Source organism: Clarias gariepinus, chromosome 22 (assembly GCF_024256425.1).
Source record: "Clarias gariepinus isolate MV-2021 ecotype Netherlands chromosome 22, CGAR_prim_01v2, whole genome shotgun sequence".
NCBI lineage: Eukaryota > Metazoa > Chordata > Actinopteri > Siluriformes > Clariidae > Clarias > Clarias gariepinus.
Genome location: NC_071121.1, coordinates 21,082,252 through 21,226,430, shown reverse-complemented (window position 1 = coordinate 21,226,430; position 144,179 = coordinate 21,082,252). Strand labels below are relative to the sequence as shown.

At 38.8% G+C, this 144,179-nt stretch overlaps 4 protein-coding genes across 11 annotated transcripts; 1 reads left to right on the top strand and 3 right to left on the bottom strand.

Annotated features, from left to right (window-relative positions):
- Positions 1–4,851: 4,851 nt before the first annotated feature.
- On the bottom strand, positions 4,852–45,943 carry erbb3b (erb-b2 receptor tyrosine kinase 3b). Its single transcript, XM_053482629.1, has 28 exons — positions 45,473–45,943; positions 32,488–32,639; positions 32,080–32,260; positions 28,748–28,873; positions 28,595–28,657; positions 26,881–26,999; positions 26,511–26,652; positions 25,764–25,877; positions 25,537–25,660; positions 25,091–25,164; positions 24,101–24,191; positions 22,807–23,021; positions 22,568–22,700; positions 22,370–22,463; positions 19,506–19,663; positions 19,107–19,160; positions 18,837–18,978; positions 11,913–12,032; positions 11,656–11,754; positions 10,887–11,072; positions 10,642–10,788; positions 10,193–10,268; positions 9,938–10,084; positions 9,415–9,512; positions 9,147–9,317; positions 8,938–9,009; positions 7,106–7,364; positions 4,852–7,007 (listed from the first exon to the last, which is right to left on the bottom strand). The coding sequence occupies exons 1-28, from the start codon at positions 45,537–45,539 to the stop codon at positions 6,199–6,201; spliced, it is 4,233 nt and encodes a 1,410-aa protein (XP_053338604.1). The 5' UTR covers positions 45,540–45,943; the 3' UTR covers positions 4,852–6,198.
- A 5,999-nt stretch (positions 45,944–51,942) lies between these two features.
- Positions 51,943–108,342, bottom strand: si:dkey-151g10.3 (serine/threonine-protein kinase WNK3). Of its 6 annotated transcripts, none has more exons than XM_053482879.1 (24): positions 107,948–108,342; positions 94,862–95,711; positions 80,229–80,401; positions 79,618–79,838; positions 78,789–78,946; positions 78,578–78,666; positions 78,273–78,492; positions 77,589–77,901; positions 77,236–77,363; positions 72,862–76,737; positions 72,445–72,485; positions 72,203–72,335; positions 71,965–72,081; positions 68,294–68,395; positions 67,966–68,014; positions 67,695–67,835; positions 65,251–67,034; positions 64,449–64,701; positions 59,943–60,022; positions 56,772–57,103; positions 56,210–56,418; positions 55,908–56,006; positions 55,243–55,409; positions 51,943–54,294 (listed from the first exon to the last, which is right to left on the bottom strand). In XM_053482879.1, exons 2-24 carry the CDS (start codon positions 95,465–95,467, stop codon positions 53,992–53,994), a joined length of 9,594 nt encoding a protein of 3,197 aa, XP_053338854.1. In that variant the 5' UTR covers positions 95,468–95,711; positions 107,948–108,342; the 3' UTR covers positions 51,943–53,991. The 6 variants fall into 6 exon arrangements, with proteins under 6 accessions (XP_053338854.1, XP_053338856.1, XP_053338857.1 ...); XM_053482881.1 differs by having other exon boundaries at positions 59,943–60,025; positions 64,590–64,701; XM_053482882.1 differs by having other exon boundaries at positions 64,590–64,701.
- A 1,980-nt stretch (positions 108,343–110,322) lies between these two features.
- fam3a (FAM3 metabolism regulating signaling molecule A) lies at positions 110,323–128,427 on the bottom strand. Of its 3 annotated transcripts, XM_053483260.1 has the most exons (11): positions 128,133–128,427; positions 127,926–128,053; positions 127,419–127,474; positions 122,536–122,643; positions 121,864–121,887; positions 121,633–121,756; positions 119,788–119,846; positions 115,693–115,743; positions 115,519–115,603; positions 115,184–115,310; positions 110,323–112,268 (listed from the first exon to the last, which is right to left on the bottom strand). In XM_053483260.1, the coding sequence occupies exons 3-11, from the start codon at positions 127,429–127,431 to the stop codon at positions 112,170–112,172; spliced, it is 690 nt and encodes a 229-aa protein (XP_053339235.1). In that variant the 5' UTR covers positions 127,432–127,474; positions 127,926–128,053; positions 128,133–128,427; the 3' UTR covers positions 110,323–112,169. The 3 variants fall into 3 exon arrangements, with proteins under 3 accessions (XP_053339235.1, XP_053339236.1, XP_053339234.1); XM_053483261.1 differs by lacking the exon at positions 127,926–128,053 and having other exon boundaries at positions 128,122–128,427; XM_053483259.1 differs by lacking the exon at positions 127,926–128,053.
- Positions 128,428–134,162: 5,735 nt separating this feature from the next.
- Positions 134,163–143,977, top strand: idh3g (isocitrate dehydrogenase (NAD(+)) 3 non-catalytic subunit gamma). The gene is made up of 14 exons (XM_053481791.1): positions 134,163–134,239; positions 135,456–135,503; positions 135,742–135,753; positions 135,849–135,946; positions 136,145–136,260; positions 137,278–137,338; positions 137,447–137,579; positions 137,789–137,922; positions 138,470–138,572; positions 138,808–138,954; positions 139,724–139,818; positions 140,301–140,361; positions 142,468–142,598; positions 142,808–143,977. Exons 1-13 carry the CDS (start codon positions 134,168–134,170, stop codon positions 142,567–142,569), a joined length of 1,182 nt encoding a protein of 393 aa, XP_053337766.1. The 5' UTR covers positions 134,163–134,167; the 3' UTR covers positions 142,570–142,598; positions 142,808–143,977.
- The last annotated feature ends 202 nt before the right edge of the window (positions 143,978–144,179 follow it).

Here is a 144,179-nt window from a genome sequence, read left to right as displayed (position 1 = left end):
TTCACACACACACAAACACACTCATACATCACATACATACTTCACACATACACACATACTGTACATACACACACATCACTAATGTTAACGTTCTCAAACACGCATGCACACATGTACTGTACAAACACACTCATATATCACACACATCACAAAGGTTATCACAAATCTCTCTCTCACATGCATGCACGCAGAAACAAAGACATACATCACACATACACCAACACACACAGTGTCACATGTCTCACACACACATCACACTCATACTAACGCACACATCACAAATGTTAACACACAGACTCACACACACAAACATGCACTAACACATACTTGTCACACACAGACATACACTAATGGACTCAACAAATATTTTGGGCTCAAACTGATATCAGCCCTATATAGTGTGTGACGTTTGCATACGTTTCCATGTCATGGCCCTTACAGCCCTCACTAACTGCTATCTGTAAATTGAAATGTCGATGTATTTGATTAGATTGTTGACTGCGGCCACTGGATGCAGTGCAGTTCCCAAGCTCGGATAAAATGGGACGTTTGTGTCAGGAAGGGCATCCAGCGTAAAACCTGTGACAAGATATTATGCAGATTGGATGGTCCGCTGTGGCGACCCCTCGACAGGAGCTGTCTAAAGACTAAGAAAAGTTGATAGTTTCAGGACTATTATGGCTGTTCCAGTTTTTATCCTGGATTGTTTTTGCGTGTGATTGATGCCTTCACGCAGCTGTAAAAGTGTATTAGGGTCAACCGAACAATGATAGGACATTAAAATAAAATATGTTTTTCAGCTTCTTTAGCAATGATTTTGCTTGCCTACAAACAATTGTTTTAAATATAAAGGTGTGATTCCATGTATTTGAGTGTGTGCATGTAAAGGTGAGTGTTTGCTCGATGTGCAAGAGTTGCTATGGATACTGTATGTTTGCTCTAACGACCCGTGTCTTATAATGGAGCTTCACATTATTACTTGATATTGTTTTAAACTTCCCGCAGGAAGAATAAAAATACATTAATCTGTCCATACATCTTTGAAGGTTTAGTTTTCATTGTCTACTTTATTTTTTTTTAAAAAGCCATGCTGTGTCGTGGTTTTGGATTTTGTCTTCCACACACTCTGTCTACACACGATAAACTATTACATTGAATGACTTTGTTGATTAATGTGTAGAGCCACAACAAAAAAAGCACTAGATCACTGTTATATTAAATATTCTCATTTATCAGAGAAGCATCAGTGTCCAGATAGTGGACTGTTACTCGATCTGCATCCAGATCGAAGTCTCCCATTTAATGATGCCTGATCTATTTTATTCACAGAAGATAACATATTTATATTTCAATAAAATATAAATGACATCATTCATATTTAGTGATACTCAGCAAAGAGCTAATGAAGGCTAGATTAAATGTTATCGGCTAACTGCTACTTGCAAATGGCTAACCTACCCCTTTTTACGGGTTAAAAAAGGATACTTTAGCCATTAGAAGTTATCCACTAACTGTTAACCTCTAACTTCGCCATAGTTAACAGCTAAAGAAGTCTACTAGCCATTAGCAGTTAGCCTAGCCGCTACCTGCTATCCCAGTTTAATGCACTGTAACTTATCATAGAATTTGTTGAGGACAATAAATACATAGATAAAGTATTTAACTTAATAACTTAACTTACTTAATATTATATTAAGTATTTAGCGTCATTTAACCACTTATTGTACTCACTGAAAATTGCAGAGAAGCTTGTAGTCATACACCCAGTCAAGGAAAAGTGTAAAAAAAAAAAAATGGAAATACTGTATATTTATAAAGACTAATTAAGAATTATTGTACTGAAGTGTGTGAAAATGTTGTTTATAATAAAATTTCAAACATAGTGTTGATGACTGAGGAAAAGTCCTGACCTACAGCAGCTTGTTTGGTAAAAAAAAAAGAATAAAAAAGTTTGCCATTGTGTCTAGACTTTACTTTTATTGCTACTTTTAGCATACAATGAAACTTTGGATTGTGAGTGTTCCGCAAGACAAGCAAAGATTTTTAATAAATTTTGTCTTAGAAAACAAGCAAGTCTTGGTTTACGAGTACCGACATCACGTCACGTCATCACAACGGAGCCAATGGGTTTTCTCTCTCTTGCGCTGCAGAATTGTGGGAGATCGTCTCCCCTGCTGGGTCTTAGTGCTCGTCTCTTAGTGGTATAATCAACATCTGTGTACGCGTGTACTGTTTACTATAAAACTGTGACCATGTCTGTGTGCGCAAAACATATTTTATTTTGTGTCTGTATGCATGTGTGTACAGCGCGCATGTACTGTTCATTATAACACACACACACACACACACACACAGACCCCTCCTACTTTCGCCTTCGGGTTGGAAAAATACCCGACCTGCGCATCACTAGCACGTACACAGCGTCTGCATGCATAAACAGAACGCTTGTCTGTCGGGATTTATTTTTACTTTTTTTTTAGGTAAGGTAAAGTACAGGTTAATTTATTTTATTTTTACTTAATATTTCGTGTTAATTATTTTTATGTATTTATTTTATTTGGGCTGTGGAACGAATAATAAAATTTTCTATTATTTCTTATTGGAAAATTCAATTTGGTTTACGAGTATTTTGGAATACGAGCCCTCTTACGGATTAATGATGCCCGTAATTCAAGGTACCACTGTACTCCTAAATAGTTTTAATATTTCAGTGTCTTGTTTCCTTTAATGTCAGTTTGTTTATTGAGGCATTAAAGCAAATACAGTTTTCTTATTTAATTTGTTTCAGTGTGAAAATCACACAATGAAGATTTTTCTCTTGTAGTTAATAATGTCTTCAAAAACAACTGTAAACTTTGTAATGTTAAAAGTTGGAGCTGTTTAGGTTCACAAGCAACAATTTGCAGGCAGACAGTGGCATAAATTTTGGACTAGGAATAGAAATTTAATATGGTATGTTTTTAGAATCTTTCTGACACTTGAATGTAAGTTGCTTTAAAGTTAGAGTTGCTTTGGTTTAAACATTTTTAATTTATGGCCTTTTTTTCCACTTGGCTTGAATGTATTTTGTCTCAGACATTTCCTTAAACGTGAATGTACGCTGCTTGTAAGTTATAGGCAAGTAAAAAAAAACTAATCATACTTACCATTCCTGACCTTTGACCCAACCTAGAAATCAGATTTAGATTTATCTTTAAATATTAAGTTATCCGGCCTCTAACACATTCATCACCAGAAGTTTTCTAACCCATTTCTTCAACCATAAACCTTTAGTGTCTCTGGCTCTGAAAAGTATTGTAATTCTTGATGGGATCGGTACTGAAACAAAAATACTAAGTAAAACTGAACCAGTGCTTTTCTTCCTATTTAAAAACTAACAGCTATTTTAAACAAAAAAATATTTTAAACTAAATGAAATACGTTTCTGACTTGCAGGTTTTCACATGATGAGACAGCAGGAGTCTGACTACAGCCGAGTGTCTGCACAGCAGGCCGTGTGTGTGAGTGGTGATGAGAAGATCGCGAGCAGGGCTGGAGAGGAGAGCCGCGTGGACGTGGTATTTCCAGGGAACATGAAACACTATGCCTGTTACAGATTCATCTGTGAACTTCTCAAGTTTGTCCTGTACCAGAGACAACAGTTACCTATGATCTATGACCAGATGGTCTCCTTCCAAATGCAGCAGCTTGCAACCACACAGGTGAGAAAAAAACACAAACACTTTAAAGACTCAATTATGATGTACAAATATTAGGCACATGACTACTGAGGACATGACTATAATTCTCTGCCCACAGCTGGAGGAAGGAAATCCATCCAGTCATCAGTAGACCTGGACGAGGTGCTTGATCACCTGGAGGAACTCTTCTCCCTCAGTTACATCTTCCGTAGTTACATCTTCCGTGTGCTCTTCATGCTTGGAAGCTCTGCGACTCTTCCCACAGAGGTATACGAGATCAACATGCAGGCTTTGGTGCGGGAAGACGGTGACAGGAGTTTGTAACGGGCCATAAGTAAGGTTCATCATGATTTACCGCGAGTTTTGTTACTGTGATTAGGTTACCATCTTTCCGCACGTCGGTCCTCGCATAGTCAAACCGCATAGGTGAGATAGGGGTATAACAGCAGGGGGGGCGGGTTATGGGGGCGGGGCTTGTAGAATGACTTTCACACACACACTAATGGATTGGGAATCACTCCAATGGTGGACCTAACGCGTTACATCAAAAAAGTAATCTGAATACTCTAACGCCTTACACACAACACTGCCTGCCCCCCTCTGTCCATCTAACTATTCAGTTCCGCCAAAAAGTATTTTCCTCCTTCCTGATTTTTTTCCTCAGTTAAATGACAAACAAATTTCTTAAATGAACAAATTTCTATGTTATAAACCTGGTACACATTTAGAGCTCATTGAGCCGAACAACTTTCGCACTGCATGTCATGGGCTCAACTCAACAGGAAGTCAGTTATTTTGAGTCAATTGCAAAATGCACACATTGGATTTTGATATATTCCGCTTAGGAAATTTATGCGATCGCCACCAAACCGGACTTATGTGATCTAAAGACATTGAGGATGTTAAATTGTAGAGGGATTTTTAATTTCCCCAACAGGTCAGCTGTGAAGATGCTTTAAACCTGTGAAAAGTGGTTAATAACTAAAAAGTTGTTAAAAAGTGGTAACTGGCTGCTGTGTTTAAGGGCTCAAACTAAATAATTAACATTAACAACTTATGATTGATTAATTATTGCTAGCTAAAGCTTTCAACTACCATTTAAGAAAAAAAAGCCAAGTAGCCTATATGATCTCTTCTGAATGACAAAACTAAAAAAGAACAACACATAATGTCAAATTAGTAATGTATTTATTTAGGTATACAGGCCACAAGCATGAATGTTAAGATCTCCTTTTAATTCTCTGACAGAAAACAGAAAAATATATAGAAATTTACATTTTACTTTATGAACATTCAAAAAAATTCTATTCATACACTATATCGACAGTGAGTGTGAGGAAAACAAGGACAAAAATATAAATTTATCAAAACTTGGCATTACATTACATATAAAACATATAAACATGGTAGTTTATGAAACTTCAAAACGCTACACTTCATGCATTTGATGTAACTGCACACACACACACACACACACACACACACACACACACACCCAGTCGGCCTCCCCTATACTGTACTGGCAGTATTATATAGCTTGATAAAACCTGTAGAAACCTTGGGTCTTGTGTATAAAACTTTGTCCTGATTTCATTCTCATACATTTTGTATGTACAAATGCCGCAGATGGATCTGTACATGTGTGCCTGGGTTCAGAAGATACAAAGATGTGTGTGATGTTGTATGAACAGTTCTAATGTCTATCTCACAGTGCTCACACAGGCAGAATGTAAAGAAGTAACAACTTAGTGTATATCACGATAATGTTTGAACCATACACTTAAATTCAGATGTTTATACCAGAGTCCAGCTTAATAGTCTTTATAGCCTGAGTCATGTTACAGAAGAAAACAATACAATTTCACACTTTACAACCATTCCCCAACATGGCGAATGCTAATGAAAGAAATGCTTCACATCAAACATTGTCTATTCTGCATCACCAATACACCACTTTTAAGCACAAAATAGACAGATAACTTGTATTGTAATGTCACTACTAACAAGAGATTACATATGGGTGGAACTGAGCATGGGCAAGATGTTTTGTAAATGGTAGTATAAATCGCTGATTTAACAGAACATACGACTGACAGGCAGATCACTCGCATGTTAGTGATCCATTTTTCCGGAGACTGACATCGTTTTTATTTTTTCTTCACTATGTAGATATTTTATTGACAGCTGCCAAAATGTAAGGACTTTTTACTCCATGTATTACAAAGAGATCTGATTAAAAAAAAAAATCACTAACCCCAGCTTAAACTCTGATTAGAGACTTAAACATCTTCATTAACATTATTATAACTTTCATCACGAATATACTGAATCCTAAGAGAAGGTCAGTTTAACTGCAAATCAAAGCAATGAACAAGAGTATGGGTGAGACAGTACTTTTTTTTTTGCCAGTTTATAAATCCTGATGGTTAAGAAACAGCGTACAGCCATACTTTTTCAGATTAGGTCCCTGGTGAGCAAACCAGCTGCCTCAGTTTAGGACTTCTGCACTAAAGTGTTATTATGTGCATACAGCATCCGGTTTGTGGAAGAGTCTGCTGTGCCAATAGTCTGGGTTGTCGAAAGACATGTTGCTGTTCTCTTCATCTACATCAGCACACACACCCTGGAAGGCTCTCATTGTGACTCTGTGCGGCTCTTCTCCTGACACCATTCTCCCCTTAGTTGGAAAGTTCTGGTACTCGAGCCGAACGTCTGATGCACGAGCTTTCCCGCATGAATTCATGTCCTCGTATTCGTCCGGCTCATCGGTGATGGCTTTGTCCTCATCCGCCTTGCAGCTCCTTCTGTTGTCTCCCTTTGAAACAGGTAGCTCATAAGTATTCTGGTAGATCCCTTCTTCTCTAGGTTTGTGTGAGCGGGTGTGGCCTTTTTCTAACGTCGGTTCATTTCTTATGTCCATGCATTCGTACTTAACCACAGCCTGCCGTGGCTGGCCCTGCCCTGGACCTGTGCCCCCATCAGTACTATCTTCACACAGCCCTTTCTCAGATGCTTTCTCATTGTCTGTTGAACCTAGCAAAGACATGTGCTCATTTTCATTGCTACTGTCATTTTGTGTTTGGACAGCCTCTTGTGGTAAAAGACTGCTACTGCAGGTCACAGGATCAGCACTGGGAGATTTTTGAAAGACAGGAAGATTGGCCAAGATGTTTCCACTGTTGTGTCCTGGTGAGTGAGGAGGTACAGCAGGCTGTTTGATCATCAACTCATACTCCTGTGATGGATCTGGGACAGCCTGAGGTTGACCCCTGCTGGTTTTCGATGCCCTGTTGTGTAGAAGGCTGCCCCCAGAACTGGATCGAGGCACTACATTACCAATAAAAAAAAGCAAAATATGTTAGGATATGTGCACAAATCAAAGTTTGCCAAATCAGAAGGCAAAGAAATCTGCAAGAACAAGTAACCTGGTCCTGAGTGATTGCTTCTTGGTAGAATATACCCATCTGGGTCCTCCTCAGCCCCTTCTATTCCTGATGAAAATGGATCAGATGTGACAGACACAGAGTTGGACAGGTAAGCGCTGTCTCCTCGGCTGTATCCCCTGCGTAGGCTTCCTGTCTGAGAGGTGATTTCGCAGATTTCCATATCCAACATGGTGCCCCTGCCTTCGGAGCTTTCGGATGTTGTCCTCGCCGAGCCTACACGCTTCCTCTGGGACCACATCTGCGGTGCAAACACAGTGCTGATTAATAATCCCATATTGCTTATTACGTAATGTGCATTACACATTTAGTTAGTTCCGACCGAGCAGTCTGTTCGAAAGAAAAGCTTACAACTATATGTAACAACTATATGTATCTCTCCATATTGGTCATATAAGTACTTTCAGCAAGAAAACACATTTTACAGATAACATTGTCATCGCAATACAGTGGAACGTAGGATTACGAGTAACTTAGTCTTGAAATTTGTTTATTTTTCTTAACCGTTTAAACGAGTGAGTAACTGATATACGAGTACTGTAGTACGTATACACTTTGCCTTTGTGATCACAACTGAGCCAATGATTCTTCTCACTCGCGCCATGGGATTGTGGGTAATCGTCCCATGCTCAGTCTCAGTGCACGTGCGTCACTCCATCCGTGTATAATATTTACTATACCATTGTGACCACAAAGCATTTTAAAATAATTTGGTGTCCAATTGTAGTGACTGTTCTTTAGTAACTGTACTGCAACAACGACAAAAAAAGATTAAAAGGCTGGAGCAGTGCGGGAGATGAATCTATTTAGGATTAATTCCATTTGTGTGTGTGTGTGTGTGTGTGTGTGTGTGAATGTCATCCTACATAGTAGCCCCCCTAATCCTGCTTTTTCCCCTTGTCTAACAGCCTTTTTTTCGAAGGGAAAGTGCAGATTAATTTGTTTTATTTTTACTTCATATTTTGTATGAATCATTTTTATATGAATATTTTGGGCCTGTGGAACAAGGCTGTGGTCATCAGAGATTCCATTATTTCTAAATTATATAATTAATTCACTTTAATATACAAGCACGCTTTGGAAGAAATTATGCTCACAATTCAAGGTTTAACTGCAACTGCTTCTAAGTCATTCCGAATTGCATCTGAACTATTAGGGTTCTTTTGTCAATGGCGACAAAGCTGACTAGCTCCTAAATTTTAAATCTGTCTTCAACCCCTGATCAAGGGCACTTCTTGGTGTGTGTGACAATGGAATGTACATCCTAGCACACTAGCTTTCCATTTAACATTAATTGGGTTTCAACACCAGTACCGGGAAGTTAACAAAGTTGATATTTTAAAGTGGAATAAGTCAAAATGTAAAGAGAAACTAATGAGATTAACAGGACTTTTAACCAGCATAATAGGGTAACTGGCCAAATAAGGAACCAAATCATAAACTGTTGATAATACTGTAAAGTATTCAGTGTCAGTTGTGGAACTGATTTATGAAAGCAATATCACACTCGAGGTCATGCTGTGTTGCTGGATACAGCATAGCTGTGATGCTATGAAGTGAACAGAACATGATACAGAACAAGACAGCGTAAGTCTTGAAACTGCTCAGGTACAGGGACTGCCCTGAAGATGAAAGCCAAAAACTTGAAATGAAGGAATTTTGGAATGAAATAACATCAACAATCATGTTTTATTCCCTGCATTATATGCTTTAGGTGAACAGGAGTGAACAGAACATGATACAGAACAAGACAGCATGGTGCATGCCAACATCATCTTATAGTGTTCAAAGTGTGTAACATAGTAGTGTCTGACCTGTTTGAGATCATCCCCGGTACTTGCAGACATGGGCAGATATCCCATGGGTATATTTTGGCCTGAGGCACTCTGCAACATAAAAAAAAATAGCGAAGTTGTTTAATTTTTCAAAGCGCAAACTTACCATCTACTACAACTACTGATGTATGAAAGCAATATCACAGTCGAGGTACAAACAAACAAATCAGAGATCATTTAAACCTCACCCTATAGGAGCCCATACGCATTCGAGAGTGACTCCTCGTTGGAGACATCTGGAGTGGAGGAGAGGGGAAGCCATCATCTAACACCTCATCATCCTCACTATCAAGGTCAGCCTCCACCAGCTTAGGCTCACGCACATGACTCTCTTCTGCCGCAGCACTGTTTTGATCCTTCTGCATTGGGTTAAAGAGGCACGATGTAGTACATGATGTAGGATACATTTAGGAGGGTTAGATAAAGGATAATTGAAGTTGTTCACAAGGATCTAACCTTGACAACAAGGTATCGGGGTGGATCCCTTGCCATTCGGGTAAACTCATTAGCCAGCTCTTTAAAGGTCGGCCTGATGGTCTCATCAATCATCCAGCCTTAAGAACGAAAGAAAGAAGTAAATAAATTAATTAAATAAATAAAAACAAAGCACTGATTTCACATGTTGTCCTGTATGTGCCACTGTGTAATGTTTGAAGTCACTAAATTTTAGCTATATCATTTTATGACAGTAGTTGTAATTACAAGGGCAAATTACAGCTTTATATGAAAGTGCTTTCATCTGTCATCATCTGTCATCATCTGCACCTGTTTATCACTGGTTCATGCCATAAGTTAGATGTTGTTATGCTAGAATAAATCATAGGTTACTGTGTGAATTTAAACATAACTGTGCCACTTTGGATCTTTGCATATTCGTTAGTTATACTTTCTTTATTCTTGTAAAATGTAGAGGGTAAATTGTAAATATAAAATATAAGAGTTATTCTTTGTATGCATGAGATAAAAGCATGTGACCTACACTTGACCATGACCATGTAGACATCGATGGTGCAGATCTGTGGTTGAGCCAAACGCTCGCCCTTCTCCAGAAGACCCGGGACATCGTTAGGATGCATAGACGTGTACGGCTCCGCCCCATGTGTCATCATCTCCCATACTGTCACACCTGCCACAGCAGAACACAGGAAAATCTGAGGTCTCTTATCCAGGATGGATCACACAAATGTAGAGATTTTTTAGCATGTAGTATGATCCGCAAATCATCACGACTTACCATAACTCCAGACGTCACTCTGGTGTGTGTATCTCCTGAACAGGATACTCTCTAATGCCATCCATTTTATTGGAGTCTAAATAGAATAAGCAGACAGTTAGCTGCAACATAAGTGCGTTCTCTGTCTGTTTTCATAGGCAGTGATTGTGCCTTTGTTTCTGTTGTGGTTAAAATGATGATGTTACTTAACAAACTGTATGTTACTATACTATGTTTTACACTTCATCTATTTATTTTTGATTGTTTTCTTTTTTTAACCACCCAAGTAGCCACAGTTGACCAATAAAAAAGTATACAAAATGAAATCTAAAACTAAAAAGAACCGCCCAATCATTAGGACAGTATTGGAGGTTAATTGGAGCCATTTGTTTCACTAAAGAGTAATTTTTATTATTTTTTTAAACAGGAAGTCAGTGTATATTTTATAGACTCAAACTCAAACTAAATACCTTGTAGAGAGATTTCTTGTCATCAGGATAGAGTAAGTCTGCAACGCCAAAATCAGAAACCTGCACAATGTAGTCACTTTTCAGCAGCACGTTACGAGCAGCAAGGTTCCGATGGACCATCCGATGCTCCTCTAGGTAGTACATGCCCTAAATCACAGGCACAGGTTTAACATACTTTATGTACTCAATCCACATACCTGATTTTACACATTTATTTCAGTTTTATATGACACCATAAGTCTCACCTTGGCTATCTGCACACACCAGTTGAGGAGGCGTTGCGGGTCTAGATTGTTTGCATTTTGCCGCAGATGTTGCAGCAGGGAGCCTTGAGGGCTGAGCTGGGTAACCAACTGCAGGCTTTGTCCAGGACAGATTCCGAGCAAGCGCACGATATACTGGTGATCCAGACTGCCGATAGACAGCATGTGCTGTGTATACATGGACACATGGAGTGAATAAAGTTGGCAGAACAGTGGGCTAAATACTGAGCCAGTATTGAACTCAGAATGGAGTATGATCAGAAGGTGCAAGATTTAAACCCCAGCTCTAACACGTTGCCACTGTAGGGCCCTTATGCATGGCCCTTAATCCTTAGATGTAAAGAGATTAAAATTTAACTCTGGATAATATACCATAATGTCATGTAATTTAAACAGGTTAAGGTGTAAATGGCAATGCACTTTCATTATTCATTCATAATTCCTAAATAAAAATGTATATTTACAGTTAATTTTTATTTCATCAACAAATAATTAAAAAAAAAAATCTGTTTGTGTGGGGTTTCTGCAATACCAGCCATTGTGTAAGTTCATGTGTAACTATGGATAAATACAGTATTAAAAGAAGTGCATTAATATTAACTGCTGATTCAATCACAGGTTTAAGAATTTAATACTGCTTCAGGATGAATTGCAATGTGCCAATAGTTTGCACCCATTAAAAACAGTAGAGCTTTATCACCTCCTACAGCTCAATACTACTCAGTGTCTACAGGAGAGATAAGAGTCTCACATCAGTAATCTCGGTGAAACTATGGTGCCCGGTGCGATCTTGAATGGTCTTTATAGCAACAGGGATCTTCACCGAGTCACCTTCAGGTGTCCAGAAACCCTGAGGACACAGTAAAGGAGACAACTTTATTTCCACAAAATATATACATTTTTACACAAAACAGAGCCTAATACAAAAGCAAGTCTTGCAACGCATGTTCAACAACACAACTAATCAAATCATATCAGAACACGCAAATATGGTAGAAGTGTTCAGACCTTGTGGACAGTACCAAAGACTCCTGAACCCAAAAGTTTGCTCTTGCGTAGCTCTGAACTTTTTAAGATGCGAGCGTGAACTTTTGTTCCTTTCTCACTGGGATCCAGTGGCTCGATGCTCTATAAGAGAAGAGGAGGACAGTTAGGGGGGGATAAAAAGTATCAGGCTACATGCTGTTTATTTCATTATTGTGTAGCTGCACACTCAAATATTTTTATATTTTCAGATGTGTGAATATGATTCCTCATGTTATCAGAACGAATGGTTATGACTATAACCTCTGTTCCCTGAAGGAGAGGAACGAGGTACAACACATATAGTATGGGATATCACGCCCTCTCGTGTCCTGGCTGAAGCCACCTTTATTCACGCCGTAAAGGCAGGCAAACCTGTGGTGACGTAGGTGTAGCCCCGCCTACACCTATAAACCATCGTCGCCACGGTTGACCCTCAGTTCGATAGCCGCTCTTCGCCGAGCGTAACTATGAGGCGGGGCAGCAATGTGTTGTACCTCGTTCCTCTCCTTCAGGGAACAGAGGTTATAGTCATAACCATTCGTTCCCTTTCAGTCGATTCACTCGGTACAACACATATAGTATGGGACATATATTCACGCCCCGCCGAGTATCTATCAAAGTTAGTCACAAGAACCCTGATAGCTACTCTACTGCATCATGGACCCCGCAGAGAGGACCCAATGAGCCACCGAGGGGGCCGTTATATCAAGTCGGTAGAACCGGACAAAAGTGTGTGGTGAGGACCAACTGGCTGCCGCGCAAATCTCGCCCACAGACACTCCTTTGAACAGAGCCCATGATGTTGCCATAGCTCTCGTTGAATGTGCTTTCACACCCAGAGGCAATGGGACACTCTTGCTACTATAAGCTAGTGTAATAGCCTCCACAATCCAATGGGAAAGCCGCTGTTTAGACAGCGCTTTACCCTTAACTGGACTGGCAAAGCAGATAAACAGTTGATCACATAAGCGCATATCTACTGTACGGTCCATGTACACCCGTAGTGCACGTACGGGGCACAAATTATGCAATTTTCTCTGCTCATCAGAAGCAAAAAGGAGGAGGAAAAAGCTATAAAGGTCAAAGACCATAGAGCTATAATCAGTGGAAACGACCTTCGGTACATAGGCCGCGTTCGGCCGTAGAGTAACCTTTAACCCATTAGCAGCAAACTGCGTACAGGATGGATGCACGGACAAAGCGTGGAGATCGCCCACTCGTTTAGCAGACGCTAAAGCAAGAAGAAGTGCCGTCTTATATGAAAGAATTTTCATATCTATAGACTCAACTGGCTCAAAAGGAGGACCACAGAGGGCCTCGAGCACTAACAATAAATCCCAAGACGGAACACTGGACCTCGTAGTGGGTCGCAGACGTCGCACTCCCTTTAAAAATCGTACTGCCAGCGGATGAGCCCTTGGTGACACTCCTTTAAAACCAACATGACAGGCTGATATAGCCGCCAAGTACACTTTAATAGTAGAGAAGGCAAGGCCTTTCTCTAATAGTTCTTGTAGAAAAGACAAAATCTCCACCATGGAGCACTGAAATGGAAGAACATTATGTTCTTGACACCATTGCTCAAATGCTCGCCACTTGTAAGCATATAAACCTCTAGTAGACGAGGCCCGAGCACTTTTGGATTGTCTCAATCACATTCGGAGGAAGCCCTTTTGCTAACAAATTGGACCTTTCAACAGGTAAGCGTGCAAGTTTCACAGCTCGGGACGCGGGTGCACTACCTCTCCCCCTGCCTGAGACAGAAGGTCCCTGAGGAGAGGAAGTTTCCATGGTTCTGCTGCTAGCAGGCTGACTATCTCCGCGTACCACAACTTCGCCGGCCAATGAGGTGCCACCAGGATTAGTGACAGGCCCTGTTGACGTACCCTCTCTGTGACAGGCAGAATCAGTTCTACCGGAGGGAAAGCATACAATAGAGCTGGGGCCATGAGTGTGCCAGCGCATCGATCCCCAGTGGGGCATTGCGATCTGTTAAGGAGAAGAATAGTGGGCAGTGAGCATTTTCTTTGGATGCAAAAAGATCCGCTGCTGCCCTGCCGAAGCGCTCCCAAATCTGAGCTACCACCCATGGGTGTAATCTCCATTCCCTCACAAGCGGGCCCCCTCTGGATAGAAGGTCCGCCCCCAAATTCAGGTGCCCTGGAATGTGAGTGGCCCTGAGTGACAGAAGATGAACACTGGACCATAGCAATAGAGAATGAGATAATTTCAGCAGGGGAAGTGAACGAGTCCCCCCTTGTCTGTTTATATACGACACTACTGTTGTATTGTCTGTCCTGATCAGAACATGATGGCCTGTTAGAACCAGACAAAAATGTCTCAGGGCTAAGAACACTGCTAACAGCTCCAAATAGTTGATGTGAAGCCTGCGTTGTTCCTGTGACCACGCCCCCCTGATCGCGGAGCCGTCGCACAGAGCGCCCCAGCCGCTGAGGGAGGCATCTGTTGACACCACTTTGCGAAACGATACCCTGCCTATCGAAGAGCCCTGACGTAATAGCCTGGGTTCCCTCCAGGGCAGAAGGGCTGACATGCATGACGGTGTCACCGTCAGCCTCCTGTTGAGGCGGCGCGCCGCACATAGGCGGTGAGAGCGCACCCAGCGCTGAAACGCACGCATGTTCAACAGCCCGAGAGGCACCACAGTGATCATAGACGCCATCATTCCCATTAGTTGTAAAAACACCCGGAAACGAAGTTTGTGTTGCAACTGAAACAGAGCAAGGCAGCGCTGAAACGCGGCTATTCTGCGCTCTGAGAGACGTGCTCGGCTGATAACGGAGCATATCTCCAGACCCAGGAATGAACACTGTTGACTCGGAGTCAGTGAGCTTTTCTGCATATTTACTGAGAACCCTAAAGTCTGAATGTGAGACAGAACTAGTGCTGTCTGTTTCTCTGCCTGCTCGCTATTAGTGCCCAGTCGTCTAAATAGGCTAATATGCGAATGCCTTTCTCCCGAAGAGGAGACAGCGCCGCCTCGGCGCACTTCGTGAACGTTCGGGGAGCTAGTGACAGGCCGAACGGCAGCACTAGGTACTCGTAGGCCACGCCCTCGAATGCAAACCTCAGAAACTTTCTGTGGCGCGGAAAGATCGCTATATGAAAATAAGCATCTGTGAGATCGATCGTAGTCAACCAATCTCCCGGGCCTATTGCATTTAGCAGTTGCCTCAGGGTAAACATTTTGAACTTGTACGTTCTTAGAAACGTGTTCAATATTCTCAGATCCAAAATAGGACGCAGTCCACCCACCCTCTTCGGAACGACAAAATACCGGCTGTACCAACCTGAGTTCGCTTCCGAAGGAGGCACCACTTGAATCGCCCTTTTGCTCATAAGAGAATTTATCTCTTCCCGAAGCACCGCTGCGGCGTCGTCCGACACCTCGGTGTTGATTATGGAAGAGAAGCGCGGTGGCTTTATGCGAAACTGTAGTCGGTATCCCATAGCGACTGTGTTTTGCACCCATGTCGAGACTGCGCATGCGCGCCACTCGAGAACGTGGGACGCCAACCGGCCCGCATTGATTTCTGAAAGGGGTCTGCTGCCCCCTGGCGTTCCGCCAGAGTGCAGCCTCATCGATGGCACCGGGCTTTTTTGTTTTGCAACATTGTAAACAGGAAAAATCTTTATTGGTTTTAATAATGTAACATTCACATGGTTTACAAAATGCACCATTTTTTGGGGCAATCACACTGTAAACATCGCGGGTACTTGCTGTAAGTCCCTGAGAACTTTTTAATACACCCCAACTGGGGTTCATAACTCGAACATAAACACTTGTGTGTGAGGGGGGGATTGTGCTTGGGAGACTGTGTTAGGGAAGTGCAGCGCCGTTTGGGACTGATTTCCTGAACATAACGTAGCGGCCTCTTTGGGCGGCATTGAGAGAGGAGAAACAGTGTCTCCCTGCTGCCAGAGCTCCTCTCTCTTTAAAATCTGAGCTAGGAGGAGTGAGGATTCCTCCTCCTAGTCGCTGAATCCTTTCGGACGCCCGGTGGGGGGCCCATACCCCAGGCCGACTGCCGTGGGTTTTGCCTGGGAGGCTGTTGCTTCACCGGTCGAGAGCTCGAGCTAGCTGCCGGCGGTGGTCTCTTATGAGGTGGTCGCGGAGTGGTCATACTTCGAGCCTGTTTGGGCTTCACCTCTCGTCGCGGAATGATGTCTCGCAACGCTTCGGCCTGTTTCCTTCTGAAGTCAAACTTTGCCTGAATGGCATCGAGTGACTGGCCGAACAAACCCTCAGCAGACAGCGGTTCGTCCAAGTAGACAGCCCTGTCTCTATCTGGAATGTCAGAGAGCGTGAGCCATGAATGCCTCTGTGCTACCACTGCGCTCGCCATCCCTCTCCCGAGGGAAAGAGCCGCACAACGAGACATGCGCAAAATGTAGTCTGTCGCTGTCCTGACCTCGTTAAGCAGCGCGCAGAACGGGCTCTCCTGAGGCACCAGTGAGCCGAGCTCTGCCAAACACATTGCTTGATATGTTTGAAGCAGCGTAGCGGAGTTGAGCGCACAAGCAGTGCCCGCTTGAGCGCGGTAAATCTTCTCCAGCTGGGCAGAGGAGAATCTACAATGTTTAGACGGTTTTTGAGCCGGCTGCGGGGAGGGCCACTCCACCTCCAGCTTCTCGGCCGCTCGGCGGCAGAGAGCAAAAAATGAAGTGTCGTCCCGAGCGGCTAACGCAGTAGCAGCGGAGCTCTGAGCAGGCGGCAAAATTTCATGCTCGTCCTCCGACAAGCCCTGTAACTCTAGGCCGATGTCGAGCACGTCATCGCCCTCGAAAGCATGCTGCTCGATGCCTGGCTGCTGGCCAGCGCTGTAGGAGAGCCCACGGTCCTCCGACCCCTCGAGATACTCCATCTGGTCCGCCCAGCTAAGTGCGGGGACCTCTGACGGAAATTCCTCGTCAGCAGACACAGGCGAAGCTGGGACTGCTGATTCGGAAAGGAGGGGGTCCTGCTGAGCGACTGTATTTCTCCCCAGGGTCCTTTCCACGAACGTGACCCGTCTTTCCAGCGTTGAACGCCGGAGCTGGCGACAAAGCGCACATGACTCTGGCTCAGCTAGAGCTCTCCTAGCATGGAGAATCCCCAGACAGACGGGGCACGCTTCGTGCTGGTCCTTCTCGTGCAAGAAGAAGCCGCACTCTTGAGGACAGGGGCGAACAGCGGACCTCTTCTTAGCTACAGTAGCATCCATGCTCATACTAGCTAGCGCTGTTAGCACAGCTAAACAGAAGCCAACTAACTGAGATGTCGCTAATGTTCTGACTGACAGAGAACTTAAAAGTCAGCGCCCCGCGGGTAGACGACTCACCAAAATAAGGCTGTTGTCGCTAACGCCAACAAGAGCAGTTAAGCTGATTTTAAGCCCAGTCGTGTAACGTAAAACGTAGAGTTTACTAGCAGCACCTAGAAAACTCTACGGAAAAGGTGTTCACAGCGAGGTGAAGAGCGTAAGAACTGAGGGTCAACCGTGGCGACGATGGTTTATAGGTGTAGGCGGGGCTACACCTACGTCACCACAGGTTTGCCTGCCTTTACGGCGTGAATAAAGGTGGCTTCAGCCAGGACACGAGAGGGCGTGATATCCCATACTATATGTGTTGTACCGAGTGAATCGACTGAAAGGGAACCGCTTTTTCACAATTTGAGTGCTAGAGTATTGCTGTACCATCAGGGAAGAAAAGCTCCATTAAAGGATAACCAGGAGATTGTGGTTCAGATCATCAGCTGACTTAATTTTAATGGCACATAACGTTAAAGCGAAATGAAGCAATTTCAGATCATAACACTGCTCCAGAGGCTTGTACAGTGGGTAACAAACATGATGGGTGCATCGCTTCATGCGCTTTCCTTCCTACACTGATGCACCTGTCACTCTGAAGTAGGGTTAAACTGGACTCATCAGATCACATGACTTTTTCCATTGCTTCAATTTCAACTTATTATGCTCCCACCCAAACTGAACCCTTTTTTTTTTTCAGATTTTCCTTACTAACAAGTGGTTTCCTTATGGCCACACAGTTGTTTCGTCTCAATCCTGTGAGCTACACTGCATGTGTAGAAATGCTCCTACCTTAATTTATTAAATATAGCTGTGATTTCTACTGTTAATTAATTTTATAATGCAACTTCCCCAAGCTTTGAAGTAATCTCTGCTCATGGTCATTTATAAAAAAAAATTCTGACCACAAGTCTTAACTTTCAGTTACGGCACAGGGTTAGCACTGTCGGCTTCCACCTCCAGGGTCTGGTTTCGATTCCTAGCCAGGTTCGATTCCTGCCTCTGTGTGCATGGAGTTTTCTTGTTCTCTCCATGCTTGGTGGGTTTTCATAGTGTACTCCGGTTCCCCCCACAACCCAAAGACAGATTGGGCTAATTGGCGCTCCCATTTTGTATAAATGTGTGCCCTGCGGTGGACTGGCACCCTGTGTATCCTGCCTTGTGCCTTAAGTCTCTTGGGATAGACTCCAGACAACCAGCGACTTAGGGCACAAGGCGGGGTACACCCTGTTCAGGTATAAGAATTGTGAGTAATTGTCTTTGCTTGAAACAGGCCAATAATTTAATCCTCCTGAACCTTTTTTTCTGGTCAGGGAGTTTATATTGTTCTATGTACTTACAATTCTGCGTGTCAATATACTTGCACATTTCTCATACAATGTATGTAAGTTTGTGTAAAGTGCCCCATCCTGCTTGATACTACACTTAGTGCTACTAAAAGTGCAATCGATAAGCCTCATGGACTTGTATATGGAGAGGGCCATTTGATCCCTTTTTAATGTGGAAACATTATGAAAAATTTAAAAATGATTTGCATAATAAAAAGATAAATGTTGTTCGTCAGAGATCTATTCAAGTACTCGTGTGTCATCACCTCGCCACTCTCCAGGTATCTCCTTAGTATTCTCTTGCGGCGGATGGCCATGCTACGACGGTACAGCAGCGCCATCACTACGACTGCCAAACACAAGATGAGACCAGCCAACACTCCGCTCACTATAGCTGCAATATGAGGACTGAGAACAGACAGGCACATTATAAAGAATAAAGGATTTTAGACGCAAACTAAAAGTCAAAAGAATTAATATTTAACAATGTTATGCGTGCACATTTTGGTTTGGTACCAGTAGAGGGAGCTACTAACCTGTCCGCTGCTAGACGTGCGTTCATACAGTCTCGTAAAGACGGCCCAGTGCATCTTTAAAAAAATGGATAAGTCTTCTTCTTATTTCATATTCACATAAAACCATTTTCAAGAATATTTGCTTTAAAACATTTATGTAGCAAACGTAGCAAAAACCCTTAATTTAAATCTAAATAAATAAATGCTAACAAAGTTATATTTTCATCCACTCTCAAGTACAGTATACTGCAGGCAATGTATACCGTCTCCACAGAAAAGCATCTGATATGCAGTAACATGAAAAGGTTTAACATTAACGGTACAGGGACTCCTAATGTGGCATCATGATGTCTCATAAGTATTAGGATCAGTCACCTAATGAAAACCCGTGGCCTGGATATGGATATGCAGCGAGCTTACCCGCTTGTGCAGTTCTGGTGGCAGGGCTGGCAGTGTCCTGTATTATCGGCATACTTAAAGATGGTCTGTCCCCTTTCTCCGGTCACCCCGTAAGGGCAGGAGGACACGCAATGGGGACCATCCATTAGGTGAGCGCATACTTCGCACTTATCCGCTCCCTTACAATCAAAAACACACACAAAGGAGGGGTGTATGATTATTTCATGGACCATTTATGGCAGCTCAGTCTGTCAGCACCTGTACCAGTGTAAACAAGTAAAACTGAAATTTGTAATCCTGTTGGCGTGTTAGCGATGCGTTATTACACAACGAGCAGGTTGAAGCCAAAAGGTAGCAAATCCAGTTTGGCAGGTCTTTAGAGCCTGCTGAGGACATTACATTGAGTGTGGGTGGATTATTAAAATTATATTGTTAGAATTTCATTATTACATTTCCATTTGGTTTTACATTTTACCCTTTGGCAGCCTTTTTCCAAATCAACCTTAAATAGAGGTTGAATACAATGCAATACAATATAATATAATACAATATAATACTCTACACTACAATACCATACAAAGGAGTGCATGGTGATATGAGTACCACAAAGTCTAAGCATCCACCATCTTACCAGAACCATCACAGGAAGTCATAAACCCATCAAAGAAATCATAAATAACAGATTCTTTTAAAATACTGTTCTTTCTCAATAAAGAACATGTTGTGAACGCAACCATGAGCAACAAGCGAAACATGGAACAACACAAAACAACTGACACACACAAGCACCGAGAGAGAGTGTTCAGGGTGTTTCTGTATTGACATTAAAGTGCTCATCTAAACAGTGGAAAATACACAGGCTTTGGTGTGTATGGAATCTGAACTATGGTCACCACATCAAAGGGAAAAATAACGCAGGTCATATTTCATCATGTACAAAAGGGACAAAAAGTAAATACACTTCCATATGTATTTAACACTGAGCTGTTTGCTATCACCAATGTCCCCTTCTGACTCAGTTAGGAAAATCTATGATGTTGTTAATGGGACATAGTAATGAGTTTGGCAAATGATCATAAAGGGAAAATAGACCCGAGGTGAATAAACAATGCCGCAGGTCAAAATGCATTAAGAGAGAGAGAGAGAGAGAGGGAAAGAGAGAGAATGTAGTAAGTATAAATAGTTATTTAAGTTTATAAGTCATATACAGTAAGTATACTATAAGATATAAGTAGTTTTTATTCTCTTCAGATGTGTTATCCTCAGCATTTACCAGAACAAAGATAAAAATGAACTTTAAGCTAACTCTGGTACCATACATCAAATTGCAACATTTATTTTTAATATTGACGGCAAGTTTATGTTTGATATTGGCGGAAAAATGAATGTTTAATATTGATATAAATAATAAATCTTTAATAGTGTGTGTGTGTGTGTGTGTGTGTAAAATCACTCACTCATTCATACACAATTTTACAGTTCACAATTTTTTTATGTGGAGTATTTTTTTTACTGTTACTATTTAAAACTTAGACAAGTTTTATATGCATTGTATTGTTCTAGTACCTCACATCCTTTCTGTAGTAACTAAATTACACAGTGCCTTTGTAGCACAGACGCTCTGCATAAATCAATTTAAAACTGTGCAACTGTTAATTTGAAGCATTTTGGAAAGAAGTCTCTAGTGTTCTAGGCAAAGCTGTTACTTTAAGTTTTCTTGCAAAAGTAGTAGTGTCATTGTCGGGCATTGTTTAAAATTAACTTTACAATGGAGGACATTGTTTTGTGAACATTCCATCACATTAAACTGGCAAAATGCTGGTGTTTAAGTACGGAAAAAGATTAGAGCCACGATAAAAAGGTGTCTTTGAGTGCTGACTTTTTTTCTCAGAATTCTGACTTTTTTTCTTAGAATTCTGACTTTTTTTATTAGGTGAAGCTTTCTGAGAAAAAAAGTCAGAATTCTGAGGAAAAAAGTCAGCACTCAAAGACACTTTTTTTTTATCGTGGCCCTAATCTTCTTCCGTACTTAAACAACAGCATTTTGCCAATACTGAGAAAAACGTCATTCTTTTACAGTATGATGGCCCTAATTCTTTCCCGTACATAAGAACTATTGCTGTTATAGTAAAGTAATCAACTTTGGGTCTGTAATGGTCCCAAACAGAATTTCATTCTATTTTATTATTTACACAATAGACTATAAGTCTAAGTTTAGAATACAGTACAAATAATTCAGTTAACTGTCCTGGTAGCACCAAAGGGTGCGGAACTACACTATCCATCATCCCCAGGACATCACAAGACCAAGTCACATGCCTCACTGAACACTCATACCTGTGTCTTATCCCTTAAGGTCTGGTTTTCACTGGCTCAGGCAGGCTTTTGTTGTAGTTGTCATCTGTCATATGTACACAGTTTTACTCCTTCATGACTTTTGCCACGTACCGCATGTATTGTTAATGTTCGTGGTTGCTGTTTTGCTTTGTTTTTTTTGTTTGCACATTATATAATACATCATCTACACTTGCATCTGCCTGCATCTTCATTCCATAACAAGAACATCAATCATCAATACTTACACACAGTAGCTGGGGTTTTCCTGTCAATCTATATTTTAGAGAAAGTGGTTGTAAGTTGTATTTTTGTGTTTGTTTTGTACTCTATCAGTTTGTGCTTATGAAATACGTCTTCTTTCTTGTATAATTCAAACAGCGATGGTGTCCTCTGGGCAAAGATGTTTATATTATACCTTTGTTTAAACAGAAATCTGGGTTTGGCTGTGGCATTGTAGTGTATATATAATTATAACACATCCTTGGTGTGTCTTAAATCCTGTTTGCCTCCACATGAAACCTGAATGGACCCCTATCATTCCTGTGTACCTTTCCTTTGCAGGTCTCCCGCCCCTCCTGTGGTAGACACTCAGGATGACAGGCACGGCACTCTCCAGCCGGACCGATGAACTCCCGTGGCTCCCTGCAAACACATAAACATGAGATTTTTTTATACTATAGACACAAATGTGTTATTACAGAAAAGTTCCGATGATCAATGTAATCAATCTAAGCACACACACTGACCCAGACAAGATGTTACATTGGGCCACACAGGTCTGCTGGCGACTGTGATTCCTGCAGGAAAGACACTGCTCCGGTCCGGGGCCCCAACAGCCTGAGTCTGAACACAGCGGATCACACACGTGACCCTCCGCCTCTATAAACGCACAAAGCAAACATGCACACAGGCTGAGTACACCGCATGACTCGTGAACGCAACGTAGATGAGGAAGTCATTGTTTGCAAAAACGTCATCATTTTACCACACTGGCTTGCTGGCTTGTTGAACTTGATATCGTTTGGGAATCGTTGACCCTTGGTTTTTCTGCGGGTGAAAATCTGCTGCCACTTTATGGTGTGCTGGTAACATAGGTTAGTGTTATTGCTGATGTACACGCTGCCGTCGCTGATCTCCCGTAGAGAATGCAACCCCAGAGACGTCAGAGAATCCACCTTCATCACCAACAGGGAGAAGGGTCTGATAAAGAAAGATGAGCCAAGATGGAGAACACGAAACAAAAACATTGAGCAAAGGAAAAAAAAAAACTGCTCGTGACAAGTGGAGCAAAATCATGAGAAAGTGGGACTTAAGTGTAAGGCTCAAACATTCTAAAAATGTTTATATGCACTACTAGATTGAAATAATCTGAGGGGAAAAAAGTCAAAATTTTGAGAAAAGAATGAGTTTAAAGTCAGAACTCAAATATTTTTCATTGTGGCACTAATCCTCTTATGTACACCTTCCTGCCTTGTGTTTGGTGAGGATTTAAAGACATTTTAAGATATCAGAATGTCTGTTTTCAACATTTATAGAACATGATCTACAGTACACATTGTATGCTTGTCTCATTGCTATAATAGCATCTGCACTAAATGCCAGTCTATGTGCACATAAACATGGTTCTGATTACATTTAACTGGGATTTTTAACAGGTTATGGTTTCTACTGTGCATATAAACAGCTTGTTCAAAAGTACACATGCAAACGAATTTAAACAGAGCGATGAATTAATCATTGTACACCGTGCATCCACAGATGTACTTTCCTAAAAGCCTTTTGAAAGCTACACTTTTTTTTTCAACCTTACAAGTCTAAACTTCTCCCCGAAATGCAGCATTATGTTATCCGCTACATTTTATTTTAATGCCATCAAAGGCATTCGGCTCCATTTTCATATTGCTGTCATAATGTGACACCCAAAGAAGAAAATGACACCATTGTGTGTACCAGAGATATATCGAAGTGATAAAGAAAGAGGGAGGATTTCCTAGGAAGCCATGCAGTTTGGCGGGTTTAGAGCAGGCGTTACATACCTCTTTGAGCTGCGGTTACACAGTTAGGGGAAGTGGGTGAGGTGGGATGAGGTGGAGGGATGCACAGGAAAAAAACACATATAAAAATAAACACAGATAAGATGCATGCATTGTCTGTGACACACTGCTACAGTAGCATAAAACAGTTGTAATTTAATTTTATTAGCACACAGCAAGACACATAAAATGGCAGTTAGACTCAGACAACTGCTGATGTTACAAACAGACAACACACACACTTACAACTGAAGTGTTCTGCCACGTATAGTAGTGAGATTGGAGAACACTGACAAATCCGTCAGCTCTGCAGGCCAAGACTGAATATTTAAAATTCCTACAGTACACACAATCACAATAAAAAAATCAGTAAAGGCTATGGACCATTATGAATTTTACTTTAACTAATCATTAAATAAATAAAAGTACAGCATCACATCACAACATCACAGTCTTTAATAAGGTCCAACCAGGAAAGTTAAAAATACAAGAAAATCAACTGATTTTAGTTATTCATAGTAAATCAGTGCATTGACATTGCTATGTCAATCCTTTTGTCAGATACTATACAATATAATGTTTTAGTAAAGAACAATTACGAACCTTTCACAAAATGAGGGACATTCAAGTCAAACCGAGACTTTGGATTGTGCAGAAAAACAGAACGCGGTGATAAGTGTAGAAACTCTAAACTCCCTTTATTTCTCTATATAATCACCTGCTACAGTAATGCACTTATCTCAGTATTTCATTAGTGCTTGGATACCATCGAGGTGGAAAGTTTTCTCAGTATGCCAGAGCCATGATCAACCGCCTGCTTCATATCTAAAACACTGGCCTCACAGGAACACCCTTGATGGTCCAAACATGTGCAAATGTCCTGTAGTGAAGTAATACATGGCAACAACTCCCAGGTGAGTTCCTGTAATCATGAATGATTATGTGTACAGTTCCCACGGACATATGCGTCTCTTCCCAAAGTTGGCAACAAGTTATCTGTCAATTTTCAAGGTTCAGACCTTCCACTCGCCCACAAGGTTCAGAGTAAAGACTGCAGTGGGCTCCGAACCACTGAGCCACAATGATGGGATCGCCATTTCGGGAGGTACGGACTTCTTTTAAAAAAATGTCTTTCGGGTTTTGCGCTTTCATTCATGAGAAAATTTATCATAAGTCCTGGTTTGATTTAAATGCCCCTCGTACTACAGTATATAACTAGTGACATAAAATTATTACCTGTGATTTCCCTTACAGTGCTGAAGACTTTGAGTTTCTGAGGGTCCAGAGGAGGTATGTTATTAAAGACATCCCTAAAAAAAGATATACAACTATTAATTGTAATAAGTATTATGAATAATTTACAGTTCTCATCAAGGATTTTCTAACAGGTTTTAACTCATCAGGAAAAAGCACAAAAAAAAGTAGTAATATACCGTTTAATATTACTCGCTCCAATTTAAAATAGACTACCATTTACAGATATGTTAAATAGAAAGGCCCCATTCTTTATCTGCCCACTCACTTCCTCTCATAAATCAACTGCGTACTAGAGCTTAACTGCTTTAATATTTAACCACTTGGCAATAAAGCTCAAATTTCATCTTATTCAAGTTTCTTAAAAGAATGCTGTAGTGCCACTGTATCGACGAATTTCCTCTAAAAGGGTAGTCGGAGAGGCTTACCCATGAATCCCCATGACAAGAAAATGAAGGCTGCCCTGGATCTTAGTGCAGTTGATGAAACTGTCAATGTTACTGGAGTCCACTGTCTGTCTGTCGCTCTTACTGGAATCTGTACCCTCACACACTGGAGGGCGGGGCGGATGAAGACAGGAAGTTTAATTATTATTATTATTATTATTGTGTGCTGTCAATTATATGTATTTAACTGTGTGTAAAGTGTGTTTCACCTTTTGGGCAGAGTCCATTGCATGGCTCACAATGCTTCGTACCATTCTTCTCGACTTCCATTTTATCAGGAGGGCAGGCACTTACACATGCACTGTCATCCACCACAAAGTGATCTGTACGTGTTTATGAGAAAGACCGAGTCAGAGAGTGAGAGATGTAGAGGCCCCAATCTCTAATATCAAATTACAAATGGTGATCAAAATAATCAAAATGACCTATATATATAAAAAAAAAAAATACATTTACAATTTCTACAAAAAAATAAATAAATCTACAAATCTGCTTTATAAAGTCTGTTACTAATATAAAGATCTTTATCGAAGGCCTGGAAAGCTATCTGTGATATCCTTATTCTACTTAAGCTTTATTTTGTGGCTTCCATTTTCTTTTATTATTTTTTTATTCTCACCAGCACCTTATTAAAGTGTCGCTCATGCTGCGTCATTAGTTATTGTCATATTCATTCATTGTTAAAATACTTAATTTACAAATTTTCAAACAGCAGTGTAAAAATTGTGCACATACTGTTTATCAGCATCCCTTTTGTAACATGAGACAAATGAATCCCCCCACTGTCTGTTAGAACTAACCTAACATAAGCCACTGTAAAGGTTCTGAGTAATGTCCTCTTTCAATGAGAGACTCATCTTACAGCAAAAGCAGTCACGTGGATTTCAAAATCTCAAAACAACAACAACAACAACAACAAAAAATGCTAGTTTGGGGACTTTAGTCTTAGAACTCACTGGGGCATTTCTGCAAACACCTTGAACCGTACTGGTACATGGCGTCTGGATTGGGTTCCATCCGGAAGGCGTGCTTGTTGTAGATGAGTGACCGTGGGCATTGAAGCACACATGCATCTAAATGTTTCACATGCTGGCATGCCTGCAGCAAAAAACATGTTAACAGATTGACTATAGTTGAACCGTGCCATTTTTATGTCATTTCACTCCGATGCTCATGGTCAGAGTGTGATTTCTGTGGTCTTGCGAATAGGGTTGATTCTTGGGTGTACAACAGGTTAACACAGTGTGTGGAATATACTGTACGTTTTACACTTTAACCCTTTTGAGAAAAACTTTTGAAGAAAGAATCCGAAATGGTGGCACTTACGAAGCACTCGGTGTTCTTAGTTCCACTACAGCCTCCTGCACATTCAGTGTAGCAACATTGCTGGGGACTTGGACCGAAACAGCGTCCGTGACACTGTGGCGCACACACCGTCTTAGTCACTGACACACACAGAGCAGGAAAACTTAGAGGTTAATGTGTCTCAATGATTCAAATACTTTACAAATTCATCATTACATACATGTGATTATATTTAATATATTAACTTGATACTTGTGCTGTAAAGACTAATGTTCAGTTTGTATTAATTACAGGTGAAGCATGAAGTGCATAATGTCATTTTGCCAACATATCCGTACTTCTTAGTCTTGACCTAGACAGCTAATTATTGTACGTCATTCACTGTGTTTGCACATAAAGCAAATATATCGTAAAAGTGCATACTTGACTAAATGCTAGAGTGCATAGTGTTTCCTGCTTAAATGTTGAAACAAGATCATTTATGCATAAGTATCCACTCTTAAAATGCTTTTATAATGTTACCTTGCTGTCAAAGCGCCATACATCTCAAAATAAGTTAATGTACTATTAATACCAGCTCGACAGTGAAAGACCTGGGCGTTAGACAGTAACTTTCCCATTAAAATTTATATTTCCATTATTACAAAAACAGCCCTTTCCACCTTAGAAATATTACCAAGCTTAGGAACATTCTATTCATATCTGATGCAGAAAAGCTGGTTCATGCATTCATGACCTCCAGACTTGACTATTGTAATGCATTATTAGGTACTAGGTAGTCCTGCATCCTTAATAAACAAGCTACAGAAAATGCAACCGCCAGGGTTCTCACTAGACCAAGAAAATATTCTCATATAAGCCCAATATTATTATTCCTGCACTGGCTACCTGTTCATTTTAGAATTACAAACTAGCATTACTTACATACAGTACAAAGCATTAAATGGTTTAGCTCCCACATATCTAGCCAGTCTTTTAACACATTACAATCCACCACGCTCCTTAAGATCGCACAACTCCGGACTTCTTCCCAGAATATCCAAATCTACAAAAGGGGTAGAGCGTTCTCATATTTAGCTCCTAAGCTTTAAAATAGCCTTTCAGACATTGTTCGGGGCTCAGACACAGTCTATCAGTTTAAAAGAAGACTTAAGACACTACTCTTAAATCTGCCATACATGTAATTCATCACATAACCTCGTACTCCAGTATATCTAAATGCATCTAGTGCTAATATCCTAAACGGCATCTATGCTAATTCTTTTCTTTTCCACCTGTTCTTCCTTTCTCTACCCATCCTGAGGCATCTGGAGATTGTGGCAGCTTCAGTAGACAGAGGTCAACCCTGCGAAGATCTTGAGGCATCAGAGAAGGACCAGCCCCAGCTGGATTCTGCTATACTGAACTTCCAGCAGCCTAACACATGATGTCGTTATATAATTTCTGTTATACGTTTTCATCCAAATGAGGATGGGTTCCCTGTTGAGTCTGGTTCCTCTCAAGGTTTCTTCCTCTTGCCATCTCGGGGAGTTTTTCCTTGCCATCGTCTCCCTCGGCTTGCTCATCAGGGACTATCTCACAATCTCATTATTAACTAAACACATCCTCCCCTCACCTATACGCACTTTTTCTTTTCATTTTGTGAATCTGCTTTGAGACATTGACGATTGTTAAAAGCACTATATAAATAAAATTGAATTGAATTGAAATTAAATTAAATTGGTAATCTACTCACAGATCTGACATTGATCCTTATTCGGACCCCAGCAGTAATCGCCACAATCAGGATGACATTTCGCTGTGAACAAACAGCACACAGCCTTAATATGAGCATTCAAACTGACAGAAGAATAACAACCTCGATGATGTCACTTTCAGACACACCCACCTTTTGGACCATTGTCCCTGATGTCGATAAGAGCACTGCTGTTTCTTACTATGTCCTGCCAGTTGATCCAGGGAGCATAGCTCAGGTACTTATTATTAACAATCTGGACTCCTCCAGCCATGATCTCTGTGGTGTGTACACACACACACACACGCACACACAAGCACAGAGCAGTTGATTTGGTCATCAGTAGTCTTAAAATAATACAGCAAAAAAAAAAAAAAAGAATTCAGACCATGACCTACTTGTACTAGTACATGGGGTTTGTAAACACACTGCATAATACTTTGGATTTATCATTTTAACCTTAACATGTAGATTTAATCAGAAATGTATCAGTATATCAGTACTGTGCAAAAGTCTTAGGCACCATGTTATATGCTGTACCAATTTTGTTATACATGTTTATCATGTCTGCATAATTATGTACAAAATCATTTAACATTTCCATATATAACTTAAATATTAATAAACAAATAACATTATTAGAATATATGCCTGGCTATAGTACGAGACAGACCAGTTTTCAGATGGAAACAAAAACCTAATGTACGCTCCTGGGATTTGCATAAAAATATAAAGGAGCGAGTGTGACAAAGTTACCAGAAGAACTCATATTCTCCAGCAAGCTCAGTAAAACCTAACAGCTGTTTGACTTATAAAACTGCACAAATCTGTCTACAACTCCTCATTTGATGAGTTTTCACTCCAATTATTGACTGTTTATTTTTTTACTCTTTATTGCTCGTTATAGAAGTTTCTTTTATGCAGAAATGCTTTCGAAAGCATCTTTTGCTTATGCCATATTTTTGTATGTGCCCAAGACTCTTGCACAGTACCATAAGTAAAATAGTTGTAAATAGTTGGAGAATATGGGTTCTTCCTGTAACTTTGTCACAGTCACTCCTTTCTATTTTTATGCAAATCCCAGGAGCGTACATTAGGTTTTTTGTTTGCATCTGAAAACTGGCATGCATATATTTTCCTGTAATGTTATTTATTTATTAATTTCTAAGTTATGTATGGAAATACTGAATGATTTTGTACATAATTATGCAGGCTGATAAACATATAATATTGTGCCTAAGACTTTTGCACAGTACTGTAATTTTTCGACATTTCACCTCCTTGCTCGATTTTAACGCCCGAGTGAACAAGGCCTTAATTAGAAGCAAACTTTTATCCTCTTAGGGCTGCTTTAAAGGGACCAAACAGGTAAAAGTCCAATGGAGCGAGATCAGAACTATATGAAGAATGCTCCTCACACCTCACACTGTCGACAGTATGGACAGAAGTGTGTATGTTCGGGTGTCTGGCTCATTCTTGATGGCCAACACTTGTGCAACCTTTCTTGAACTTCTCTATCCATAATACACACTTCTTCCTGACAAAACACATTCTCCATACTGAGCACAACGTCTTTGATAAATAACAGCACCAGGTACAACCTTAGACCAAAAAAGACCCCCAAAAAACAACCAATATTCCATTTTTGCTCGCATTGCAGCTACAAATGAACTGATGTAACACGTTCACACCAGCACACCAGTGACTGGGGAGACAGGAACCTTTAATGAAGAGCGTTCATAAGACCTCATATAAACCCTCCTAAAATATGCTCTAGAGAAAATATGTGTATACTGTATTTCTGAAAATTTGCAAACACTGAATGTTGAACACATTGAACATTACATTCTAATTCCATGGCTATTAACACTGAGCTGCTGCTACTGTATAACAGCCTCCACTCTTCTGAGAAGGCCTTTCAACTAGATTTTGAAATAAAATTGGGGGGATTTGTGTTCATTCAGCCACAACAGTAAAAAAATAAAAAAAATAATAATAAAAATTCAGGTTTAAGGCCTGGTGCAAATTCGGTGTTCCAGTTGGGGTAAAAAATCAGGTATCTGTGCATCTTATTTGTGTTTCTTTACTTTAGTTTCAGTGATAGGAAACTCTCATTTTAAATTGTAGGTAGTAATGCATTCCTAATGTGGTGGCAAAAGATTTGGGAAGACCATCTTATTATGCAAGTTTTCTGCTGAAATTGTAGTAAGTATCCTGCTCTGTTTAAAAAGAAAAAAAAAAAGGAAAAAAAGAAAAGAAAGAACAAAGCTGCCCGTTTGAATTTTTCCAGAGACTAGCTGGACAGGCCTAAAGTGTACTGGAAGTCTCTGGACAGATAAGTCCAAAACTGAACTCTTTGTGTGACTTAGGAGGCCCTTGTTTGGCAAAGTGATAACAGTTTATCTCCAACAAACCTTATCACTCCTGTAAAGCATGTCATGGGTCTGGGTTTCTTAGTCTGGCATTTTTTTTAAGGAAATCACAAATTGTGGGGGAAAAAATAACAGGGAATCAGTTTGAAGGCTTAAATTGGGCACAAAATGCTTTTATGACAACAACAACTAAAAATTTAAGTGATTTGGGTAAAGAATGGCTTAGAAGTACCATCTCATGGAATAATCAATCCAAAACCCTGACCTAAATTCTCATGAGATGATGAAGAAGGTGAGCTGGCGAAGAAGATAAAAAAAAAGTCCCTAAAATGCCAGACTGGTTATAAGAGGTCAACGAGGGAAATTACTGCTGCTAAAAGAGGTGCCACATGTTAGTGGCTGAACAGGGCTTATTTACCTTTGCACAGTAATATACTGTATGATGATTATTTTTAAATGTTGTTTTTATTAACAAGACTTTTTTATTCAGAATATTTTTTTTGTTGATGTTTTAGGGCTTCAAAAATATTCCATAACAAATTATTATTGTTATTATTATTGCTGTTTTTTTCCCCTTTTGTAAAGTTTTTGCAGCTTTTTTAGAAACTTTGAAAATTTATGAACCATGAATGAATGGAAACCCGTTTCCTTTACTAACAGTTAAAGAAACCCCAAAGGGTATTTATGTGTTGCAGTAACACACTTCACAGTGAGAGAAAGTGAAACAATGAATTAGATTTTTTTTTATATATAGAGTTCCTGGAGTCCAAAAAATCCCAGATTGGCATCTCCTTACCATGAAGCTGACGAGTCCGAACACGGCAAAAAGCCTCAAGAGCTTAAAACACAGACATAAATAAAAATGTACACACAGATCAAGACGCACACACCCAGAGCATTCACTTACGCTGTAATGCTAAGGTTTTAACGGGGCTAGAATGTTCCCACAGTTCTGCTGTCATGGGACCTGATCTGATCATGTGACTACAGTTTAAAACTCAAAAAACTCATCAAATCTTTTCAGATATACAGTATGTGTGTATGTGTGTGATCAGTGGGTGATCCCTCCAGTCCACTCCTCCATCCCGTCTTTCCCTTCTCAGCTGTCCTAACCTGTGAGATGATTAAGGCCCAGGTTCTCCAGTCCATACTGGCCATCGAAGTTGAGAAAGACAGACAGGGCCCATTCCTTATCATAAAGCGTGCTGCCACGGATCACTCGCAGCTGCTCCAAAGGAAGCCGGCGAAACTGGTTTGTAGCAATGAGGACATAGCCCGTCACTTCCCGAACAGTCTGCAGGTACAGGCGAGACAATTAAAGAGGCGTGATGAAGCCCACTGGAATGCAGCAGCTATTAAAACTTCGATTCTATTAAACATTAATAACTGTTTTGCCTGAAGGTGAATTTATGTTGTGCAGTTATGGTAGTTAAAATCTTGCAACCGTGACAGATTTAAGAAGCAATCTCTGCCATCAAAGCAATGCAGTGCATTACAGCCGGTAATAAATAATGTACTTACTCCGAGGAAGGAAAAGTCGAAGTCTTGCACCATAAGTGTGATTTCCAGGTTCCCAGTGATGATCTCACAGCCCTCGTAGCGTGCCTTCATGCCGTTGTAGTGCTGCACAGAGCTTTCGGTAAAACTGAGGCCATTCTTGGTTCCTGCGCAAACTGTTGGAGAGAGACACATGACAGACTTAGCTGTTAAATGGAAAATGATGCATGACTGGATGAATGTCTGTTGCCCCTTTTACAACCTATCCCACTTACCCACAAAGTAACTTCTCACTCCCAACCCCTGAAAAAAAAAAACTTTCTTAAATGCTAAAGGCTACCATCTAGTGAATTGTAAATCGACTGACTCTGTAATAGGCAGGTGAGAAACAACAACACAAGGCGAGAGACGACAAGACATACAGCACACAGTCCACCACCGCATTGTGGGTGGTTTTACAAGTGGGCTAACAAGCATCTACCCAACCCCCCTGCCTCCCCCCAAACAAAATCAATCAATCAATCATTATGAAAATTTATTTGACATTTCTTTTGCTAGTAGGACATTTAATAAATAGAAAAATCTGGCAACCATATCATGAATTATCCTCATGTTTCTCCATGAGCATGAGGCAGAGAGTAAAAACCGCAACCGCAACCGCAACCACAACATTGTGTAGGTTCTCCGTGAAGAATAGCTCTGGTCCCTCAGGACATGTCCATGAAACCTCTGGGTGGGGGGGTGCTGTGGTATCTAGCACTGTGACATTAGCGGCAGATCCTGTGTGTGCCGTGAGTTGCGTGATGGGGCCTTCGAGGATCAGAATCGTTTGTCTGGTGCATTCAATACATTCTTGGTCAGATTGAGATCAGGGGAATTTGGACGCCGTATGAACAATCTTGAACTCCTTGACCTGCTAAAGCCCATACGCAGCAGGATGTGACGCACTGGGTGCTCTGCTACCTCTCTATCATAGACTTTTATTAGTAATTTGCGCTACATTGGCTGTCCTGTGGAATCAGACCAGATTCACTGTCCTTTGATCTGCACAGGCATACAGTAGATGAGCCTTGGTTGCCCATGATCCTGTTGCAAGTTTAAATGATACGCAATGTCAATCCTTGCGGTCGTGTTAGTGTTGGTGCTGATAAGTGTATATCTGTCTAACAGCCCCACATTTCTTCTTTTGTTCACACAATAAAAAAAAATTATTTCTGCACCTATGAAAGAGCTACCCTTATGCAAAGAAAATATATTTTTCTATATATTAACTGTCAATATATTAAATGATTTATGTTATGATCTACTCATTGCTACACCAACTGATACTAACTAATAATTAACAGAAAAAAAATATATTAAAAATATATTCACAATATACATAATAATATATTACAATAGATTGAAAAATACATAAGGAATTGCCGCTTTTCTTATACTGTATTGAGAAAACAAACATATATCCTAATGTATGTAATTTTATATTGAACAATGTACTTCAACATATATTGAATTTGACTGAATATCTCTATTTCTTTATATATTTTTTTACAATATGCTTATATGTTAATGTAGTTTAAACAAAATGGACTTTATAGGCATTAATCAGAGCACACTGACAAAGTAAAAGTGTCTGTATAATATTTAAACATGCATAAAGTGTTAATAAACTTTTTTTCCATAAGGGCACCACTGTGCATGAATTTTGTTATAGCAGCCTACAAGACTCTCCTCAAAATATTCCCATGTCACAAACCTTATAGTTACAGCTTTACCCGTGCCCAACAGCTGTACTTTTAAATTACTTAATTGAGTGTGACATAATTTCCTGTTTAAGCTTATAACAATCAGCATTTATATAAAACAGAGACTCACAGCTATGAATCAATTAATCAACAACATGTTTACATTTAATATTTATGGAAGGAGTCTCCAATGTCAGATTTTTTATAATTTTTTAAAGCTATAACTTTACGTTTTTCAAGATGACAACATTTAAAGATGGAGGATTTTTTGCCTCATATGCATATACAAGAGGTGTTCGAGTCAAAACTGGACTTTTAAATGTTAACAATAACCGAACACAACCATGAGAACTTCCCTTATTTGTCCATATAATCCCCTGTTACACTATTTCATTTCACTAGCGCTTGGATACCATCAAGAAAGAAAGTTTACTCAGTCCGTCTGAGCCATGATGAGACGCAGGCCTCCCTGGAACTCCTAACGGCCCAAACATATGAAAGTGGCTTGGGTGCGAGGACAGGACTGTACAGGGGATGTGGCTCACCACACATCACATCTACGGCATTTAGCAGACATCCTTATCCAGAGTGACACACGTTTTTATTTCATTATACATCTGAGGGTTACGGGCCTTGTTTAAGAGCTCAAGAGTGGCAACTTTGTGGTGGTGGGGTTTGAACCTTGGACCTTTTGATCAGTAGCCCAATGCCTACTGTAATGTGCAAGTGATCTTCGCGAATGATTGGGTGTAAAAGCACCCTGGCAGAAGCATCTCTTCCACAAGCTGGTGACAAGTTAGACGTTGATTATATGTCAAAGGATGTGGCAAGGATCCATTCAGTGACTGTTCATGGAAATGACTGAGTCGATCAGATAAGATCATCATTCACGAACACACTGCCTTCCTTAAAACATTTACAACATTTTAATGGAGTCTCATGCTTGAAATCATCTGTAAATGTAAACCAGTTTGACGTCTTCGTTCATGAGAAATTTACTTACAAATCCTGGTAATGATATTATAAACAGATATAAAAAGTGATGTCATTGTTTAAAAAATAATAATATGTTTTCATTGCGTAAATGTTGATAAGTACTGTTATTAAAATAAAACAAAAAACAGCTCTGTAGATTTAACAGCCCTTGACTGTGAGTGCATTATAACACTGTTTTTTTCTTCTTCGACAGAACATTGTGTTTTAATACAGAATTATGATTTTTTGTTATTTTGTTATTAACACTTGGCTATAACATGCAATCCCAGTACCTAAACTTAATTACTAATAATACCCAAATATGTCTTTAAAAGCTTTATACTGAACAATCAGTGATTTATAAATAATAAATCTTCAGCATGTTCAGCTGAAATACAGGGCCAATTGTGAACCCCTTTAAAGCAGCAAAAAGCCTCTGCACGCACATCCATGCACACACCCAGACACAAGGTCGGAAGTATGGTAAAGGAGAGGCCAAAGGTGAACAAGGTCACAGGACCGCTACAGGCTAATACTGGGAGTACAAGGGCTTGTAATGTGCTCACAGACATGAATTCAACTGAAGTGGGAGGGCGAGAAACGACATCAATCTGCACAGCAGGGTCACTGGCTTGAGGGTGGAATTAGTGCTAATTTACCATCCACTAAACCGAGAGACCAAAGAACCACACACACACACACAGACACTGTCACTCGCACTTTCCCCTCCATCCCTCTATCTTTCTCTGCACCTCGGCAGATCATCAGACGGCTCAGTCATGCAACCATAATTCTTGCGGGTGATCAGCCGCAGCGCGTTGGCGTGTGACACAGACCTTCGCAAGGGTATACTGTGTTTTAATGACTATGTATTATGCTATAGATGTGCTGTGTGGCATTACAGCAGAACAGCACAGAAACACACACCTCATTAGCAGCACACATTAGCACATTAATAGCTATGTGACACTCCTGAGCTTATTATCAAGGAAGTGAGGAACAAGAAGATAAGAGTTTGCAGAAACCACTGAAAAGACGAATGCATCCTGCTCTACAGGTTTAAAAACAACATTTTATCTTGTTATACGTTTTATAATGTACAGGATATAGGATGATATATACTGTAGTATTTACCCAAACTGGATCTCACTCCAAGGGTGCATTAAACAAAACCCAGACATCAACACTATTTTAAATTTCACTTATCAGCAAATGATATACACTGCAAACCCTAATGCTTAAAGTAATTAAACATATTGAGTACTGTTAACCTAAATAAGTACAATTAGTTCAAATTAATAGACCTTGATGAGTATTTAGAACTTTATGGTATTTATGAGTTTGTAGAAATTACACTCTTCAAGTTAGCTGAACAACTTTAATATTTAAAGCCACAGTACTTGTCTCCTTAAAGTTTTAAAATCAATTTAAAAACCTTCAGCCTAGCCATTTTGTGACCTTATCAATGCACATGTAAACTGCCCACGTTAAATCGTTTGGATCAAGATGGTGGATTGGTCTGTCTTTGCATGATGCTGTACGTATAATCTTTACAAATCTTGATGTTTTTGATTTGTGTCATCTGATTGTCGACAGTTTGGTGCTCTCTAGAGGCACTGGTGGCTCAGTGGTAGGTGTTTCGTCTGCCACATAAAAGGCCTGGGTTCGATTCTCAGCCACTGGATGAAGTGCCTGTCCCAAGCCCAAATAAAATGCGAGGGCTGCTTCATGAAGGGCACCTGGTGTAAAACCTGTGCCAAGCTTGTGTGCGGACCGGATGGTCCACTGTGGCGACCTATTGCCGGGAGCAGGCGAAAGACCAACAACAATTTCTTTGATTTGCAACAACTAAAAAAAAAAAAAGATAATTACTATTAATTGGTATGAGTTAGGCTACTCATTAATCCAAATAAAGGATGATTAATATGAATAAGTACAAAAACAAAATCAGTTTTGAAAAAAAAAGTTCTGTTTACTTAAAATTAAAAACATCATTATTTAAAAAATTTGATGTAACTAATTACCTGAAATTTTTTGAGTTTTGCCAACTTATTCGGGTTTACAGTGTATTAGCCTCACAACATTAAATATTACTCTTACGTAAGTACATAACTTTTAAGCGCAGCAGGAAAACACGCTTAGCACCCAGCACATTCCCAGCCTAATCTCTATTCAGTCCACCTGTCATATATGGTATGTGATGTGTGATTACCGCACAAGAGAATTTCCTTGTACTGTTGTGGGACGTCCCGGAAATCTGTTTACTTGAACATTAGTTAATAAATGACTCAGCAAATCATATTGTTTTGTGGAACACTCTGATAAGCTTTGTGCTAGTGATGGGAGATATCATATAAAAAATCCTATCATAATTCTTCGAAAAATCTCTGCAGTGTAGTATCAATGTGGTCTTGAGGAATAGTTCTCGTAGGCTTCCTAAAAGACATTTTTGGCTCTCGTTTTGAGTCTAGTCCCTGTACCTGAGCAGTTTCAGAGGAATCCTTTTTGTTTGTTAAGCCACACCGAGACCTATAACTCATTCAAACATAATAATAGTGAAGTATTTCGCCCTATCGTCCGAAGATCGTGAGTTTGGTTCACCGGTGATGATGTAGCCTCCCGCATTCCGATGGGAAGTTACTTAGCGCTTTCACATCAAGCATGGCTCTACAGCCGGTCATGAAATCACGGAGGAGCGGAAAGTGCTGTCCTTTGTGTGTGTTAGTGAGTGAGCGAGCAGTTAGAAACCTTAATGTGGGAGACTCCTAGTGATGGGTAGGAATTGGATACGGGGTACTAAATTGGGGGGATGAAAATGAGGTAAAATCCCCACAAAAAACATAATAAGCATCTAACTTAAGGCATGAAACAGTGAGAAACAGGTGCAGATGAATCCAGGTGATCAGGCCGGTGATTAGTATCCTGGTGATGCTGAATGCTGAGTGGTTGGAACAGATGAGAGGGGAAACGAGGTTGCTGCTGGGGCTGTTACATTACCTTGTAGACTTGAGATGTGTCTGCTACTTATGCTCTATAAAGCCTTCATAACAGCTCTAATCTGAGGTGATGGAAACTGGTGATTTCTAAATGAACTTCTCCTCTGCAGCAGAGGTAAGTTTTGGTCTTGCTTTCCTGGGAAGGTTTCATCATGGTCGCTTAATGGGTTTCGCAAATGCACTCGACAGGATACTGTTCTACTATTCCAGAACAGCTGACCTTTGTATTTTTTAAATCATAACTGACTGTTGTTGTTGTTACTAATGCCTACGTTTGGACAAAATCTAGTATTGCTCTAGAATGTCGCAAACAAATCCAAAATTGTGTCTTTGTTTGACTAGCGTGTCCAAACATTTTGACTGGTACTGTACATAATTTAACTAAATTTAATTTAATATGAGGAAATATACTTGTTTAACATCTTCATTATAAAAAAACTAAAATAACATTTTCTAATTTTACAATCTTAACTATCAGCTGAAATTTATTTAATTTTTTTAAGAAAATGTTTATCACAATACTGATATTGTATCATCACACTGGACTGGGCAGCCCTACTCTGTAGTGTTTCCCAAACCCACTATGTACAGTATACTGACCAGGGCCAGAACAAAACTCATTCATTTGTCTAAAACAGCCTCTACACATCCTCAGATCCATGGGTTTTTCCTCTGTCCATGAACCACAAAAGCTGTGCCAAGGCAACCATTATTTTGATGCACTGAACTGCTCCTGTGAACAGCTTTATTATGACTTATTATAGTAAGTTATGCTTGTACTGTTAACTTCAGTTATTCTGCCAGACATTTGGAAGCCCTTATTCGCTCGCTATATCATCGTGATTGTTGTGTGCTGGGGCACTGAACGATTTCCTTCCTCATGTTATTTCGAATGTTCAACTTTACCATTTAATACATGCTTCCTATAAATACATCTGAGGGCATGATACGGCTGTTTGACGGACCAGAGTGGAGGCGTGAGGCTCTCAGCACTCCCAGACAGACATTCTTAATAAACAAAGCTCAGGATTGTCACAAAGCTATAAATGTGAACTCTGTTCATGTGTACTGTGTGTGAATGCATGTGTATGTGTCTGTGTTCGCGTTAGCACTACTGAGATCATAGGAGCACACAATAGGGCGAGTGTGAGTTCAGCAGTCTCTCCACGGGTGGGGGGGATAGGAGGGTCTAGGCGACAGGAAGAGATAGGGACACTATCTATGAGTAGCCACGCTCTTTAGCTGTTCATGCACCCACTACTCATAGTCACCCCCCCCCAATCCTTGGCAATATTCCTACTATTTCACGTACAAAGCCTTGAAGTCTTCAACGCCCATAATCCACCGGCTCGTGAATCACTCTGCGGGGGAGCTATTATTGGAACGAAGCCCAATGCAGGAATCTCGTTTGAATCTTGTTGAATGTAAGGAATTTGAAAGCAACCTTTTTTTCCGTGTCACGACATGATAATCAGTAGTCTCGCTTTACCCGGCACTTTTCGGCTGTTGTTCTAAGCAAACAAGAGATAATTAGACCTCACTGAACCTTTTTTTTTTTTTTTTTTTTTTTGGTGAACAACATATTTTCACTTTACTGGTTGTAGTTAATAATATTGACTCTTGAGAAGAATATATAAGAGTTCCTCTAAATCCAGTCCTCATGTACAGCACGTGTGGTCAATTTAAAAATATCTCCACTTTCTATATCGATGCATGAAGATGCCCATGAATAAGTCATCAAATAAATCTGGTTTGTAAGAAGGAGATGCCATGCGTGGCCTGTTACAGGGCTATGCAAAAAAAAATTAAAACTCAGTTTAATTAGAATAATTGCTTGCATGCTCGATATTGATGAGCATAGCTAACGTTAGGTATTTACATAAGTATTATTTATCCTGTTGCAACGCAGGCACCTTTGTGCCGTTTTACCATTAGTATCTCTTCTAATACTCCAATTCTCTTTGTATTGCTACCCAGTCGTAAAAACACGTACAAATAAATATTTAAAAAGAAAACATTGTGCAAGAAGTGATATTTTTAGACTAAAACCTACATTATACAGGAAGATTACCAAACACCGGTTTCAGACTGGTAATCAGCATCCTTACAATTTTGTGGGGAAAAAAAAAGAGTCTCTTGCTGCAATGTTGGAGTCACTTGCAGAGAGTTGACTCCATGCAGTATATTTTAAGCTACTTAATTTTGCTATGTTTGTGCATGTGGACTTCTCTATTCAATTCAAAAGACAACAGGTTTTCTGTAGAGTTTAAAATCCAGAGAGTGGGACGATCATGGCTAAACACTGACTTTGTGTTTCCATAATCATTGCTGAGATGATTTGGAAGTATGTTTGGCTCGTCATCTTGTTTAAATTTTGTCTAATTATGGCCAAGCCTAAAGCTCCCGGCCAAGGCAAAAGGTTCTGGATTGAAAAATGCTAGCACTTTTTTCAAAATGGACATAATATGAGGTGCTTTTATTTGCGTGCAGTTTCCATTTCCGCCAAATATGCTAAACAAAACGACTTGACTTTGGTGTCGTCTGAACAATACAAAAGTATAGCTGCAGTATACACAGATTAGTATGTAAGTATATTTATACATGTACACTACTAGTGTGTTTGTTTATAAATGTCACGTGATTTTCTTTTTTTTTTTTTTTACAACATTTACCATTATTATTGTATTTCCTTTTTGAATTTATCTGCAAGTTAACAGATAAAGAGTTAGAATTGATCTCGAGTGTGAAGACCAAAGAGCTAACACTGCCAAGCAAGCAAGCCGTCATTCGAATGAAAAATTCAAACACACCCATCAGAGAGAGATAGAAAAACATTAGATGTGGCCAAATTTAACATTCGGTACAAAAAAAACCCCACTGGTGAGTCTGGAAACAGTAAAATGTAAAATAAATATTAATTTAAAATTAATATTAATTTATTAAATGTGATTTTTTTATTTTTTTTTAAAAGCTTATAAATTTTTGGAGCAACGGCTTATAAACAGTTGAGACAGAGATAAACCAGATTGAGCATTAACAGGAATTGAAACCGGTGTCTGGTCATGCCTGTGGAATCTAGACGTCATGCCGTCACTGACTACAAAGGATCGCATCCCAAATATTAAAATGACAATTTTATTCATAATTGATTTCATTTTGTCCAATTAATCTTGGGATGCTGGGCTGTTTATACTTAAATAAAGTGATGTAATGCCTACAGCCCTTAAAAAGTTAAAAGTTTGCAAGTATTTAAATATTTATGTTTCTTTCTCAGAACAAAGGTGCTGGTGTTAATACTTAATTCCAGCTATCAGACTGGTATCAGTATCAATGACATGAAAAGCAAACCCAGCCCGAGTTTTTGATATACTTTTCATTATAAATGTACTTTATATAGTCGATTATTTTGGCTATGTTCCCATTACAAGACACACTGGAATTCAGATTTTTTTTCGAGCAAATCGTATTTGCATGTCGTAACAGTTCGCTTTCACAATAACAAATGACTTTTATCTGACTTTATTGTGGACACGCCTGTCCTCTGAAATGTCACACGTGCACATTGATACATTCTCACTCGCACTATCAAGGTTAAAACACATCTCTGCTGATTCATTTTAAACAACAGGTGCGATTTTGGCAAAAATACGCTTCGGAATTTGCTCTGGAGGATGGCGAGTAGTTAACCAGCTGTATTTGTTAAGATCCAGAAAGAGGTAGAAAGCCAGACGTCTTGCTTCATCTGTCCTATCAGCTATTGCTGGTACTGCTATGAAACGTCTGCTGCGTATTGACATCAGGGAGTGCCATACGCATGTGCAGAGGCAAAACATTCATATCTTCATCACATCAGATATGTACCTGATCTAGAAAAAAGTGCTCCAGATCTGATCTAAAGGACATCAGATTTGTACATTCAGACAACCCATAAAGAACAAATCTTACTGTACATTTACATTTAGGCATCTGGCAGACACTCTTATCCAGAGCAACATACAAAAGTGCTTTGAAGTTCCCGTCATTGAATAGATCCTTACATAGGTTACTATTCTTTATTTTTTATTTTTTGGAGAGGGGAATACAAATGTCTAACACACAGTCGCTGCTTTCAGGTTGATCTTTGCCAAATTAGTGCAGAAAATCAGAATTGAGTCACTTCAGGCTGGTAATGTGAATCTATTCTATAATGCAACATCCCTTAATGTATGTACAAAAAAACTGATGGAGGTAATATATGGAGGTAAAATCAAGCTAAATATGGAGGTAATTACAGGTAAAGGTTTTAAGGATTAACGTTTTGTTTCTTGCATCACCTGCTGCCGATCCACCTTTTTCAAACCTGAACATAAATTAATCTCAGCTAGTGCTTATCAAAATCACTGTAACTGGAAGTGTGTAGTCAATTCAAATTCAAGTAGGAACTTGGGACTTAGAAGTAGAGATAAAAAAGGAGTGGAGAATGACTCTCGCTGCCCACTCCCTGAATGTAAACACAGCTTAGGATTTCTCCTGCTGCGCTCTGAACATATATAAAGGTAGCTAGTCAGGGCCTCTTGAGTTGTGTTATACGGCAATACTATACATGTTTTGCCTCCAATCCAATTTAGTTTATAAGTTCTTTAAGATTACAAAACAAGTCCAGACTCTAACTCGTTCTTCCTAAACCTGACTCGTTATTCTGCTGTAAGGTTGGGACACACCATCAAAAAGACCCATAAACTACCAAGGCGACTAGACTCATGCGTTATATATTCTGTTGAAAATGGTTCTCGGTTCGTCCTTGAGAAGTCATCACTTTTAAATGATGGGAAATTAATTTCATTTTCCACCTCTCCTTACAACAATAAAAACAGGCCCAGTGAACTTTAGTGCCATATTCTTGAGTGCAACGTCTAATTAAAGTTTTATGACAGGGCAATATATTCCTACACCTCACTCTGACACTGAACCAGTTTACAACCCTGCTGACACACTGGCAAAATAGGTTACATATTAGCACAATCAGGAACTCTGATTACAACGCATTAATACCCAGCAGGATTCTAAGAGGCAAAGTTCTTTAAGAAAAAAAATATAAGAAGAAGAAGGTTTTGTGTGCAAAAGGAGAGGAACGATTAAGGAGAGGCCTGGTTAATCATTCTGGAGCTGTCAATATATCCTCTAGGAGTGAGTCACTCCTGGGCGGTTCTGCTAATGAACCCTACAGCTTAAGTCTGCTCACACTGTTCACACCGGTGACGCAAATTAAGAGTCTTCAAACACAATGAGATAAGTGTGAAGTTAAGATTCCTAAATTAGTCTCAGTCTATTCATTAAATAAGGGGGAAAAGACGCTAAGTTATTGAGTCAGTCTTAATTTAATTGTTTTAACTGATTGTTATGTTGAGTTTCAATGGGTTTCAATTCCAGAATCAAATTACTCAAAACCTACAGCAGAAGAAAAAATGTATATATATCTTGGAGGGTCCCCAAAGATGATTGGTTTCCTAAGTGGGTTCTGCTAGGTTCCTTAACTAATATGGGAAAAAAATACATTTTGGGGGTTTTACATAAAAGGAACAGACTGAACAAAAAATCTAGATTTAAAAGTGTACATATGTAAAGCACTTTCTATAATGATAATAATAATAATAATAATATTAAATAATTTTATTTATATAGGCATCTTTCTAGTCAGCCAAGGTCACCTCCCAAAATTTAAACAAGAAATTAATTAATAACATAAAGTCTAAAATAAACATATTAAAAAAATCATTAAAACAATTAACAATTTTATGTGTATGTATTTTCTGTTTTTTGTGGACAATGTTCTGTTAATAGATGTGTTTGATACAGTATATACTTCAACACTTTTCCCCCCTAGTATCAGTTTGTCCGTTCCAGATCTGTTGTGCTTTACCAAAAACAGAATTTCATTAATGACTACATTTTAAACACACGCCAGTTTTCTAATCTTTAATCTTTTAAGTAAAATGGGACTCTGTTTCTCTAAAGAGATTACTAAAGAAAGGTATGAATAAAATGTTTCCAGATTCACTGGATCATGAGTCAGTACCGAGAATACCAGAGCACACCTACTCAGGTGAAACAGGAAAAAAAAAAAACAGGTTAAAGTTCATTCAATGACCTGAATGACAATCTGAGATTTTGTGTTTGTTTTCTTCCATAACAATAACTCTATATTTTATTGTCTCCAGTGTAAGGGACAAAATTAACTTAAGTCACTATTTGGGATTTGATGGAAATTCATGACTCGGTTTGATTAAAATCAGGTCAGCGTATTTCCTGATGTATAGGTAATAGACAGTATCTATAATTACGATTTCATTACTTCCTCAAAATGTTAATAGCACCACTTGGACACTTGTAGAAATTTGGAGTAGGCTATTGATGACTTGTCTTCCTCATGCTTAATAAATGAATTAGTTATTTTTTAACTCATGTCAGTGCACTCTCAGTGCCAGTCTCAAAACTGGATATAATGGGGAGGGTTGTGTCAGGAAGGGCATCTGTGGCAAGTCCATTCGATCCGCTGTAGCCGCCCCCAAATGAAATCAGCCAAAACAACAACAACCGTCTGACTGAATTGTGACTACTGTTTATAGTATAGAACATGGAACACTTATTTATGTCTATTTGTTTATCTCTGTGAATGTGTTTATGTGTGTGGAAATGCATGGCTCTTGCACTAGTTTCTAAGCAGTTTCATCATTTTTGACACTTACAACAACAGTTTGGAATGACAATGGGTGTTTTAAAGATTTCCACCTTTCTTAAAGCACATGACTGACTTTTAAACGCAGGACTGCCAGACAGACGTTATTGGTCAAACCCTAAACCTTAATTTCCACTTTGTATTGAAATTGTATGACCATAAATATCTTATCATCACACATTTATATTGTCACCTACGTGCGTGCTAGGAGGTGATGAGTTCTAATCCCAGGACAACCAGACAGACAAGTTTTTTGTTTTTTTTTAACAAAACCAATGATACAAATTAACTTTGTAGTGAAATAGGCTATGTACATTTATTCTTTATAACAGAAATATTTCATCATCACACTTTTATATTTTCACGTGAGGTGATGAGTTCTAATCCAGCCAAGCAAGGCTCGTAATAAATTATTTTTTTTTTTTTAGTTCAACTGATTATTTTTAGATTAAAATCGATTACTAGTGAATGTGAACTCCTTTACAAGACAATTGTAATATATGCATTGCCTATAGATGTGGTCAAAAGGAGGCATCTGTTTACCCTGAACTGATTAAATGCATTGCGTTATTTCGTACCTTCCTCAGTTTGCGCAGAAGCTCCTTGCAGATAAAGGAAGAGAAGCGCGAGCACCTGCAGTCGCATCTCTCGTCCTGTGAAGGAGCGGAGCGCGAGAGCGCGCGCGCACCCTCTCACTCGCTCACTCACTCACCACCACGAGCCTTTCTTCAGTCCAGGTGCTTCCCAAGCTGTGTGTGGTTTTTTTTTAAGGAAATTCCTAAAGCTCCAATATCCAGTAAAGCAGAACAATATCCACAAGTTTTCCCCTCGGTTTGTTTCCCCCCTTTTTTATCAACAAACAAGTAAACTGATTTAATCGCAGTTCGCTCCACGCGCGCGCAGACTACCTTTCGATTTCGAGTTCTCGGTCCCGCGTGGAGACCAGGCGCGCGAGCTGGACACGACTAGACAAGCGTGACACGAATAATCTTTATCCGAGGCATCAGAGCCAGCCTGTGAGACGCTATGAAGGGTTTGTGACAGCGACAGTCCGGGGAATTTGGGAGCGGAGACTCGGTGTGACGCTCAGTAACCACGCCCTCTCGAAATGTCAACCGCAGGAAAGCGCGAGCGCTCCTGTTCCCATTGCGCGCGCCACCGAGATATGATTAGCTGTACAGGTGCTGCATTCCGACCTACAATCTAGGGACAAATCTATCTATCTATCTATCTATCTATCTATCTATCTATCTATCACGTTTGTATGTACACATGTATATGGACTAATGTATTAACCAAACCTCTTAATTACTCTATTAATCAGGCTTCTTATCCCAACTGTGGCCTTACATCTCCAGGGTGCAGGGTTCGAGTAGCACTAGCTGGTCTGTGTACATGGAGTTTGCATGTTCTCGCCATGCTTGTTGGGCTCCCCCAGGTACTCTGGTTTCCTTCCACAGTATAACAACATGCAGATAAGGCTAACCCGTAGTTTGTGTGAGAGAGTGTGTGAGCATATGTTAATTTGTGCCCTGTGATGGATTGGTACCCATGGTGTGTCTCACTTACTTCCTCCCAGTCCCTTGGTATAGCCTGACACTGTATAGGAAAGAAGTGGGATGCACACTGTTGACCCATATGGTTAAAGTGTACATCAGGAGCAAGGACTACCTGGCATGGGCAGGAGATTTCTCGCCTTTATGTGGTCAAATATAAATCTAGGAAAGCAAAGATCATGTTCATTAATATCAAATGCATATAGTGCTTGTATGGTGCTGCATGAAATGCTACAGCTTTCTTAGTACCTGATGCACCCATCATGCCTAGTGCCAACCTAATAAGGCTGTGGGGGGCAATGTTATAATGTAGGGTTGGTCAGGTCTAAGTTCAACAATGTTATGTGCCCAAAAATTGTAATTGAAAAAGAGTTGTTCAGGGAACATTCTCACACATATCATTTTTATAGATGGGTTGGCCACCACAGAGTGCAGACCTTAACCACTTTAAAAATCTTTATCCCTATTTGCATGGGATTCGTATTACCTGGGGACCTTGTGTGATTAATAATTGTGGAGGTTGTCTGTGATCTTAATCCCATGTGAATCTGCCATGTCTATAATTTGTAAAGTAAAAATTTACTACCACAAATTACCTACCATATTTCGCCTGTGATAATATTAGTCCCGCACGAATTGGCATGTCTGTGAGTTTGCCAGGATTTGGTGGTAATGTATTTAATTCTTTCAAGGTTTTTGTTACCTGTGCACCTTATTATCAGTCTCCTGCAAAGAATGGAGGCTGCAGATGTTGGAGTGCTTTGAAAGAAATTTGGATGCTGGGTCATATCGCTATACATCATACAACAATACAATGTGCTGCATCAGAAGAGCGAAAGCAAAAATAATGATTATATGGAGATAGATGACATGCATAGCAGCATGTGGTAAGTAACATTCTTTTATTACACAAAGTGTTGACTTTATATCTGAGAGATAAGTCTATAAATTCAAAGTAAAATCAAAGGCTTCACTTATCCTGTGCGAATGCTCCGCACAAAATTCAGATGTGGGGGAAGGGGTCATTTATAAATCACACAAGGTCCCCAGATGCGAATAGGGCTTTTGGCATGTGATGGAAAAGACTTTACTCATCGTCAATACAAGATCTTGGAGAGAAATGAATGTGACTCTAAATAACTCTGCTGCTCTGAAGTAATGGTTGTGACATTGCATAAGCTTATCATAAAAATGCCCATGTTGTATTCAAAGCAAAGGTTGGTACCACAGATTATTAGTGTGTGTGATTTAGCTTCTTTTATTTGGGCAGTGTAGCAAAAGTACAGCCAGGTGCTAGCTACACTAAAACCTATAAAAAAAATCATTTATAAACTTCTTTTTCTCCACAAAAACTAAGTTGAGGAAAACAGAGCAAAATTACATTTGACATATGACTTTTTTTATGGTAAATGGAATTATACCTGTTGCAAAAAAACAAAAACAAATTATATACACATTCTCTATATGATAGACATTCCTCTCTTATGTAAACGAGTTACTGTAGATCATAAACAGCAATAATGGAAAAGAAAACAGGTAAGCTTAAATTAAAGATATGGGTGTCAGTATTATTTTACATCCCAGGTTGCATAGATTACAAACAAACACATTCATTACCATATGAGTTTTTAATAAACATGGATATGGTGGTTGATAGTCTGGTTTCATCAGTAGAATGCTTCTCAGTAGCTGTAGTGATCTTGTTTCTCTCCAAACAGCTCCATGTAAGCTGAGCTGCTTATGTTCTCCACTAATTAGAACAAACCTGTTGTATACAGTAGTAGTACATACCTTGTGATTTCTTTGAGTTCCTTAATTAGAAAAAAAAAAACATTAAAATGAATATGTGAAAAGGATGTAGGCTTTTTTTTTTATCATGTTGCAACAAATTTTGTAGAAAATAAAGTAATATATTACTAAAAAGTGAACATTATTTTAAAATAGGACTATCCATCCATCCATCCATCCATCCTTCCATCTTCAATCGCTTATCCAAAGTCAGGTCATGGGGTACAAGTTTAAGTTCAAGTAGGCTTTATTGTCACTTTAACCATATACAGTTAGTACACAGTGAAACGAAACAACGTTCCTCCAGGACCAAGGTGCTACATGCAACATAAATTTACAACATAAATTTAGGGGAAGCAGTTCCAGCAGAGAACCCCAAACTTCCCCCTCCCCAGCCACATCAGCTAACTCTGACTGGGGAATCCCAAGGCGTTCTCAGGCCAATGTGGAGATACAGTATAATCTCTCCATCTAGTCATAGGTCTGCCCCGTGGTCTCCTACCAGGGGCAAGAACCTTGGGGTTCCAATAGGACCAGCTTCTATAATATCACTGAAATTTTCTTAGGCTCTGAGCATCACCATTAATACAGTGGAATCATGTGCTGTGAAAGACTGGGGTTCAATTTCTAGACATGGAACTCCAACTCATTTTTAGCTCCGGTCCCAAGCCCAGATAAAACCGCTTAACTTGTGCCGAATCAAACAGGCGTATTGGGATCTGGATCTGCTCCAAAAACTCTTTACATGAGCAGCTGAAAGAAGAAAAACATCTTACTCTAAGCTAGTAGCATCATAATTGTATTTAGCTGCTCCTAACATTGATTTTAGACTGGAACAAACCTAAGCACATCTTCGAGACTGCTTCAGGGCTTCTGAGGGCGTAGTAATAGGATTCCTATGTAATAGGAAACATGCCCACTTTGGGTTTAACTCATAAGGGATACATTACACGCACAGTAAACATATTAGGGTGCATCAAATTGGGGCTAAACCGCTTCCCAAATATTTATTCTGTTAGTGAAGGGCTTACTGAAGAAATTTGTTTACTTCCTGCTCTCATTACATTCGTACTTCCAAGTCACGGACTATTAAGACACATTGTTTGCATGTTTGTGCCCCTAATATTTTCCTTCAGTTTGACCCTTTGCTATTTGTTGTTTAAGGACTTTTTTCAGCTATACCTGTCCATCACGTAGTCGGCATAGCCAATTGTACAGTATCTATGTTCATATGTTGTTGCATACATTTTTGGACTTTGGCTCTTATAGCTTTTCTGATTCAGACTCATTACAAGTTTTGGACTTTAATTCACCGCTACACTAATGCTAAAACTACAGCTGGCTTTACAGATATACGCTTTGTTAAAGGGGGCCAAAAAATCAGTATATATTAACTTTCTGCCCAAGTGTAAAGAAAAACATTTCATCCTGGACAGAAACCACTCTCAACCCTGACATGTGCCCCTGCTTATGTAAATTCATTAATTATACAGGGAAGCCTGAAGCACAGTACCTCAGAAAACTTTGGGCACAAGGCAAGGTACACCCTGGAAAGGTTGCCAATCCATTACAGGGCACACGTGCACACACTACAGGCAATTTGGGAACATATGCATGTCTTTGGACTTTGGGAGAAAACCAGAGTACGGAAGGAAATCCAGCAAGCACTGGAAGAACATGCAAACTCCACACAAACAAACCCGAGGCGAAAAACCGAGCCCTCAACCCTCCAGGTGCAAGTCTAACCACTATGCCACCATGTTGCCTCCCACTTGTGTATTGGTTATTATTCAGTAAACGTTGTTGTATAAATTTCATGTTTATTGAATCTGGCATCAAGCTATTGGACACGAAGCTACATCTAGATTGGTTCAGTTTTACATTAAAACAAGTGCTTTGGAAACATAAAATATATATGAGTTATAACATTAACACCACCGCAAGACCATCTGTCCCACAGAAAAACCAGTGTAGCACAAACTGCGGAAAAAGGTTCATGCTGCCCATGATAGAAAGGCATCAGAACACTCAGTGCATCACAACCTGCCATGTTTGGGGCTTAGCAGGGAAAGATGTTCATCTGGCTTCCATTTTCTCCAGATTTCTGTCTGATCGAGGATCCATGGAATGTACTGGACAAATGGATCTGCTGCTAACATCCTGGCACCAGACACTATAGTATACTGCACATCTTCAGAAGTCTTGTGGAGTCCATGCCTTGAGGGGCCACAGCGGTTGTGGTGGCACAAGGAACCTGAAACCTAGGTGGTTTTAACGTTAATGGTTATAATATTATGGCTGGTTGGTTTGTATACATATATATAAATAAAAAAAACACCCTCTAGGTGTGTGAAAACTTTAAGGCTGCTTTCCTCTAACTTTGCGTTAATAATTACAAACGTCCAGTGACCAAGAGGAACAAAGGGTCATTAGAACCATTGCAGCTCTATGTGTGCACTGAAGAAATGGCAATGCATGAAGTTAATCAGGGTCATAAAACCCCTCTTGACATTGACAGAGCTAAAAAATAAATCATTAGCTTTAGTGTTCACAACATAATGACACTATAGAAAATGTGCATGTAATCGACTGAAATGCTTTCAGTGTTTAGATTAAATTGACTAGAAATGCTATAGGAATAGTTACGGTTGGAACCAGTTGTAGTGGTTAACAGAAGCGTCCTAGAGATGCAAACGGTTGTCTTCAGCCCGCCCTTATGGAGTACAGTGAATGCCTGCCTGCTGCAGAGCTTCTGCATGGCTTTCTTGTTCGCTGTGAAGAGCATCATTGTGTTGCAGCCATGTCCAACTGCTAAATCCCTCCATTGATGGATGCATATAGACCCGTCAGTCACAATGGAGACATTGTCAAGAACTGAGCTGACTCCTGAACCCAGGATAGAATATGGCTGAAACCAACAAACTGGCCACTGTACATTTCTGAAAATGCAACGCAGTCTTGCTCACATCTGAAATCACAGGCTCTGCTGCATCAAGCGATTTACAATTAGTCATAATTGTGTTATGTTCTATTTCCACAAAATTGGGCACGGATGGCATGCTTTCAGCTTTGACACCTTATACACAGTCAGAGAAAGAGATAGATTTTCAAAAGCCCTTTTGTTTCAGACAATCACTGAGGATGTTTCTTTTGCTTTTTCCTCATTTTATTTAGGCGTTCATTTTCTGACAGCTGGGAGTAAGAGGAGCCGCCTTCTTGCATCCATCCTACATTTTTTTTAGATTTGCAGTGGAAAGTATCTTAAGAGTAGCTTAATTTTTCCATGCAGTGGAGCATGTATGTGTTCATGAGATTTACTAAATTGCAGCAGGCAAAACAAAAGCACGTATGAAAAGCTATGAAAAGTTATTTTGCCTGCATGCTTAGCATGTAGTCATTTTGCATCTTTAGTCACATCTAATAATTCTTGCCATGTCCAATTTGTGTTAAATCTGAGTGATTACTTGCTCACTAAACATGGTTTTAATAACAAAAAAGGTTGTAGGTCTTAGTCCCTCATCGTCTGAGGAGGTGGAAACAGTGAACCATTTTAAACTCTAAGTATTCAGCATTCAGTTGTATTCACTTTTAACAAAAAAACATCTGTGAATAAATGTCACTTTTTTGAGAATTTGGAGACCTCTGCTGGCAGAACTGTGTGTTACAATTTATTAACCAACTTACCACACAGAATGAGAATCTCATTTTGGAGTAGAACACCATCGTTTAATCTGATTAGTTACAAACAGAGAAAATCAACAGTTGCATTAGTTGTCATTTTACAGAAGCTAAATTACCTCCAATAAAGATTTAATCATAGTATAGATCACAAACCTTTAATTGTTGGTGCTCAGTTTGATGAATTTGGGGTTCCCTGTTTAGGTTAACCATAAAAATGAACAATTTGGTTTCCCATATAAATAAGATTGAATTGCAATGAAAACATCTTAAAACTTTCAGGAAAGTAAACAAATAACAAATGTAGAAACCTCTGAAACTGAAGCAGGGGAACTTCACCAACAGAGCTGAGAACCAAAGTGACCGACCAAAAGGCAGCCACAGCTTCTGCAACACCAGTCAGAACATTTTACTTTCTTCTATTTGTTTTTTTTTACAAGCCTAGTTCAAAATACAAAAATAATGCTTTCTTTTAGATTACATTTTGGTAACACTTCAGGATAAAAAGGGCATGAGACAAAATGTTAGTGACTTGACAGCACAAACTCACTACTGGTAATTACAGTATGTTGGTTGTCCCACAGAAAACAAAGAACCGACACAGATTTACAGGAACTGTCGAAAAATCTCCAGAATCTTGTGCAACATTCATGTCCACTTAACATCCACAAGGTCAACAGTTACATTACAAAACATATTTCTGTCCTAGTCCTTAGGTTTCTTTTTTTTGTCTCATCCTTATAACAGACATTTGAAAAATACAGGCAATTTTCTTAATTTTCAACCAAAAGCCTTCTGTCCTATACACTGTGCTCCAAAGTAATAAGCCCCCAATGGTTAAAACATTTTTTAAATAACATGACTGATTTTTAAGGTCTGTCTACAAAGAATACAAATGTGAAAGCAAAACCCAGGGAAAGTGGACTAAGCAAGCACAAGATAAAAAGCCCACACTTAATGTCAGTTTTGTCTGTATGTGTGTGTCCGTATAATGCAATTTTATTCACTGGGTTGTGCATGAGATATAGGTAAATTTATATACATATATGTAAACAGTTATTTTTTTTAAGGCTGGCCTTAAACTCTCAAGGAGGAATGCACTTAAATGCTACTCAGAAAGAAAACACGTTGTCAAGTGCAAATCTTGTGTTCTTAAATTCACTTGGTAGTTTCAAACAAAGTATATCACTCATCAAACAACTTTACAATTAAATAAAATTTAGTCTGATGAGGAACATACATTATCTGCTTATAGTTTTTATCTAATAATGGTTATATTGAGAGTACATTGTTTGTAAAACAATGCGCAGGCTCAAAGTTTAATGTGCTCAGAGAGATGCAGGAAATTGTGCGAAACACACTATTACGAGACTGGGCTTCTCCTAAAACCTCCTGTCCTGCAGAACTTTACTGAAGAGTCTGCATAAAAGAAATAAGAAATACTGCCATCAGTGCTGTTTTAAATTTCTATTGGACTGGACGATTTAAAAAGTTTCTCCAGTATTCAAATCGGATTATTCATGTTATTACCAAAACAATCCAAATTTTATTAATACAAATATTATTCTTTGTGAAATGAAGGAAACTTGAACATGCCGTGCATCACATTGTAAAATGGTATTTAAGTTGGTCACATGACTGAGGCCATGGTTCCGAGGTACCTTTCTTCATGCTCTGTGCTGAACATGCAATTGCTCTTGCTGTTTATTAAGACGCTTTGTGCTTTACTTTCTTAAAATGGCAACTTCCTGTTTAGTATCTAAACAGTAAACAGCCATGTTTACTGTCTCGAAAAAGATTTCTTTATACAGACACACATTACACTGGTGCAGAATTGGATGAATTCCAATATTGATTACTAATTGCACTTTAAAAAAATTTCATTTCAATAGTCATTATATTAGAACTGCTGTTGAATTAAAATAAAAAGAGATAATGTCAAAAAGTTATTTAAAATCTTTATATATGTTCACACCAAGAAGAATCAGACTTCCTGTTTGGCTTTCACATTCTCAAAGTGGGAATCTTCACTCTCCTTCCCCATCCTTTCGTACTGCTGTCCTATTGAAGAAGAATCAGGCATTTGTGGAGGAGCAAGCGGTTGTGGAGGAGGAGGTGATAGTGGTTTGTGGGGCTGGAACGGCTGTAGGAGGAGTAGTGTCGGGTGTGAGAGAGGTGGGTACACTGGAGACCGGCATGCTGGGCTCGCTATACTGAAGCGGTTGAAAAGTCTGAACATGGAGGATCTGCTGTGATGTAGAAGAGATGGAGGGCTGAGTGCAGGCAGGAGCGGGGTTGCCTCCTCCCGTGCTGCTGGCTGATACGGGAGCACTCGTGGGATTTAGGGAAGTGGTCGGGAACCAGGCTGCAGGTGAAGACTGAAGACAGACATACAGAAAATATCAATATATGCTTTAAACACAAGACTCAAATGTTGGGGGATTGCTGAAATGTGCAGCAAATTAATAAAACCTGGAAGGATAATACTGAACTGTGAAGAAAAGTACTCCAATAAAAAATAATTAAAGACTGTGACCAAATATCACTTAAACTCTTGGTGATGTAGCATCATGAAAATAAACAGAAGAAATCCCAGCCATGTTTACTGTGTCAAAGTAAAAATTAGGATTGCGACAAAACAGCTTGTGGCCATAAGAAAACCACTTTATTGAGTAAAAAGGATTAAATCTGCTACAAAGGATAAAGAATTGAATTTTTAAGCAGTTCGGCTACTGTACAAGTGTTATGACCTGGTGTTGCTTTAGTTGGTCAGGTCTAGGCTCAGCAACATTATGTGGTAATAAAATGAAGTCAGCTGCTGACCTGAATTGAGTTGAATAACATTATTTTATGTTTGCTTTTCTTTTCTAATGGCTCAGATGGCTTTTCTGATAGATATACAATATTTTAGGACAATAATGCCAACATTCATTGGCCTTAAGTTGTGAATGAGTGGATCTGGGATCATGAGGAAGGATCATGAGATGGCCATCAGGGTATTCTGACCTTTAAAGAGTGGTTTGATTTTCATGTGATCAATTCAAGATCTCAGCCAAAAATTAAGGCAACTCTGGATGAAAATAATGTTATAATGTTGCATGAAAGCTGTTGAAACAAAACTGCTCATTATAATCAAAGCTGAAGACAATACAACTCTATATACGCTGTGTAATATATTATAATAAGTGTAAATTCAAAATATAGTTGAATGCAATTTAATTTAAAAAAGTCAATAGGCTTTAGGAATTAAGAATGGATACTCTACATGCATAACAATCAGCACCTCTATTATACATTAACAGATCATGTGGTTGAACTTGCCTTACCTCAGTGAGCTGGTTCCAGCCACCTAAATCCTGTGCTTGTTGAATTTGCTTGAGTTGATTGAGGGAAGGTTTGGGGGTGGTAGGTCCAGTAGCCTCCATTGTCCAATCATCTACTAGTTTGTGCAGTTTTTCTGTGAAGGTACTTTCTCTATTGGATAAAACCTGGGCTAAAGGAAGGCAGACAGACACAATGGCATGGCATTGCTAAGATATACAGTACTTAGCAGTAGGGGTTGACTAGACTAGTCAATTAAACCACTTGTCCCTGCTGTGAGATGCCAATTAGTAGAGTGGTTGGATGATATGGTATGCAAGAAAGCAGTCAAACGAAAAGGTATCCAGTATACTTTAATGAACTGCTAGTCTAACAATATTTCAAATTAAATGGAGCCAATTATACAATCAACTGCACAAGAAGTTTAGGCTTTTCCATTAACAATTGATATCACATCATGAAGTAAAGAGACGTGCACAAACTGCTCAACATGGAATTCCTTCAGCGGTTATTAAAAACTACATTTCTAATAATATCCATGCAGTACATCAGAATGAACTCCATTTGATTATTTTTGTAAAGTAAATCAAAATTTGCAGTTCTGCCACCCCGAATGCACACTGAGCTGAGAATCCTTATGGTGTTGTGTTGATCTGTGTTAATTTCACACCTGTCTTAGAGGCCAGTGAAGCTGATTTTTCAGGTTTGCAGTACGAATGTAGTCTGTTTGGCTCTTCACCAGAGTAACTGCTGGATTGCTGTAGAGAACCTGAGAGTAGGTATAAATACACATTCCAGCTTTATTAGGGCATATGCATCACATGAACCTTCTAAACAGAAGGTTACACTACACAGTGTAACAACACACAAATACTCATCAAAAGAAGACCTTTATCAAACGTACTGCTTACTGTTTATGCTAAATTTATACTGCTTAAGAACTCTTTCCTTTTACAAAGAGATGGTCAGCACCTTGGTGTGTGACTCCATTATTGTCAGTGTGGGAATGAGGACGAGTGCGAAGTTTGGGTTTGGAGGGGCGGGGTCGGCGGGGGGAAATGGCCAGCGATGTCACAGGCGACGGAGGCTGATGGTGATCTTTCAGACTGCGCAGTTGCTTGTAGAGCTCCTGTAGTTCCTGCTTCTGCTGTGCCTGTAGTGACACCACCTCCTTAATATGCCTGTAAGAGGTAAAAATTAAATTTACTACAAAATATAATACAATAAAACATGATAAACAAGATATGGCTTTAATTATGGCTGAAAAAAAATTAAAGAGGCAAAATTTATACAGCGATTACTAATTGAATTTAAAATAGTTTCCTAGAAGAGAAGTCAAAAAATGTAAACGAAAAAAATTAATAAATAAATAAAATAAAAACTAAAACTAATACCAGATGCCTCAAAAAGTATTCTAAAATTGTTACTTTCTATTTCTCAAAATTTTTTGCAGAATTTTCTGTTCTGTTAAAATGATGGCTATTAAACATTCTATACAAGAATGCCTGCTTTTATATTAAAAGTCATGCTTTACTTTTCTCTTAGTTGCTGCAGCTCCCTCCTCAGGTCCTCATCCTCAACCTCACTCTCATCATCACTGCTTCCTGTTGGAGAATGTGTGTGGCTACGTAGTGGTTGGTGGTAGCCTACTGGGATTGTTCTTTCTTCCTTCTCGCCGTCTTTAACTTTTGTCTTCCTTCTATCCTTTTCCAGGTCTGGAGAGACAGGAGAGCTGTCTGTGAGCGGCTCATCTTTCTCCTCTGCCTTCATGATGGAAAAGCGTCCCACGGTCTTGGGAACATTTCTGTGGTTTGATGCTACCTTCACTGTAGGTGTCGGGTCCTCAGGCTGGGTGACTGGGGTCACCTGGTAGGGCAAAAAAAACATCCTCACCTCTTTTTCTGTCAAGTGAAATGTCATGTTGCAAGTCTCCCTTTTGGCTTCTTTAGAGCAATTACTTAAAATCATTTGAAAAACAGATACAAACCATCAAATTCAACAAAAAGTAGGGGTCTAAAGGCTTTACAAATACAATGCCACTGTTCATAAAACACTTGGGTAAGCTCTAAGATAGAGTTGGTGTTTGCAGTAATAAAAATTTCAGGTTTCTTATAGAATGAGTACTCATAGCACTGGATATCTTCTCTATGCATTTCTCAAAAGCTCTAAGTTTAATACACCTCCTGTACTGGCAGAAAACTTCAGCCTAAAGATTGCATCTTTTCAGCCCACTTACAATTAACACAAAGTAAAAAGAAAAGTAGGTCTAGTCAAGCCCAGCCTTAATTACAAGGCATTGTGCAATGCAAGATCCCAAGAAAGGTAGATGTGCTCTTAAGTTGAACAGTCTTGTCTGAGCAAGATTTTGTCAGCTAATCATACTTTCTAAATGCCTTTATCCTGCCCATTTAGATGCAAAACATCTCAGGGAGTTTTTCCTTGCCACTGTCGCCGTCGTCCTAGGCTTGCTCATCAGGGACAATCATATCATTTTGATTCATACACATTCACATTTCATACAAACTTAGTTCTTTTGATTGTGTAAAGGTGCTTTGTGATGATGTAAATCGTTAAAAGCGCTATACAAATAAAATTGAATTGAATTGAATTGAATATGGAGCTTATCTGAAGCAAATAATGAGAGATACCAGTACACCACCGTCTATTCAAAAGCCCTGGGAATAAAAGGCGAGTAAAGTTTCAGCAGTAATGCCAGCAGGAAAAAGTTCAGGTTGGGTGCACCAAGAGCGTGTTAATGCAACTTTGGCTACCGCCAGTAACAGCAATGATTTTTAATGACAGTATTCTGAAAATATACTCTACTTCCCAAAGAGGTTCAAAAGGTAGGCCTGACATAGTTTAGACAGAATGGAGACAACACAAGTGGCATAATTGGCCAGTGTGTCAACACCCCATATCACTAAAACCCACACGGTAAGCAGCAAATTGAGGCCAAATACACCTTAATTGTGGAGATTATATTAGGCCCTGGCATTTTGAATCTCAGTATTGTTTCTACTGAGAAAATGGATCTCTACACCGGCAGAGGGGACAAAGCTTCATGCACAGAAAGCAAATTAGTAAATCAGCATGAGTGATAAACACCTGTCCCTTACTAGGTCCTAGAAATGATGTTTAGTAGTGAGGATGCATAAAACTCATTGTCATACTGTATCTGGGATAGTGCATTCGCTTAATTGGTTTTTCCCGAATGATCAGAGAATAAAACAAAGTATAATGCCTTCCCAAAGTGCATTCATTTTTGATTTACATTTTCATTATGTGCATAATGCAAAAGTGATTTAATATCTTTCTATGCTGTTTTCACAGTGTAATAAGTACTGTTCATTCATATCAGCAATGATGCAAATAGACATGCAAACTACTTTTAATGGCAACAAGATTGCTCTTTCCTCACACTGTCAGACTGAGTGGCAGTGTATAAGAATCATGGGACCACAATCTCCCTTAATGGGTTAATATACTGTAGGCCACCACTGCACCACTTTTAAATTGTTTATCTGCATAAAAATGTAATGTCCCCACAAAAAGGGAAGAAACTGTTTGTGTTCTGAATAATTTATATGGCTGGACCACAGATGAGAATACTCAATAGTCCAATACTTCATTCACTTCCATGCCCAGATGAGTGTCTCCCCCACCCTGGAGAGACATTTGTTTTCAAAATCGTCCTGGATAGGATGGTATTCATAAGAAAACTGCATCCAAAAAAGCCTACCTGTTCCCAAAGGTGCTGTGCCAACATGCACCTGACAGAAAACATGCCATGGTGTGCTTGGTCTAATTTGAGATAAGCTACCCAAATAAAACTGCCTCATGTTCAAGTGACCAAACCAGACTGAAAGCAATAAAGCCAAAAAGTCTGAGTCTGAACAACCCCAGCAGACTTAGCCTGAACCTTTTAAACAGTGTTTACCTAAACTAGGTTTGATATACCCCTGTGTATGGTTTCCAACAGCTTCCAACTATGATGCCATGCCAATTCCAATATCACTTTCCTTCTGGTGGGTTATGTGCAGGACTACACCGATGACAGTAGTCACCATCGTGAGCATCATATTTTGGTTTATGCAAGCAAAGAAAAAGCATTCAAATGGTTGACATGAAAAGTTTGCACTGTCAATGCTACATGGACACAAAGTCTTCTCTGTTTCCTCAATGTGACATCGATCTGTGTCCACAAAATCAACATTTAGGAGAAATAGCAACTGGAGGTCAAGGAAAGCAGAAAGCTAGACAGCTTGAAACAGATACAATCTGTAATCCTCACAAAGCCCTAAGACAAGTGTCTTGGCAGGTCCAAGGTTCATTAGTGACTTGTGGTCAGGTTTTTAAGGTTAAACAATGGATCCTTCACAGTAAAGGGAGAAAACACATTTCCATGAAAATGATAATGGTGCACTTTAAGGTGGTGGAAGGAACATATGCATACTTAAACAATGGTCATGCTAGGAAAATGACTTGTTAAGTGTTAAATGGTGAATAAACACTGTGAATGTCACCCAATGAGAGTGGGTGTATTAAAATAAGGGCTTTCAGGGCTACACAGAGAAGGATATGCCACAGTGAGAAACACAAGTTTTTTTCCCTTTAGCAAGTCAATTGAACATAAAAAATAAGGTATTTTAACGTAAAGTCTCTCAGTTACAGTATATGTAAATTAATGAGCAGAAAGTAGCTTCACCTGGAAACGTCCTTTGTGTAAACAAGGCTGGTTATCTGAGCATGCCTCTCTGTCCACTACCTGTCTGCTAGAGATCTCATCTGCTTAGAATAGGAACAAAGAACATAAAGAAATAAAAATAAGACAAATTCTAAACAATTAAAACATGGATAGAAAAACAATAAATCAGGACAAAGACATAATATCCCATAAACACCACAAATATACATATAGAGAATAGTAATTATTAGTGAATCTCAACAAAGGCATTTAGCGTGAGACTACCATGCACGTTCGAAAAGTGCCTTGCAAAAGTATGCATACCCCTTAAACTTTTCCACATTTTTTCATGTTACAACCACAAACATAAATGTATTTTGTGTCATAGACCAACACAAAGTGGCACATAAACGTAAAGTCTGAGTTAAAATTATTTTAAAGATCTTTTACAAATAAAAATCTGAAAAGTGTGGCGTGCATTCATATTTAACCCTCTTTACTTTGATACCAATAGCCTTCAGAAGTCACCTATTCAGTACAGTAAATATGATTCACCTGTGTGTAATTTAATCTCAGTATGAATACAGCTGTTCTGTGAAACATGGGCATCATGAAGCCCAAGGAACACACCAGACAGGTCTGGGATAAAGTTAAAGCAGGTTTAGGTTAAAAATAATCCCCAACATCTCACAGGTTCACTTATCGCAATCCATCATCTAAAAATGGAAAAAGTATGGTACAACTGCAAACCTAACAAGACATGACCATTTACCTAAACTCACAGGCCGAGCAAGAAGAGCATTAATCAGAGAAGAAGCCAAGAGGCCAATGGTAACACTGAAGGAGCTGCAGAGATCCACAGCTCATGTGGAAGAATCTGTCCACAGAAGTTTTGCATTCAGGATTAGCCTCCACAAATCTGATCTTTAAAAAAAAAGCATGAAAAAAGCAATTGTTGAAAGGAAGCCATAAGAAGTCTTGTTGCAGTTTGCAACAAGCCATGCGGAGAACACAGCAAACATGTGAAAGAAGGTGCTCTGGTCAGATGAGACCAAAATTGAACTTTTTGGCCTAAATGCCAAACTCTATGTGTGGCGGAAAACTACCACTGTGCATTGTGGTGTAGACATTATGTTTTTGAGATGCTTCTTTCAGCAGGGACAGGGAAGCTAGTCAGAGTTGATGGGAGGTACAGTAGGAGGAAGCCAAATGCAGAGCAATTTTAGACTTGAGATGATGAGAGTTCCTCTTCCAGCAGAACAATGACCCTAAACACATAGCCAAAGCTAAAATAGAATGGTTTAGATTAAAGCATATTTATGTGTTAGAATGGCCCAATTGAATTGAAAATATGTGGCAAGACTTGAACACTGCTATTCATAAATGCTCTTCATTCAATCTGACTGAGCTTGAGATATTCTTCTCAGATAAGGAAGAATGGGCAGAAATTTCACTCCCTAGATATGCAAAGTTGATAGAGATATAGGACTCCATACGTCCCCAATGGACTTGCAGCTGTGCTTGCAGCTAAAGTTAGTTGTATAAAATTTTGACTCAAGGGGGCTAAATACAAATGCATGCCACACTTTTCAGGTACTGTATTTATTTGTAAAAAATTAAGTGAAAATCCCTTATCATTTTCCTTCTGATTGAACACACAATAATTTGTGTTGGTATATCAAATAAAATCCCAATAAAATACATTTACATTTGTGGTTGAAATGGTAAAAAATGTGGAAAAGTTCAAGGGGTATGAACACTTTTGAGAGGCACTGTAAGTGCATTGCTTAGGCATGGCCAAAAATATTTGTATTACTTCATTGCATATAAGTGGAAAGTACTAGATAGTGATAGTAAATTGCTTAATATTTGCCATATACGGTACGTCATGCTAGGAAAATGCCTTGTTAAGTGTTAAATGGTCAAATAAGAAATATGGTCAGTGTTTGAGTTTCATGTTAAGCAGCATGTTATGAACATTAAAAGAAGTATGTATCCCTTTTTCTCCTTCCACCCCAGCCACTCGGGGATTCGTACTCAGGGTCTCGCACAACCGGATTGAGTTTGTGATGTCTATGAACAGTACAGATCTTATATAGTGTCACATATACAAACATACCCATTTTTAACATATCATTTGGCATATATGTTCATATGTTAATACATAGACTATTCACAACAGAAAAACCTCTAAGAATGTTTAGCCTATATCAGATTCATACGTATGTGAGGGACACACATACACATGCTGTATCAAATGCCTACCCAGACAGCAAAAAACAGGACACTTTAAAAATAAAAATATATAGAATAGAATACATGCCTTACATCATTTTAGCAGACAGTAGACAACACTTTGTTGACATATAGTTGGGTATAACAATTTTTGCAGCTACATGATTGCTATAAAAAATAAATGGTATCTAATTTTGCGACTAATTTTAACTCAACAGTTCTGACTAGATACAAATAGGTAAATTGTCACCAACTTACAGAAGAGTCTATAAGAAATGTACACATCATTTATGAACACAACTTGCACACTACAGGAACTCGTCTGGGAGTTACAGTATTGCCATATTGCCTGTACAGTCCTGATCTTGATCCAAGCCATTTCCTCTTGCTTGGGCTATTAAAGATTTAATTATTTGCCACATGTACATGTACCTTGCAGCACAATAAATTTTTTTTTGTATATCCCAGGTAGGAAGCTAGGGTCAGAGCGCAGGGTCAAAAAGGATTCAGGGCTCCTGGAGCAGACAGGATTAAGGGCCTTCTTTAAAGGCTCAACATTGGAAGCTTGGTGGTACTAGGGCTGGAACTCCAACCTTCTAATCGGTAGAGCCTAAACCTTTTGAGTCATCACTTCCCCAAGCCCATGATCTAGGTGAGGCTTGATCTCAAAACCTCAGCATTGTTTCAACGGAAATTTGCTATTGCAGTAGTAATTAAGGAGTTCCTGGGAGGCCAATGTATCAGAAGTGATGCAGGCAGTCAGATTGCTTCATGTACTTGAAGTTATCCTAGCACTGCTGAAACATTGGGATAAGTGCATTGGTCTAGCAAGGCATTATATAAAGAAATAAAAGTCATTTTTATTCTCATAACTGTGTTCTGGGAGGGTTGACACACACTGTCAATCCCAGTGACACTACAAAATTACTACCTAATTGTCTTCAAGTTGATGTATGGGCAGAAGACAGCAGATAAGCTTTTTCCGTGATGCAGCAGTTAAAAATGGTTGGTTAAATGGATGAAAAACAAGTGCATGCTAGCCTTCACCCCCCATTATGGTAGCAAAAATATAACCGAGGAAAGCTGGATGGAGGTAGGAATTGGCAGGTGACCAAACTGAAATAAAAAGTTCAACTAGGAGATTTAATAATGCAAACAAACAAAAGAATAGAACGTGACTAGCTGGCAAGAAAAAAGAAAAGCCTATAATGAATGTGATCCCCTATATCACCATGTGTTACTGACCTTGGACGCTCGTCTTAAATCAGACACACAAAGGCAAGTATAGTAAGATGTGTTAAGTGAAATTTAAAACCACAATTTTTTTTTTATAAATATATAAAATCATTAACATTTTAATTATCAGGTTAAATGATATTTAGCCACAGTCTTCCAATGAAAGACATGTTGAGTCACATTAGTTTAACTTACTGGGCCACCTGCTGATGTTTATGGAAAGGTTTTGCTTTGACAGGTATAAACTTTAAATTGTCTGGCCCAAACAGTTTTGATCAGCAATTGTGCTTTAACACAGGGCAATAGTAGGACCTGTGAGATGGGTAGCTTAACTGTGCAGGCAAGTGAGGGGCAGGATGAGGTGGGCTGAACTTGGCATTACACCACTAGATGAACTAGACTAGATGCTCGCATTTTGTGGAGAGCTCCATCTGACTTTTTCCCCCATCTTCTGCATTACCTTCTTTTTCTACTTTCCACTGCTCTTACCCCTGAGTAACTCATGCAATCAACTTAAAAGAAGCTAAAACATAAACTCAAAATGCATAAACTTAAAAACAAGCAATTCTTGTCAAATTTTCTTTTTTTGTAAGTATGACCTACAGATCACGGTAGACAGATGTCGTGGCATCAGGTGCTAACCGTCTATAGTCTGGGGAACCATTGCCCTGTATATATTTAAATTCTACTCCTAACACATGATCCAGCTCAGAAAGAACTTGACATTTAGCTGAAAAGCCAGATTAGATGAGTTGACAGCAGGGCAAGTCTGAAAATGTATAAGACAGTGGTTCCACAGTTTGATATTCTTTCAGATAATTTTTACTACGTAGTAATAATTAAAATAATTAGTTAATAGTTGTATCAGTGTGAACAGGAACAGGGACAATAACATCACAAACTAGACAGTGATTAGATGTTAATAATTACCCGTTAATTCACAAGGTATTCCCTATCTAGCATGATTCAAACGCTACATGATCTACACAAACATTTAACGTTGTAGCCCACCCACACCCCTCACTCGCTCTCGCTTGCACTCTGCACAAACGCTACCTTGCTGGACTCTGGGCTTCTTGAACAAGCTGGTGGAGTGGCGCAGTTTGCACGCCCAGCTTTTGAATTTGCGAGTCCAGGATTTCTTGCTAACAGGATTTCTGATACTAGGACAAGTCAGGTTTAGGCCAAAATATCCACCTCCTGCATTGTGCTGCTGTTGCTGTTGTCCGGCTGCTGGTGCAAGGGACGGCTGGGAGAAGGAAGGCTGGAGGACATCTACGGTGGCACTGTCAGAGGGGGAGGAAACAGCCTGGGTATAAAGGGTGGGGTTGGGTGGAAGAAGGAGACATTGTGGTGTGAAAAATACAAAAATATAAATCAAAAGGAATACAAAAAATATGACACTGTAGACTCCTATTATGCTTTTTTTTTAAAGCCTAAATTTGGTCAAACTAAAAGTCAACATTTTTACAGACTTGGCAAGTTAAGACAAAAAAATTTAAATCACCCCATTAACCAAAACTTTATAATTGTCATTAAATAACTCCTATAAAACCCCTTTAATTGTACTTATACTATTGAAGAAAATCCTTCATTTACTTCAAAGGAAATGAATGGGATTCGAATTTGTGCTAGCCATTAGAAGACCTCAGAGAAATTTTTATTTAGCTTTTGCACCCGATTAACATCATCCACTCATATCCAGTCATTGGTATAAATCAAAATTGCAGAGCAATAGTGATATGTGTACACTAACTTAAATTATGAATAAAAAAAAAAAAACAATTAGAGAATATGAAACTCAGTTGGCAGCTGGAACCAGGCCTTGCTGTTTTTTTTCTAACCTACACCAACTTACAATGACTGTAGATTCACTGGGTGGAGATAAAGGTCCAGGCACAGTCTCCTGAGGATGGGAAAGAAGGGAGCATGGTGGGGAAGTGGAGGAGAAGGATGAGGCAGGTTGGTGCTCCACAGCGGTAGAGGGAGTTGCAATCTGGGCAGTGCAACCATCTCCTGTTTTCTCCCTTTCTCTGTCTGATGAGGTGGAGGAAGAACGAGAAGTGGTGGAGGAAGTGGTGCAGGAGGAAGAATGTGGAGAAGTGTCTGAAGAGCAGGTAGGAGGAAGAGGGAAGGTGGCAGGTGGAAATGTATGAGACTCTGATGACTCCTCTGCCCTGGTTGATGTGGCAGCTATAGCTGAGGAGGAGGCCATGTCAGTTGTGTGAGTGGAAATGGAGGCCCCACTGCTACCATGCTCCTGATAGAGCAGATTCCTCAGCTTCTCATCCAGTGTTTTTATACGGTTGTCAACAAACTCAATTTTTGGGGGGCCCTCACTGTCTGATTCAGCTACTGAAGAAGGCTGAGCAGGGGAAGGGGAGAGGACGTGAGCCAGAGCTGGCAAAGCTGTCTCTGAGAGTGAGAGAGGTGGGAGAGAGGTATCAGACAATGGTTGTACAGGAGCAGACTGGCTGAAAGTGTCATCTGCGGCAGTGACCTGTCCGGTTGGGAGCTCTGATTCTAATTGGTGAATAGAAAGCTGGTTTTGTGCAAGCAGGGAAGCAGGTTGAGGAACCTGCTCTAGCTTAGACTGTGCATCCTCAGGAAGGACCTGATTTAAGATCAAAGACTGAGTCTGTGCTCTATGCAGAAGAGAGTCTTGTGTTTCTATTTTTTGCTGTGATTGTTTGGTCACTGCTTCAGAATGCAGCACTGGTTCCTGCTGCACTGGGACTTCCTGCTGCTCCACTGTACCGCACAGCTGTCTCTGTTCCAGACTGGCAATTGACTGTACATGGACCTTCTGCTGGCTTAATGGTTGCAGTGGTAGTTCAGACTGTCCCTGTTGGTATGGCATTTGCTGTACAATTGATTGTTGCACTAGATGGAAATGAGATGCTGGATACTCAGCTTGACAAGACTGTGTGTTTTGTTCTGCACCTGAAGATAGTGTGTCACGGGTTGGGAACTGAGACACCATTGCTATTGGCTTGGTCTGTAGCAGCTGTTGTTGCTGTATCAGAAGCTGCTGCTGAATCTGATCATTGTTGTCTTTTGGAAGCTTTATCGAATAGGCTTCTGGTGGTTGGGATTGTAGGACTTGCTGGGGTCTCTCAGGTTCCAGTGTTGTTGAAACTTGGGGTAACTGCTGCAGTTGCTGCACTTGTTCTCCATGATTTAAAATAGAAGATGACAGGGGGTTTTGAGTAAAACTGACAGAGAGTGGTATTTGATCTCCAGGAATGCTCTGCACTTCAGCAGCAGTATCTTCAGAACCAAAGCCACTACTGGATTCTGTGCACATAACTTTGCTAGGTGCAAAGGTATGGCCATGATCAGCCACAGGAAAGGCTGCATCCTTAACAGAAGATGCTTGGTTGGTTGTGGATCCCTTCACCAAAGCTTGCTGGGTGATAGCTGCTATGTCTTGAGTGACTGCATCTCCAGTGGACATGTGAAGTATTGATGTAGTAGAGCTGGTAGAGTCCAACGTAGCTGTACCAGGGATAGAGACAGCAGGTACTGAGGCTTGGACAGAGATAGCAGAGGAAGGATCAGAGGACATTAGAAGTGGGGAACATGGAGAAAAATGTGCTCCAGACAGGGAGTCTGACACCTGTGAATCCTCATGGTTGGATGCTATAGCAAATGAGGAGAAAAGATCATAAACTGTATTAAGGCATAGCGGTATCAAGCTAACATAGGCAACAAATGTAAAACGTCAGGAAAGCAAAGTTTACATTTTAACAACTAGCCATATTTTCGTCACAGGCACAACTTTACATTGAAAGCAGAATCTTTGGTTGTAATGTGGGATTGATGGTTTTAATGTGCAATGTGTACAATGTGTCATGCTCCCGGTCATGAAATTTACTGCTGCTGTGACCAAAGAGAGCTGATGAGAGTATCAGTTTTGGTGGTATCTGAAAATAATGCTAAAAATCTTAAAGTGAGACTGAATATGATTACTCAAGATTCAGATGACAGTTACATCATGACTGGACACCAAGGTGCACAGCAAGGTAAGGAACAGAAGATGAATTACAGCTTCTACATGTGTCATGACAACAAGAAACTATTTTTAAACATTCCAGTTGAAGATTCAGAAACATACTGTGTCACTGAGCACCCAGTATGGCAGAATCTAGTTGTTACAGTGTCTCAGGCAGCGTGACAAACAATAATAATAAAAGACCACTGGAATAACAGAGTGTAAAACCTGCAGATGTAATTCTAATACAGTATTTGTCCTATAATGACCCACAGCCAATTCAAATAAATATTGCTTTTACTGAATACCTTGCTCAATCTGGCACTGGCTCTCTCCTGCTGGTGGAGGAGAGGAGGCTTCACGGTTGGACTGGGAGTCACGATGGCGAATGGTCTGATTGATAAAAAATCGCCAACGACCCACTGGAGAAGACTGAGGGGCAGAGTCTACTGGTGGACAATTTAGCAAATGAGAGCAGCAAAAAGGGTTAATTGAAAACAGGTGAAAGAATAATTATAGTAATGTAGAATAGAAGGTAGAATGTTCCTTATATAAAGGAAAGCTACTCAACACACACACCTGTTGAACTTGATGGTGTGCTTACATGCAGCTGCTCTGTGGATCCAGTCTGTATGTGTGCATGTGTGTGTGTGTGAAAGAGAGAAAGAGAGTGTTGCAGTTGACCTGGAACTTCTAACCCAACCTAATTAAATGTCAATATATTAATTAATGATCAAGAAACTAAGTACAGTAAGCCTTTCTACACATGGTCCTTCGCAGTTGAACTAATGAGAAAACAATTCATAACTACTGATATAAAATATTAAATTAAATAAAAAAATAAGTTGTGCACCACACTATTCTAGGATGTACAGTAAAGATTATATATAATAAACAAAAACCAGACCTTTGACTGAGTGCTAAAGATCTCCTGGGCTTTCTTCACTATAGCCCTCAGGTCTTCTACAAATTTTTCTTTCTCTGATTCGAGGACAAAGTCCTCTTCCACCTATTAAAAAAAAAATTACAACAAAACTTTTATTAGTAAAAAAGTTCTGGCCATTCAACAGTGACAATAAACAAGTGGTTCTTCGAACAGTAACAACATCAAAGAGCAACACACTCAAAGGAAAGTGCTGCCATCCATTCTACCTAGTAAAACAATCCCAACTTCGGCCGTTTCTCCTTTTTTAATGTTAGGCGACTAATAAATATCTTGTATACTAGGTTTGAGCCTCAAGCTAGTTTTGCAGTTTTTGTTTTGGATGCAGAAAAGGCATTTGACCAAATTGAGTGGGATTATATATATATATATATATATATATATATATATTTTTTTTTTTTTTTTTTTTTTTACTATATCTCAATTTTAAAGGGCAGTGGTGGCTCAGTTGGTTAAGGCTGTTGGTTACTGGGTTACTGATCGGAAGGTCAGGGGTTCGAGCCCCAGCATCGCCAAGCTGCCACTGTTGAGCCCTTGAGCAAGGCCCTTAACCCTATCTGCTCTAGGGGCGCTGCAAGCTGGCTGACCCTGCACTCTGACCCCAGTTTCCTAATTGGGATATGCGAAAAAATAAGCAATTTCCCTCTGGGATTAATAAAGTTCTTTAAAAAAATAATAAATAAATTAAAACATTTTACTACATAGATGCACTCGGCAGGGCTGTCTTCTCTCGCCCTTGCGTTTTGCAATTGCAGTTAAACCCCTTGCCCTTGCCATTAAAAAGAACCCTTTAATATTGCCCCCAAATTTAGGCCAAATTAATCATCATAATTCTCTCTATGCAGATGACATTATTTTGTATCTCCGCAACCAAAACAGTCTGTACCACCCCTGCTAAATTTACTGAAAACATTTGGTAAATTCTTAGGATATTCAGTAAACTGGCAAAAAAGTGAATTTCTGGCAGTGACTAACAATATAGACTCAAATTTTATGAGTAGTCTTCCTTTTAAAATAGCCACAAACAGTTTGAAATATCTGGGTCTTAATATATCTAGAAACCATAAGGATATATACAAATAAAATTTTTTACCCATGCTAGAAAATCTGAAAACCAATATAAAACAGTGGAGGACCCTGCCACTATCAATGATGGGGCGGGTGAATGCCATTAAGATGGTGATATTACCCAGATTTCTGTATTTTTTTCAGAATCTACCAATTTATTTGCCCAAAAACTTTGGATTCTATTGTACTGCCATTTATATGGTGCTTTTTGACACATAGAATATCTAAATTGCATGTCTGTAAGCCTAGGTCATTGGGGGGGTTAGGTTTGCCAAGTTTTCAACACTACTACTGGGCTGACAATTGTTCGTAGAGCCTTAACTTTTTGGCAGGACCCATGCCCCGATAGTCTTATAGCTGATCTCCCTTTATGGCTTGTGATTGAGCGTGGTGCTTTAAACTCATTTCTCTCCTTGTTGCTATTTGCTGCCCCAGAGAAATCTAAAGTTGCAGTTAGATCCCACTTCATGATTAATAACTCTCTCAGGATATGCATCAGATTAGTAAGACATTCAAACTGCCAAATACCTCCTTTTTTGCTCCTGTTTGTCGTAACATCGCCTTTAAACCCTCATAATTAGACCTGGTGTTCACAGGTTGGGCGAGAAAAGGAATACTAACTCTGAGAGATTTATATATAGACAACAATTTTTCCACTTTTTCTCAACTAAAAGAGAAATTCGACCTTCCTGCTTCGCATTTCTTTAGATACCTACAAATTAGAAATTATGTTCGTTCCACTATGCCGAACTTTGAAACTCTGCCAGCTGATAATGAATTACACAAACTACTTACTTGCATTCCCAATAACCCAAAGTTAGTCACAAAATTTGTAGATTTTTTTATAAGTCAGTTAGACGTCCCTACTTATCATCTGAAAAACGATTGGGAAAAGGAACTGGATATTCATGTTTCTGAGGAAGACTGGAGAAAGTGTCTTAAAAATATACACACCTGCTCTATTAATGTTAGGCACCAACTTATTCAGTACAAGGTGTTAGATTGCACTACTCTAGGGTTAAACTTCACACTTTTAATCCCACCATTTCCTCTCACTGCAATATGTGTGAATCTGCTAAGGGTGCACTTGGACATCTTTTTTGGGCATGCCCTAAAATCGGTGAATTCTGGTCAGAAGTTTTTCAATTTCTTGCAGAAGTTCATGCTTGTGAACTTCCCTTAGACAGGGACTGCAACTGCTCTTTTTGGCTGGTCAGTCTCCTTGCAGCATCTTAACAATGTTTTCCGAGTGCCTATACAGTATGGTATGATGATCACAAATATATTTATTCTTTGCATGTGGAAGAATAAATCAAGGCCACTATTCAAGATTTGGTTGTCTAAACCTTCCTCCACCCTTCATGTAGAGAGGCATAGATATAGTATGTCTGGAAATATAGATCTATTTGAATTTTTTTGGAGGCCTCTTTTCAATCACCTGTTAAAAATTTCCGATAATTGTGAAACTATTTGAAACTTTGTAATCGTAGTGTCGGTGTTAATACACCATTTCTTTTTGTTCGTTTTTGAACTTAATCTCTTGTTAATACTACCGATAGTGCTGATACTTGCTAATTTATTTGTTCTCTGTTTTACTCTTGCTTTAAGTACCTAGGTGATTATATATTAATATTTGTATTTTTATTGTCACTATTATTCATAATGTCATATTGAGTAAAATTTTTTTTTTTTTTTTTACCTTTTTTGCCTTTACACAGTGTTTGACTGAAGGATGCTGTTTTTTTTTTGTTTTGTTTTTTACACTTGTGTGGGTGTGTTTGGTCTGGTTTTGTGATTGTGTTCTTTTTTATGTCTAAAAATCGAAGAATTACCTTTATAAATATAATTAGAAAAATAATTTAAAAAATTCCAACTTGTACAGTTAAAATCCCAACTTGTATAGTTGAAATGCCACATCCAGTGCTGTTAAAGTATTTCCCTTACTGATTTGTATTTTTCTTTCCATATTTGTCACACTTAAATGACCCAGATTGAGATTGAGGCCAGCGTTCTCCTTGAGGATTTTCTGGCGCAGAATTCATGGTTCTATCAATTATGGCGAGTCGTTCAGATCCTGAAGTTGCAAAGTAGCCCCAGACCATCACACTAACACCACCATGTTTGACTGCTGGTATGATGTTCTTTTTATGAAATGCTGTGTTAGGGGTGCAATTACATTCTTACACAGGGTCAGGTAGGTTTTTTTTCCTTAATCAATAAAATTTTTACATCTTTTAAAAGCTGCATTTTATATTTACCCTGTTATCTTTGTTTAGCATTTAAATTTGTTTGCAGATATCCATCATTTAAGTGTGACAAAAAATGAAAAATAAATTTTAAAAAATTATCAGTAAGGGGGCAAATACTTTTTCTTAGAACTGTCCATTCATGGCTGACACCCAAAATGCTACAGTAAATTTCCTGGGTAGGAAGGACGGCATATATATTTTCTCTGGTGCCTCTTGGAAGCAGCAGTAAGTTTGTTTTTCTTTTACCAGCAATGAGACTCAAAATGTATTTTACATTTTATAATTACAGTTAAATTAATAACAGTATGAAATTCTTACCATGTAATCTGCTATATCTTCAGGTGCATCTTCCTCAATGTCAAACTTAAATGTGACCATCTTGTTACTGTGGGTTTCAAGCTGGCACTCCACCATGTTGTCTCCAGTGTTTGACACCTAAAAAGTACATTCCTTTTTTATTTTTGACTTAAATGTGCTGTGGCTATTCAGTTCTGACTCCTTATTACATATTATGTAAGAAAAACATGAAAAAAATATGTATGGGGGTAATTTTTACCTGTAGCATGCTTAGCTGAAAGTGAGTGGTTCTCTCAGGACGTTGGTATGAAGACCTCCGCTGAGTCTTTATTTTCTCCAGCTTACCATTAACGAAGGGGATTGGAGATTCCTCTCTACTGGATAGAGCCGAACTGGGAGCAAAATGTAACAAACAAGTCAAAATTCCATGTTTCAGATATTCAAAGAAGACTTCCTTATTCATGAGGTTAAAAAGAAGGAGGGTAAGAGTCTGAAATATACCTTACTAAAGAATGTCTGTTGGCAGATTGGTTTGGGCTCCCCTAATTATTTAATAAAAGAGACAAACAAACGTATATACAGGAAAAAACAAAACAACAAAACAAACAGAAAAAAAAACCAAATAGCAACAAAAAAGACAATCAGATAAAATTTCAACTTAAAATTAGTTAAAAAAAGCAAAAACAAAAATTTATATACACAAATATTTAAAAAATATCCAGGTTGATTATGCAATAACATGCTTAATTTTGTAGAAGTTTAGTGTTTCTATTTTAAATGAAATCATAGGGTAGCAAATGTTTATTAAGGACTATTATTATTATTATTATTATTAATGTCATTATAAATCTATGCTAGTACAGGACGTTGTGAAGCACAGCTAGAAAATAATACCTTAACAAGGGTGTATGTTAATACCTGTGTAAGGCCTGGTAATGCAGGGTCACAGTCTGCCAGCAAGTTTTGGGGAAGGGCAGTGGCATTAGGAGCAGGTAGCTGTGAAGCACTGATAGAAGGAAGGAAAGTTGGAACTATATCAGTTAGCCCAGAGTGGCTTAGTTGTGCCTCATCTGACACTGGGATCGCTGCTGTAGTGGGGGCAAGCTGGGAGCCTGATAAGTTTGTAGTGTTGAGGGAGGCATGAGATGGACTGGATGGTATTTGGGTGGGTTGCAGGGGAACTTGGGGGTACAGTGGCTGCACGGACGTACCTACAGTATCAGTGTATGTGTCTGCGTTTGAGTGATCCTGTGATTGACCATGTGTCTGCAGGTGAGTATGTGTCTGTGTCTGAGTGCAACTCTGGCTGTGCATATGAGCAAGCAATATGGATTGAGGCTTGTGTTGTGGGGAAGGTGGTAGGCCTGGTACATTACTGTAAAGTGGAGTAGTCTGAACTTTTGCCTGACAGGGTTGCCTTGGTAAATCGTGTGATGGGACCACAGCTTGCAAAGCAGATGACAGAGGAGATGACTGGTGATTGAGATCAAGTGCCAAAGCAGTTTGGTGGGCTTGTGGAGGCTGCTGAATAGATGACAAACTCTGGGCTTGAACCTGCAGCTGTATTGGCTGTTGCTGTACTTGTTGCATTTGCTGTTCGTAATGTTGAGAAGTTTGAGGTTGCATAAGGGGCATGGGCTGCATGACTGTCTGAATGGTTGTGATGCCACCTGGCTGTTGCTGTCCCTGTAGGGTAGACTGTGTCTGTGCTTGGATTTGATTTTGAGCCTGGCCTGTCTGCTGTAAGTATTGCTGAGTGATTGTAGCAGCACCCATGGTCGCCGATGATACAGCAGTGGTACTTTCCACTGTTACTGGAGACAGCACCATTTGCTGATACTGCTGTTGCTGTTTTGTACATTGTGTAAAGTCAACCTGCACTGGCTGCATGGTGTGCTGACCGAGTTGTGCAGTTTGAAGATACTGCATTGAGAGCAAGGCAGAAGGTGCCTGAACTTGAGACTGAATTTGGTTGGTTATTTGAGTTGGTGGTGGCATTTGTGGAACCTGACAAAGGACAGGAGTTTGATGTGGCATGAGATGAGCTGAAAGATTCTGTCCCTGTATGATCATTTGAGCCTGTGCCTCATTTGAGACATATGTCTCGGTCTGTACTTGTGGCTGTGTAGAATCTTGCCTCTGCATTGGACAAGGGATTGCATAAGGGCTTTTCACTTGGATGGGATTAGGCTGTGCTAGTGATTGTGGTTCTGATTGACTTTGGGTCTGTAAAGGAATTTGACCTTGAATTTGCATAAGGTCACCTTGTTTCTGTTGAAATAGCCCTTGATTTTGAGGTGCTGACAGAGGCAGTGCATGCTGGTCAATCTGTACCAGGGTTTGTAATTGGCTTGAAATTTGGGAGGGAGCCATTTGTGGTGCTGTCTGAGAAACTATTGTTACTTGTGACTCCACAACATCTTGCTGGCCACAGGGAACATTTTGCTGCTGAGAAAATTCTTGTTGGTGTTGGTCTACTTTGTGCTGGGTAATACATTGGTGAGACTGAAGCGGCTGTTGTAATAACAAGGCTTGCTGCTGCTGCTCATGCTGAAGTAGAATCTGATGCTGCTGAACAGCTTCAAGACCTAGAGACTGCTGTTGGTTACTGTGTTGCTGCCCAGTGCCTACTTGTTGGTTCAGCTGTTGTTTATGCTGTAAGAATGAAGCTTGCTGTTGAAGATGCTGCTGGTCCTGCTGTTGCCTGAGCAGATTTTGTTGTTGCTGCTGAACAATCTCAAGAGGAACAGCCTGCTGTTGTCCACTGTGATGTTGCCCAGGGCCTACATGTTGGTTTGACTGCTGTTGTAAAAACAAAGCATGGTGATGAAGATGCTGCTGATCTTGCTGCTGCTTAAGTAGACCCTGCTGAACAGAGTCAAGTGTTAGAGCTTGCAGTTGTCCGCTATGATTTTGCCCAAGGGATCCTTGTTGGCTTGCCTGTTGTAAAAACAAAGCTTGATGTTGAAGCTGTTGATCCTGCTGTTGACTGAGCAGACCCTGCTGCTGCTGCTTAAAAGACTCGAGAGAAAGAGTTTGCTGTTGTCCACTGTAATGTTGCCCAAGAGGTACTGATTGGTTCAACTGATTTTGTGGTTGTAAACATACAGCTTGCTGTTTATGCGGCTGCAGATCCTGATGTTGTTCGATTATAGCATACTGCTGCTGAACAGTCTCAAGAGTAACAGCTTGCTGGCCCAAAGTTTGCCCTTGTGGGAAAAAAGCTTGCTGTTGAAGATTTTCCTTTTCCTCATGCAGATTGGCTTGTACTTGCTGAGGTTCTGTATTTTTCTTTTGATGTTGTACAAGAAACTGCTGTTGGATCTGTTGTTGTACTAACATATTCTGCTGTTGGTCAACCTGTGTCTGAAAAGCTTGTTGCTCTGGCTGTTGCTGCATTTGTGGTTGTGTAATTTGCGATGGGGAAATATGCAGTACAGGCTGCTGCTGGTGCTGCTGTAGTAAACCTTCCATTTGGTGCTGTTTTTGCAAAAGAAGTTGATTCTGTTCCAACTGCTGTTGCAGAAGTTGCACTTGTTGTTGCTGTAAAATAGCTTGCTTTTGCTGCTGTTCTAACTGCTTTTGCAATAAAGTTTCTTGTTCTATCTGTCGTGGCTGTTGTTGAGTCTGTTGTTGTGGTATTAGTATATTTTGTTGTTCCAACTGTGGTTGATGTTGTTGTAATAAAGACTGACGTTCAAATTGTTGCTGGTGTAATAAGATTTGTTGTTGTAGAAACAGAGCTTCTTGTTGCTCCAAGTGCTGCTGCAATAGAGCCTGTCGCTGCTGCTGCTGCTCACCTGCCTGTTGTAAAATTGCCTGCTGTTGTTGTATTTGCTGAAGCAATTGTGGACCATGTTTCTCAATATGCGTTGTCACTGCAGAAACTTGCTGTTGGTTTTGAAGTTGGAGTTCTTGCTGCTCTACTTGTTGTTGTGAATAGATATTCTGCTGTTCCAATAGCTGTAAACCATGAACTGCTTGTTGTTGCTCTGCAAGTGGTAACTGCTGAGGAGTTGACTGCATCATGGCTGACTTTTGTAGTTCTGCCTGACTTGGCACAAATAACTGAGGATGGTGTTGTTGCAACAGCAACTGTGGTTCCTTTGGCTGCTGGTCTATTGAGAGTTGCTGAATAGATGCTTTCTGTTGAGCCTGCTGTTGAATTACAGGTTGCTGTGGTACATATACCTGTTGCTGTGAGTCTATCTGTTGAGGGTGCCCCAAGGTCTGTTGTAGAAGCTGTGGTATATATTGCTGCTGCAATACAGTTGACTGCACCTGCTGCTCCTTTAAAACTAACTGTGGATTCTCTATCTGCTGGGGTGGTATCCCAGCTGAAATTGGAGGCTGTTGCAATAACATGCTTTGCTTTTGAATTTGTTCAATCTGTTGTAATGTACCTGCCTGTTGTTGTTGTGACAGTGGTGGTGGTTTCTGCAGCAATGTAGTCTGGAGATCTAACACTACTTGTTGTTGTGACATTGGTGATTGTTGCTGTTGTTGCAGCAATGCAGTCTGCAGGTCTAACACTACCTGGTGTTGTGGCTGAACTGCAATTTGTTGGTGCAAAATTTCAGTCTGTGGCAAAGGTGCAACATTGTGCTGCCTTTGTTTAGTCTGTGGCATCAGGCTGCTCAAGGATGATCCTATGGGCTCTGCAGAGAGAATGCCAATGGAGGCCTGGGGTGTAACAGGGGTTATGTATGACTGTGTTTTTATGAGTGAAGCACGCGTCTCTCCTGTCTGGGGAAGTGCAGTTTGTGTTATGTCTGTGGGATATGGGGGCAGTGACTGCAGTATAGGCAGGGTTGAATATGGCAATCATTGGAGACAGCATGTGAAAGGAAAGAAGTGATGGAGGGAAAAGCAATAATAGGAATTAGTATGGATCATTAATTATTCAAGCATAAAAGGACAATGTAGACACTAGGTTCAGGGCATACTATCAAAATGTTTCTACATTTGTCTAACTGAATATGAGCTTTTGCAGCAGGGGTCTTGGGAGCCCCACAACCAATTTGGTTAGTGGAGATGCCAGATGCTCCACTTCTTTGACAAATAGACATATTTGGATCTCCTCTTGTCTTTAATGAGATGCAACTCCTAGACTATGGGATACCTGATAAATCAAGTAAATAAAAATTCTGATTCCCATACAATTTTAAAGCTGATCGATACACAGAGAGTGGTAGGTTCTGAGAAATTACTTTAAATCCCACACTAACATGCCTTTACGCTATGGTTAAGCATGCAGTTATTTATAAAGTTTTTAAATATGTCGATACGTACAGGGGTCCCAGTGGGAAAGCTGGTCTGAGTGTTAGCAATTGAGATTCCAGAGTCTCCCGCCAATGAATAGGGTTGACTCTGTGCAGCTACAAATGATTCTCCACAGACTGCAGAGTGCTTCTCTATTTCTGTAAAATGAAACAAAATCATATGCCCATAGTGATCATTGTGAAAATGAGAACCATAAACTACAGTATAGAGACTATAAAACAAATATTTCCCTAAATTATGAGACTTCGTGTGATGTATGCTGTGATTATTATGTTTTATCGACTGAAAAAAATCTTTATTCTAATTTGCACAGTCAACATTTCATAAGACAAGCCAGATCTAAAATCTCTAGTGAATTTTACCTATGGGGCCTTGTGTGTTGCTGATGGGAACCTTCTGTCGAGTGTGTTTCTCTGTCAGATCTTCTCCCTCCCTGTGCCCCCCAGTGGCCCCCACAGAGGTAGCAGTAGGAAGAGCAGAAGTCCCAGGACCAATGGAAGAAGGAAATGATGTAAAACTGGTGGTGAAGCCCGCAGAAGCCAGGCAAGAGTCTCTCCTCTCCTCTAGGGTTCGTTGTTGTCGTGCTGCGCGAAACTTTTTAATTTGAGTTATTCTGTCTCTAATGGACTTTCCCACAACCTTTGCGTCACTCTCGTGAAAAAACCCAGACTTGACCTGAAAAGTGAAGAAACGGACAGAAAACCAGAGGAAAAAAACATGAAGTTACAGAAATCTATATCTCACACGTAGTTACATAGTCACATAGTTACATTCACACATAACACCAATACACGATATTAGATAACCAAAAAGATAAAAATAAATAATTAAAGAGGGAAAGCACAATAAAACAAATTAGGTCTTTCCAAAAGTTGCTGAGCATGTATGCAGTAACATTATAACATTAGAAAGGATAGGATCACCTTTAGGGGTACTACTTACAAAATATTAAAAAGGGAACGTCTTTATTTTGCATTTTGCATAATGTTCGTAGTAATGCCAAAGTTAATTAACCAGTTCTGTTTATTATTCCATGGCTCTCTCACCATCTCTAATGCCACTTCCTCTGCACTGTCAATCTCCAGGTTGTAGCTAAACTCGATGGCCTCATTGTCCTTGTGCTTGCCCTTCAGTTTTTTAGGCTCTTCCACCCAAATACGCAGAGCCAGACAATCCTGACTGCCCGTGTCTTCTTCTGCCAACTCTACTCGCACACCAGTATCCTCGCCAAAGAAAGCATGGTTCAGCAGGTCCTTAATGGAAAGTCTAAGTGCAAAACATCCATACTGAAAATGCATAATCTACACAATGTCCAACATTTCTGTATGCTAGAATACAAGGGACACTTTACCGCTCGCCTCGGTTCTGCCGAATGCAGCCCTCAATGATTTCCTTAATTTCTGGATCATTCACTTTATCAAAACTGGCAGGCTTGATTCCCTGCAAAAAGAGACATATCATCATTTATTTCAGATAATTAGACAGCTTGGAGATGGCACAAATAAAAAACACATTTTAAATCAAATTTAAAAAAAGCAATAATAAAAATTTTTGTGCCTTACACTGGTGACCTTGCGGTAGATCTGTGCAGCATTTTGACATTCAGAATAAGGGTACTCAGATGTAGCCATCTCAAGCATGCACATGCCAAAGGCGTAGACATCCACAGACTCATCGTAATGTTCCTCATACATCTCCGGAGCCATGAACTCTGGGGTACCTGAGCAACAATTATGGTTTTAGTTTGGTAACATTTACATGCTATAATAGAAGAACTGATTTTAGAAGATTGAAGAAATTATCCCCTGAAAAGAAGATCTTTTATTTTAAACAATGTATTTCACAAGTTCGTCCTGATTTGGTCAAGTTACCCTGTCAATGTATTTTATATATTTTTTTATGATTGTCATAAAACTGACTGATGGATTTATCAGGTGAGATTTTTTATTTTATTTTTCCTTTTCTCTGATTTAAGCTAGGTGGTACTATAGCTATTTAACTTTAATATACTGTATTTGCAAATCATAAACAGCCATCTGTTGAAATCAGGTTCATGTTTTTTGACGCTCACTGTGTCAGTGTATGACTGAACAACCTTGGAAAGTAGACAATGAAATATTTATTGTTAGATTTTTTTAAATAAACATTCAGTCTACCATTAACATCTAACTCCAAAATCAATAAGCATTGACAGTGTGTGCATAAACAACAAAATCAATAATGCTGAGCTTAAATAAATGAACAACGAGCAACAAGAGAGGACTCATAACACCTTTACATGGAAATCACTGAAACCGGCACATAATCACAGATGTAGCAGCTACAGTGATTACAGCTGTAAGGTCGCTACACTACCAGTACAGTTACAGTAAAACTAGCCTGTAAACACACCTATAACACTCTTAGCAAAAGAGGTTCTCATGAGCGTAGCCAGGCCTAGGTCTCCGATCTTCACTGAGCCTGTGGGACCAGTGATAAAGATGTTGTCGCACTTTAAGTCACGGTGCACAATGGGCGGTGTACGCGTATGCAAGAAATGCAGGCCCTTCAGGATTTGTCTGCACCAGCTGCGCAACACCTTCGGCTTCATAACCTTAAAGCGCTTAAGGTATCTGTAAAGCACAAAGTCAACAAAACAATCACACGTAACAGGTTATAACAACGTTCAGTGCCGTAAAAAATCTGAACCGTCCTGTGCATACAGTACACCTTTTTTAATCCTAAACTTAAATATTAATATTAAATATTAATAATGATACCTTGGACAAAAGACATGGCATACAATTTCTGTTAAATAACACTTCTTGGTGTTAATAATTAATATATGAACACGAAAGTATTAGTTAGCATCATGTGAGTAAGATGGGATCAGTAGTAGTACTGCCTAACGTATATCACCATGGAAACTGAACTCTGTAAAGACATGGTCCTTGACTCTGTCGCTATAGCTAAGGAGTATAAATAACCTGGACCTCTGATTCATGTAACCTGCATGTACTGACGTTTTGAGTGTCCCAGAGGTCATGAGCTCTGTGACGAGGACTATGCACTTCTTTCCTCGGAGAGTCGACTCCCAGAAGTCGTAAAAGCGAACGATGTTGGGATGCTGTAGGCCTTTTAACATCTCGGCTTCCTCTTTGAAGCGCTGCTGCTCAGCCTTGGTCAGCTTCCCATCCTGAACACACACACAAACACACATACACATGTTAAGCTCAGGATAAGCCAAATCATGCTGTGTGAGACACTGTGATGTTTATTTTTGATATATTTTGACTATCATTTTGGTCAATCAGACTACAAATGAATGTCTAAACATATTGTGGCAATTATGGTACAGATATAGAACAGTTGCATAAGAGTCATGGACTAGTATGCGATTTCGAATCGCCCTTTTAATAAAAGAAATGTGGAACGTTCTGCTGCCATTCATCTCTGCTGTAAGAATGTAACCCTCCAAAATATGCTAGGTTATGCTGGTTGCCAGGGGTGGGTGGAGATGATTTAAGAGAGCTTAAACAATTTTCTGGTGTAAATGCTCTTTGATAACGCATCAACGAAGTGATGTATTCCTCTCTGTTGTCAATACCGCCATTGGCCAGCAGATGGAGTGAAGCTGTGTGAAGTCACGTCAAGGCGAGGCAACACCCAGCGGCAGGCAGTAAAAACACTCGTGCATTTTGCCAGGCGTGACTGGATTTTCCCCAGCATGTGAGGAAACTGCATAGAGTGGTGGTGCTACTCTGAGCTAAATATACAGCACCGTACAAAATCAGGTCGTAACATGGGCGTGCGCAGATGAAGGCAGGTTTCAGAGCATTTAAATCAAATTCAACATTTACTTTAAAGTATTTACTTTAAATACACTTTAAAGTATACAACGGTACAGCAGACAACCCTGCTTACTCTTCTAGGTCACGAAGACTAAAGCCTAAATGATATGGTGCACATTATACAAGCAGAAAAGTATGAATTCCTACTATGCTGGACTCTCAAATAAGATTAAAACTGAAGTGCCAAATAAAAAAATATAAAATTGAATGCAGGTGCTTCCTAGCACTACATTGGTTGCTCAAATTTGTGAATACATTTGAAGTGCATAACAAACATTTACATAGACTTTGTTTCATCATAAGATTTCCACTGAGGATAGAACAGATGCAACATCTTTAATTCTTTGTTTTATTGACCAATCTACATCAGAAAAACCTGAAATAAATCATAGTATCAAAATAAAACATCCTTTCACTTAGCAGAAATTGAACTGGCAAATTATTACTGTGATTAATGTTTGTGTATGACAAGATCTGGAATATATCAATTGGTTGAACAAGTGTGCTGATTTTGATCCAATTCTTGACTTTCTCTTTCGTCCCTGGAGATTGCAAAGCTGCACCATTTGCTGGAGAGTGCATGCTTAAAAAAAACAAACAAAAAAAAAAACAAGTGCCAGAGAAAGGTGTTAGCATAAACACTAAGCAAAATCTCATAAATCACATAAGCATGAGTCAATTATAAAAACCTTGAGTCAGGCATACCATCTGCTGGTGTTTTGGGAACATTTGGCCAGTTTAGCTATTATACCATGAACACATAATGGATTGCGATTACTTGACCTTGCTATTCCCATGGTATTGGTTGCCATTGGTTAAGCCTGGCCTCTTTAGGTCAATGGGACAAAGAGGTCAAAAAAACTAATTACCATGATAAAAAAAACTAAAACAACACAGTGAACAGAGAATAATATGCAAAAGAAACACGCCACAACTCTGGGGTGCATTACTTTAGAAGTAAATCATTTTAGCCCTTACATTTTGCGAAAGGATTGTGGGATCTAATTAGCATTCTCTCTAAGCAAGTTTCTATAGTTCTTGCAATTTTATGTGACTTGAATCGTTTAAATGGGTTAAAAAATTCAAATCCCTTAAAATAAATAGGTTTAGAAACAATGTAAACTTGAGTATAATATGTTTACTAAGGTAGCAATTTGAGACATACAAATGTCCAGAAATATTTTGATGCTCCTTATTCTCTCCTTGACCTCCACTGAAATGTGCTTTGCTCGTCAGTGTGTCAGTGTGAAAACAACAGCATTTAACACAAACCACTTTGTGTTTATAGTATCTCGGTTTACATCCAGGTGAAGCAGTGGTACAGTTTTTCAATGTACAGTAGTGTTTGTGTGTCTTACAGTTTCCACTATTCTGTTTGTTTTATTTTTAATGTATCCTGAGCCTCCTATTGCATCTTTATGCTTCCTGGTAGGTCAGGAAGCGCTCCCGAGGTATCCCAGTGTAAGTAAGTGTGTGTTGGGTTTAAGGTTGTCCATGACCCATGTCGTCTTAGTGTCTGTGCATCTGTTTTGCATGTGGTTTCCCAGGAACACTCCTTGCTATGTCTGCATCCGCCACGGTGTCTCTGTGTCTGTTTTTTGTGTGTGTGCATGTCCATTGGTATTGTCCCGGCATTCTGTCTTCTGAAGTATTGTTTATTAATCTTTTTCACCTGAAGTCTCATGTGACAAACATTTTCATGCATACTATACTATTCATTAATAACATCATTAGACACCGTAGACACCACTACTACTTAACTTAACGTTGGCAAAATTTCTGGAGACCAGATTCATCGAGAACTTGCCACTTATCCACAAATCCATGTGACATTTTCAAATGTATCCAAGTCCTTATGCCCCCTGCTTTAAAATGATCTGTAATTAGATTACATATCAGGCACTTAAAGTAATGGTTGGAGAAAAAAAATGTGGCTGCCCTGGTAAGATGAATAAACAGAATAGAAAAGAAGGGCTAACCTTTTACCTCAAGAAATGGAAAGAATGAGCAATAAAAAAGAGGGGAAAGTAGGAGAGAAACATGCTGAGAAGGATGCCAATGAGGCCTTTTGTATGGGATCTGTGGGTATAAAGAAAAAATATCTCAAACATTCTCAGACATAATAAGGGAATATATTAGGCTGCATACTGAATGCAACTACTTGGTCACATGAGTTGCTCATGACCAGCCTACAGACCCCTGAATGACGTGCGTCACTCTGACGTCAGCTACACCTCCTGGCTGTAGAAACAAAGCAGGAGAAGCACTGAGTTTTAAAAGCTAGCGGGAATCCATTTCTAAAATGTCACTTTGTGCAGAGACGGTGTTCATAAACACATTAGTTTTTAAACACACACTGTGCAATCAGGCACTTTTCCAAGATAACAGAAGATGGTTCTAGTTCAGGCAATTAAAAGGGGTAATTGCTCCAACTAGACCTGGTAGATTTATAAAGCATTTGATTTTTGGGCATCGATAGCACTGTTTAATTAGTCCGAAGCAGTTATATTTCTTACAGGATTCAATTTATTACTACTAAAAGTTGCTAATATGCATTCAATACTAGTTAACTTAGGTTGTTGATTGTTTAAATGTCATGTCTTATACAAAAAGCGATCATCTTTTTTTGCTTGCATCTTCTGCACAATACTCCAGTCCAGTATGTGGTGGTAGAGCACTAACCACTCACAAACTGCATTTACTTTAAAGATTATGGCATATTTTAAGAAATGTGTCAATTTTAGACAATTTAACATTTAAAAGTTTACCCAAACAATTTGAAATGTGTGAATCGATTTTGAATGAAAACTGGTCCATCAATCCAATAAACTGAATCTATCAATAGAAGACTGAATAACTAAAAAAAAAGGCTCAGCATCAATCCAACAAACTAAAGTAAGGCAGCTAGGCCATGCTTGTAATGGATACAATAATCTTTGCTTACAAATGAGCTTATGGCATCTGGTTAGGCAGAAGCTAGGTTTTCAATGCTACGATACCCTCGATGTTAAAATAAAATCCATACTGAGTGGTAATTCGTAATAATAAAAATAATAATAATAATAATAATAATAATAATGAGTGGCTAGCATTTTAACTAACGTCAATTCAAGTAAACATTTTTGATAAATTCTTCAAAACGATTATAAACAAGTAGCATCAATTTTCTACAATACTCACTTTATTTGCACTTAGGGTGTGCAAACATCTTTTTTTTTTTTCACAAACACCAAAGGGTTCATAGACCCAAATCAGCATTTTCTTCTGAGTGAATAACGCTGAATCATTTAACCAAGCCACACTATTTAACCAAGCTACTGGGAAAACAGAATATTTGGGTTGCTAGAAAACTATCTTGATCATATTGTGTAAATTCAAGAATCGTCTTGTACGAAATTTATAAAAAAAAATTTAAAAAAAAGGATTAATTTTTTGTTTTTTTGTATTGTAGATTCATTAATCTTCTTAGTTTAATATTGTTAAATGTTTTTAATTGTAGTGTAATGAGTATCAAATGTATTAAATCACTGACAAAATACAAAGCTGCTACTGTAGGTGAAAAGAAGCCTAATTAACCAACGACGATCAAGATGTGACACATCTCACACATTTAAGACAATAACTTGCCCAAATGACAAAACAGCACTAGAACAAAAAACAACCAAAAAATAAACCCAAAATTTTGGCTTTATGAAACTCTGGAAGTAAAACTGAGTGTTGTATTAAAACCGCATCCTTGAAACAACAAATTTTTCTCATGCTCTACTGATCCACTATCAAAAGAATGACACCTTAAACTAAATATAAAATAATGATTTGGTGTCATTTGGTCCTTTTTTCGTGACACAAATCCATAAGCAGCATTTCAAAATGTCCAAGGTCACTTTTTCTAAAGGGACCAGGAAGACGGTCCATTTTGAATCAATCCAAAGTCTCAAAAATATGCAACAAAGGTTCCAGTACTGGCATCTAATATACAGATACCTGGATATGCTCTTGTGCAGGTGTACACCATGCCAAAGCCTTCATCAAAGTGATACAGTAGAGTTCAAGAGTGTACACGAGGTAACATCAAGTTGTTAACAATGACCTTGTAAACCGGTGGTTATCTTGTGCATCTGTAAAAATATTTGGAGATTATTGACACACTCACACCACTAGGAAGGGTGATGTTGAACTTCTAGAATCTCTCAGCAAAGCCCATGAAAGGATGAAACACTGCTTGGGGAACATGAATGCAGCCTTTTTGTGGGTTGTGGTTGTGACCTTCTTCACCCAGTCGGTCAATCTCCGTTTAAACAGTGAAGCATCCTGTGTCCACACTGAGACAGAAGAATAACCCGGTCTAATGAAAGAATGGCTGCGGTTTGGATCAAAAAGTACCATTACAGTACATGCATACAGGAGGAAAAAGTTCTACAGATTGATCAGAACATTGCAACTTACTGATTCACAAATTCAGAAGAAAATGACCATAGTTAAAAATCCTGTGTTCAGATGTTCAATCCCAAGCTCCACCAAATTGGCACTCCTGGGCCCTTGAGAAAGCCCTTAACCCTGTCTACTTCATGACCGTGCGCTCTAATCCGAGGTTCCTACCTAGGATATGCGAGGAGATTATTGGAGTATAGAAGAAGATACTATTTAAGATTAGCAGCATGCATAGGTACGCAGAGAGAAAGGGCTCTTTGGGGAGCATGCCGGAACCTGTGTTGTGATTCGTTGAGTTCCCACCAATGTCTCATCCACTGTGTCGTGGTGAATTCCACATTAACTTCTGCCCTGGACAGCACAAGAGGTCAAGGCTCAGATCAGTTCCTTCCTTACTGCTTTCAAGAAGGGCAATGTACTATGGCCTCTAGGTTCAGGATTGTATTACAACCATGCTGATGAATTTTCTAATTTAATTGGGCAGAAGGTTGCATCACATCAGGCTGCATCACATAACCTTGTTGCTGATTAGCCTTCTGCACCAGCACATCCTGCTGCTTTTTAATTCCTTACTCAATACTTAATTTACAAAGTACCTTTGACCCCAATGACTAGTGTTTTTGAAACGTGACAAACTCCATGCCCCTAGTGACTATGCATGTGCCACAGCTGCACAGACAATCCTTAAGCATCCGTATGATGTAACACCATCATTCAACAACATGTTTAGCAAGACATTTGATTGAGCCATGTTGGTCAGGTGTGCTCGAAAAGTGCTGGCTCAGACATAGACAACCAGAGGAAAATGTGAGTGCTGTGCACTCAGCAGTTCTGCGCACTTCCTCCTTTCACTCAAATATGATCTTGTATCTTCACTCCCACGGTAAACACTCAGGCTTAATGGAATGCCTGGCTCCTTGGGGATCACAGAGTTAATTGTGTCCTTTCATCACTGCATATCTATATGTCTTCGGGGGTTTTTCAGGAAGAAGAAAAAGGAGGAGTGAAGGAAGCTCACATTACAACCACATTAACCGAGCTACAGTAGTGAAGGCAACATAATATCAACCAGCATGGGCAATTCTACACTAGCATCCAGAGTGAAAGTGTGTGTGTGTGTGTGTGTCCCTAAGTAATTTAGCACTTGGTTGCCAGGATTAGATTACCATAATACATGACTAATCAAACAAACAAGCCAAAACTGAAATAAACAAAAACAACAGAAACTAACAAACAACCAAAAAAAGCATAGATGGATCTTTGTTTACCGTGAGTTATGTAATTGCTAACAATTTATATAAATTAATTGAATAAATTTTGTCTGTACAATAATATCTTTACATTTATTACAGTAGATTTTTCATACAGTAATTTTCTGTCTGTATGTCTGTCCAGCCAGATTTTCTCACAGCAACACGCAAAATTTAATGAAAATTTAATGGCAGTACCTTGGCATTTGCCTGACGTTAAACCTGTGCCAAGGAGGTGAGTAGAGATAAAGTTATGAACAGTTTTGTCCCAGATTAGAAACCGTAAGTTTTGACAGCGCACTGTGCATGCGCCAAACTGTGAGCGTGTCTTAATCCGACTGCTGGACAAAATGTATTTAAACTTTTGGTCCTGAGTTCAACTTGCACCATAAGCGAAATCAAAATATTGAATAAAACCTCTGTTATGAACAGTTATGTGTTGGATTTTTTCATCTAATAAGCTACTAGCTTAATGTAAACACATACCTGCATATAATAATAGATATTAATTATAAAATCTAAACTGAATAATTTACCATAAAAGCATTATAAATGAAGTTTAATGCGCTGGAGTCATTTAAAGAGAAAACCTAATCTTTATTCAATCTACTTTTTTGATTTCCCATCTGTGATACATTTCTTATTATCGAACAGGAAGTGTCTTTGGCTGATGACAAAAGAAGTTCAACTTAGCGTAACCAAGCCATAAGATACTCAACCCTACAAAATTTTATTTCTTTGTAATAACAAGTTAGGCAGAGAATTCTGCTGTACAAAAAGACAGGCAGACATGGGGATTCAACTCAAAATAATAACAACACTAATTACATTGAAGACGGCACGATAGCTTAGCGGTAAGCACTACCGCTTTGCACCTCCAGCGTCCGGGTTTGATTCCTGCCTCGAGTCTGTGTGCATGGAGTGCATGTTCTCCCTGTGCTAGGTGGATTTCCTCCGGGTACTCCAGTTTTCTTTCACAGTCCAAAGACATGCAATTAGGCTAATTGCCAAATCCCCATAGTATGAGTATGAGAGTGTGTATGCTTTGAGATGGATTGGCACCCCATCCAGGGTGTACCCTTCCTCATGCCCCAAGTCTCCTGGGATAGGCTCCAGGCCCTCTGACCCTGTAAACAGGATGAAGCGATGAGCTTTAATTACAAGCACCATGATGAAACTGGCTCTCATGAAGACCTTCCCAGGAAAGCAAGACCAAAACTTATGTCTGCTGCAGAGAAGAAGTTAATTTAGAGTTAGCGGTCTCAAAAATCACCAATTAAAAAGCAGCATCTCGGATTAGAGCCATTATGAAGGCTTTACAGATCATGAGTAGCAGATGCTTCTCAACATCAACTTTTCAAAGGAGATTGTTTTGTATTTTGAGGGCCTTTAGCAATGCTTTACAAAGTAGAAAGAAATTAAAATCAAGGACGACCATGGAGTTAGAAAGTGATCCCAAACCTTTGAGCAGTAGTGTATTTCTAAAAAAAAAAAAAGAAAACTCTTACACTAGTCAAAAACAGAAGACAGATTCTGCCTTTAAAACTGAGGTCAGAATACACACTAAAATCGTTCCATTCATCATTCCGCAACATCCTAATTACCACTCACTGAAGATATAAAATATTTATACAGAAATAATTCAGATGTTCTGAGCAATTCTAATCTATTGGTTAGCATTGTGATTTCATTAGTTTGAATGAAAAGTGGTTATTTGGCACACAGAAGGACATGTTGAAGGACTTGGTTAAAATGGCATTTTACACGCCAAAAAGTGTGATTTAAAATTAGGACTAGGTAGTGAAACTTTAAGATGAGATATAGGATTAGACAATACCATATAAAAAGATGTGATATAGGATATAAGATATGGTAATGCATTATGTAAGACATTTCTTCCTTGAATCTTATTTATAATGAATACAGGCTTTCTTACATTTTATCATAGACCCAGAGGCATGGTCTATGACATTTCTTAAGATGATGTCTGTCTCACAATCTTACACCTCTATCCTTGCATTTTTTAAATACAATTCAAGAAGATAAAAAGATTACAGTAATTCAAATAAACATTCTTTACAGCTGTGTTGAGCAGAAAAGCATCTTGTCATGCACAAACTATTGAACCTTGAGGTGGATGAGCAGGTTTCACTTCTGTCAGACAAGAAAATGAGAACAACACAACATTATTAACACATGATAAGAACACAATCATAAATACAACTTTGATTGCAAACTCATAGACCCCTTACGGATCCCACTGGATACCTCCAACCTACTACCAGAGCATTGCTCTATGCTTTGTGTTTAAACCTGGATTCGCATATGTTGTATTAGAGGTTGAACTGTGCCAGACTAGTCTGATCTGGGTCACATGCATTCAGCCAGTTGTCTTTCTGCATGGGTTGTGCTGTCTATGCAGAGCTTTTGTTCCGGCCTAACAGGCACCCACATTAATTAACTTCACTCACACCTCTCATGTACTGAACAGCACACACAGACACACACACACATACGCGCACAAATATTTCAAACTAGACAACCCAGGCAAGGTACCTGCATGCATGTATGCACATATGCACAAAGCAATGCACAACAATGTAAATGTTACAACACTTATTATTAATGCATACATACGGTATAAATCACACCTCTATGCAAGCCGCTGCACCACAGGGAAAATTCACACTGCAAGTCAAGCGCCAGTAACCTGTTCTGCAGTAAAAGCTTTAAATGCTAGTACGAAGCACATGCAGGCGGTGACTTAGGTGTAGCCAAAGAAGTAGCTGAGGCAATGGGAACTTTCATTTCTTCGCCTTTCAAACTGAATTATTATTAGCTAATCCCAGTCTATTTTCAGTGCTGTAGGTTTGGTGAATTTATTTGTAGCCAAGAAGTTGCTGAAGTTGATACACAATGAGCAGGAATTAATACTGGGTCTGGTCTCTCTGTTTGGCTATGTCCTCAGCTTATATTATCTGCAGCTAATTTAGAAGAGACACAGACATACAGAAACATTGGTACATGCATTAGTTAAGTGTAATTCTATCACTATTAAGTGTAATTCCAGACTCTATGTTGAGTCTGGTTCCTCTCAAGATTTATTCCTATTGTCATCTCAAGAGTTTTTCCTTGCCACTGTCACCCTTGGCTTGCTCATCTGGGACCAACTAACTTAAGGCATCAACCAGAGAGAAACAGGTGCAGATGATGACAGATCATCAGGCCGATGAATAGTATACTGGTGAGGCTGAACGCTTAGTGGTTGTAACAGACAAGAGAGGAAATGAGGGGGAAATTTTCTAATTGTATCTTTGGGCCCTTTGCAGTTTGTCACATTTTTTTCCATTTTTTTTATTTATTCTATGTCATTTAATTGAATTAAATGTGAAAAAATGAAAAGAGGCTCAAGACTTGCACAGTACTTTAAATCTACATAGACATGAGCACAGACTTGAGTGCAGAGAATAACGTATAAGCAAATGTTTCAAGTGTATCTCATGTATGGTTCTTGAAACATAATTGAAACAGGTTTAAGCAAGCAAATTTTATCACTCAAAATTTTATCACTCAAATTTTATAATAGCTTAATTTATACATACAGCTGAGCCAAGTTTCCATCATAACTGAAACAAAACTAATATACATCATATGTAAAACAGGATTAAAAAATGAATTAATCCAAGTCTGCATAAAGGTCAGTGCTCCATGCCTCTCGGATGCAAAGGTACTTATTACTCAACTGAAGGACTAATGAGCAGATAAAGATCCACATCTGCAGTTCTGCTTCACTTTTACAAATTGCATGTTAACGACAAAGCCGAAAGGCTGTATTTTAGTTCAAGGTTCCTTCGTGCTCAACTGTTTTTCACATATTAAGCTGAAATTCCTGTCCATCTGTGTCATTTGAGCGCCGGCATTTTGATTAGCCTTCAGGCAAAATACAGCATCACGTTAGTGTTGCCCTACTTAAATACAAGACCTAGAGCAATAGAATTGAATTGTGTACCACACTGTAGTATCGATAAGTTACCCTGAGCAAATCTACTTTTGAAGGGTAACACACTGTTATGCAAGTGCATAGTTTTTTTATTGATTACAGAATGGAGTGCTGTTTTTGTTACACGGTTCACAAATGTAATTTTATAAGAGGGAGAGAGAGAGAAAGAGAGAGAGAGATACCGCCTTATCCTGTATTTAGGGTCGCAGAGAACCTGAAGCCTATCCCAGGAGACTTGGAGGACAAGGAAGGGTTCACTCTGAACAGGGTCCCAATCCATTGCAGGGCACACACACATACACACGTGCAATTTGGGGACGCCAATAAACTGTTGGCAGCTAATAGCTGCAAGTCTTTAGACTGTGGAAGGAAACTGGAGTATCTGGAGGAAACCCACTAAGCACAAGGAAAACAGAGAAACTCCATGCACACAGGCAGGAATCGAACATGGCAGAAAATCGAACCCGGACCCTGGAGGTGCAAGGCGACAGTGCTAACCACTAGACCATCGTGTCAGATCAGGTACAACCTGATCTTGTCAGTCAACCTTTATTTTGTGAGAGTCAAAAATCACCTCTAGCACAGATGCCCAAGGAAATAATTTTTTAAGCTTCTTCCTGCTTTCCTAGGGTCCTAGGCTCAATCATATGTGAGGTCTGCCTTGTTTGTTTTGTAATACCTCATGGAGATGCTGTAAAGAAATTAAATGATGGTAAATATTCATACACAGCAGAATATTAAGCTTAAATTTGATGAACCCATTACAACACATCCACACAAACAAACTGTCACACGAGTATGGGACACAAAGGCACAGATCTGGTGACAAAGCGAGCGAAATTTGATCTTAAATTAGTTATGACCAATGTGACTAATCTAAATACTCGAGAATTAATCCTAAAGAAGGACTTTCATCATCTACTATTGTACATTTTGGCTATTGATGTTAACGCTGTTAGTGTAGTGTCACTTTTACAGTTTAAAGGGTGTAACAGATTCACAGTTAAATCTTCTCCCTCATGACTTGGTTAAGCTTTATGTCAAGGCTGAACTGGTGGGGGGGGAGGTTTGGATGATGGAGCCTGGCACTCAAATGCAGAGATTAGCCAGGGCCACAGTGTGGAATTAGCTCCAATCACATGACAGACTGTGCCTTGTGCACAAACCAACCATACACAATAAAAACCGAAGTGGAAATGCTCTGATTTCCTCCATTCCCCAGTCAGTGTTTTCCAGTCCCTTTTTACATGCCACCACAACTATTTTGTTAGTGACGTTTTTTTTTTTGTTTTTTTTTTAACACAGATATAAAGCAGTTAGTTCCAACGAAATATCCTGATTGGACGAGAGGCATACCATGAGCGGTGGTATAGAGAATAACTGACAGGGATGTTAACTATATCCATCACTCCACATCACAAGTGATCTAGCAGTCGTTAATTACACTAACTCTTAGGTGAAAGTAGAACGGTACTGTGCGCAGTACTGGAATAACCTACATTCAAAACATTTTCACAGAAACACTTTCAGCAAGAATTACAGAATCTGGTAATATTCAGTCATCATAAACAACACTTTTTCTCCTAAGTTATTGATTCTAGGTGTTCTGAATTACCCATTTGTACCATTCGTGTTGTTTTAGGTTGTGTCTTGCCACATTGTTTCCATGTATAGATTATAATGCAAGGCTGATTCCCTGATCAAGGGCACTACTTGCTGTGGTGAACAAGTAATTCTAACTTACACACTAAACAGTGCACTAGCTTTCCATTTAACATTATTTGGGATGCAACCCTGGAAACCCCTGAAAGTGGAAATATAAAGTCTCGCAAGTTTCTTATCTCCATGGTTTATTTTCCTTATGCTATGGCTACATAGTAGCAGTAAGAATTAAAAAAATACTTTTATCCCTGTTAATTGCACTAGCACATGGTCTCCACCTCCACCAGTCACTGTCAGTTACTTCAACCAGTCACAGAAGGATATGTGTTGGCTAGAGGTTGTGCTGTTTTGCCAAAAATCAGCAGGGCTTTGATATCATGGCCGTGCTGATATTCAGTACAACAGCACTTTTGTGGGCCATTGCTTAATTAATCCATAAGTATTAGCACAATGCAAAGTTGTGTAGCTCGTAATTATATCTTTAGTTTGACATTTTTAACTATGGCTAATTTCTGAAAATGTTTTCTGATCATATTTGAAACGTGTCTTTGTAAACAACATTAAATATGTAAACCATCAATTATTTTTTAGGACTAGTGTTTTGTGGTTACATTACATACTTTGTAGCTAACTGTTTTAAAAACTAATTAATTAATTGTCTATTGAAATTCTTATACAGAAAGTATTATTGTTACTTTTATACATATTGAAGAATTATGTTTAATTATGTTGACGAAAAAATAACTAACCAGGCCAGACATTATGAGCTTATATTAGCTGACGTAACTGCTGAACAGTTCGGACACTTGATAATTTACTGCGATACAGATGCTTTCACAACCAGCTGTGTGCATTTATACTCTGACTGTAAACCACAGCTTCTATATTCTGAATCGAAGGCGTTCCTAGAAAATATGGTGTATTGTGGATCACGCCGCATTCAACAGACAAACAAGTCTACATTAAAAGACAGAAGCTCTACTGTGCTGACCACATAATTTCTGCACTGCACGCCGAGTAGTATCCACTCTGTGCTCCCACGGATAGTTTCGATGTGTAAACTATGGAGCTATTCAACTGCACTTCTGAAGCTCTTTTCTCTTTGCGTCTCAGGGCGCACCAGTGTTTCGAAAGAATAACAAGAATACAAGAGGCTAAGATTTCTCCAAACAGGCCCTGAACAAGTCCCAAGAAACAGCATTCTGATTCATTCTAACTGGACTGGAGCGCTTAGGAAGAAAAACATAATACAGCTGAAACCAGTCCAAAAATGACAGATTAAGATATCATTTAAGTGGTTCATGGCTGCCTTTTGAGCTGATAACACAATTTTACTTTTTAAAATCAACTGTTATTACATACAATTAAAAAATACACAAGCCAACATCATCGACTTATTTTATTGCCACAAAATGTTGCTGAGCCTAAACCTGATTAGACCAACTGAAGCAGATCATAACACTGCCTCCATAAGGCCTATAGAGTCCCCACTATCCATGATGGGTCCGTCACGTTAAGAGGTTCCCTCTTATGCTGATGCACACACTGCTCTGGAATAGGATCACTCTTAGCTCATCAAACCTCATGAGATTTTTCCATTGGTCCAGAGTCCAATCTTTATGCACCCTAGCAAACTGAACAGCAAACTGAACTGTAGCCCTTTTTTCGCCAGATTTTCTGTGGCCACATAGCTGTTTAGTCCCAATCCTATGAGTTTTTGTCACATACTAAATGTAAAATTGTTCCAACACTTACTATTAAACATAGATTTATACTGTTGATTTTTTAATTCTTGTTCAACATGAGTTAAACAAGGTGATCTCTGATCATAGTCAATCATGATTTTATTTCCAGTCAACTTCCATGTTGATGGTTAAGTTATGTGCTGGACAGATAGACAGTCCTTAACCCAATTACAATCATTTCAGAAATCTCCTTAGTTGTTTTCTTTGCTTGATGCAGGCACCCCTGAAACAAATCTTTTTTGGTTAGAGATATTGCTATTGATCGATTGAACATCTATGGTGTTTTTTCCCCACCAAAATCTGAAAGGTAATGCTTTTGGAAATTACCCTCAGAATGTTGACAAAAACAGAGTTGGCTTGCTCAAATCAAGCTAATGGTAACATAATGACTAAAAACAGTACTAGACATGTACGACTATCTTGTTAATACTCGAAAGTTGGGTTTGTTGTATAATGCTGCCATGTACAGCTGGACTATCGTTTCTTTTCTGGATAATTAGACAGATGCTTCCTTCCATCTGCACTGCACTGCACAAAGTCATTAAATTCTTAAACACTGATAGTTTCACTCAGTCAAGTAAAAAAAATCAAAATTTCAAATTTTATACCATCATTAAAAAAAGAAAATCACCCAAAAACTTGTGTTAGATAGATAAATAGATAGATAGAACATGAATATCAATTTGTACTTTAATATTATTCCAAAACAGCACCTACCTGTAGTTCACACCAAGCCACTTCCACCCACGTCTCTGTATCCAGGCCTTTATAAACCGTCTTAAAAGCTCCTCGGCCAAGCTCGATGTCGAATTTAAGGAAGCGGCCACCAGGTGATGTGGCGACTGCTTTCATCTCAGCCTCCTCCTCCTGCTCAGACTCACGTTCCTTTCCCTTAAGCCTGGGTACTGAGGGGACACCCTTTCCCAAGTCTAGGCCATGCCTGCCATCAACGGTTACATGAGTTCCAGCACTGAAGACAGAGTCTGAGTCATGGAGCTCAGAATGAGGAATGCTATGAAGGCCGTCCTCCTCTACAAGCTCATCCTTCTCACAGAGTTCCACACTCTTCCGAAAGAAGCGTTTGTTCTCACGCTTCGGATGAGCTGTTTGCTCTTGTGCCTCGCCGACTTCTCCTTCTCTTGCAATTTCTGCTGCTTTGGCTACCGAGGCTTCCTCATGTCCAGCCTCTCTCTCTGGCATACTGCTCTCCTTTTGGCTGGTTGTCTGGTTTGCCTGCCACTTCTTCTCTTCCTCCTTCTCGCCATCAGGTTTCTCTCCAGACGACTCCTCTGTGCCGGTGGGCTCTCCTGGATCGGTCGCCATGACAAAACAGCTCCTTCCCTCTGGCTTCTTTATTTAATTTTTATGGTCTGATTCAAAGAAACATCGAAAACACCTGCCAGTGTATCCTGATTATGTCAGAATTTACATCAGTATGCTTCCTCTATCCATCTCCTACTTGCTGTTCATGTACATTACAGTCATGTAATACAGACTAAGCAGCTGAAAATCCAAGTAATGTAGCTCCTTGTAGGACCTTGGTGTAAAGGACAGCTTCAGGTAAAGCCTAAAAAAGAAGGAATAAAAACTTTACAATATAGAAGGTGTCCATGAACATGTCTGTATTGTTACAGTATATTGATCAACCTTTAACCAGAAATTTTGTAAAGGTGAAATCAATGATGCTTAGACGGTTCTATAGAATATACAACGCAAAATCTGTAATAAATGAAATAAAGACAAAAAATATGTCAATATCTCAAGGTGGAATACTTCCCAAATACAGCACATCCTGAAATGTTTTTTTTTTTTTTAAAGCATTGCTATACACTTTGCAGATGGCGCTCTTGTCGACGTTGCTGTTATAACTAAATTAAGACTGATCTGAATAGAGCATTTGACAGTGCAGTGGTATGAGAAAGACTACCACTTAGTGAAAAAAGTAGAAAAAGAAGTTTCATCTCAACCACACAGCACAACTAGCTCATCAATAATGACTCAGCAGATCTTCGCACTTTATATAACACACAAGGCCTGTCGATTACAAATCATCACCTTAAGCGCTCAGCGAGTCTACGTCTCTCCTGTTTAGACGCAAATGCTAGTCCGGCAGAGTTCTGGGAGTGAAAAGGTAGGGTCTTCTAGCACCTGCAGCAGACAGCCTTTCACTTCCATTTGCATTGCATACACTTCCTAACGACACTGCTCACAGCCTGACACCACACATGTTACTGTACGGAGCACACCAAGGCACCTATACGGCTGAATTCTCAATAAGGGCTGTCAATATCATGTCGGAACCTATCAGAAATTTCTTAAGAAACTACAAGTATGAGGGTAAAGCAAAGATTTCCTGCACTCTGGCTGCTAAATTTATTCAAATTAACTTCTAAAAAAGAATAAATAAACAACTACATAATTTTTTCGACATACTCTCCTTGATTATACACTTTGCCCATCTGCCAAGAAGCTCTGATATCCCCCCAATAAAAAAAATGTTTAAGGCTAAGCTGTGAGCCACAACTGCACAGCTGTTGTGTGTGTGTGTATATATATATATATATATATATATATATATATATATCCTTAGACCACAGAAAAATTAATTATTGCACACTGCGTTTCTTTCAAGCAAATCACAAGTAGGGCATTCATTATTGCTCGCACCATAGTTACAAATGAACTGATGTAACACATTCACATCTGCACAGCAGTGACTGGGGAGACAGTAGCCTTGATTGGACAGCACTGATACATAGGACAGTGGCGCCAACAGAGATTTTAATGTAATTGGGGTGTGAATACTTTTTTAACTCACCCTTATAGGATTTGGACCACAGGTTTATACAAAGGCAGGTGAAGTACATTGTTTGATATAAAAGCAGCAAATGCTGTGATGATGATTCTTGTAAAAGGATGGAGCAGTTAAAACCTTTTAGATGTCAATAATTCATAAGCAGTGGAAATGTAAAATTGACCTGAAGTAAAAGCAATGGATCATTGTCAGGGGAACATAAAATAAATAAGAATATTAAACTTGGTCAGCAGTATTTCAGTCCCCGGGCATGACGGCAAGCTCTTTATTTAAATTTAACGTTTCCTTATTCACATTTACAAGTAAATTCTCTTTGTTTCTGAGAGTTTCATTCACATTTCAGTGCACGTTCTGGGGACTTTGCATGCTGTTTAGCATCCATCTCTTTTTCTATGACCTAAAAACATTCTACACTAGTATTCACGCTGCTGTTCAAGTCCATTAAAAACTGCTGCCTCATATATGTATGATTATTTCTACTGAATCAGCGCTTTTCTCTCTCTCTCTCACACACACCACTTCAGCAATAATCTAGCCATAAAAAAGCAGCCTAAATCTAATTTAGGTTTTACTGTCTGCCTCTGACAGTCTGTTCTGTGTCTCTGTTTACCCCCTCGTGTGTCTCTTTCTCTCTCCCCTTTGATGAAATCTCTACACTGTGGCTGTCCATCTGTCTGAGGCAGTCATGCCTCCGTGCTCCACGCTGACAGCTTAGCTCATATCAGGCTGACCTGTGTGCAACCTCGGATGATTGCTTGACAAAGGGGCTAATTATAGTAACCAACACCTGTAGCACTTACACCCTGTATTGACCTAAATAATAGAACTGGTTAAAGTGCGCACAATAACATTGCATAATAACACAAATATATCCAGCAATCATCTATTCATTCATTAACAATCTTTTCAAATATATTTTTGTTACTGTTAGATTTCAAGAATTTTCTTTTTTTTGTGTGTTCTGTTGCTATAGAAACTAAGCATGTTGACTGGATTAATATAAACCTGTGATGTGCTTTACAGCTGGAACTATAGCCAGAAACATGCTGTTTTCTAAAAAACAAGGTAACAGCCACTTATCCTGCCAGTGGCTCGGTTTAGTTTTAAAATGTCTGTGTGGCGTTTCTGGTGCCATCTTAAAGCAACACTGCAGCTTAATCTTAACCCATCAATATATGGGTAGGAAGCTAGATATTTTGGCTTGCAGGAAAATAGTAGGCATGGGAATTACACTATACCCGATTCGATCTGTATTTTTACGATTTTATAAATATCTAGATTTTATATATATATATATATATATATATATATATATATATATATACACACACACACACACATATACACATATCTATATATATTCTTTTTTAACAAAAAGAGAGAGAGAAAAAAAAAATATTTTTTTTTATATTCTAAAGAATCTTATCAAATGATTTGCTCCTACACACAGAATTATGTGCTGTCTGTCAATGTGTGAATATTAAAGAACACACCACCTGCAGGGTTGTAGAGGAACAGCAACATATCACCACCTCAAACACAAATAAATAGAAATTAAAGAAATATATTTCAAATAAGATTTGGGAGTTTTTGTGCTACATGAATTGCCACACTAAATAATCACAATACATCACTGAATCCATTTTTATTCCTGTCTCCAGAAAATATGTAAAGGCAGTAAAAGACACCTTGGACTAAAGCGATACAGGAAGTACTGTACGAGGTGTGATGTGATCAAGATAAAATGTTTTGAGCATAACAGCAGAAGGTATGTTCAGTGAAAAAAAAGAAGACATAATCTAAGGAATGCCATACCCACAGTGATGTAAGATAGAAACAGTACTTTATGAATCACAAAGCGAAATTGTAATGTAACAGCAGCCAATTCACATCTTACGCAACAAGATACAAGCAAACAAGGCACAGCATAACATTAAAGGCATCATTTTATGGAAGTGTCATGTTACAGGTTACAATTTACAGTCTTTTTCAGCTGGGACTGAAGGCTCGAGTTAAGATACTAGAAAATTCACTTTCACTCATTCTTTAATACCACTTATCCTCTACAGGCCTCGAGCCTTTTCCAAGGGATTTCAGGCACTAAGGCAGGGTACATCCTGGACAGGGTGTCAGTCCATCGCAAGTGCATACATACACTTATTCAGTCTAGAAGATTCAATTACAAGCAAGAGGTGCTTCAACAAACTAATCGTTAATGGCTGTGAACATGAGCAGCCAGGTTATCATACGCTTTGACTTTCTACAAATAAACAGTCTTATATTCTGTCTCCTATATTACAACAAATATGGAAAATCATCTGACATGTCAATTTTGCGTCTACAGTATATAGGATAAATTGTACATGGATAGCCGTGTAAACTGAATCAGTTTAGGCACACTAACTATTCGCCTTGTTTAAATTTTTAGAAGCAATAAATTCAAAAATTCTATAGAAAGTATAAACTAGTGCTTTAGTGTTAGACTGTAGTCAATATGACCTTTAAAGGATCATGCGACTTTGCCATATTGATATACTGTGATACTGTATATGCAAGGTTTTAAGGGGCACGTGTTCTGCACACATTTGCTCCTATTTATTTATTTTTTCCTAAACGTGAGTGGAATTTGGTTAGTGGCAGCCTGTCGCTTTGACTTAACATTAATGTGAAAGACAAAAGATATTGATTAAAAAGCTTTTTACACAGCATGCGGTTTTCTACTCTGCTTGTCTCGTTCTCCTTCACGGATGAAAGTTTAGAATTTCCCACTAAACAGTACAAACAGTTCAAACACGACTGATTTATTTAAAAATTGAGTCAATTTACAGGAGAAGCGAAATGTGTATAAAGCATATCTACAAATCCCGTTTATCCTTCTGTATGACCAGTAACCATCCTCAATCTGCCATGTGCACCTCAGGCATTCTGCAAGTCTACAGAAGAAAAAGAGAAGAAATAATTTCTCAATGTGCATACTGTGCAGTGAAAAAGTATTTGCCCCTTCCTGATTTTTTTATTATTATTTTTTTTTTACATTATGTGTGTACATAATTTGTCACACTTATATGATTAAGATTCGTGGCGGCCAGTCAAAAAGGGGTGCAGGGGCGCCGCCCTCTTAAAGTTAGGCAAAGAACAATGCTACTTTACCATGTAATTATTTACTATAATAAATAATTATTTTAATAATAAAATAAAAGTCATTTAGTCACAATATTCCACTGTACTTAATATAAATTATTTACCATTAAAAAAAAAATCTAAACTGTAATACGTTCATTTGTGTTCGTGTACCAGATATATCATATGTGATATATGATATGATATATCCAGGGCACCGGACAAACGAGTGTCTATGTAGTTTCAATTTTTGAAAAGCATGTGATTTGAGGCAGAGTTCTCATTTTTTTCATAGCATCCTTTAACTACCCCGAACCCTACCACTTTTGTTCTTAGCAAATCAATATCGTTTTCAAATATTTGGGCTTATGTGATTTGATCATTCTCAACAAGTCTTATTAACAGCAGATCAGAAGATTGTTAGTTAATGTGTTAAGTAGTAATTGACGTGGCAGCCAGCTAAATATGAGAGAAACCTGATATTCTAATTAAGCAGCAGTCAAGTGATCATGGCCGAGCTTACACTTACTTCTTATGGCTATTTACAGGCGATTATTATAAGTTTAATTAAAATTTTGTTTGCGCCCCCCAAAAAATTTTGCCACCACTGATTAAGATCATCAAACAGATAGATAAGTAAATACAAAATGCAACTGTCCCAACCTACCTGGCCCTATGTGAAAAAATAATTGCCTCCCTGATGCTAAATCATAAATGACCTGTGATTAACCATATTTTTCGGTTTTAAGCTGAGAATTTTGCTTGCCACACCCAGGCCTGATTCCTGCTTTAACTTCTTGAATGCTGACTCAAAAAATTACTTAAATAGAACCGCTCTGACATGCTAAAACATCTCAAAAAGCAACACATCATGCCACAATCTAAAGAAATTCAAGAACAGATGAGAAATAAAGTAAGTGACATGTATCAGTCTGGAAAGGTATACAAAGCCATTTCTAAGACTTTGGCACTTCAGTCAACCACGGTGAGAGACATTATTCACAAATGGAAAAAAACTTGGAACAGTGGTGAACCTTCTTAGGAGTGGCCGGCCTACCAGAAGTACTATGACTAGGGCACTATGACAACTCTTCCAGGAGCTCAAAAAGTTAACTTCTTAAAATCTTGTTACATCTGGCATAAAACTAACACAGCGTTTCATAGAAAATCATACTAATATTTAAATACGGTGGTGGTAATATAATGGTCTAGGGCTGCTTTGCATCTTTACGACCTGGGCGGCTTGACATAATTGATGAAACCATGAAATCTGCGCTCTATCAGAAATTCCTGAAGGAGAATGTTCACCATCATCAGCACTTATGCAGCAGGACAAATATCTAAAACACACCAGCAAATCCACCTCTGAATGTCTCTGGACTTAAACCTGATTGAGATGCTGTGGCATTACCTTGAACAGGCTGTTGATGCTCAAAAACCCTTCAATGAGGCAAAATTAAAACAATTCTGGAAAGAAGAGTGGACCAAAATTTATCATAGCGATCTGACAGACTCATTGCCAGTTATTGCAAATGCCTGATTGCAGTTGTTGCTGCCAAGAGGGACACAACCAATTATTAGGATTAGGAGCAATAATTTTTTTCACCTAGGGCTAGGTAGAAGTGGACAAGTTTTTTCCCCCTATATAATAAATAAAATAATTTAAAACTGCATTGTGTGTTCATTTAGGTCTGTCCAATATTAAAGTCTGACAGATATTTAAAAAAAAAAAAGTAAATATTTTGCAAATATTTTTTTTAACAGCCATGTATGTGAAATCAGCCAAATACACACTTGCAGTAAAGAGGAAAGTGAAAGCAAAGTCATTTGTCTAGTCCAGTCTACAGAATCATTTAATATGACAGACTCTTCTATTACAAAGCAAACAACTCATTGAATGAATAGATGAATGCATTTGTGATTTTAGTCTGAACACCAAATAACACACAGACTATGACCACGAGTGGTTTATACTGATGCCACGAGCAGAACTGTGGCCCTTTATGTGTCACAAAGTGAATATATAGTACAGATAGATCTGCAAGTTTTGCTTTTTATTACCATCACTACAGCAAACAAACCACAAGGCTAGGCAGTACACACACAAAAAGATAGTCAGGTGAGATTCAAAATCAATAAAGCACACATGGGCATTAAGTAGTGTGGCAAATTAAGTAGTCTGTTCGCAAACAAGTGGGTGATGCAAGTTATCCGGCGTGTGCTGCTTAAGGACATGTGGGAAGTCTAACAGTCATTAAGCCCTGGTTCATCACCTGCCACGCAGATGGAGCTCAAGTGGTGAAGTCAAATCGTGACCAAAACCACGAATTTGTTTCTTTGCTCAAGTGTTCTTATAAAGACGGACAGAAACTAAACCCCACAACACATTGCTTCCTAATCTCATCTTTGTTGAATGTAATTTTAAAAGAATGGATCTAAAATCAAAAGCCCACAGATTGATCAGATAATAATGACTCAGGAATGTGTTCCAGTAACATGCTTCACCTTCATGTTTCTTCTAGCCTAGTTGTTCCTGTTAATCTGTAAAAGATTTGCGTCTGTGAAACCTACATTGGTTTTCCTTTCGGTTTTATTTAGGCTTTTCAGTGTGAAACCTGTACAATACTACTGACAACTCACACTGATGTTTCATAGGAAAACACTTCACTGTGTTATATTTATTATTGAGACTTTTTTAATGATGGTCACGTCTTGTTTCTATCAACATGACAATTTGACTGTGTAATCTGTTTACCGTTACCATTGGTAATGCAATATGATGCTTATGAGCCAGCTACAAGGCCACACTTTTGTTTACTCTGTCCTGTGATTATGAGGTCATTAATACGAACAGCACCTTGAATGCTTGCGAGTTTCAATTCAACCATGCTCCAGTTACAACATTGGCATTTGGCAGACACCCTTATCCAGAGAGACTTACATAAGTGTTTGATGTTCCCATCAATAAATATATCCTTACACTGGTTCACTAGGGTACCGACTAGATGCACCATCAGACAGGCACTATTGCAAAGGAGGTTTTTTTTTGCATGGGTTTTATCCAAATAAATAAGAAAGAGATAGGTCTTTAGCCGTTGTTTAAAGATCGCCAGTGACTCAGCTGTACGGACATCTAGAAGAAGTTCCACCACCTAGATTCCAGAGCAATGTGAGGTGTCATAAGTTCGATACTCAATGGTTATTACTACATTCGTTTTTAGTAAGCACTTAACCAGGCTCGTGCTCGATCCAGACCACCAGGAGAAAGGCATAGAGACACTCAGAAAGAAATGCCAGTCCACAATCTGGCAGTAGGACCAAGCACCTACTGGCTAGGAGAGATCCTAGAGGAAGCCAGGCAGAGAACATGCAAAAACAAACAAACAATAAAGACTATACAAAGAGTAACCTGAGCTCAGGATCAAACTCTGAAGCTGCGAGATTGCCATGTTGCCAAAAATGGTGTTGGTTAATTTACTAAAGACACTAAAATTATAGATGCAATGCTCAGATTTGCGACATTATAGTTCATAATGAATCTATCAATCTTTTTTTCTATACAACGTCTCCTGTATTTCCTCTCATTTAGATAGATACATCACGTTATATATCTATATTAGTAGAAAACTCAGAGGCTAGAAAGCCTTAGAAACAAAGGTGTCTGCATAAAAAAGGAAAAGAAACAAATGATAGCATGTGACTGAGGCGGAAGTTTGTGTTTAAAGTGGGGCTGATTTGTTTATGTCCTCATAGCAAGGAGTGCTCATAAAAGGCACGGCACGGAGTTAGTACACGTCCACATCAAGGTTCTCGCTTTCAGGCCGATCTGCACTTGCGTGTGCACCTCGCCAACACATAAAACATGAGAGCTTATTACCATATCAAATTTCTTCAATAAGCTAAACAAGTGAGGACTACTTTAAGCACTGCAAACAAATAGGGAATTTTCTTTCACAAAAAAATTAATAAATAAAAGATGCATGCATGACTTGCTTACAGAACATGATCAGTATGACATTCTCATCCCTACCTAACCTGTCTAAATTAACAAGTGACACTGGAATGTATGGGTGTGTCTAAAAACTGATTAGCATGCCTTACACATAAATACACCTGTATGGCATGACTGACATTTTTTCTAAATCATTTTTACAAGAGACAAGTCTTTCACAGGTTTCTCCAGAGCACTAGTTAGGTTTAAAGTGAGGCTTCTGTCAGCTCATAATGTACCCAGGCACAGTAAAGCGCTCAGCGTGGTTCATATCATCTCTCTCTGTCACACACACACACAGTCGTCTGCTCCCACAGAGCTCTGAAAAACTAAACACAACAAGAGCTGCACAGCGACGAGCCCTAGCTACTTCTGTCCCCCACCATTTTTTTTTATATCCTCGCTCACTTCATGGGTATAAACACGTTAATCCTCCAGGCTTGAGAGCCGGCTCGGCTATTTTACTGAGGCAGACAAAGTGGCAGCCAGGGGACACCAGTGTGTGTGTGCGCGTGTGTGTATTTCGGGAGCCTCGAAACGAGACGGGAGGTAGCTTGATTAAAAAGGGGACCAGACGGCAAGATGGGTGGAGAGAAAGAGGGGACATCAGGGCAGAGACAGCGAGGGAGACAGGTTGTGAGGGGTGGGGGGTTGGGGTGTGAAGAATGTGTGCACGTTTGTGTGAATGAAAACAACAGCGCGACACTGGGGTTGGAGGTTGGCAAAGACAAAAAAAAAAAAAAAAAGGAGAGAGTTGTGGGGGGATTCCTCTCCTGACAAAAAACATACTATGGGGGTTGTACGTGTGAATAAAAGGATTGATTAAGCATTGTGCGGAAAAAAACTAAATAAAAGCTCAATTTTGCCAAAGTGTGTTTTTATGTTGACTCGTATTAAAGAGTCATGTGTTATATTTAAGCGCACAGGAACCAGATTGAATCGAGTCATTAAATATTAACTTGTGCATGGTACAGATCATGGCAGCATGTGGTTACTCGATCCGTGTCCCCTGCCAGTTCGCAGAGCATTCAGATACGATAGCAACACTGAATTCTAAGACAATCCTGAAGCTAAACACCCCCTGCTGCACCAAAGCCATCAGCCGAGAGTAACATGTTTACATTAAAAAAAAAAAAAACTTTTTAAAATGAATCTCCAACACATTTAGTCACCATCCATATCGCAAGGTATTACTGCTACAGTTTAATAAGCATAATGCCTAAAGGTGCAACAGTCCTTTCTAAATCTCTTAACCATTTATTTGGGTTATTTAGGTGTGCTGTTCTGACTTTGAGAAATCATACTAAAACAAACTTCTCAAAGTCAGAACAGCACATCCAGATAACGCGGTTGGAAATAGAGCTAGGCGCTCTGCGAGTGCTCCACAATTCCTAACGTACAGCAGACCTGCAGAAACCGCCAACACGACAGCAACAGTGTCAAGGCTTTCGAACAACACAAGCGTACACAATGTGTACGAAACATACAGCACTGTAAAGTTGTGCATATTTTTGCCCCTTCACGCACTACCAGGTTGCCCCTAGCTAACTGGTGTCGATTACTTTGGTCTGTGCCGTAATATGTTAACCAGGAGTACAGTGCGAACAAGCTGAAAGGGGGCATATCGCCACCGGGAGTACAGTCAATTTAAAACCAGTTCTTTGTTTTAGGACAGAAAGTACCGGCCCTCGGACAGAAAAACCGGTTCCATGGCGGCAAACAAAGAATGACTTATGTCAGTGGCTCGGGGGCAGGATTATTACAACCAAGTGGAAGTTTGTGGCTTAATGTTTATGCCGGAGTAATGTAGTCACATGTAGTGCAGTGCTGAACCTACAGTACCACAAAAGAAAGAAATGGATTCAAAATGCAATGGGCAGCACATATGCTTTTTAGTAATGATGGTTTGATTCCAAAGTAGACTTGCAAAGCCAGGAGAACTGCTCGCAAAGCCATGTTGAAATTCCCCAATTTTTTTTTTTTTTTGGTCATTGCCGGGAAAGAATTGCAGGAGGGAAAGTAGGGACGTACACGGACATTTACTAATGTGATTCTCCAGCCAGTAACAAAGCCAGTGCTTAGGAGGTTCGCTAATGAACCGGCTCTGAACCGGCACTAGCACCAGACATGAACTAGCACCTGGTTTACTTTGGTGGAAAAGGGAAAAATATACTTTGTTCAAAAAAAGAAAAGAAAAAAAATCCATCCCCCCACCATGCTTGTATAATGGGACAATAGCTCAACTAGGCCATTTAAACGGACTACTGTTTTATAAGCATAGCTCTGCTTAATTGTCAGTAAGTATGTTTACATGAACAGTTAACAACTTGGCAAACTGACCAATATTAATCTAAAATGTCATCAAGCATGAACACCTGTAGATTAATGGAATGAAATGGACAGATGTAATAGTTTATTATTGCTCATTTACACAGCCAGGGCTGGGTACAAACACTGGATTGGGTCAGAATGGACATCTGCTGTGGCAGACAATGATATTATTTGACATAGGATATTATAAAAATCAAAAAAGTGTACAGGATAAGAATTGCTGACTCCTTTAAAGGTGCATTAGGAACAATCTTGTTGGTTTATGGCAGTTGTCAAGTTGCATTACTGCTACTCTTTTACTCTTTTCTCTGGGGTTGTTGTTTTTCTTCTTCGTAGGTTACAGTAGGTTGGTTATATTACCGCCAAATGTAGGTCTTCTTCTCCTTCATCTTCCCAGACGATTTTTCAGACAAGCCTTTCTTAAAACTTGGAATACATCCTTCCCTGATCATGCCTTGAACTCTTCGTCTCTTATCTGGTACAGTGGTACCACAGCATATGAATTTAATCCGTTCCGGAGGCGAGTTCTTAAGGCAAAAAAATTATTATGAAATGCATTTTCCCATGGGAAATAATAAATGTAGATAATCCATTTCAGCCAGCCAAAGACTTACCAATATTACCAATTTCCAACACTACAACCACTGCACAAAATACAATAAAAACCAGCTAAAAAACTTGCTTCGCTTGGCTTTGCACTGACGTAAACGAGTCTTGCATGGCCCCTGGACGTACGCACGTAAGCCGGTGTTTGGCCTGATTCGGTTCATCCTCTCTGCAAAATATTTTTTCTTGCAACATTTTTTCATAATGTGAACATTCTTAATTTTTGATCTTCACGCCCCGTTCATACGCAGGCGTACCACTGTACTTCCATACACACTTTCTTCTTGACATGTTTCCCTTTTACTACCACTCAGCATCTAGTTAGAGCTCTACTAGGTTTGACATTTGAACGATTTTTGAACTCCTCAATCTCCTCCCACAATGCCATGGTAACAAAGCTCCACCCCTGGAACACTGCCATGATCAGAGCAACATACAATGAGACAAACACCTACAAACGCTAATACTGGTTCCGGATTGCTCCGAAATGGGGAAGATTTTACTTTGGTTCTAAAGTTATGGTTTATACCAAAATTTATCATCATGTTTAACATAGTCTATATACATAGTGGATACAAAAAAAAAAAAAAAAAAAACCAGCCTATTGCACCTTTAAGCCTGAGCTATTCAGGGACATGCATCTACATTGGGACTGGTGTTGTTATGGTTATAGTGAAGCAGTGATACCTGGTGATATGGATGGTGACTACCTGTTACTACATCAGGGTTACAGAGGCGTCTAACGTCCAGGAAGGACACGCACTGTTCTCTGTGTGTGTGCACGCGCGCGCGCGTGCGCGTGTCCTGTTAACCCTTTAATTGGCCAAATTGGCTTGATATAAGAGAGAGAGTATATGTTCCAGCCATAAATATAAGAAAATGGCAATTAATTCTCCAATGGGTGTTTATTTATTTGTTGTTGTTCTGTGCTGTTACTCACCGGGATGAGGCATCTTCCGCCGTTGTGTGTTTATATTCACCGGCTGGGAACAAAAGCGGACTGATTACTGTTTATTCCTCAACACCGAACAGCCCCGTGAATTCGGCGACATTCCCTTACATGTTCAAAACCGAAAAATAAAACACGTTTCACCGCAAAATATCGGCGTACTCCATGACTACAACCGTTTACCTCTCCGGTTTAAACGCCGTGCTTAAATCCCGAGTGATCGCGCGCTCTCTCTCGCGCGCGCATACACGCGCGCACGCACAAACTGTCACACAGATGCCGCTCAGGCTGCTGCTGTATAAAGTCTTATATTAACGCTATAAATCCTACAGGTGCATAGTTTATTATTCTTAAAGCAGCAGCAGGAGCAGCAGCAGGGGCGGCGGCGGTGGTGGTGTGTTGCCCTGCGCAGCGGTGTTGTCACAGAGTCTCATGCCTCGGTGTGTTTAGCCGGTAGGAGGCACGGGGAGGGCTGAATGTGCGCGCTCCTGCGTCTAGCCGACTGCTCGGGAGCGCGCACGCGAGTAAATACACCATGCAATTATATGTGCGCTGACAGGTGACGTGAATAACATTGATCATCTCCGTTACAGTGGCACCTGGAAGTGGGATATACAGTACATCAGGCAGCAAGTCAACATCGTGGCCCTGCAGTTGATGTGCTGGAAGAAGAAAAAATGGGCATTCCAGCATGGTGGCGTAGTGGACAGCACTGTCGCCTGGCACCTCCAGGGTTTGAGTTTGATTTCCATCTTGGCATCTGTGTGCTTGAAGTTTGCTCCCTGTTATGTTCTCCCCTTTCTTAGTGGGTTTCCTCCCTGTACTCCGGTTTCCTCCCTGAAACCGGAGTACAGGGAGGAAACCCACTAAGGATGATGGTGCACCCTGTAAGAGGATGTAGCCCACCTCTGGGCCTCCAAACCCTTAGCGACCAGGTATACAAGATAAAACGGTATAGATGACAAGTGAGTGAGTGAATGACAATGGCCAAATTGTGCTGGCTAGACAAGTGGGCTAGAGCAACTCCATTGTGGGATGTTCCCAGTCCCCACTGGTCAGGACCTTTCAAGACAGGATGAAGAGCTGATGAACAGGTTCATAGGTGGACAAGGATCAATGAGGTACGTGGGGAGCGAAGGCTGTGTATTGCAGTCCTATATAAAGAGCTACTGTTGGTTAAAATGCTGAGAAACTTGTTCCGATACCAAGATTTCAGAACACAGTGTTCATATCACTATCTGCTGTGTATAGGTCTGGGTAGCCACAGACCGGTGGCACTGAGCATGAGAACCTGAACATGGAGGAAGAAGGTGGCCTGAACTGATGAATCACACTTTCTTTTACATCACATGAATGGCCAGATGCATGTGCACATTGCTTACCTGTGGTTTTGGGCAATGTTCTGCTGGTCCTGGCACTGATACACTCCATCATGGAAACAGTATTCCCTAATGCCAGTGGCAGCTTCTTTGAGCAGGATAATGCACCTTGACACACTGCAACAATGATTCAAGAATGGTTTAAGGAACACAAGGTTGAGATCAAGGTGTTGACACGACATCCAAATTCTCTAGATCTTACTAAAAATGGAGCATTTGTGGGATGTGCTGGAAAAACAAGTCCAATAAAGTCCACTAAATGCTTTCAGAGGTCAAGTGGAGTCCATGCCTTGACGGGTCCAGGCAAAAGTTATGGCTGATCAGTGTAAGTGGCCCATCATCTGTAGTAGGAAATGCACTTTCAAGTACTCACTTCCCACTATGTGACATAACTTGTTGCATAATGCATATCACTAACCTCATGACCACATACTGTATGCACGAGTAAATACCTAAACATCAGCAGATTTCATGTGAAGTATATTTGCATGCTTGCATAATGCATGTGCATAATTCCTTTAAGTCTTTGTATTTCTTTTTTCTTCTTCCCACATGGCCCATTTTACAAAGCAGTTCTGTCCCTGTAACAGGGTTGACTCTACTCATGTCTCAGAATTTAAGTCAGTAGACAGAATGGAGAAAGGGGGCGAAGGCATGCGCTTTTGCGTCTAGCCCCGGCTCGGGAATGCGCACTGAAACCAAGCTCGCACGCATAGTGTATGCAGACAGAAGCACAAACAAATGATTTGTTCAACGGACTGCAAGTGCATAATTAGACCCATGTATGAACTTGACGTAAGAGGAGAGTACTTGGCATACTAAAAAAGACTTGTGACTCGACTTTGACATGATAAAACTCAACTGGACATCATAAAAGAGGACTTGTATAAGACATATATGTCATTATATATATTATAATAAAGAGAATCAATTTTTTTTTAACTTGAAAATTAAAGAAGTTTGATATAATTAAAGAAGACTTGTGGCTAAACTTGCCATGAGGACTTGTAATTCAACTTGACAATGGCTTATGACTTGACTTTAACATGATTAAGGAAGCCCGCACCTGACTTAATAAAAGAAGACTTGTGACTAAACACTGGCATGAAAAAAAAAAAACACCTGCAACTTGACCTATTTACTAGACAACATTCTATTACATACAGCAGCAAAATTAGAAAATATAAAAGTCAATATATTCTTGCAACATGGAATAATATAATTACACAATGTTTTTCTAAATGACTGTATGAACTGATTAGGTAAAAATTATACAAGAAAACCAGCACTAAAGGAAAATAATTCTCTCATATAAACTGTTTTAATCAAATTATTGTACCTTGTCAATATTTTATGCAACATTAGCTTCTATCCAGTAGGAACAGCAGAACCTGCTGGAAGGACAATCATGCCAGAAATCTCAATGTTAAAAAAATAAAATTAAAAAGGACAAATTTTTTGGGCTGAACCTCCTAGGATCCATACAGAGAAAACCTGATCAAGAGTTCAACCTCCAAGGTAAAGCTTATGGTTGGGTAAAGGTTCACCTTTTAGCATTACATGTAGTTTTGGTCTTTGGTTGGTTTACACATTTCATACAAATTTTCATAATTTTCTTTTGACGGTGTAAAGCTGCTTTGCGACAATGACAATTTTTAAAAGCGCTATGCAAATAAAATTTAATTGGTCTGTCTAAATGTCCCAGTCAAAGCCATGACTCGAACCCAAGAGAACATCTGTGTAGATGCCAGATTTACAAACATTTAATATTCAGTCTGATTGAATTTGAGAGAATCTGTCAAGAAAAATGGAAGAAACAGTCCAAACCCAGGTAGCAATGCTTGTAGACACACACAGACCATACGCAAAGGTTTAAACAACACAAGATTTACAGTTAGCTAGCACAGTTATTCAAGGACTTTGTCTGAAGCATCCTATTTTCGTAGTGATCTTCTACTCGTATTAGTATAAACCTTCCATTATGTGTCAGTAAAATGTATTCTATTTATCATATTTGCCAAAGATGATGCGTGTGTACACTGTTATTACTCATTTATTTTAGACTGCTCTATTAGAAAAAAATGGCCACCTGTACACTGTGTGTAGTTTCCTGTTATTGGACGCCATACCTACATTTACAGGCACATTCCTAAATTTATGTCGCCCTCTAGTGGCCATGGTCTAATATTTTCACCTCAACTGATGCTCAGAACATTTAAAAATCCTAGGATGAGAGTGGAGTGTTCGAGTTTGTTGTAAATATCACATTCATGTTTTATTTAAATAAGTTTACTTAAAAAACAGCACAGACCCATCTTCATACGTTTTCTAAAAAAAAAAAAGAAAAAAAATGGGTAAACAAAAATTCAAAACGCTAATCATAAGTTTGGAGTGACTTCCACAGCAACTATTTGCCACACCTGATTAAATAAGATGAAAATGTACTTTAAAAAAGGTAACACAAAGAGGGACATTCCTTATTGCATACCACTAGCACTCCCTAACACTATTTACTAGGAATGTTTTTAAATCTTATATGTTCACACAATGTGCCACTGGTCATCAGAAGCGTGGAATAGTCACAGTAAATGAAAGAACGTTTTTTATACTGCGTTCATGGCTAGTAAAATCGTGACCGACGCATTGTGGTCTTTTACATACATAAACTTGTGTGTGTTTTGTATACTTCATGGAAACAGGGTGAAGTTTTATTGGTGAAGTCTCTGTTCGCTATCCTAGTAGTGTCACGTTCGTGTTGAGGATCACTCAACCAGTTTAGTTTGAGGTGAAGTTCATTGTACACGTCCTTGTTCGACGTTTGTGCGACTGCGGGATTAGCTCTCTAGGGGGTTGCGTAAGGGAATGCAGCCATCCATCTCCAACGCCTCCGGCCAGCCCTCATATTTATTACTACTTTTGCTGTTCTTCATTCGCTGAGGAAAAAAAGAGAAACAAGGGAATAGAGTGGTTTAATAATTCAGCAGTTGCACTTATGGGGAAAAAATAATAATTAAAACTGTTCTGCTTATTGCTATATACTTTTTTTTAAATACAAGTGCCTCTGATTCGGAGATTCAGCCTTGTGTTAGAAGCTATTACGCTTTTTTTTTTAATTACACGCAGGTAATTTGAAACAACTAAGCGATTACTAAACAAAGTGTAGTTTAAAAAATAACATAACATCAGATGCATTTATATTGTTCTGAATGTGCATTTCTCCTCAATACTGCAAACCATTCTGACCAATTTTCACCAATATTATGCAAACAGCAGTTAGCCGATTGTAGAACACCGGAGACACAGTGAGATGCATATACTGTAGTTAAACACTGCATTATCACCACTTATTAATCCCTCGCATCCAACCAGACTGCTTGGTCGGCACCAACCGTTGTAGAACCAAGTCTGTCTGTTAGTCTTTGCGGGCACTATTAAAAGTGTGATATTCGGTATAATATTTTTTACGTTTACGTTTTAGGATTTGAAGCTGGTTCAGAGTGGAAATATTGCGCCATGGTTGCACCTCTGCATTTTTCACAAAAAGGATGGTGGCAGAATCGGGGAACAGATGTTAATTCCAGATTTGGGACAAAACTAGATCCGTGGAAAAATAGAGACGTCCCAACTATTGAGGAACAGGGAGCTGACGTTTTAAGACAGCAATAGTACACAGTTAACAGAGAGGTACATTAAACAGAGTAGATTAGATGTACACACTTCACTTGGCTATTACTAAAGACATGGTGCACCAAAAACAATAGGCTGAAAGATCAGCCAAGATTGAGACCTCATCAGGAGTGTCAGCCTTCTATTTTTAAATAATGTTAAAAATATTGCCAGCATTCAGGGATGCAACACCAACCCCCCCATGTTATGACTGCTTACGGGAATTCATGAACTATGTGAATAATTGGAAAATTAGCATGGAGGCAGTAGCTCATTTGCATATAAAGCATAAAGAACCTGAAACAGCTCATCTGGAAGGATTTTCAAGCATGCCAGAATACATGATATAAAAGTTATCTGGAAGTTGAGTCATGCAAACTGGACTTCTACCCAGTTCTGTAGAACTCCTACTTCCTCGTAGAGGTCACCCAGTTCACATGACTTAACATTACCTGGATGACTGAGCATCTTCACAGAGATATAAAAAGTGTTTCAGCTAGAAAATAACAGACATTTTGGGGACCTCTGTGAGCTGTGTTAACTTGTCAAGTTCATATGAGACCTTAAATAGCCATTGTTCTATGACAGAGTAATCTTTGTGCATCCATCCATGAGGCTTTAACATAAACCACTAATTTTAAAATTGTATTTTTAGTTACTTTGCAGCCTGTCACAGTAAAACATGTTCCATTTCCTTTGATTTAATCTGAATAATAAAGACAAGGAAAAAACCATTGATTTATTAAAATATTATGCTTATTTTTTGTGCACACTGACTCCTAAATCCTATTTGTTTACATTTATAACAGAGTTGTGCCAGTCAATCAGATAGTGATTTAATTTTTTTTTTTAATTTTATATCTTCATATCATGCTTTGTGCATTTGAGGGTTAAGGACCTTGCTTAAGGGCCCAACAGTGGCAACTTGGTGGTGGGGTTTGAACCTGGGACCTTCCAATCAGTGGTCCAATGCCTTAACCACCGAACTACCCCGTTTTCATCATGACATGACTGGCAGTTAGTCTGATTAATAAATGTAGAACGCCTGGGATGTGAAGTATAGTTAACTGTCTTTAACTAACTGTAAAGAACTGTCCCAGTTGTGTTAAGCATGCACAATATTCTGCTACATACTCTGATTCTTTTTATTTTTTGCTGTACAGTTATTGAATGTTGTTTATTTACTGTGTAGTGTCTCGTTTATAAGAAATGTACAGCGTTTCATTTTGGCCTGTACTTGGAGAGCCGATCTCACAACAACCGCTTGCGCAAATTGCATGCATGTGCCTCCATGTTCACAACTGCTCAACATGCACTTATTTTCAAGTTTTGAGACTTCGGAGGCATTTGAGTCACCGTTTCTTTATAATCCTATAGGTGGTACACTTAAAGCTATTCATCATTGATTGTCATCCAGTGTGGTAGGAGTGAATTATTTGATAAGATTGTTTAGAAATAACAATTATGGCAAAACAAATTTACCTTTTTTTATTTTTGCTTTTTACGTGAGAAAATGTTATGATAAGGTTATAAGAAATGGGTTAAATTTAATTACTCCTGATCAGTTGTAAAGCTGTTATTCATTATAAAGCCATGGTATGAAAACCTTCAAGTTATGACAAACTTTTTTTTTTACAAATAAATCGGAGAAAATAGTACTGATTCGAGATATTCATTAAAAACATGACTAGGAATTGTAATATACATAGAATTGGCACATAGATGTTGTAATAATATAGTATTGGGCAGTGACTGATGATTTACATTCCTTTTACATAGTTTAATGTAATTGAGAAAGGCCTTTTGCTCATTACTTAAGTACGCTGAACATATTTTCTATTAAGTAACATCACTTCTAACCAGCATGTTAACCTGAAGTTCATGTTAAAACATAATGAAAATGTAATTATAGGAAAATAATCAATCAACAGGACAGTGTGAGTCAGGGAATATTTTAACAAAACAAGATGAACAAAAGAACTTTTGCCCAAACTTTTTTTTGTGCTTTGTGTAAATAGAAAAAAAAAGTACTTAAATTAATAAATACTAACAAAATAATAATAATTACCTAATAATAGGTAAATTTTATTGATAGTAAATCTTAAAATTGTACATACATTTTGTACAGTTGAGTTTTTATGAAGCATTTTTTATTATTGTAGTAAAATAATGCTGGTCCTACCTGCTCAAATGGGCTCTTGTTTTCTATTCCTTTGGCTCCCACAAACACCCAGCTGTCCCTGAACGCGAGCTCCTTTATCGCCGTGCTGCCGAGCTCCTCGAACAGCCGCCGCGCCTCATCGTTCAGTCTGAAAGCCGCAGATAAATTAGCCATTAAATCCACAACAATAAAGGAACAGAGAAATCTTATGTGCTCATTAAAAGCCAGACAGGGAATTGATAGTGATAGGTTTATGAGATTATGGTGTAGCCTCACATTTTGCTATTGATTTAGCCTTCATATCAGAAAGCAGTGATTTAAGATGCGTGCAGGAGACACAATACGCATGCTCTTACTTGGTGGCTGGATCGTCAAAAGATGCCACGAGCACTAAGGTTCCTTCATGGAGAGGTCGCAGAAATTTCAGCAAATCCGACACATCTGGGGAAATCAAGCAGGATGCTTACGTCAGTATTCAGACTGTGATGCAAAAAAAACTTCACTTTAAGTCTAAATTTGAAGAAACCAACCTCCTTCCCACATGTCAAATGATTTTGTTTCCATAAGCTCTCCAGTGAGCCCTGACAAAAAACAACAACAAATGAACAAAGTGTTAACATTATCATCATGTGAAAAAGAGAGAAAGTATAATAATCATCATACAAATACATTCCGGTAGCACATCCAATCAAACAAATGCTCAACAATTATCTCCCACAATGCCAATGAATTCTTGATTCTGATTGACCAGAAAGTTGATTAATTTTCTAACAGCTGCTCTCCTAAACACACGTTAATAATTAAGTACTTATTAGAATAAATTATAGGTTCTTCAATAACAACATACGAAGGGATGTGTGTGGTGAATGCCCCACTTAAAATGTTTACCTTTCCTTTTTAGTATTAATTTTAAATCAGGTGATCTTTTGAAAAGAGTCTCCAGTGTTAACGCTTTGCAACCATTATGAAATTCCATCATTGTTACATTATTACATAGTACTTTATTATATTTAGTATTAAATATTATATTATACTTTAGTATATTATTATTATATAGCAGATCTTTACGTGACAAGAAGAATGTGAGATTTAAACGTAAAAATTTATGAAAAACTGCAGGTGTCCTATGACCTTGCTTGTCATTGCCTACATTACAGAAAGTATGCAATTCATTAAACTGTAAATGCCATACATATACACACATATTTATATATATAATATTTCATCAAAAGCCAATTTTATTCTATAAAGTTAAACAAAACCTTTTCTCAGCCTTAATTTTTAGTTTTATGAGAATATCTTTTAAATTAAATGACTTAATGACTATATTCCTGGCTGATTTTGGGTGCCTTAGAAATTTGACATTAGAAATGATTATAAGTCAGAATTGATGCCTGTGGCTGATTAAGGGTAATGGAAAGAGGCTGCCTAGAAGCATGCCACTACGGCCTACTATAAAGGGGCAAATCAGCTTTTCCCCCACATTTTGCATTTAACTTTGGCAAGTAAAGTCTTCTTAGTACTGGAATTTTAGGCCTACCTATATAAATTTTATTATAAAATGTAAATGTATATATTTAAAACTTTATCTATATTTATCTGTATATATAAAATGAAAAAATTATTATATGTTGCGCACTTGGTGAGCTGCAAGCATACCAGTCAGGGTCTTCCAGTTGCTGCAAGCACAACAGTCAGGGTATTCAATAAATTCGTCCCACCCATCAGTCTCCGCTTATCCACGCATGCCAAAAATACGTCATATTTTTCTGCTGGAGTGCCTCGCTTATAAACCCATGCTACTACTCCCAGACAGGGGCTTATGGATTCATACAAGTTTTTTATAGCACATTTTAAATGACTTTTATTTTACTACGACATTTTACGACAAGTGGATTGAAAAATAACGTTATATCAACCTGTCAAAGTTCTACCAGTGTTAATGTTAAAAACAAGTCACGATCCCCATCGCCTTATTAGAACATAAAGTGCTACCAGTATGTAAGAAGATGCTACCTCTGATAAAACTGTGCTAAAATCTTTGCAGCGCTATGTCCATTAAATATAAATAGAAACTTTTTCTACAGGTAGGAAATTGTCAGGTAGAAAAATTTTTTTAGTTTTTTTTCCCCTCCAGATTTTCTTCCTATTTTTAGTCATGTTAAATTCCTCCCAGTCACGAGGAGCTCCCACGTTAAGCTACAACGCCTTAGTCGGGAGGGCCGAAGATTATTACGTTTCCTCCAAAGCACATGGCGTCACTGACCGTTTTTTTTGTACTGCTCACTCACGCACCGTTGTGGGAGGCGTTACACACTCTGAGGACAGCGCCTCCGGCTGCGAGAGGTTACATCATCATCTGGGATCGAACTCGCGATTTCTGAACGATAGGGCGAGCACTTTACCGCAGCGCCACTCGGAAGCCCAGAACACAGGCATTTTGATTTACTGAATAATAAAAATAGTCTCTGATTATTTCTCAGCTGAAAAAGACAGAAAGCTTCCAGCATTTAGCTTACTAGAATTTACGCCTCTTGCATGTCGCTGACTTAGTATGTGGTGTAAATTTCACAGCCACATTTGACGCATGCACACAGAGTGAAGTTTAGTGATCTGCAAATTAGGACCTGCAGTAAGTACATGTAGCCTATGTATAAGGAGCTAGCAGTGAGGTTTGCAGGCTGAAGTAGAGTTTGGTGATTTCTCTGGTGGTCCCAGATAAGTGAGTCAGAGATGGGTTTTAATAGTCCAGCACCATCATGGTGCCTCTCTAACATTAACGGTTAAAGTTGTAAGTAGGTTTTCCCTCAACCGAACAGACGACTTCTATGCTCTCAGGTTTGGCAAAATGAAAAGAGAGAAGGAACTAACCTATTTTGTAGATGGTCAACATTATTAAACATAACTACAAATGAATAAAATATAGGACGTATTTAAATTTTGCTCCATTATGTAAAATTCACTTTTTAAACATTTTGAATAGTCTGATGGATCTTTACTGTGTGAACATGTGAAAACAAAGGAGAGAAGGGGGAAAAAAACAAACAAAACCACATCCCACACCCCTTTTTGTTTCTTTTAATAAATAAATAATAAAAAAAAAAAACATAATTTGTCTTTTTTTCAATAACCTTGACTTTGGATTTTTCCCTATCAGGACATTTAAATAGTCTTAAGAAAAGAAAAAAAGGTGATTAACCCTCCTCTGGCTCATGAAATTCCCATTTTATTATTCTCTTTTCCTGAATGATGTTGCAATGGCAGTGGTTTATTTACGAAAATTGAACATGTGAGTCAAACATTTTACATCAGCCAGCTTTTTCAACATAAGACAAATCCATGTTGGTTTTCTGAAAATACTAAAACTCAAGTGTGGACCTGTTCCAATTCAGATCCTGAAGCTGTAAGGTGTCATTATTTTTAAATTATTGTTTCTTGAACTTCTTGTTTGAACTTTGGCACGCTTAGGCTAATCTTGCTGACAGTAGCTTGTATTTCCTAGTGAATAAAGCTTGAGGATAGTTATTTTGTGGGGTAACGATAAAGTACAAGAGAATTTACGTAAAACATTTTTTCCCTCATTTTTAGTCTAGCTGCTAATGATATGAAATTTAAAACTGGGCTGATATGGGGTTACATCTCCGCCCTGTTGGTTTCTTAGGACGTACAGATTGGTATTTTTAGTCTCTAACCTAGCTATTCAGCTATTAGTTGTGTTTTAACTATTGTTTATCATTGAGAATGTCATTTTAAATAAAACTCTCAAATATACACCTAACAAATTGTTTGCAACTGAAGAAAAAAAAACTCTGTCAGAAATGCAAATTGGAGAAGCCACTAAATACGTATGAAACGTCTTATAATGACCCAAAACATGAGTGAGTTGTAAGGATTTTTTTCCCCAGTTCTGGTTCCTTCATTCTGATTGGTCAGGAAAAATACATGTCTCAAGGGACATTCAGGGGGAGTTTATTAAAAGCTCCATACACTGAAGTGGCTCATTTAAATGTGTAAAACAAATAAAATCAAGTACAGTTTGTCTAAAATTAATGATTCACATTGTACTTTAGCTGGAAAATTATCAGACACATTTTGGAGCTTAAATTAATAAAAACATTCAATTTTTGCAAATTGCCGTGGTATAAATAAAAATACTCCAGGGCATTCTGTTATAGGAAAATGTAATTATTGTAACACTTCGCTACTTTACACTGTTTTGACATTAATTATTTTCCTTTGCAAGCAGATCCTGTTAAATTACTTCATTCATTCTTCAAAATAGAAACGTTCTTCAGAGGTAGTGAGTCACATCACTAAATGTGTACTATAGGTCTTTAAATACTCATCGTTTCTAAGTTCCAAAATAAAGGGGAAATAAAAATTTGCATCTCATTTACTAAATTCAAACACGCAGCATTTCACACAGATGAACGCGGCTTGTCTCACAATGTTGAGGCAAATGAGCAAAGCTGGGTTATTTGTTTAGTTCCTGAGTAATGTGGTATAAAGCAGCCTTTAATTGTGGAAATGCCATGTACACATTGTTTTAATAAAATGTGATCAAGTATTTGACATTTATATTCTCCAGCATTCATATATTTTTAGAGCTCAAGCTTTATTCTTACCATTTACCAAGGCAATGTTAAGTCCTCTGCCAACATTGTTCTTCACACTGCTCACAAGACTGAAAGACCAACAGAGATGGTTATCAGATTGTGTTTGCATCATGTTGAATTGCAGGCATACTTATGTTTGTTTCCAGGCTGAAAAATGTATTTAAACAGAAATGCCTTTGTACAGAAATTAAATATTTGCACTACACCCATAAATTAAACTGGGTGTTAAAACTTTCTTCATACATAGATTTATAGTTGTATAGCTGACAAATAACGAATGAGTGTCTTATTTTAACTAATTACAGTTGGGTGGACAGAGAAATTTTCAAACACTGGCAAGAACAGGGAAAAAGGTGGCATGTTCTAATACCTTCTTGAAGACATCACCTTTAGCTGTATTTACAGCGCACATTCAGTTTCAACAACTTTATTCCAACTTTATTCCATCACAATTTTAATCTCCACTAAGATCTCCACTCATTTTTGGCCTAGATCTTGTACTGATCATGAAGTGGGGGTTGTTGAATCTTGGCATTGTTGTCCTGAAATGTGGCCATGCCATCAGGAAAACAAACGTCCATTGTTTCATACATTTAGTACATTGACACAGTCAGCTGACTTCAATTTCCCATCACATAACAGTGCTGTACCTAGACTTGACTAAGTCTATGCATGATGGGTGATCACTTGACAAGCTTTCACCCACTGCTCTGGAACAGGGTCAATCTGGACTAATAAAAGCACTCTACCACTGCTCTAAAGAAATGTAGTGTGTGTGTGGACATTTTTATTTTTACTTTCGTTTCTTTTGCTTGATGTGAACCAATTATTTGACGCCCCTGAAACATAGCAGCATCTTTTTCATGACCACCGGATACGTCTTCTGACATGGTTGTTTAAGAGATGAGAAGCTGCTCACTGCTTGAGCTGGGGTTAAAAGAATTGTTGCCAGCTGAACCATATTAATTACGGCAGTAATTAAGGCTCTGAAGTATTTGTCTATTAAAATGCAAATAGCAGTGTATTAAATCATTTTTAATGACATTTTCTGTAAGTTTATATAAGTGCTCAGATATCTCTGTACACCAGAGCCATGATTGGACTGCCCGCATCATGTTCGCCGACCTCCTAGCCTCCTTTAATCAATGGCTGAAACAGGTAGAAATGGTTTAGAGCAAGTTTAAGACATGTCAGTAAATGTCTATCGTATTTCTTTTCATTTCAAAAGACCCAGTTTGACTTCAATGCTGATTGTACATTGCTTTTTTTTGTATACATAGATGTGTTAATAAAACCTTTAGAAGTTATGCTTCAACCAGGTTTTTTGCATATGAAGTTTCCTACTTCTCTGCATCATGACAAGCTGCACTTTGTTCTATTAGCAGTATCAATTTGGTCCTGACTCACAGACAAAGTTTTATAGCTGCTACGGTAACAGAAGCTACCTTGTTTAAATGTTGTGGTTGTTTAATATTAAATTTAACTATAAACGGATAAAGTTTCCATGATTATGTTGCCTTTGATGAATAGGAGGGGCATAGCAGTAGCACAACATAAGCTGTTAATTAAAGAAAAAATTTATCTTGTCACGCCAAACATCTCATTGTTGATTAGCTTACTACAGCAGCACAGTCTGTAGTGTTTTATCCCTTAACTTTAACTGTTAAGAATGAATTCTAGCACAACTTTTTTTGGGATCCATGCCAAGTCTTGTCTTATGACGTATAATGTAGTAACTAAACCTAATGGACATATGAAGCCGGTACAAACAAAAGAACGAGAGGCATTCTGACCCAAAAACACACACTAAGCATATAAAAGATGAATGAAAAAGCTGACTTAAATATAATTTACATTTTGTCCTCCAGACAGATTTTAGGTCCAATGACATTTGCAGCTCCAGATATCAAACGGAACGCAAGGTGTTTAGGAGGACACGGGGCTGAGAGGCCACACTTGTACCGGTGTGGCGATGGATCTAATAAAGAGAAAAAGATAAAGTGAATCAAATTTTTTTTTTTTAATAAATAAATAAATAAATAAATAAACCACCAGTGCGGTCTTCCCAACTAGGAATGCTTGTACCTGGAGTGGGCTCTTCTTGCGCACCTGTGGATGAGAGAAAGTCAGAAGTGATGAGTGAAACATCAAAAAGTTAGTGAATACTACAAACCAAGCAATGGTAATGTATTAATAATGTATAATACAAGAAGAAAATCTCGTAACGAACAAATAAACTGAAAACATCCAACCTGAGAACAAAGAGCACTACAAACTGTGAATGTTACCATTTCATCAAAAGTCCAATTTGACTTGAATGCTGCTTGTACATTGTTTTTTTTCCCCGTATATATGGATGCGTATTAAACCCATGAATATATAATTACGAATGAGAGCGAATATACTGTGGAATGCGCATAAATGTCTGTTCGAACATGCTGCATTGAAGCAAGTTTCATACGAGTGTACATGACTGCAGGGCATTGAGACATACTTTGCTTCTCTTTCTCACACCACAATTCTATTTGTAGATTGCTAATGTGCTTCCTCTGAGCAGTGTGAAGACAGCCTGTTGCATCTTTTAAAACTGCTGCTCTTGCATAGGGTAGCATAACACACTTAGAGGAATGCAATGACGGCGATTTATCTACCCGATGCTGGCTCAAATTACTGTAATTGACAGAACAATTTTGCTTTACACTGTAAAAAAACTAAACATATAATAATTAAATTAAAATATAGTTTTCTGATGCTCACCAGAAAAGAACATTTTCATGAAAGAAACTCCATCTCCTCCTAGTATGGAACTTGCCAGAAGCCAAGTCAAGCCTACCAGGAACACGACAGCGACTGCACGCAGTGGTCCTGCGACATACAGAGAAATAAATTTATTAAACCAGGAACAACAGTGAGCGTCAAGCTTGGGTTCGGGTACACAAGTGTTGTACAGAAGCGCGACTACGGTAATTTATATAGAACATTTTTGCTGTATTTCTGGAAACCTTGACACCGAAGAGAAGAGTAGGTTACAACTAGTTAAAAAATAAAAAATAAAAATAAAAAACTGTGGAAAATGTTAACGCACAATCACAGCGGGTGAAGCCATTAGATTAACGAGGAGATCAGGGTGTTTTTAATTGGCGTGGTGAATTGAAGGGTGTTCAATTGGCTTAATTGAGCTGTAGGGGTGGTTGATAGGGCATGATAATTGGAAACCTCTATGATACTACAATATGTACCACAGTGTTAAGTGGTATTTTTACTTTTTTTTTATAAAAAAAAAAAAAAAGAAAAAAAAAAAAAAAGGTACATTTAAAAATCTCAAGTCAATCCTAAAAAACTTGACTTCAATTCCCAGATGATGCTACAGCCATTTGTAGCCTTAGGGCTTTCAGAGCACTTTGGTCATCCTCTCTCGGTTTGGGTGGGGTACGGGTTAGGGTTTGCGGTTTAGAGTGGTTGGGGACACTAGGCAATCAAGGCCATCCATGAGCACACACACAAGTGGAAGGGCTGGGATAGCCGTTTCCCTAGAGTGTGTCACGGCAATCCCAAACGTTGTGTAAGCAGCAGCGCAGAAAGAGGCAATCTGCTGGCATCACGTGACCAGAATGAAACATGTGATAGTTTTCGCCTCCTCGTGTTGGTATTTGACGGCTTGATGAGAGAATGTCCTAAAAGCGATTGATGGGAATAGGTTATAACTTAATTGGGGCGAAACCTGAGGAAACAGTAATTCGAGTACAAAAAATGTTTTAGGCAAAATCTTCTGTCTCGAAGCTTTTTTAATGAATTTTAAAAGCTTGCGTTATGTTTTTGCGCAATTATTTGTTTGGCGTGACACAGCCGCTTCCGGATGCAAGCCGCCAGTAAACACAGACAAAGAAGCAGCGCTTACGTCACCCACAAAGCGGAAGGAGACGCAAACAGTTAGCTATCTATTGATTTGAGGGATCATTATGTTGCAGGCTGCAAAATAATAGGAAGCGATAATATCAGCGAGCCAAGAGAAGAGAACTTTTAGTTTTGAAAGTTAAGTTGCACAACTTGGTGTTTTTGTATAATTATTTATTTTGATGTTTGCCTTAGTTTTTTTGATACTTAAAGTCATTTGAAATACTTTTTTTTTTGTTTCTGCATATGAGAAAAGGCTTTAAAATAAAAATGTATAGCACTGTAATGCACTTAATTCATCTCAGTCAACTTTAAGCTATTCCTAGTATTGTGAATAATGTCAATGTTTAGTTTTGTTAAAATGCCGTATGCATTTAAAAAATAAGTTGTTTTTTCTCAAAAGAAAAGCAATTAATTTTCGTTTCTCCTATACATTTTACATTGCTGTTTAATTAAGCAAAAGTTTTTTTTTTTACCCGATTACTCAATTACATTTTTCGATTAATAAAATATTTGATAGCTACAGCCCTACATGCATCAAATTAAAAAAGGGAACATTTTTATAGATCAAGTGGTCCTGTATGATGCAGAAAATAGAGTTGCTACTTCACAGCTCCAGCAACCATGAGTTCAGGTTAATGGTTCATCAGCTTCTTCCACCTTGAGAAAACACGCTGAGAGGCAGTGTGTGTGTGTCTCTCTCTCTATATATATATTATATATATATATGTGTGTGTGTGTGTGTGTGTTGGCCTGGAAACCCCATTGTGACTGTTTTCCTGTCTCATTTCTTGGTCCCGGCATTGGCTCAGGAATTTTTTAAACACTAAGCAGGATCATTTGGTTAAACTACATTCAGTGATCTCATGTTCACGTAAAGCTGAACCCTTCAAACAAACACTTGAAAGTCCAGGGAGATGAAAGTTAAGGTGTGTTCTCTTTTGTTCCACTTTGTTGTGTTGATGCAAGTTTTTTTTTCCACTGCCCTGGTCTGTAATAATCACTATTTGAATTGTTTTAAGATTGGTTTTGTTAAGATCGACTCTTGCAGTAGATGGTGTACTGATGCTCACCATGTAAGATAGGATGAAGAGATCACCGCCAGTGTTCACCAGGATGTTTGCATAGTTACAATGGCCTTATTGCAACACGTATTTCTTTACAGCACGTCATATAGTAAAGACTATGTAAAATCATCGAAGAATATGTGACGTGATACTCTACTTCATTTACACAACACCGATTTATATAAATCACCAGTTGATATTGATCATCATAACACCACTAATCTAAAACGTGTAACTCTAAATTAACTTTTCCTCTACAGAAGAGGTTAGGTTTGGTTTTGCTTTCCTGTAATTGTCTTCATGACAGCCAGTTTCAACATGGGGCTTGATGGATTTTGGGTCTTAAAATAACAACTGATTGCTGCTGTTATGTAATTACCTAATGCCACATGCATTATTTTAAAGTTTTAAAATCACCAGTATTGTTTCAGAATGTACAATAAAAGGGACAATGAAACTAAAACACTGCCCAATTTAGTGTTGGAGGTTTCATGCTAAAATTTGACCAGCCTGGTGGCCAATCTTCAATGATTAACCCTCTGCACATTCCACCAGTAAGAGCAAAGTTTAATTAGCAGAGTAATAGCACAGTTTTGCTTAAAATATTGCAATGCACACAACATTATGGGTGACATATCAGAGTTCAAAAGAGAACAAATTGTTGGTGCATGTCTCGCTGGCGCATCTGTGACGAAGACAGCAAGTCTTTGTGATGTATCAAGAGCCACGGTATCCAGGGTAATGTTAGCATACCACCAGGACGAACCGCATCCAACAGGAGTAACTGTGGACGCAAGAGGAAGCTGTCTGAAAGGGATGTTCGACTGCTAACCTGGATTGTATCTAATCCTGTGGACAATGTGAAACATGTATTGTTCTCTGAGGAGTCCACCTTCACTGTCTTTTCCACATCTGGAAGAGTTAGGGTGTGGAGAAGCCCCAAAGAAGCGTACCAGAGTGAAGCACAAGGGTGGATCTGTAATGGTTTGGGCTGCAATATCATGAAATTCCCTAGGCCCAATACTTGTGCTAGATAGGCGGGTCACTGCCAAGGACTAGCAAACCATTCTGGAGGACCAAGTGCACCCAATGGTTTAAACTTTGTATCCTGAAGGAGGTGACGTGTATCAAGATGATAAACCAATACACACAGCAAGACTGGTGACAGAGTGGTGTTTTGGAGGAGCGAGTCAGGAAACATTTTCCTCTTCCTCTGGTCCCTCTGGCCACTGTGCAGGACTTGTATTCGAATTGATGCTGTATTGGCCGCAAAATGAGGCCCTACACCATACTAATAAATTATTCTGGTCTAAAACCACGCGTTTCAGTTTCACACAGGATGTTCAAGAGAAGCAGCAATTGTGATAAAATTTCTTGCAAATTAAGGTGTAAACCCGGTTGTTATTTACAGACAACTTCTAGGAAAGTCTCTTGCTGCATTTCAATGGTGCAAATTACAATTCTTGCTTACATTTTAGAGCTGCAACATTACATCAATTATAGAGTTTAATTGGTTATTTGTCAGTTGATTCAATTAATGATAAAGTTTTTGATTCAATTAATGTTTTTAATTATTTAAGTAACATTTAAATGTTGAATTGTCAAAAAGGGACTGATTTTTTTAAATACTGCATACATCAACTTACATTAAAATACTTCTACAAATGGTTTCTTCTTTTTATTAGATTATAAGCGGTTGTTGCGATTGTGGAGCAGAAAATTGTCAGGGGAAAAAAGATAATCAATTTGTATGGGACATTTAAACAATCAATAAGATAACATTTCCATGCATACAATATAATTTTCATACTTCAAAACTCAGCAAAATGAGACTGTAAACATTAGTGCTACTGAACCAAATCAAATCTTGCAATGCCCAAGTAACTAAATCAAACCCTACTGACTATTTTTATGTGATTCACAGTTTAACTCATTCATTTCACCTTTAAATGGTCTATTTTGTGCATCAGCCTTATAGATTATTATTAATTTCTAGATCAGCAAATACTTTTGAATCCACGATCTAAGTTTTTGGTTTGAAAAGCAGCCCATGATAATAAATAACGACCAAATTTCTAAACCTTTCACAATACGATGTGAAATCCTAACATGCCTTCCAGAGATTTTATAATAATCAGAGCTTTTATATAATTGGGACGTTTACAAAAGATATACAGCAAGAGTGCAAACCAAGCCTCACATTCCTCACACTGCTGCTGCTTCTGGGTCAATTTTACAACATCTGGTTGTGCCACTCTGCTGGTAAGTAAACATTCCTGGAGAACACGTTTTACTCGACAGGTAGGTCAACGAAATGGATTTTAAACCACTTTTACTCTGCTTTTAGAGACAAAATAATCAATTGTTGAAGTGGTCCTATATTATAAAATTAGAAAAAAAAAATGCAGAAAATTGATTTTGCAAAAAAATCATGTCCTTTTGTATTAAAAGGTTCTAGTTCGGAGCATGTGCCATATCTCTGTAATGCATTTTCCATTCAGAGCGCTTATCTTGCAGCTCCAGCTGCTTGCTCTTTGGAGCTACAGAACCTACTCTTTTAAACAGCAGTATGCTTCCTGGTACAGTTTACCTATACAACAAAGACGTACATTGTGTCCTCCGTTCCAAAACTGTGTCTAACCCAATCGAACAAAGCACATAGGCAGAAAGTGTACGCACCTGCCAGCCTCATGATATCAGACCGCAGATCCTGAACAGCACACAAGATGAGACTCCTGTTTAAAATGAAAAAAATGAAGCATTAGTCAGATGCATTTTGTGAGAATTGACTTGACTTCTTTATCTAACTGTCCACTTTTTCCCACCACTTATAAAGACCAACATGAAGATGAGGCGTTCTGAAGGCTAAAACATTAAATTGTTAAACAATTGTTATCTTATGTGAGATACAAGAAACTCTTTCAGAAAGTTGAAATGATTAAGAAAATGTATTTTCTGGGCCAAAAGAATAAAAGATTAATGCAACAATCACAATCAATAATGTACAAATTCTCTCAATGCACTGCAACAAGTTAGTGTAAGCATACACAAACAGGCTTTATCTTAGATACACATGACAATACACGTAATTAGAAGGCCGGGCATCATTTAGGTTTACAGCAGTGAAACACAAGCAGAGAAACCCAGCCAACACCCTACCTCCTGAGACACAACTGAGCAACCTACCTGGAGCCCTCAAAACACCATGGACACCTACACAGCACTTCCGGGATGAATTGATTTGTAACTGACAAACGCAAACCTGAACGTGCCCGCGTCTCTAACGCCGCCCACTCGGCTAAGCTAGCTGCTAGCTAACGGATACAAACAAACATCACCTGTTACGTCAAACGCTCAACGTTACGAGAAAAGTTAAAATTACCCCTCAATGACCTGCGAGTCCTGGTTGTTGTGTCTTGTTTTCAGTCCGAAAGTCTCCAGGAACAGCCAAGGACGAAGTGGAGCGCGCGCGTGACTGATCCCTCCGCGCGCATGATCAAAACATTTTTCCAAAAGCCGCACTGCTCATAAATCCCCCATTCCCAGGGCCAAACCTCCTGCTTAATCCTCTCCTCAGTGCACAATGCCCAGGATAAAGCAGGGGATGTTAGCGCTAACACTAACAGGGTCAAGCAAATATTGCATCTCGTCTAAACGAACGTGGTTGTCATTTTTTCCGGGTCGCGTTACGTATGAAAACGTCACTAACCACGTGACACATTTTATCACCTGCACTATAAATACCTGCAGCTCGCGCGCTCTCTCTCTCTCTCTCTCACTGGTCATGTACAGTGTGCATATTTAGTTTGTAGATGAAATTAATAGTGGCCGTCAAGCTGCTACAGTGCATCTAAAAAATTAAATATTGTGAAAAGGTTTGTTTTTGCAATGTAATTCAAAAAGATTAATTTTACATACATTCCATAAAGTGAAAACTTTTAGAATAATATATAACATAATATAATATTCGATATTTCAGTTTGAGTTTACGTACATTTAATTTGTCATCTCACTCATATTTTTTGTACAGCATATTTTACTAGTTAATTTCATTCTTAACGTATTTCTTTTACTCATATTTATTTTCTTATGTATAAGCTTTTATTTTTTAAGGTCACTGGCAGTCGTGTAAGCATTTCACTGCATATCGTACTGTGTATGACTGTGTATGTGACAAATAAAATTTAAATTTGGAGGCTATCCCAGGAGATTTAGGCCACAAGGTGCCATATACCTTGGATGAGGAGCCAATCTATTACAAGACACACACATATACAGACACACACTCTCTCTGCAATTTGGGAAAGGCCAATCAGCCTAAACTGCATCACAGTCTTTGGACTGTGGGGGGAAACTGGAGTACCCAGAGTAACCCATCAAGCACAGGGAGAACTCTATACATATAGACCCAATGCAAGAATCAAACCCGCACCCAGAGTTGCAAGGTAACAGTGCTAACCACTAAGTCAACGTGTCGCCCTAAATTACAATTCATACAGTATAAATGCTGTAGGCTTTTGCACTGGTGGCTTAGTGGTAGGTGTTTCGCCTGCCATGCGAAAGGCCTGGGTTCGATTCCCAGCCATGGCACAAACCCCACCCACTCAAAACGTCTAATGCTTCATTCCCAGATCTTGTCTTAACTTGTTCTGTGTCTTGATATCTTCGTCTGCTTTATCCGGTACTTCCACACACTGGATGCAGTACCGGTCCCAGGCCGGGTAAAATGGGAGGGTTGCATCAGGAAGGGCATCTGGTGTGAAAACTGTGTCAATCTTGTATGTGCAGACCGCTGTTGTGACCCCTTGCCAGTAGCAGTCGAAAGATCAACAATATAAATGTTGTAAATCTCTAGGTTTAGTTTATTATACATAGCCACAATCATAGGAAAGGCTGTTTCTTCTTTTACCTCTTTGTTGTTTAACATTGGTTGAAATCCAGTAGGTTGGATACATTACCCGCCAATTGTAGTTTTCTCATTCTCCTTTAACTTCCCGGGAACACACACATACAGACACTCAAATACACATTCTGGACACATTGGGAACACCAGTTAGACTAATTTACATGTCTTTGGACTGTGAGAGGAAACCAGAGAACCCAGAAGAAAACCCACCAAGCACCAGGAGAACTCTATGCACACAGACCCCAGAGCAGAAATCAAGCCTAGATTCTGGAGTTGCAAGGCGACAGTAATAACCACTAAGCCACTATGCCGACTTAATTTACAATTTATACAGGAAAAATGTTGTGAATCTCTTGGTTTAGTAGCGGACACATAACCACAATCATGGGGAAACCGACTTCTTTTTTGTTGTTTAACGGCAGTTGAAATACAGTAGGTTGAATACATTACCTGCCAACTATACAGTAGGTCTCATTCTCTCTTATTTCACCAATGTCTTAAAACCAATTTTCCCATTTTCCTCCCCAGACTTCCTCAAAATGTCTAATGCTTCATTCCCAGATCTTGTCTTGACTTGTTCTGTGTCTTGAACTCTTCGTGTGTTTATCTGGTACTTTTACATACTCTTTCTGCTCAACATGTTTCCTTTCAGTACCACTCAGCATCTAGTTGAAGTTCTGTAGGCTGTAGATCTATCTCTCTTCAGCTTCCCCTGTCCTTTAAAGGCAACTTTCCAGTCCACTCTTAGTAAAAAAAAACAAACTAAATTGCTTCCATCCCTGATCACTAACTCCTCATTCTAAAAGACTCCTAATATTGCTTTCTACTCTCCCTAGTAGAAACAAGAACTTGGGAGAGCTTCCTAAGGAGTGGAGTGGGGCTTAAATCAGTGCATCAAGAGCCACTCCTGAACCTGAGTCATAGTCAAAAGTGTCTTACCTGGGCTAAGAAGAAATAGTTGCTCAGTGATTGCTCAGTGGTCCAAAGTTCATTTTATCAGATGAAATTTAATTTTGAATTTTGTTCAAATGAAGGTGAGAGGGATCTAAAGAAAGAGTGCTTGGAAAGTTGCTTGAAGTCTAGTGAGAAGTTCCCAAAGTTGGTGATGAATTGGGATGATTTGCGTAAAACCTGTGCCAAGACTCTTCTCAAATACAAAGTCAACGCAACCTACCAGAAGATTTTAGAGCAGTCCATGTTTCTGTCTGTTGGTTATGCTGATTTCCTTTACCAGCAAGACAGCACCTACCCACACTACCAAAACTATCACCAACTGGTTTGTTAACTATGATATTACTGTGCTTGACTTCCAATTCCATTTCAATAATATTTCATTATATTACATTAATTTATTTGTATTACATTACATGTAATTAAATAATGTGTTTTTTTTACAGATAAAAGTTTTTTGTAAATATTCTTCTATATTTCTATTTTTGTTGTAATTCTTTTCTCTTTTTTCATACTTTATATTCTTATTTGAAACCTCTTATTTTTATTATTTTTAATTTTTAGGCCATCAGTGATTATACTGTGTATGATTATGTATGTGACAACTAAAATTTGAATTTGAATTGTCCTAAATTTCTTGGTATGATGAAGCATTAAGAGTTTCTTTCACTGGAAGTAAGGGGTGGAGCCCAACTTCTGAACCCTACATCATAATTCGTCCTCCACCAAACTTTACACTTGGGACAAGTGCATTTGGTGATGAAAGGCTTGGATGCAGCTGCTCAGCCATGGAAACCCATTCCAAGAAGCTCTCTACACACTAAAGCTAAGTCTTCACTCATTACGAGTTATCTGAAGGCCACATGAAGTTTAGAGGTCTGTAGCTATTGACTCTACAGAAAGTTGGCGACCTTTTTGCACTATGCGTCTCAGCATCTGCTGACCCCCCCCCAGGTTTAACGGGACTCGTATATCAGAACCACACACGTTTATCAAGTAAAAATTTACAAAAAACACTTTCCTGGACACAAAGCCATCACATAACATTTTTGGGATTTGATACATGTGTAAACAGGTTACTAGTATAGAGCTATTACATGTACAAGGGGCAGTCAAGTTAAACTGGGACTTGTGAAGAAAGTTTATGTGAGTGAAGGCGTAAATCCAATTAACATTTACAGAAGACTTCAAGCTTAGTATGGTGATAAGCCTCTTAGCCACAGTATAACATTTAAACTGTGCAAATGTTTTAATGAAGGCCGAATAAGCTGAAGAGACACATCTGTCTGTGCAGAATGTACACTCATCATTCACCACCATAACATGCACATTACAGGAACTCACTTGGAAGTTATTGCCACATCTCTCTATACAGTCCTGACCTTTCTCCGAGCCATTTCCACATTCCAATTCAGCTTGTTTTTAAAATGTCCTAAATACAAATATTAAATAAAAATAATTTCAATTTTCTCTTTTTAATTTAATCAGCTAACATGGGCAGGATCATACAGAACTCAAAAGAAAACTTTAAATAAACAGCTAAACAATAGAGATGGATGGAAAAAATACATAAGTATTGCAATTCTTTTACATCACCACACTGACTCCTAAGTGGATTTTTAAAAATGATTTCATTTCTATTTATAGATGGTTGAATTTGACCATCTATGGTGAAATGTTGCAGTTCCTCTATGATCCAGTCACACATTGGTATGTAGCACAGCATCTTGTGTTCGAGGAGTGAATTATTTCAATAAAAGTTTGTTTGGACTTGTAACAAAATAAAAAATATATATATTGAATTAGGATATTTATAAAATTATGACACTAAAAGAATTGCTATAGAAATTTGTATATTTGTATATATATATTTATATATATATATATATATATATATTTGTGTAGAGTAGAGTTCCTATTCATATTTTTTTATTTTTAGGTCACGAGCAGTTGTCTAAGCATTTTACTGCATATCGTACTGTGTATGAGACAAATAAAATTTGAATTTAAATTTGAAATCAAATCGCCACCTAGGTATGGTGACAATACCATCTCGGCAGGCCTCCAGTGACAATCAGTGCTGGCATGAGAGTACTTTCAAGTGAATATCTTGTGAATTTAAAAGTGAATTCTTTTTTCTTAAAACATCCATCAGGTCAGAGTATTTCTTACATGTTTTCACGGATTCCACACATTTTTTGCAGCAGCATTTTCAGACAATTTTTAGACAGTGATCAGACAATTTCAGCTTAAATGCAACTATCCGTTGACTGTATCACCAGCAAACATGCAATTGCTTAATTAATTTGACATGTTTGTGTCAGGCAAATAATTTTCAGCGCAAGAAATGGTCTACAAAGCTTTGTGCTGTCATTTTTAACGCAGCGATTTAGTGAATTGACTCTCAAAAGCAGTGATATAAGCCCAAAGTAGGATGGAGAAAAGACAGCATTTTTTTAACATATAAAAAAGGTAAATTAATTTCATATTTATTTTTAATGTATATAGGGACGATATATAGAGTACAGTAATGAGCCTCTTAGCCACAGTAAAACATTTGAATGGTGCAGACATTTTAAAGAAGGCTGTACGTCTATGAATGATGATTCATTTGCAGTTCACAGGAACTCAATTGTGAGTTATTGCCACATCCCCTAAAAAAAGTCCTGACACTGCTTAAAGTGATTCACACATGTTTAAGCCATTTAAGGAGTTCCTGGGAGGCTAGCATTTTAGACGTGAAGCAGGCAGTCCAATAATGGCTCTGGTGTACTGAGAAAACTTTCTACCTTGATGGTATCCTAGTACTAGCGAAACGCTGGGATAAGTGCATTAGTGTAGCAGAGGAATATAAAGAAATAAAGAGTTTTTACTCTATTAACTGTGAACTGTTATTCTGCACAGTCAAAAGTCCCTGTTTGTCTTGAACACACGTATTGGGAAAAAAATGTAATTGAAAAATCTGTTACACCAGAAGAGCAGCATCCCGTGGTTCTTTTTTTGTGGTCTGAGGGTGTACCTGGTGATAAAACACCTCACGGGAGAGCATAAACAGAAGCATTTGGATATCTGCAAACAATATATCCGATACTCTAAGTAGGGTGAAAGTTTCTTAAAGAGAATCATTACTAGACATGTAACGATAGACATGGATTCATCACTACGAGACAGATATGTTATTAAACTTCATATGCATTCTTTCCTTTTCTTAATGTGGCAATAAATTAATGCTGTAATTGAATAAGTTCAGTGTGTAGGGGTGGGGTTGGTTCAGGGGATGGGAGTTTTATTGTTCCTTTCATAAATATAAAATTCAATGTAAAAATCAATAAAATACGTTCAATTTGAAAAATATTTTTACATAATTTTCTAGACACAGTATGTAGAAAATACCTAGTAAAATACATATGTAGTACATGCAGAAACATGAGACTAAATAGGCTAAATCCCAAACGGTTCTTCACTAAAACATAGCGCACTACGGTGGGTGTTATAACCCTATTCTAAAGCCTACGTAGGGAACATACGGGTATTTGGTACTCGACCGGGCCTTAGTAACGCGAAATCCAAGATGGCGACTTCCAGCGCGGTTCTGTCTCTTTCCAAAGCCCTGAACCAAATACGACTGGGAAACGCGGTGAAGGCAAGATATTAGTTCTTATTTTTGTTTAAAGACAAATTAGTGTTACGATGTACATATTACTGTGTTTAAAAAATCCAAACCGAAGGCAGTTTGCCAAAAGATGGGGCTGATTTAAACATGACCTACAGGTATACAAGCTAGGATGTTAGGTACAGTGCTAAGTGAGACGAATGTACTTTGTTAAATACAGCATACGTTAATATATTTTTGAGGAAACAATAGCAAAAACATGTGTTTAATGTGAGTTATATATCTGGCACTGTAAGTGTGTTCCTTCAGAGAAATACCACCTTTGCGTAGAACGTCTCATCACTTGCCTGTATAAGCAACTGGCCAATCAGAGGGCAGTAAATTAGACCCATCCAGCCAATCAGAGCGCAGTAAATTAGACCCATCCAGCCAATCAGAGCGCAGTAAATTAGACCCTCCCAGCTAATCAGAGCAAAAGGTTGGGAGAGAAAATACAGGTTAACACAAGTTTAGGCCATGTTCAGACATCTAAACAGTCCAATAAGTAACATTAACACAGTCACTAGTTTACTGTTCGTCCTATAATTACGATAAGTCCACTATTGCACAAATATCGTCATAAACAAAGCTGACGTCTAATCAAGGAAACTAGCACACAGAGCTTGACATCAACTGCATATAACGTGACGATACACCAAGCCAAAAACTCTGTTTCCCCCCTGTCCACCTACTGTAACAACACTGAAAACAGAGTTTTCTACAATCTTCACTTTGCACTGAGTTTTCCAAAAGCTCCGTTTTTAGCAACCAAAAAATGGGTTTGCATGTGGATGGAAGGCCAAAACCAGAGATAAAATTTCAGTTACGGCTACGTGTGGACATGGCCTTAGACAGCTAGCTCAGTGACTTGCCACAAGTTTACCAGTTTAACTGTTTTGGGCATTGGTGACTTAGTGGTAGGTTCCTCGCTTGCCTTGCGGAAGGCCCGGGTTTGATTCCTACCAAATGCTCAAACCCCAGCCACTGAATCCAGTGCTGATCCCAAGTCCAGATGAATGGGAAGGTTGCATTAGGAAAAGCATCCGGGGTGAAAACCTGTCCCAAGTTTTTTACGGTCCCAAAATCGGCTGGTCTACCGTGGAGACCCCTTGACGGGAGCAGCTAAAAGACAGACAAGAATTTAACTGATTGTGATGATAATTGTGGAGGTTTTGGCTAACTGTGTGCTTAATTGTTTTGTCTTTAGGTGTTTGGAACAGCAGTCTCCAACCAAAGGGAGAAATCTACATACACAGTGGGTATTAACTGATCAGAGGGTTAGCTGATGTAGAATAAGTGAAAGTAGATGAACAAGATTTTTAAACAAGAAGTGACTGGTTAAATAACAAGATTAATATGCAAGTTGTTTAGGTGACTTGTCCTAAAAGTTTGGAGTTGCAAAGACTCCCATACTGCATGTCCATACTGCAAAAACTTTAACCTGTTCTAAACCTCTCTCTCTCTCTCTCTCTCTCTCTCTCTTAATCCTTAAGGGGAAAAGCATAGTAAGTATCCTGGCCTTTGTTTTAAGCATATAAACTCCTTTAATTGCCCTTTATAACAAATGCATAGAGTCTGAGCGATGTGTTAATGTCCTCAGCCTCCCCCTGCCAGATATGGTGGCAGACACACGGTTACACTAATCCCAGGAGACGGGATTGGACCGGATCTGCTTAACCATGTGCGAGAACTTTTTAGGTTAGTCTCATAAACGCTTGCTTTATCAGTATACTGCATTTCCTTGAATGTTTGTGAGCCAAATAAATAAATGGCAATGGCTTCCACTGCTATTGATACTTAAGAGTATAATGTGATTATCTCTTTCTATAACATTTCTATAACAATTTACACATTTGTATATAAAAATATATTCTGAAATGTTTTACGGTGTTGTAGGTTCAGTTGCGTTCCTGTGGACTTTGAGGTGGTCAATGTCAACTCTTCCCTAAATAACGAGGATGACATTAACAATGCAATCACAGCTATTCGTCGTAATGGAGTTGCTCTTAAAGGTTAGTGCTCTGCCATTGTTTTGAATTAAATAAACATTATTGTAAGAATGAATCTAAGGTTTAAATTTGAAGTGTTCTATAGTTACTCTTAACACGGGTTTTAAAACCTCTTATCTAAAATAATGTTTCATGTAACATGATTGAAACCCTGCCATGTCAATTTGTTGCAGTATGATTATAGAATTTCCTTGTTAAAGAAGTTTCCCAACAGAGCAGTGTTTCCGTTAGTGTGTGTGCATGTGTGTGTATGCGTGGGTGTGATTTGATTTGTATAGCGATTCTGTTAATATCATGATTTTATGAAAATCCTAATTTAATATATTTTTTTAGATTTTGATAGAATTCTAAACAAACTTGCCAAATAATTCACTCCCACCACACAGGACGATGTGCTGCCGGCCAATGTATGAATAGTTTAGAGCTTCACCTGTAGTATTATAATGGAACTGCAACATTTCGCCACTTCAAATTCAAACATGTATACGTAAGAAATAAAAAAAAAAAATTAAAAATGTATTTTGGAGTCAGTGTGACAATTATCATCATTTCAAACAAACATTGCAAATTAACTTTAACAAAATGCTTTTAGTGTCATTTTGGTACGAAAGACACAAAAAAAATCAGGATATGAACTAAAGCCTTTCCCCCCGTCTCTCTCTCTCTCTCTCTAATCAATTCGGTAGTAGTTATTTGATTGAACTAAAGAGAGAGACTGTAAATATTTTTACTTAATATTTGTATTTGTGGCATTTTAAAAAACAAGCCAAATATCGTAATTGGAAACATAACAGTCTCCTTTTGCAGCTTTAATAAAGCACAATAACACCCACAATAACGTCCATTCTATAAGAGATAAAGTTAATGGAATTAAATTATTATTAAATTAATGTTTATAAATCTATCAGTGCACTACATTATACTTCTGAATACTTGTGCTAAAAGAGAAAAATTGGTGTTCAAATTTAGTGCAGAGCTTTATTCATGAAGAGAATTTGTGGTTTTTGTGCTTCCTTGTAGGTAACATTGAGACAAACCACACAATGCCACCTTCTCACAAGTCCAGGAATAATCTTCTCCGGTAAGGCTTCTGTATTTCTGTAATTGACTGTTAATATCAATTTCAAAGGTTTTTATTATTATTATTTGTCTCTCTGGTTTTTTCTTCATTCTTCTTTATGTGTCTCAGCACAAGTCTGGACCTGTACGCTAATGTGATGCACTGCCAGTCCTTGCCGGGGGTTCAGACCCGCCACAAGAACATTGACGTCATCATCATTCGAGAAAACACTGAGGGCGAGTACAGCAGCCTGGAGCATGAGGTAAACGCCACTATTCTGTCTCTCCGTACGCTCACTTTCTAGCTTGTGCTTTCAGTTGTACTGCTCACCTGGTCTCAGTTGCACTTCTGTTCCCTTCCTGTTTATTCTATACCAGCCACGCTTCTGTAGTGTGTCATCTTCCTGGTATAACAATTAGTCCTGGTTATAAAGCTGATTAAAGTGTCTGGACATCTGTGTGTGTGTGTTAGAGTGTACCCGGTGTGGTGGAATCCTTAAAGATCATCACACGGAACAACTCTCTGCGTATTGCTGAGTACGCATTCAAGTTGGCCAGAGAGAAAGGACGACGCCGGGTCACAGCTGTCCACAAGGCTAACATCATGTAAGTTGTTCTGCATGCTCAGTAAAAATGCATTATGTTTCAGCATGTCCTAGATTACGGTTTAATGTTCCAGGAGGCCTTTGTCATCTCTCTCTCTCTCAGCTCTTACAACAAAAATGACCTATCTTAAAGGTTTAACTTACCCTTAAATTTGAAAATGTGCGAATGCTTCAGAGATTTGACTTGATGAAAATCTTATAAGACATGAATATAGTCTAATTCAACCCTACCTCATTCAGATTTTTTTTCCATCAAATACAATTCATTTTAATGTAATCATTCAAGCAGGTCATGGACATGGACTTACCTCATGGGAAAACGTACCAATTCTTCCTATTCAGTATAGTCTTTAGTTACAACCGCACATATGTTCCTTTTATTTAGCTGTCTGTAATAGTGTCAGCTATTATGTTATAAATTGATATGTAATTATAGCGTCAAATGGGCCGTGGGCAGATTTCTAAATGAACATTTGTCTGCCTGTCTGTCTCTTTTTCACTACCTGTCTGTTTCCCTCTCTGTCTTTTCTTCTTCGATGTCTCGCCAGGAAACTGGGCGATGGCCTCTTTCTCCAGTGCTGTAAAGAGGTGGCCTCTGGATACCCTGACATTGCCTTTGACAGCATGATTGTAGATAACACCACTATGCAGGTAAACATGGGTCAAAAAAGTTTTAAAGGTTTTCACCTATAAAGTTCTAATGTATATGTCCTGTCTTAAGGCCTGTACATTATAAATATAAGACTTGTTTATACATATAACATTATAATGTGATTTTTATAATATGAGAAAAGATATGTTAAAAACAGAACTTACCCTTAAAAACAAAAGCCTCATTGGTGTTGCCTTCATGTTGTTTTTCTTTCTGCATTGTATTTTGTCTCAGCTTGTGTCCAAGCCCCACCAGTTTGATGTCATGGTGATGCCTAATCTGTATGGTAACGTGGTCAGCAACGTGTGCGCCGGGCTAGTGGGTGGACCCGGGCTGGTGCCTGGAGCTAACTATGGGAACAATTATGCTGTTTTTGAGACAGTGAGTATTGGGTTAGATGATGCGAGACTGTATTTGCAACATTGGTTAAGATTAAATGGCCTTTAACCCATAAGAACCCATAGTGACGCAGGTGTCACAAACCTTTTTAAAACTTTCGGATTCGGCTTTATCCTTGATTTTAAGTCATGAAGTCCCTAAGTCATATCAAACATGCATCCTGTTGCAGTCGTGTGACAATTTGTGAATTTGTGTACTCATAAAATAATTAACAAAATTAGCAAATTTTTAAAAGCTTTCATCACATTGAACAATTTTAATGATTTAATAACCTATCTCATGTTTTATATTGAATGTGTTTAGACTGCATTTCTTTAAAATACTGATATAAAGACAAATTAAGAAAATTTTGTTGTGACTTAAAGTATGTCCCATAGGGCTTTTAATACTAACATTAGCATTTTACGTCTTTCAATATGTGTTCCATGCGGTTTCTTTGGTCTGTGTTATATACCTCATAATGTCTCTAAAAGGAGAAATGGACTCTTATGGGTTAATACACACTTCAGCAGTTGTTACCTATGCCCTTTTTTTGCCTAAACTTGAATTGAAATATAGCAGCACTGAGTAGTTGTTTTCTCTTCGGATGTCAGTAGTCTCAACTTCAGTTTATGCTATCATGTGGGCGTAATTATTATTTTTTTGGCCCCTCTTTTATAAGGCTCTATTTATACATTTCATTGATATTATTAATAATTAATTAATCTATGGAGATGTATTGGGTCGACTTATGGATGTCTTGTCCTGACAGGCCACTAGGAACACCGGGAAGAGCATCGCTGGACGGAACATAGCCAATCCCACTGCAATGCTGCTGGCCGGTTGTCTCATGCTGGATCACCTCAGGTAAGTTCGGCTCGTCAGAGACACCAACCCCAACCCTCCCCCCAAGCTTTTACCACACAGAATGGTTTGACATAATTTTCCATTTCAGACATTAGTCATTTCTCTCAGCACGTGTAATCAGTGGGAAAGTTGGATCCAGACACATTAAGGCCTGAATCATGCTACTGTGTAGCTTTTACTTACTGATTTATTTATTTATTTGTTTGTTTGTTTTGATTATTCAATTATTTTATTATATTAAGGCCCAACCATAACTACACATTAAGCTTAATTATAACTTTAACCACGCTGTCTGTAAATACTTTTCGATTGACATTGATTAGGCCACACTTGCATATATTGCCCTTAAGTCATTTTTTTGGGGCACCTCAACTTAAATTATAGTTTAACTAAATTATAGTGTAAGGTTTTGCATGAAAGCTTTTACTAAAAATATAAATGATGTTAACCTGTGTAATCGTTTCTTCATTTCATTTCTCTAGACTTCACGAGTATGCCAGCATGATCCGTAATGCCATTTTCACCACCATGAACGAGACTCAGGTAATTGCAACTCATGCCACAGCTATGTCACATACACTGCCTGGTCAAAAAATAAGGGAAAGAGAAAGTCACACACCCAAATATTTTTGTTGGAACACCTTTTGCTTCGACGCACTCAGTGTGCCATCATTTCGATGACTTTATGGACTGTCACACAATTTATTTCCATCGACAGTCGCATTAATTTCTCATGATATCTTTAATGATGGGAAAGTTAGACCGCTGTGTAAAGTCAGTTCAAGCACATCTCAAAAGACTCTCAATAGGGTTAAGATCTGGACTCTCTAGTGGAGTAGTCTCATGCACCTTGAACAACTCTTTCACAATTTGTGCCTGATGAATTCTGGTATCGACATCTTGGAATATGCCCATGCTGTCAGGGAAGAAAAAGAATTAATGGAAAAAAATGGTCATTCAGTATATTCAGGTCGTCAACCGACCTCATTTTTTGGCCAAATAACAAAATTCAAGATTCAAAGAACTTTACAAATCCAAGAGGGAAATTGCTTATGACTTGGTTACAGTTGCTTACAGTCATTTACAGGTGGAACATTGCTGGACCTAAACCTGAACAACAGTCGCAACCTCGGATCATAACATTGCCCTTACAGGCTTGTATGGTAGGCACTAGGCATGATTGGTGCATCATTTTATCTGCCTCTTTTCTTATCTGGATGTACCCATCACTTTGGAATAGGGTTCATCTGGATTCATCAGATCACATGACCTTATTCCCACGCTTCATAGTCCATTATGCTCCCCTTTTTTAAAGCATTTTTTTTGCTCAATCAATCTCACTGATGAGTGCTTTTCTTAAAGCTACACAGCTGTTTAGTCCCGATCCCCTGAGTTCCCTTGAGTGTGGAAATGCTCTTACTTTCACTATTAAACATAGCTGTGAGTTCTACTCTTGCTTTTTTTAACGATTTGATATCACCAAATCAATCTGTTTGTTCAGGCTTTTTTTTCAGACCACATTTCTTTCCTGAAGATGGTTCAGAACTGTCCTTCCTGGATTTAATAATGCATTGGACAGTTCTAAACCCAGTTTTAGTAGTTTCAACTGTCTCCTTAGTTGATGCTGGACAAAAACCTGGCCCTTCTACCTATTTGTTTAGTTAAACCCAGGTGGTGACACTTTGTTTGGCTGGGCAGTATATTTGCTCTTTTTAGGAAACGTAGGCAGAGCTTGGCTATATTTCATTATGTAATCTGTGACCCTGCTGGACTTGTAGAACAAGTTTCAGAAAGATATTTTTAGTACATATTGTAGTTGTAAGCTTGATACGGGTTGTGTGTATATAATATGACAATGGCAAATTGTCAAAGAAAATCCCTGTTACCTGCCCATGTCTAAGCAACACTCCCTCTAAGCAATTAATCTGGACCTCATTAGTGTTATTCTGCAGCTTAGCCTTGCCATTATCTCCATTATACAGATGTTCGCCTTTAAAATAAATTGTTTAACAGATGTACCTACTCATGTCTAATGGCTAATGGTTGTGTGTCTTCATTTTTTTTTTTTACTTTCTTCCATTTATAATTATGAATATCTCTTTCAGGTTTTGACAAATGTAAAAAACATCTTTAAAAAAAATCATTTTTTTTCATGAATGTCAGATCTTTGAAATAAAAAAATTAAAAAACTTAACAAACTCACAAGAACCTGAGCAGTTGAGCAGATAGTAGAACAAACAGGGAGTCATAAAGGGGTCCTTGGAGTTTCGTTTGACCACAAGATTGCAGACTTTTTTTTTTTTTTTAAGAAATGTCTGATGGCATTGACACACATTCAGCAAATTGAAAATGTAATAAATTCTCTTTTAACAGCCATAAATTAATTAAAATGTACTTATTTTACTTATAAATATTATAAGTAAACACAATAAATATTTTTTATTTATTTATATATTTTAACTCTATGTATTTTAACTATTTGAAAATGTGAGCCCATTTTCTGGACAAGGACTTTCTCAGGTCTAGTGAGGACACTTTATCAAATAAGAATAATTTTTTAATAGGAAACGAAAATAGAGTTGATTCAGCTTATAAACTTGACCAAAATCAAAATCAGTTTTTTGTTTTGTTTTGCCTGTTGTGTTGTAGTTGCATACCGCAGACATCGGGGGGCAGGGCACTACCTCGGAGGTGGTACAGTCGATCATGAGGAACGTCAAGAGCAGTGGACCTCTCACTTCAGAGCTCTAATGCTAGAAATGCCACAAGAGCCATAAATGGTAATGAAGCAGTGTATCATTTTTGTAAAAATGAAGGTTTTAGATATTTTTCATGAATGATTAACCCTTTAGTACATCAGTGATTAGGGATACATTGATATATGCAGCAAAGGAATAAAAAAACTACTAATGCAGATATTGTTATACTATGGCGTTTGAAAACATGATGCGTGGTCCTTGTCAGTTAAAATTTTCCATGTTTTTTACAGATTCTCGGAAGTTGGCACTTCAGAGTATGGAAAGAGGTTCAAGATTAAGATATTTATGCTTTTTACAGGTTGTATTGTAGACATTTAAGTTTGTATGGATTCAGCTTGACACACTGGATGTCCATCTAGGATTAAAATGATATTTATATGGGGGTATTGTGCACAGTTATGGTTTATAATGTAAAAAACATTCCATTGTTGAGCTACAGGTTATATAGTTCCTGTAGCCATGTCATCATTACTGACATCACATGGTTTATTTAATCATTATATTATCCATTGTTCTGTCCCAGTTATACAGAATACCCAAGAAACTTTGTGATATTATGTTCCCCAATTGCAAATACAAGGACCATCCAAGTCAAAGCGAGACATTCAATTGTGCAGAATATAGTACAAGACATGGGTGTGAGAGTAAAAACTACCTTTATTTCCCTATAGTATATAATCCCCTGCTATACTAATGCACTGTTAGTACGCTGGAGTCATGATCGGACTGCATGTTTCACATTATTATAACTGCTGAAAAGCTGGCCTCACAGAAACTCCTTTATTGGCCCAGTCCTTTAACTAAAAAAAACCTTCATGTTTGATCACCAAAGGTCTTCTGTTTTTCCAGGACAATGCACAAGCTCATACTTCCATTCATACGAGCCATTTACGCATATTTGGACCATTACAGGAGTTCCTGGAAGGCCAGGGTTTTAAATATGAAACAGGCAATGTGATCATGGCTCTGGTGTAATGAGAAATCTTTCTACCTTAATGGTATGGAAGCACTTGTGAAATTAGTGTAGCATCGGATTATATAGACAAATTTAGAAATTTTTTTTCTCTTATAACTATGGTGTTATTCTGCACAATTAAAAGTCCTGGTTTTACTTGAACACCCCTCATTGGAAACCTTGCTGAAATTATATATTCAAATCAAATTCTCAAAATCGCTAAGTGATATTTGCCTTTGTCTCAATACATTACTGTTCATAAGTTCAATGATATGCCTATCATTTTAACAGGGTTGAATTTTTCGCATGCATAGCGTATAGCACAAGTCTTATTGTATTTCCATTCTTACCGACTGTTGCATCCTGGCCAGAAAAAAAGAGAATTGTATTATTTAACATGTATCAGCACTGACATTTTACTTCAATAAAATGGTTGATAAACGTCCTTATGTCTGTGCTATATAAGCTGTGAAAATCAGAAGTAACTGTCAAGTTGTTAACACATAATTAGACCACAAGGGGTAGAGTTTAATTACAGGCAAATTCCAGCCGACGTCTTCTGTGCTCGTTCAGATTGTACTTGAGAAATGCCTCTCCATGAGGCAGGGGACACCCGCCAAACTTGCTTCCATTTACAACATTTTACT

Coding starts and splice junctions, on each gene's coding strand:
- erbb3b (XM_053482629.1), bottom strand. CDS start 45,539: ATGCGACTGCAGGTGCTCGCGCTTCTCTTCCTTTATCTGCAAGGAGCT. Junction 12,033..18,836: donor GATACCTGGAGAGTGGCGAG/GTGATGACACAC, acceptor CTTCTCTTATAG/AGCATCGAGCCACTGGATCC. Junction 10,085..10,192: donor GAGTGACGTCTGGAGTTATG/GTAAGTCGTGAT, acceptor CTGCTGTGGCAG/GTGTGACAGTATGGGAGATG.
- si:dkey-151g10.3 (XM_053482879.1), bottom strand. CDS start 95,467: ATGGCGACCGATCCAGGAGAGCCCACCGGCACAGAGGAGTCGTCTGGA. Junction 77,364..77,588: donor CAACACACAAGGCCCCATAG/GTAAAATTCACT, acceptor TTCATTTTACAG/AAATAGAGAAGCACTCTGCA. Junction 72,082..72,202: donor TTCAGCTAAGCATGCTACAG/GTAAAAATTACC, acceptor TGTACTTTTTAG/GTGTCAAACACTGGAGACAA.
- fam3a (XM_053483261.1), bottom strand. Junction 121,888..122,535: donor CATGAAAATGTTCTTTTCTG/GTGAGCATCAGA, acceptor TCTCATCCACAG/GTGCGCAAGAAGAGCCCACT. Junction 115,744..119,787: donor TAACATTGCCTTGGTAAATG/GTAAGAATAAAG, acceptor GTTTTTTGTCAG/GGCTCACTGGAGAGCTTATG.
- idh3g (XM_053481791.1), top strand. CDS start 134,168: ATGGCGACTTCCAGCGCGGTTCTGTCTCTTTCCAAAGCCCTGAACCAA. Junction 137,339..137,446: donor TCCAGGAATAATCTTCTCCG/GTAAGGCTTCTG, acceptor TATGTGTCTCAG/CACAAGTCTGGACCTGTACG. Junction 138,955..139,723: donor ATTATGCTGTTTTTGAGACA/GTGAGTATTGGG, acceptor TTGTCCTGACAG/GCCACTAGGAACACCGGGAA.